Below are 140,466 nucleotides of genomic sequence, written 5' to 3'. Positions count from 1 at the left end.
AGTATAAATTTATTTTGGTAAATGATTATTGTTATTGTTATTTAAATTTTAATAAGATTATTATTATCAATAATAAATAATTTAATCATATTTAAACATAATTATTATTAAATATATTAAATATATTATAATTAAAATATATAATTTAATAAAATTCTTAATAATCAATATTCTTATATAAATTTATATACTCATTTCCTTTTATATATTAATATACCACATTAACCGGTTTATATTTATATCAATGGCACAAAAAATTTGGGAGAAGATTTTTGAGGACTGCTCTTGTTTGCAAATAACATCATTCATTCTGTAGGGAAAAAATTATGAATGAGCCTGCTTATTAATTACCTTTTTTATTTTGTACTGAAGTTGTTGCCACTGGTTCAAAAGTCGATATATATGTAATATTATTAAAATAATATTTTTATTTTAATTATTTAAAATATTTTTAAATAATGCGTGTATATGAATATACACATTTAATTAGTTTTATTTTTAATAAAATTTTTCTAATTTATTCATTCAATTTTAATCACCTTACAATTTATTCATTGTATTATATCTACTGATCCAATTTTAATATATTGAATATTTGTTTTTAATCAAGTTCTTTACTTGATTATATCTAATGTTCCAATTTTAAAAATTCGATTAAAATTTTCGAACTACATCAACTTAAGAAATTGATCCCAAATTCAAATTAAATATACCAATAAAAATCAACTTACTACATCACCACTTGCAAAATATAACTCTCCAAACATTATTATGGAGTAAACAAAAAAAAAGAACATATATATGTCTTACAATTTTTCTTTAGTTTAGAAGGTTTGATAAGTTACCAAACCTCTTGAATTGCAACTACTGACTTGACACACAACGATTTATGTCCGAGCAAATCGGTAGCTAACAAATTCAATACCTACAAAATTCGCATAGAACATCAATTTACTAGAACAACAGTGGTCAGAATAATAATATATGACTTATGTAACTATTACACAAGTAATGGTACTATGACTTGAGAACAATTCAGGGACAACATGAAACTGAAAAAAGATCATCAATACAAACTACTACAGCAGCAATAAAATTATTATTGCAATTCCACCCAAAGTATATGGATGACATCCCATTGCCTCAGCACTAACATAGCACATTATTTTTCTTAATTGAACAATTGGGCAATAAACTGATTTAAACTACAAAGTTGAGTTAGTAAAGGAAGATATGGCAGCTATTAAAAAAACATATCTTACATCTAGATCATACTTTTTAAAACAATCTTCACATAGTGCCCTATCATATGTCCTCTTTGTTTTATTTATTTTCCACATTAGCATGTTGCATCAAAGCTGGACATTGACAACAAATATGCCCCTCACTATAATCACTAAGGAGGAAATATTTATATTGGTAGACAGTGTCATACTAGTTGGAAAACTACTGGTTTTTTGTTGAGTTAGGAGCTCTGTCAATGGAAGAAACAAATGTATAATGATTTGGTACCGGAAGAGACAACCGAAGCAATGAGCCCAATGAAGTTAAACACAATTTCAAATAACTTCAGAGGTTTCTAGCAAGCAAGAAAAGATTTTATAGGTTCGGAAAACAAATGCAAACCAAACTCAATCATTCGGTTAGTTGATTGTGTGGTTCTGCTTTTGGTTTTAGAAGTGTTCAAACCACCGTGAGGCAATCTTAATGTAGAAGACATGAAATATTATAGTTTGTGCGGAAATGTGCATAAGAATATTGTGTATTGTTGTTGTATTTGATTGTGGAGCATATGCACATAATCCTAATTTGTAATTGATAACTCAAGGAATAGATATGATTTACGCATTTACTGTTACAAAATGGTTGAGTTGATGTTTATCGATGCTTAATGCAAAGCTAGCAAGCGGTGAGGACGCTCCCAAGAAGATAATCGAGTTCAAAAGCGTTGTTGGAGATCCATACCACATTTGTCGGGCCGGAGAAACAACTTCAACTTGATGAAACCAAATGAAAATCCCCACACTGAAATAGTGGATGCTAACAACATGCTATTGTATTCTCCTAACTCATTCCTTAAATATAAATAGGTTTGTGCAAGCAAGGTAAACCGAATAGCTTGCATAGGCAACTCTAGTTTGCAAATCCAATGAAAATAGTTGATGATAAGTGAGATATCAAACGAAAAGCTTTTGATATGATAACAAAAAGAAGTAATTCAGATTAAGCTAATGACCACATGATAGTCTTAAGATGTGAAAGATAGATGGTAGGAAATCATTTTCATTCACTCTCTTCGAATCATCACCACTACTGTCTTGTGAATCAATTTTCATAGCCTTCACAAAGATTGCTTGCTTTAAAATCTTCAATGACCTTGTCAAAAGTGCACCTCACATGCCTACACATCAACATCGATTTTGACATGCATCTTTCAATACCTCTCTTCTGGATCACCGCAAATTTTCACATAGAACAACTAAAGGAACTTGAACCCAACCAAAGTACTTGAAAAAGAGTGTTATATTGAGTTTACCAATGGTTTGAACTCTAATATTAACTCGAGCCTCTGAAGGATGAGGAATCTGTAGCCACGAATGTAACCCTTGGGTGCACAACATAAAATGATAGCTTCCACTTTCAATACAACCACTTAAAACAAAGAAAACCCAAATGAATCAAAGCCAAAAACAGAGGTGAGTGAACTAACTCTTGATTCAAAGTGAATCTAACAGCGTTAGCTATGGTATGATCCTCATCAGTTAAAGAAAAAGTGGCAGCACTATTTTCACTCTTTTGATTTTCAAAAGGAATTTCCAGTAATAATAATAATAAAGAAAAACTAATCAATTGAAAAAAATCCCCAGTGCTCTTCAACAGGAAGGGGACTATCAATTTCTCAAATCAAAAAAGAATTAAAAGAAACAATTCCTCACCCAAAAACAAAATAACTATGGAAAACTAACCTGTAAATGACCAAATCCGGGCACAGTGCAATGAAGAAGAACCTGTAATCAGAAAAGAGGAAACCGATTACATGCAGAATCAGCAGAGTGAAACAAATCTGAAGGGGATTAACTTACCAACAAGGAAAAACTACTCAGTTATGCCAATAATATCATAAAAGAAGAAAACTTGAAGAACCCATTAACTTACCAACAAGGAAATCAGAAAGTACAGTTTGAAAGCTTGAAGAAGCTGCAGCTAAGGCTTCAGCAACAAGGAAATCTGAAGGGGATTAACTTACCGACAAGGAAAAACTACTCAGTTAAGCCAATAATATCATAAAAGAAGAAAACTTGATGAACCTATTAACTTACCAACAAGGAAATCAGAAAGTACAGTTCGAAAGCTTCAAGAAGCTGCAGCTAAGGCTTCAGCAACAAGGAAATCTGAAGGGGATTAACTTACCAACAAGGAAATCGGCAGAGGCTAGAAGGAACAGAAGAGAAACAAAGGGGAAGCCGATGGGAGGGTATAACAGGGATGGTAAATCGATGCGGCGCCTAATCTGGGCAAAATGGACGGATTACAAATCAGTGAAATCCACCGATTAAATCAGTAATGGATTACAATGGTATTAGCAATACCATGAACCAAACATAGGAATGAGGGGGGATTGGGTGGGGCCACCGATTAGGGGTGTATTGGCTATGCCAATACACCCAACCAAACATAGTGTTAGGGATTTGATTTTGGGGGGTTTAGGAAGGGTAAAATCTAAAACGACATAGTTCAAAAAGGTAGGATAAACCACAAATGTAACACAAAAAAGTTGGGTTAAATAAAATATTTGCCAACACATAAAAAAAGGTTGAGATAAGTTATATTTTCCCAGCTCTTTCTAAAAAGTCAGGATATAATCAGATTTTGCCAACACCTAAAAATTTGTTTAAAGATACAAATTTAAATAACCTAAAAAAGGGTCGATGTAGTCCAAAAGGATTCGTCTTAGGCTTTTCATATGGCAACACTTTTATGTAGTTGGGAAAGGTATAACAAATGTCGGCATAGTGTTGGGCAAAATCGACACTTTTTTAAGCGTTACCTTAGGCATGGATATTCCAACCCTTACACAAGAGTTGGCAAAGAGTATATAGACAAGTCTATCCTGACACTTAGGAAAATGTAAAAAAAAAGTGTTGCGGTAGGCTTGTTTTGTTGTAGTGCGAGAAGAATATAAAATGTTTACAAAGTATTCAGAGTTAATGTAACAACCTATTTTTCAATGTATCAGAAACGATGGTTTCGGGACCACAAATCCGACCAGTGAGTCAATAAATATTATTTATTATTTACAAGTATATTAAAATGTCATATTAAAGTTTGGTTCAGTAATTTTGATGTTTGGTTGGTTAATTAGGTAAAAAGGATTATATCGTAAAGTCGTACAAGTCAATTAGTAATGTTTTTTATTAACTAAAGTCCTTGGTAAATGAATGTTTAAGGACTATTAGGAAAATTTATCCCTTTTAATAGTAAGTGGACAATTAAGTGCTTAATTTCTTTAAAATAATGTTAAATTATAATTTATTTTTTAATGATTAAAATGTAAAAAGAAACAAATGTTATCATCTTTTACTTTTGTTTCTTCCACCACTAAAAATAAACAAGTTGAAGGGGAAAAGCCATTGTTAAGCTTCACAGAAACATTCGACCATTGCATGGTATGAATTTCAAAGCCGTTTTTAGTAAATTTTATGTTTTTGAGATCGTTGTAGCTTAATCTAGCTAGCCTAGGGATTATTTTGTAAAACTATTAAAGGTTTAGAAACTTCTCATTAATGGTTTTTAGATGTTCATGAGTTTAAATGATAGGTATATGAGTTTCATTGTTAAATAGGACTATTTTGTAAAGAAATTTTAGTTAGTTTTAAGTTTAGGGACTAAGTTAGTTGATAAAGTATGGAATTTAGCCAGGAATTTTTTTAAAATTTAGTTACTTAAGAGCTGTTAAGGGAGTATATTGAATTTGGCACTAAGGTTTTTGGTTGAATTGTGAAAAACATGTAAGTTTTGGTTTCAATGGCTAAATTGAATTAAAGATAAAATTTTAAGGTAATAATGTAAAATATTTTTAAAGGGTCATGTACATGTAATTAGGTATTATAAGGTATTTAAAGTTGATAACTTAATTAAATTATATTATAGATCAAGAAACGGATCAACCGATAGATAAACGTGGAAAAAAAATTGCTAAGTAGTCCTTGGTGTCGTGGTTGCTTCTGATTCAGTTTAGGTAAATTCGTATGGTGTAGAAACTGAATTAAATTGTTTCCTTTTGTGATTTAATATGTTTGTGTATGTTTGTGATTGAATTTCCTTATACAATAATCTTAAACATAGAATGGATCAAAATGTAAATATATTATAATTGAGGCTTGTGAAATGAAATGGAAATTTTATAGTTGAATTCATGTGAATGTGATAACGTTTGAATAAGTAAATGATATGATTATGAATCGAGGTGCGTATGAACTTAGTGAATGGTTAAGATACAAATGACATGTCATTAGGGTTATCATTGATTCAAGTGTTGGTCTTGGATGTCCTACCGATGGCTAAGATCCTACATTTGTTGTGGATTCTTCACATCTCCTCTGAGCAACATCGTGTAGCATTATCATCCCAAACCACAGCCGTGTGAGCATTATATTCACAACTCGTGTGAGCATTGTTGTCCCGCATATCCAATGTTATTTCATTGTGGTTCATTGAGTGGAAAATGGATATATGAAATGGAAAATGTTTATTTGAATTTGATATGCTAATATAATTTGCTAAAAGTGAATGGTGATATATGAACCATGTTTATTTGAATATAATTCATATTTATGTTTGTGTTGTGAAGGAACTAACCTTGTTGGTTTGTGGTTTGAATAGGCCATCAATGATAACCATGTTACTTAAATGTATAAATTCTATGTTCAATGCATATGTTATATTAGACAAGGGTAAGTTATGTTAAGTTTATATATGAACTTATTAATCACTATGTTGCTTACGTTTGCTCTGTTTGATTTCTTGTAGATCATCAGAAATTTTGCAGTCAGTTGGAATTCAAGTTGGAGCTCACACTATCCATTCAATGACTCGGTAGATTTTTTATCATTTTGTGATAGGTTATAAGTGGCATGTAAATAGTTGTTTTGGTTTCATATGTAAATATGCAAGTTGTGGTTTCAAATGGTTATAAGAATGATAATGTAGTATTTTGGTTAAGTTGGTAATCTTATAAATCTGGATTTTTTTTTAATGCTTTGATCATGCTCTATAGGTTAAGTTTTAAAGTAACATGGAAAAGTAGATATGGCATGTTGGTGTAATTGATGTGTGTGTTTGATCATGTAAATTACTTGGATGAGGTAGATTTTTAAATTGGTAGAGTTAGGTCTATTTGATCTTTCTGGTAAGTTTAATGGAATTGCTTGAAAATGTTATATTTGGTACATGGAATGATGGTTATATGGTAATGTTTAGGTGATTGAAATTATGAATGAATGGTGACGAATGTTAGATGATAAATGTTTGAATTGTGGTGTCAATTGTGGCATATTAGTTAGACACTTAGGGTTAATGAAATAAGTGTTGTTTTGGGTTTTTTTGATGATTTTTTAACAGGTTTGAATGATGGTACAATGTGCTTGTGGCTTAAGTAAGCCTAGGTCACTTTGCTTGTTTGGTAAGGTTCTTTTAGGTACACACGGGCTAATACACGGGCTGACACACGGTAGTATGCCATACACGAATTTATGGCATGGCTGTGTGATCTGTGTCATTTAGGTGCCAATAGGTATACACAACATCAATGAGTTACACGGCCCAGCCGCACAGCCATGTTAAAGTTTGCATAGTTTTACAATTTCGTCCAACACGACCACAGTTAGTTACACTGCTTGATGACAAGGATTACAAGGCATCAGTTTGTAGCATGATCTGGGGACACGGCTATGTGGTTCAGTGTAACCCCCGAAATTTGGGCCTAAAAGTATTGGGCCTTGAGCAAGAGAACAGTTAGGAAACTGTGCACAAAAGTTGTAACACCTCGTACCCGTATTCATCATTGAAACAAGGTAAGAAGTGTTATCAAACGATCAATTTTTTTTTTACAAAAATTTTGACATAGTTTCTTTTCATAAATATTCAATTCCTCCTGCAAATTTTTGAAACACAATTTCAAGCAACATCAATATTTCAACCAAATACAATCATATATTCAGACACGATTAATCCATTCATAACATCCTAAACCATATGGACAATAGATTCAGGGAAATAATTCATCAATTATAGATACTAACATTTTAAACCAAACCACATTTTATACATTTATATATAAGTTTATACTACATTGCATTAAGTCATCTATACATGCCATTTTTCAAAAGGATTGGTTGCAAAATACCCAAGAGTTGATGATGATAGTGAGGATGATGTTCTGACTCCATCCAATTCCCGAGCTGATTAATATCACTATAAAACAAAGGAAAAAATAAGAGGAGTAAGCTTATAGCTTAGTAAGTATGTATGTAATTGATAAATAAATTTCTAGAATAATATCATATATTATATAATTTATACCACACATAAATCTATCCTTTAGTCAACTTCCAGCAAACTGTTTTTCTGCATTACAGTCACTAAATTATTTTTATCTGGACCTACGGAACTTCAAATTAAGATCCGTAAATTTTTCCTAAAACTAGACTCATATACCTTCTTACCATAAAAATTTAAGAATTTTTGGTTAAGCCAATTAGTACAGTTTATTCTCTAAATATTCCCCTGTTTCACTATTTGACACTTCTGACCTCTCTTCACTAAAATTTATTTAACTCTTTGTAAAAGATTAAAACAATGTTCTTGTTTTTTTATTAAAATAGACTCATTAAGGAATTCAAGAATGTAAATTTCAAGCCATAATTATTTTTTACAATTTTGGTGATTTTCGAAGTTTGAAACAGGGATTTCAAAATCAATCCAACCCTGTCTCAATAAAGTTTAAATATCCCCAAATATACAACTCCTTTGCTTACTTTGTTTCTTCTATATGAAAATAGACTCATTCAACTTAAATTTAATATATTATTTAGCCTCTAACTCAATTTCTATAGTTTTTGGTGATTTTTCAAACTAACATCACCGTCATTGTCCAAATCTGTTCTATTCCAATATTCCTTATTCACATAGCACTATAACCATTTATTTTATAACACAACACAAACTTCTTCACTTCAATCACTTTTCACAACTTATTACATTCCGATCACATACTCGTATTTCATCATCATGACGGTTTTAAAAAAATATTCGGAGCTTTTCACACAGTACTACTCATATTATTTTTATCATTCGATACACGTAGTAGCCTTCACATAGTACTACACACGTGATCAGTTTTACAGTTCACGTAGTAGCCTTCACATAGTACTACACACGCGATCAAGTTTTACGGCTCACGTAGTAGCCTTCACATAGTACTACATACGTGACCAAAGCTTTTCGGTACCCATTGTAGCCTTCACTTAGTACTACACATGTAACCATAATTTACCGATACACGTAGTAGCATTCACACAGTACTACACATGTGCTCAAAGCTTTTCGGTACACATAGTAGCCTTCACTTTGTACTACACATGTGACCATTATTTATCAATACACGTAGTAGCCTCCACACAGTACTACACATGTGTTCATCGACACCTTATGCAAATCTTTACTCAAATAAATTTATAATTTGTCCAAAACACATTATAATATTAACCCTTTCACGTATATTGTTACGAAACATAACAAAAATAATTATAACAATGTAATAATCACATACAACTTACCTCGATACAAAATGTAAAGATTTTGCAATTTAATCCTCAATCTTCTCTTTTCCCTGATTAAGGTTGATTTCTCGTCTTTCTTGATCTATAACAGCAAATTGAGCTTGTTTAATATTCACATTTATTAAAACAAGCTTCGACTCAACTTTTATAAAATTCCAATTTTGTCCCTAAACTTTTGCATAATTACATCTTTGTCCCCAAGCTTGAAAATTAAATTTCACACCTTATTCTTATGTTTTACAACATGCTGAACACTTTTCCCTTATATGGCAACATCAAATTCTTACTCTAACATACACTTATGAACAATAAATATTTTTACCGATTATGTTGATTTACTCGTTTTTGCTTAAAATCACTTAGCAAAAGTTGTTTAATATAATTTCTAGCTTCATATTCCACCATAAAATAGCAAAATAAACACATTTCACCTATGGGTATTTTTCCAAATATAAACCCTAACATGAATTATTGATAGAATAAGCTAAACCGAGCTACGAGGATTTCAAAAATGCGAAGAACATTAAAAACGGGGCTAAGATGCACTTACTATGAGCTTGAAAAATCAAAGAAACCCTAGCTATGGTGTCTTCCAAGTTTTGGTAGCAACTTATGGAGAAGATGATGATTTTTGCCATCTTTTTCCCTTTTTATTCTTTTTATTATCAAATGACTAAAATGCCCCCATTTAAAAAAAATCTATTTCACCCATTTCTTATGTCTATCTTTGTCCATCAATTTAATAATGGTCTAATTACCACATAATGACCTCCAATTTAAAATTTCATAACAATTAGACACCTCTAAGATGTAGAACTCAACTTTTGCACTTTTTACAATTTAGTCCTTTTGACTAAATTAAATGCCCAAACGTCAAACTTTTTTTACGAAATTTTTTCGTGAAATTATAGACCTTAAAAATATAATGATAATAATATTTTCCCTTGTTGGATTTGTGGTCCTGAAACCACTGTTCCGACTAGACCTAGAATCGGGCTGTTACAAAAGTATGTCTGCGTTAGTGGTATTAGAGCCAGGTTACAAAACTCGGCTGTGGAATGGGTTTTCAAATTTTTGGATTTTAAAAGGTTCTCTTCGAATATGTGAAATGTTTTGAGATACTTCTTCTGAAAAGTGTGGCACACCGAGTCTCCGGCGCCGAATCCGTAAGTTTTCTGAATACTTTTGTCTGTTTAGAAATTGAAATGTGGTAAGTTAGAAAGTACTATGACTACTTTAGAAATTAGACTATACCACTCTAGATAGAGCAAACTGAAACTATAGGGGATTGGAACTATAGTGAAACTTCGATCTGCATAAAACTGTTAGTGCTGATTAAATGTGAATAGATAATAGGCACAAGAGATACGCGCGAACGTGGTTCAAGAGGCTATAGTAATGTTTTGAATCAAGGTGTTGTAGTTTGACCGTAATGCCCTTATAAGGTAAAACGACTGTAATACCCTTTTAAGGTAAAATGACCGAAAAATCATATGGTAAAACGACCCTAATGCCCCTGTAGGGTAAAATAACCGTAATACCTCTATAAGGTTAAATGACCGAAATACCCCTGTAAGGTAAAATGACCGTAATGCCCCTGGAGGGTAAATAACTATTTTTCCCCTCGAGTGTAAATGATTGATTTGTCCGTGATGTAAATGACTAATTTGTCTGTGATTAGTATGACTGATTTTCTGCATACACGACATACGGCATGGTTTGGAATATTGTTATGGAGGAAGTACTGTACTGGTGACTTTGCCACAATCACTGTTACTGGTGGTTTGGCCACATATACTATCACGGGTAACTTTGCTGCGATACTGTTGTTGGCAGCTTTGTTGCGATACTACTGATGCCTTTGTGTCGGTCATATTACCGTTACTAATGGCTCTGTGCCGATCATATTACCGTTACTGATGGCTGTGTGCCGATCATATCACTGCTACTGATGGCTTTGTGCCAATCATATTACTGTACTTATGGCTTGTAGCCATTCTGTTTATAGCTTATAGTTATCCTGTTTATGGCTCTTAGCCATTCTGGTTACTAGCAGCTTTGCTGTGATACTGATTAGTGCCACAATCGGTGCTGATATTGGTGTGTTGGCTGGGTGGGTCGATTTTATCCCCATATGGTGTATTGGTTGGTACGGGTGGTGTGTTGGCTGGATTAGGATGGGTTGCATGATTGCATGTTGCATTTTTGTTACTGATCCTGTCACTGTATTAGGCTTAGGCCCACATGTATTTTGTTTCTGATTCTAATATTGTAATGGGCTAAGGCCCACACTATACATTTACTATTTTGGGCTAAAGCCACACCTTTGCATCGACATCAGTAAAGGGCTCAGCCTGCATCATATCGCTATATTATCGATGAATGATAGGGGATCACACACTAAGTTTTTGTAAACTCACCGCGTTTTTAACCTTTCAGGTAATCCCCAGTGTTAGACGGTTCGAAGCTGCGAGGGACTCGGAAAGGGCCACACAACTGCACAAGTTTTATTCTGTTTTGCTCATTTACTAAAGCACTTTGATTTTGAATCAGGTTGTAATAAAGCCTTTAAAATTTTGGATTTTAAATTCGGGATTTTATTGATTGTGATTCTTATCTGCTAAAAGAAGAACCCGGTTTTCCAAAACAACAACTATTTTCAAACGCTACGTTTCCGCAACTCAATTTTTAAATAACATGTTTTCGCAAATCAGTTGTTTAAAATTAAGTTTCCGCAACAATAAGGTTTTGAAGGTAACAACGCTACTTTAATAAACCTCGACTAAAAATAAGCAAACGCAAATTGAGGTTTTGTACAAGTTTTAAATGGCAAGAAGTTTGAAATTTCAAGAAGGATTTTCAATGAAAACATGGTTTTTAAAAAACACTTCAATGTGACACACCAGATTCGGCAATAACGTCTAGGCTGGGTTTGGGGTGTTACATTCAGCTCCACACAACCACAGCCTGTCACACGGCCATGTGACCCATGTTTTGTATTTTTACCTCATTTTTTTGAAATGTTTCAAATGAGTTACTGCTTTGTTTTAAATTATTTTAGAGCTTCCGTAATAATATATGAATAACATGTTTTTTATTATATGTTTGATGATTAACAATTGTTTAGAGAAATTTTACATTTATATAGCATGGTTATGTTCTGTTATGAGTGGTAGCATCTCGTAACCCTAATTTGGTGACGGAGATCGGTGAGGGATGAGGGGTAAGGGGTGTTACAGTTAATTTTGAGTGTTTTGTACATGCAACTACCTTTTAAGATACATTACTAATGTAATAATATGAGAAAAAAATTATTTAACACATGTTCTAAAGTAGTTAGTTATAAAATAAAGAATAATTAGTACAAATTTAAACATACAATTAGAAAGATGTGTAAAAACTCTTGTAAAAAATAAGACATCTTCAAAATAATAGAAAAGCTTTCCTTCCCTTTTGCCACAAAAAAAAAAATGAGGGAATCAAAATTACCAATTGTAATTAGTTTAAAGCTAACCAATGAGTAATGTGACTTTAGAGTTTAAATTCCAAAAGCGCATCTTTAGTATATAAAAAGAAACTGAAAATAGTTTGATGAATATGCCATTTTGAAACTCGATAATATAACTTATGCAAAACATTTTAAGATACCCTCGGTGTTAATTTTTTCCTTTCACAATATTCGAATTTGATTAGGGGTGAAATTAAAAATTTTGTCTTGAGAACATTAATTTAAAATTTAAAATTTTAGAGGGAGCTAAAGCTGAATTTTTTGTCTTTAACCAAATTATTATTTTTTGGGGGGCAAAAAATATATTTTTTCATGTAATTAAAGGGTTAAAAGGAGATTAAATTTAATTATTAATTTTTAGAGGGAGTTAAAAGATGAATATTCCATTTAGCCAAAGAAGGTCAAGGCTTGCGTGCCCCTAACCATGATCTTGCTTAAAGAGATGTCCAACACTTTATCACTTGACCCAATTGGTATTTAAATATACAAATCATTATCCTGTCGACCGTTAACAGAATAAAAGAACTCACAAATAGATCTAATAAATAGAATAGATGTTGGAGCTGAGAGCAACTAACAGCAAGGTTTAGCAGGAAACTTGCTAAACAAGGATCGAGACTTGCGGCAGAAACAAAGCAGAAAATCAAAACAAATTTTTAAAGCAAAGCTAAAATAGAGAGCATATGGATGACGACTTGATTGAATTCATTCAAAAAACACAAAATGGCACTAAGCCAATACATAAACCAAGCTTACAGCTTGTCAAAAACAGTAGGTTCACCTAATCACAACCTACCACCACTAAGTAACATAGTAACTTGAGCTAATTAACTTGTACAAATGAACAAAGCTGATTAATCAGCTCAATCACCATCAATTTTACATCAAATATAAACCTAACATAGTTAAGATTGAACTAAGTTACATTACATCAACTTAAAATACAAAATGTTGCAACAACATGCTTGCTGGCTTGATGAACTAGCTGCTTCTGCATGTGATGGCCCTTGACTGTTTTGGTTGCTGCATGCTGACCATGCTTCAACACTCCTCCTTGGTTAGCATGTTGCAAACTCCCATCTTAGTTCTTAAATGTTGAAACTTTGAAACACTGAGGGCCTTTGTCAAAATATCAGCCACTTGCTCTTTATAATTGCAATGAACCAGTTTAATAACATGAGCTTACTCCATTTCTCGAACTGCATGAAGCTTGATGTTGAAATGTTTTGTTCTCCCATGAAAAATAAGGTTCTTTGTAATTGCAATAGCAGATTGGTTGTCACACATAATCTCTGTTGCTTCTTTTTGCTCATGGTTAAGATCTCTTAAGATTTTTCTAAGCCATATGGCTTGATTGACTGCTGCAGCAGCAGCCACATATTCAGCCTCTGCAGTAGACTGAGCTACTACTGCCTGCTTCTTTGAGCTCCAGCAAATCATAGCAGAGCCTAGGTTGAATGCATATCCCGAAGTGCTCTTCATATCATCTAATGAACCAGCCCAATCACTGTCACAGTATCCAACTAGCTTCAAATTTTCACCCTTGGTAAACAGCATTCCATAAGACAAAGTTCCCTTGATGTATCTTAGAACTCTTTTTGCAGCTCTAAAATGGCTTTCATTTGAGCAACGCATAAACCTCGAGAGTAGACTTACAGCATACATTATATCAGGTCTAGTGGCAGTTAGATATAGTAAACATCCAACTAAACTTCAATAGGTTGTTTCACAAACCTTTTCATACTTGTCTTGGCTCGATAGCTTTTCTCCAACAGCAACTGGTGTGCTGGTTGCTCTGCAATTCTCCATTGAGAATTTGTTGAGAATCTTCATAGCAAAGGTCTTCTGACTTAGCCAAATTCCTTTTTCAGCTTGTGTTACTTCCATGCCTAAGAAGTAGGACATTAACCCCAAGTCTGACATTTCAAAATGCTGTTGCATTTTGGCTTTAAAACTGACCAGCATCTCTCGATCTCCTCCTGTCACCAATAGGTCATCGACATACAAGGACACAATGAGCTGAATTTAAGCATTGATCGATTTAACATACAGATTTGGCTCGCTGAGACTCCTTTCAAATCCAAGACTGGTCAGATAACCATCTATTCTGCTATACCAGGCCCTTGGAGCCTGTTTCAAGCCATACAAGGCTTTATTGAGCTTGTACACCATTTCCTCCTTGCTAGACACCTTGAAACCTTGAGGTTGCTCTACATAAATCTCCTCTTCAAGGTATCCATTGAGAAATGCTGATTTTACATCAAGTTGGTGTATCATCCACTGCTTTTGTGCTACTAAGGCAACTAGCTGTCTTATAGTATCGAGCCTAGCCACTGGTGCAAAGGTCTCTAGGTAGTCTGATCCATACCTTTGACTGAAGCCTTTCACAACCAATCTAGCCTTCAACTTATTTAAGCTATCATTAGCATTGTTTTTAACTCTATAGACCCATTTGACACCAATAATCTTCCTATTTGCTGGCCTTTCAACCAGACTCCAAGTTTGATTCTTCTCAATCATCCTAATTTCTTCAATCATTACCTACCTCCGGCCCTCCTGACTTTCTGCTTCTTCAAAACAATTTGGTTCAACAATGGCTACTTGTGCTCTTTCATAAACATCAGCTAGTGATCGAGTGCCTCTGACTAAAACATCATCTACATCCATTTCAGATGTGTTTTGAGCATTGTCAACTTGGTCCAAATCCAGATCTTCAGTCACTGCCTCTGGTTCAGCTTTCTCCCAATTCCAGCATCCTTTTTCATTGAACACAACATCTCTGCTCACCAGAATCTTGTTTGTACCAGGTTCTAGAATTCTATAGCCCTTTTTAACCATGCTATAGCCAATTAGAATCCCTGCTTGAGCCCTTTTATCTAGTTTGCCTCTCTTTGCAGTTGGAACTTGTGTATAGCACGGGCAACCAAAAGTTCTGAGATGAGCCAGTGATGGCTTGAATCCAAACCAGGCTTCAAATGGAGTCTTTTAAGCTAAGGCCTTGGTTGGGAGTCTATTTTGGAGATAGACTGCAGTGTTAACTGCTTCATCCCACAAAGTTTTAGGGAGATTCTTCTCAAACAGGAGGCATCTTGCCATGTTCATCAAAATTCTATTTTTTCTTTCACTTACCCCATTCTGCTGAGGTGTATACACATTAGTCAGCTGATGTTTGATGCCTGCTTCTTCACAGTAAGCTTGGAACTGAGCTGAGGTATACTCAGTTCCATTGTCTGACCTCAGTGCTTTAAGGTTGCAACCAGACTCAGTTTCAACAGCAGCCTTAAACTTCAAGAACACAGATGCAACTTCTGATTTCTGCTTCAGAAAATAAATCTAGCAGTTGCTTGTAAAATCATCAATAAAGAGAATAAAGTACCTGTTCCCTTTGAGAGACTCGGTCTTCATTGGTCCACACACATTAGTGTGCACAAGCTGCAGCTTCTCTGATGCTCTCCATGCTGTGCTTGTAGGAAATGGCAGTCTTGCCTACTTTCCTTGTTGACATATCTCACAAATTTCATCATTCTTCACTGAATCGATGAAGTTTTCAGCTAGCCCTTCATTGACCATCTTAGCTATGGATTTGTAGTTTGTCTGTCCAAGCCTTTGGTGCCAGAGCCTTGAGTCATCAGTGGAGGCTATACAGGCTGAATATAAGTCATTTGACCAGTCTACTTCAAAACACTTGTCAGTCATAGTGACTGTTATGAAATTGGATCCATTGGGGTCAAAAATTTGGCATTCTTTCTCCTTAAACACAACTGAGTAACCTTTCTCAAGCAATTGAGTTATACTGAGAAGGTTCCTATCAATTTCAGGTACCAAAAGTACATTTGAAATGATTTTGCCACCTGTAGGGGTACAAATCAGCACATCTCCTCTTCCTTCAACATTTATGAACTGACCATTTCCAATTTTCACCTTGGTTTTGCAGGTTTTGTCCAAGGTCTTGAAAATAGTTGCATCTGGTGACATGTGGTTTGTACAACCACTGTCTAGAAGCCAGCCCCTTGAACCCTTCTTTTGGTTTACTGCACATGACACAGTAAAAACCTGTTCTTCTTGATCACTGCTTTCTTCAGCCACTCGAGCTTCAGCCTTTAATTGTTGAAATTGATTCTGCCTTGGTTTGCTTCAGTTTTTGCAAACCTTTTCAACATGGCCCTTCTTCTTGCAGTTTTGGCACACTGCATCTGATCTAAACCACCATCTGTCTTCTGGATGACTAGCCCTTTTACAATGTCTACAGGGTTGATCACTGCTCCTAGCAGCATCAGGCTTAGGCCTGTTTTTCCAGAACTTTTTGCCTTTATGAGCATTGATGCTCGAGGCTTCTTTAGTTTTGGCTTGAAAAGCCCCTTCCTGGTGCTACTCTTGTCTGCTGGCTCTTCTTTGCTCTTGTGCATACAAGGCATTGATTAGCTCAGTTAAGGAGATAGTTGTCAAGTCCCTTGAGTCTTCGAGGGATGAAATTTTGGCTTCATACCTCTCTGGTAAAGTGGACATGACTTTCTCAACTATTTTAGCTTCACTGAATTGCTCTCCAATGAGCCTTATGCTGTTTACTACAGCCATAATTCTGTCTGAATACTGCTTAACTGTTTCTTCCTCTTTCATTTTGAGATTCTCAAAATCCCTTCTTAAATTTAGTAGTTGTTGTTGCCTTGTTCTTTCAGTTCCTTGAAACTTTTCTTTAAGTTTATCCCAGGCCTCCTTTGGTGTTTCACAGGCCATGATCCTCATAAAGATCACATCTGTCACACAATTTTGTATGCATGACATGGCCTTGTGCCTTTTTGTTCTTTCATCAGTATGCTGCCTTATATGAGCAACTGTTGGATTAGCTCGAAGAGGTGCTGGCTCAGTATCTGAGTTAACTACTTCCCATAGATCGAATGCTTGCAGGTAAGTCATCATCTTAACTGCCCAAATGTTGAAGCCCTCTCCATTGAAGACAGGTGGTGGAGCTGGAGAAAAACCTGATGAAGCCATGGTTCTCTTGCTGAGTTATAACAGGTCCTTAAAGAATGTAGCTCTAGATACCAATTGTTGGAGCTAAGAGCAACTAACAGCAAGGTTTAGCAGGAAACTTGCTAAACAAGGATCGAGACTTGCAGCAAAAACAAAGCAGAAAATCAAAACAAATTTTTAAAGCAAAGCTAAAATAGAAAGCATATGGATGACGACTTGATTGAATTCATTCAAAAAACACAAAATGGCACTAAGCCAATACATAAACCAAGCTTACAGCTTGTCAAAAGCAGTATGTTCACCTAATCACAACCTACCACCACTAAGTAGCATAGTAACTTGAGCTAATTAACTTGTACAAATGAACAAAGCTGATTAATCAGCTCAGTCACCATCCATTTTACATCAAATATAAACCTAACATAGTTAAGATTGAACTAAGTTACATTACATCAACTTAAAATACAAAATGTTGCAACAACATGCTTGCTGGCTTGATGAACTAGCTGCTTCTGCATGTGATGGCCCTTGACTGTTTTGGTTGTTGCATGCTGACCATGCTTCAACAATAGATAAATCATATGGAAAATATATTAACATATAGGCTATACTTAAATTATACTCTCTCTCTTTTTCAAGTTAATTTCTAACAGTTAGTCAAATGATGTAATCGATTTTATGAATTTTAATAATTTATCGATCGAATTAATCTAATAAAATCGATAGACTAACTAATTTGATCACTAGTCCGATTTAAAACCTTGATAAAATCATTAAAAATCCAAAATGAGAAGAAATAATATATATATAAAGTGAAACTAATATTTTTTTATTTTTACCATATGATAATTTTAATTAGTTATCTTATTTTTAAACTAGACTTAATGATTTGATTGATGCAGATATCAAACTAAGGAAAAAGAATTATCACTTATAACAACAAAAAGTTTTAAATATCAAAATAAATAAAAAATGATATAATTTAAATACAGATTAAGGCTAACATGCATAACAAAAACTCAACTAAAACTGAGGAGAAGACAAAATACTAAGATGTCTTGTGTCATGCAGTTGGTCCATGCCTTGGCGTTGTGGATAGGATCAAAAGCAGCAGTTTTTCTCTTCTCCATCACCTTCTTTATATAAAACAGCTCAAAATTGAAGGAAATGAGTGTGACTACTGAACGTAGGTTTAAATGCAACCCTCCCATTCTATGAAGGAATGGGCTTCTTCCACTCTCCCATAACTCAAACTCTGAAACAGAATATTCAAGTTTAAAAATTAAAAAAAGAAATGCTTTTATTGTGGGCTTTTCTCTGCAATTGCAGCAGACGTATGTTTATAAAGCTCTTATCCACCGCACAAGTTTATTATTGCATGTTTATAAGGTCCGGTCCAACAGCATTTTCGGCCACATGTTTTACTTTTGTCTTTTGGAACTATATGTTCCCCACCTCGACTTAAATGTTTGGGATTTTCATGCATGCATTCATCACTGCTATTTCAATTTCTCTTGGAAATCTAATTACTATTTTCGGCCATAGTTTTTCTGTCTTAATCTCAGACACGTGGTTTTATTGGAGTGACATGTCCACTTTGGGTTTTCTTTAAACACGTAGCTTAACCACGTTGATGGTAAGCAATTGAACCCAAAGTGAACCTTTTTCCTTCCTTTCTGTTCTGTCCTGTCCTGCCCTGCTCTGTTTTTTTTTTTTTCTTTTTAATGTATCTCAGTCTCACCCTAAACAACACACTTGTAACCCACATTTCCTCGTATAAAATATTGGTTTCAAAGCCAATCTTGCATGATAGCCGCTAACGCAAGGTTCCATCTCCGACTCCGTATCATTCATAATTTGATCTTCAAATCCAACCTTTTCCTAATCAAGAGATGTGATTTGATAGTTGTTCATCTCATCTTATAATCATGAGAATAGAGATTTTACCTCTTTAAAAAACACCTAAATTAAGAGGATTGGTCACCTGATTTCTACCAAGAAAATAGAGTCTCCTTTTTATTAACAAGCTTTCATTATTTAATTTCAGGCTTACCATGTATTAAATATCAAATTGAAAACTTTAACAAGATACATTGACCGTAAACATAGCACACAAGGGAACATCCATTTTCATTCGTGATCACAATACTAATTTACAGAAAGGATGACAAAAGCAATTCAGTCACCAACCAAACAATCTTCCTTAAACCCTAATCCCCACAAGCTTTTCTCCCTTCAACCCCCCCCCCTCCACACGTATGTATAAAAGCCATTTTACAAACAAATACCCATATCTCAAAATCATAAAATAAATCCATCATCACATACAAAAAAAAAAAAAAAGAAGAAGAAGAAGAAAGAAATCACCAAGACGTCCAAATTAGCTCCTCTAAACTATACAACTACACATCCCTAACTTCAAACACGTTGCGGTTTTTAACAACGATGTCATACATGTGAATCGACTTGAACTTATTAAAATCTTTTGGGAGAGAGATCAAATGGACAGTTGATCGCTTATGGAATTGAAGAAGACTGGGGTCCTCGTAATACCGTTCCCACCCAAGAGACCATAGCTTATGTTCGAGAACCGCATAAGAAGTGATCACTTCATTAGAAGGAGTGTGCACAAGCACTTTGCGGCGAGTGTTCGAACTCTGTCGGCTTCCGTCTAATGACTCAGCTGCTGGATTCTCAACCAAGCGAACCACACCATTCTTGAAAACCCAAACGCCGGACATTGTTTTGTTTGATCTAAGAAGAAAATTTGAAAGTAATGGATGGATCGGAGGAGAAGACTATAGTCCTAGGGTATAGCAAAGCTCTTGGGGATGGGATACATGGAGTGATGGGATTGTAGGGCATATAAATAGGGTGACTAGAGGGATTGTATGGGGGATGGTTGGGTAGGCCCAGAGTGGGAGTAAAAGTAGAATACGGATTTAAATTACGGTCTAGTTGGCATTAAATATTTACAAAAATAAATCACAAAACAAGTTGTTCCATCAATGTGGGCATAAGAGGATTGAAGGGAATCACGTTTCTTTTTGGCAAGTCTTTAAAACAAACCCCACAATGGGAATCTTTGTCTTTGTAAAATGTACTTAGAATTGTGTGAGACTAGTTCTAGAGAAACCTAAACCAAAATGACTTTATGTTATGTGCATGTATTATTATATTAAACAAGTGTGTAATAATATATAGGTGTATTTTTGTGGGCGTAACTATCACAAAAATTATACACATACGTATCATCGAGTTAAATGCTGTCGATATTCCATTTGGAATCAAATATCCTTTGGTTTTAATATGCAACATGAATAAATGCTGTCTCACTATTTAAAGTAAATTAGAATACATCTCTATATCGATATATATATATATATATATATGTCTTCCTTATAGAACAATGTGTGTTTAATCTCCAATGAATATCCATTTTATGTATTAAATGTACAATATATACATGATTTTTGAAACATCTCAATGTAATTTTTTTACAAGAATAAGAATCGAGTTAACCCTTTTGAATTTCATGTTTATTTTATTATGTATATAAGAAATTGTTTTAGATAGTTGAGAATCCTATGAAAACACATAAAATTTAGACTATTTGGGTGTGAGTAAATTAAATAATTGCAACTCACATTATTTACTTTTTCTCTTTAAAAATATTAATCTTTTGCATGCAGAATATGATGAACATATATTGCTATGTTTTATTGTGTGTGTATTTCACAATGTTTATATGAATGGTTTTTGTGTAAAAATGTAAGGAGTGAAGGTGGGACCAAAATGGAAAGATTCTAAATTTTATGATTGGTTAGGAAAGGGGAGAAGTTCTTTTGCATTGGAACTTCACCATTGTGGGGTTTTCCTAACTTTGGCCTAACTGTTGTTGACTATTGTTGCCTCTAAAATATGTTTTTATCAACCATTTTTCCAAACTTCAATTATAGGATAAAAAAAATTTGAATATAACGGCTAATGTTTTGAAAAATACAACTAAAAGTTAAATGGTGAAATTTTATGATGATAAATCAGTGGAAGTCAAAAGTTTAATAATAATAATATTAAATAAGTGTTAAATATCAATGAATTAAATGTGTACATAAAATCATTTTTAAGAAAAATTTCAAATAAGTGAGAATCGAGATAATTATAAATAATTACATCCAAATTCAATCATTCTTATATTTTTATACAACAATAATAGTATTTTAATTTTAGGACATATATCTTATTTTTAAATTATATATATTAGGACATATATTATATATTATTTTACCAGCCTCGTTTAAATTTTATTCACATGATATCCTCATACATTTTAACCTTACTAAATATTTAACTAAATTATTTATACCAATTTAGTTAAATTATATACTATTTATTACAAATAATTTATACTTGGCCAACGATCAATGGATGGTGACAAGAAGTATATATGTTTAATGTTAGAGTGAATGATTAGACCAACAAATATAAAATGCTAAAATAATTAGATAAAATTGCATATTATGTTTATTTTCTTAATTTATTAGTAATCACATCGAGAATACTTTCTTCAACTAACATATTACATATGATGAGTTGATCAAGTTCTATTACTTAAATTTTTAGAATTTAAAATTATGTAATTGTATAATTATAATTTATACTATTAAACCTAACATAAAATTTATGATATCCTACCCTAATAATTAGACTTTCATCTAATTACACAATGGTGTCTCGATACACCCTAAGAATTTAATTTTCTTGAAAAATATTGCCTACTAAGAATTAGGTATCATGTATCAAAGCTTTTAGGAAGAAAAAACTAGCCCAAATCTTTCTCAACCACAAATAGTGCATACACTTTTAATTAATTTACATATTTAAAATTTCAGTCATGAGTACACAAAAGCTGAAATCCGTAGAATGTCTATATTGAAGAAGCAAGCAACAAGCTGAATGAATATATATATATATATATATATATATATAAAAGCAAAAATGCTAGATTCCCAACCAAACCCTAACACATGACGCATGGCCTTGCAAGCCTTTTCCGCACATCATCTTCCTTTTCCCACCTTCACGGTCTCCCAGCAAACGTAGTCATGTATATATCCAGTTTTGATAAATCGTAATAGACAATACTTTGCAAGTTAATGTTTATTCGCAACCCCATAATCCTCGCTCTCATCCATGACGCTGTTCTAATTCGGACCAAAGCCGACATTGCCATTCACACTTCACATGACCAAGATCTCCTGGCATGGTCTTTTTTCCCTGTTCTTTTTTTCTTTAATTTCTTTCTTTTTTAAGGTTTTGAATGTAACTTAATTTGTCATCTTCCTCTAAAAATTCCCTCTCAGTTGGCTGCTGGACCATCCTTCATCCAATCCACTTGTTTCCTTGGAGAATTTAAGCTTCTTTACTTTTTCAATTCCCTACCAATCACCACAGTTTCAGGTGCTCTTTTCCTGACCATTACTTTCGTATTGTTTTTCTAACATCAATCCTAAAAAGAAATGCATCCATCTTTCGAAATATTATGATTTCAAATCTTATATATATTTTTTATAGATTCTCAGTAAATTTCGTCCATTGTGATCATCGAAGTCTGTTGTAGGATTTCTTCTTGTATATAGTAAGAGTAAGATTACCGCCATATATGATCTCAATTTATAGTTATTAGAAATCCTATTATTAGTGTATATGTCTGAAAATCACAAATTTATTGTAGAAATAAGTGTTTAAAATAACATACAATAAATAGTGAAATGTATGGTTTGAAACTAATTAATAATAACACATGAAATATATACTGACGTTAAAATTGAAAAAATTAGATTAAAATTATTTATCATGGTGTTATCTTCAATCTTGAGTCATGTCGAGTTAACTTGTGACACGACTCGGTCAAATACATTAATATATATATATATACACAATCGAGGGAGGTAATAAAGTGTGCATAATTAAAAATTAAAATGTATAAGAATAGTATAATAAAGCTTTAGCAGAGTGTTAAATTAAGGTAGCATTTGGTATAATTGAAAGTAGATCACTTTTCTAGAAATTTAATCAGTTGGAAAATGATTTTAACGTCAATGTGATTTCCATGATAAAAAGTGGGAAACTTTCTTTCTCCTGTAGATTGAAAAGTTATAAAAAAATATTGAGACAAAATTAACCCTATTTTATATTGGTTTAGAGTATTAGTATATTAATAAAAGTAAAAAATTAAAGTTATTACCTCATTCCTCCTTCCTACTACTTGATTTTCTCTTTTACTTTAACGGATTCTTTGCAAGTAAGTTATTTTTCTAGCTGTAAATTTGATTTAGCACTTGAATTTGTATGAAATGTTTATTATTTTTGTAGAATATGGGTATAATTGTTCCATTTGAGTTGTATAGGAATTGTAGGTTAGACCACCTATAGTATTACATTCCTATGATTTATTTTTGTAGTTTTACTTAGAGCAATATCTAGAATCAAGTTTTTTTATATCTATTTCTATAAGTTAACCTTTAGCCAAAACCAAATGTAATTTCAAGATTTTTTAAATTTATCCCAAAACAAGTTTTATATGTCCATGATTTTATATATACATTATAATATTTAAAAAATATATGCAAGACAAATTTGAAACAATTTTACTTTCAATTAAAATTATAAATTAAAAATAATTTAAGAATTATCAATTAAATTTTGTTATTACATATTTAATCCAAATATTTGTTAAGAATAAAGTTTATTATAAAATTTAAATACATGAATATTATATTTTATTTAATAAGGGTAAATTTGTAAATTATCATTACATTTTTAGTAAAGTACTTAGTGAACCAAAAATGAAGATGTAATTTTCTTAGATTTTAATCAAATTCCTTCTAACGTATACCAGACATTATAAAATAATTTTCCCAACAATCACCTTCTTGGCAACCACATTTCATTAGAATCATAACATGAGAAAGTACAACGCTACTTAAAGGTTTTATTAATGCAGTGGGTTCGGGTTCGGGTTCAAATTCAACCATCCTCATATTTTTATTGGTTTTTTAAATAAAAATATTAAATTGTCTCGAATATTATAATTTTTTTTAATTATAGAGACACTTTCGTAATTTTCTTAATTGAATTGGTAACTCAACCGAGGACAACAGCAACTTAATAAATAGTATAGATATATATAGTTGATTTAGTTTGATAGGTACATAAATTAAATTACAGTTTTACACGTGCAAAATTTAATATTAATGTGTTGTCGCCACTATGAATAGTGTTATATTCTTAGTGTAATTACCAGAATTCCATCCATTAACATTCAATATAAATATATACTTGTACCAAAAATATATTTTATATACACTTGATACCTTCATTAGTTTAATATTTCTGTGTTAAAATAATATGTTATTGTTAAAAGTTTTATATTCTATATATTGACTTTTATGTAAATTTAATTTCATAGGGACCATAAGATACTAATAGCTTGGAACTAATAATATGAATTAAAAAATTTTAATATTAATTTTATTATAGATTCTTATTATATCTATTTTTTTAAATAATGTCTAGAATTCCCCAACTCTTAAATAGGAGGATAATACGCTTTAACGCACCCAAACTTACATCCTATTGCACTGACAACAATGCCGATGCCTATCGAGTTAAGACTCAATCGGCTATGAATTTAAATTTTTGCATTTAATGCATTGTTTAAATATATATAATATTTTTAAATTAAATAATATGTTGTATTATTAAAACCGAAGCTCAGGGGCGAAGCCAGAACAATATTTTAGAGGGGGCCGAATGAAATTTTAATTTTTTATAGTCTATATCTTTATAATTTCTAAAGGATTAAATCAAAATTTTATAATTTTAGGGGGGCCAAAGTACAATTTTAACTTTACTAATTTAAAATATTTAATAAAATTTAAGGGCTTAAATAGCAATTTTAAATTTTGTCAGCCCCCCTCTAGATTCGCCACTGCCAAAGCTATTTGTTTTCATTTTAAATCTTTTGACAATATAATATCATCTAATTCTATTACACCGGTATAAAAATATTAAATATAGTCAATGAGGTCTTAGGTTCGAAACTCATCATGTGCAATTATATGTGTGGGTTTCAAAGTCCCACCACATGTTGATGACTCGTGTAGGTTTTAATCTGAGTTAATCAATGTTGTTCGAATTTTTCTAGGTTTTAGTGTGTTTATACTGTAATGATTTGATTTTACTTATTCGAACATCTTTGTACCCAATTGCACTGTAATATTTCAATTCTACTAATTTAGGATTTGTATTTATAATTTAATTATCATATTAATGTAAACTTTCAAATATATGTATAATATAAACCCTAAAGTTAAAATTTTCCCTATTTTATTAGTTTTTGAACTTAGAAAACTATTCCAAGTGTTAAGGCTCTTAGATATGACAAGCTTCCATATAATTTTCTAATTAATATTGATGAGCAACTGGATACCACTATTGCATACTTAGTGATCATTGTTTACATACCAAAAGGAAAATTCTTTCATAAAAGAAGGTATCCACCTTAATCCAACATATAATTTATAATATATATAGACTGGTATTTGATTTATTTATTGAATTAATTATTAAAATAAATTTATTTTAAAAAATTAATAATGTGAAATCATCTAACCCACTAATAATATATATATATATATATATATTTATGGACCCTCTTAATACTTGAACTTAACTTATAACTTAAAAAAAAATGAAGATATATAAACTCATTGGGTGCATAAAAGTTTTGGAGTATATTTCAATGGGGGATGTGTGGAGAAATATTGAAACTTTATTATTATTAGTGTTTGGAGAGAAGAATTATTTGTATAATCTATTGTTAGGAATAAAATTAATAATAAAAGTTAAATCAAGAATGCTTTGCTTATCTCTTGCTAGGATTATGCTTAACTTTGATTAAAATAAGATGGAATTAGGCCATTTACATTGATTTTGAGAATAAAGTACTAAAGACATTTGGAATGTAGGATCAATTCCTAATTCATATATATATATATATATATATATATATATATATATATATTCCATAATTTATTGAGAATGACAAGATTAAATGTATCATATGTAGGCCAAACAAAAACACAGGTATTGTATATTAATGAATAATGATTAACAAGCAGTGAATTTATAAAGAAGAAATAAATAATATTCAGAATTCTCACAGACAACGACCCAAATTAATGTGCATGCATGCAAAGCAATAAAGGGTATCTTTGCAAGTTTTAAGCTTGGAATATTATGAACAAATATATATTATTTTTGTTTTAATTAATGTCAATAAATAATATTCAACAACAATGATCTAACATAAGCCTCACTCTTATGCCAATTTGTTGAAGTTAGCCACTGGCTAGTCCCTTTAATGAGGCTTATCAAGTTTTAGTTTCAGCAATTTGGGGTTTTTTATTTTGACAATTAATTCTCTTTTTGCTTAAACATCTCTCTTTCTTTCCTCAAGGTTTTTTGTTACTAAACTTTTAAATAAACATTCATAACACATATCAGCAAGGCGCATCTAGTGTAGTGGTATCATAGTACCCTCCCACGGTACTGACCGGGGTTCGATTCCCCGGATGCGCAAACTTGGCTTTTGTGCCCTCACTTGTACTTCTATGACTGTTAAATTTATACCAACACCTTAGTGGATCGGTTTCTAAAAGTCAATATAAATAATTTTATGTTAAGTGTGAATTTTAAATTTATCTTTGGTTAAGGGTGCAAAAATCCTCAATTTAAAAAGAAAAAAATAATTAAGTCTCTGTTTTTTTTTTTCATTCATTTGGGTATTTGAACTTTTAAAATATATCAAAAAGGCCTTCAAATGTTTAAAAATAATAATTAAGCTCCTACCTTTTTTTGCACTCAATTAGGTACTTGAACTTTCTAAATGCATCAAAAAGTTCCTCAAACGTTTTCAAAAAATACAATTAAGCCCCTACTTTTATTAAAAAGTAGAAAAAACCAAAATCAATAAAATCTATAAATGTTATTAAATTTTAATAAAAATTCAAATATTAAAATTTATTAAAAATTAGAAAAAATATAAAATAGTAAAAAATGTATTTTTTATAAAATTGTAAAAAATTATACAATATCTAAAAATATAATAAAAATTATAAAACTTTATAAAGTCGTAAGAAAATTATTCAAAATTTAAAGAAATATAAAATTAAGTAAAAAATTTATAAAAATATCGTACCAAAAGAAGTATTTTATAATTTTTCTATAGTTCTTATTGATTTTTATTTGTTATCATTTTCATCACATGTCATGTTGTGTTGCGACACATGATGACTTTAATTGAAAAAACTAGGGTCATTAATTTTTATGATTTTTATAAAAAATTTAATTTTAATTTTTTTATTTTTAAAGATTTTATAAAAAATTATAGTTTTTAATCAATTATAATTTTTTATATTTTTATTAAAATTTAATATTTTTTTCTAAAATTTAATATTTTTCTAATATTTTTCTAATTTTTAATAAGAACAGAGGCTTAATTCATTTTTTGAAAAATTTTGAGGGTCTTTTTGATACATTTTGAAAGTTCAAGTACGCAATTGAGTGAAAAAAAAAGCAGGGGCTTAATTGCTTTTTTTGAAGAAGTTTGAGGGCATTTTTGATGTATTTTGAAAGTTTAAGTGCTCAATTGAATACAAAAAAAAAGGAAGGGCTTAATTGCTTTTTTTGAAAAAGTTTAAGGGCTTTTATACCCTTAAGCCTTTATCTTTTAAGTATATTCACATGAGATGTAATTTACTTCAAATATATTTATATTAAAATAAGTCATTCTCGTTTAGGAGAATGTGTGTTGAAGTCCATTTATCCTCCTATTTAAGAGTTAAAGAAGGATTATAAATAGTTTACGAATTAGGAATAGTTCTAGGCATTAAAGTAACATTGCTAACATTAAACACTGATTTGAGTATAGGGATATATTAACTAGAAAACCTAAATCTTAACATCAAGATCATGCAGAATGTAAAAGCATTCAAAAACAAACCAACAACTCAGAAAAGATTTGATCTGAAACCACATTAACAAGGATGATGGTAAATATAGTTTAATAGTTATACAACTCAGTCATTTATATAAGAAAGACAAATTTGAAAAATCAAAACGAGATCATGTGAGAGATTTCTGATGCCCAAACAATGAATTTGACTTGAATGTCAAGGGAATCAGACTGAAACTCTGATAATCCAAAAAATCACAGTTTTTAGACTTAAATAATGTTTTTTTTATATGCTTTAACCCAGAAGAAAAGTATAATACCATGTTAAACAATATTATGAATAAGTTTATGTCACTGCAATTATTACAAATGTAGAAAGTTGTTATAATAAGAAAAACCAGAGTGCAAGACGTAAATTAATCTTCAACTAGGTGCTTATTTTGATTCTCCATCCTCAAATACTCCCCAATATCAGCCCGATGAAGCACAACAATGGCATCAGGATCCAATTTCCTACAATCTTGAGTACTATTAGCTACAATTCCAAACCCCAAAGGCAAATCCGACATTGAAAAAATGACAAAACCCATCACCAGGCGCAATTGTCATGAGCCGCGGATCAAAGCCCGTGATAAATGCACACAAAGTATTCCATGGAGGTCAATTAATTAAATAGGGCTCATTTGACTCACTTGAATTGGTCTGATTTGTGGAACATATGGAGAAACCCATCTATTTAAAGCCTTGGTGGCCCAGTGGAACACTCCAATAAAACTTGAGTTATCATGGTTAATATTTGTAATCTTAAAGGATAAGATTGTATAAAGTTTAAATCCCTTACGACTTTCATCTTGTAAACAGGATTTAATCTTGACTGTCTACATAATTTAAACTGTATCGTTGGATCTGAGGGAGCTCAACTATAAATAGAAGCTTTCCCCCTCATTTGTAATAATCTCATTCATAGTTATTGAATATATATTAGAGAGCATTTACTCGAACACTTTATGTGCATTGCTTTCTTGTGGCTTTTCTGTTCGATTCGAGCTCCTTTGTCTTTTGAGTTTACTTTTGCTTTATTTCAGTGCCTTAGAGAATTTTCGTTGTGAATTCTCATCTTTTGAGAGTTAGGCTGACTTAGGCAGATTTGAAGCAAAAGAATCCTTAAGGTTGTGTGGTTTGCCAGACTAAAGTTTTAGCCCCGTGACACAATGCTTTCAGTTATCTTCCCCAACCACCTTTCAAAATATGGTTTGCGTAAAGAAACAACATTTTGGAGGTAGGTTTTAGCCACACCTTGTGCTTTGCATCCAACCGGTTTAAACATTGGATGGTTAAATGGAAGTTACCTCCATACCTATGCAGGTTCCAATGGAAGCCAGGTTGGGTCTGGCTATGTTGGTGGCTCATTTCACTAGCGAGTTACTAACGTAGTAGACTTTGTTCTTGTGGAGCCTGAAGTAGTAGTGACCTAGGTCTTTATCGGGTCCTTTATGAGATGGATTTTGGACTATGTTGTTCAAGTTGTTGGAGGTGAATTTGAACAATCTTTGCTTCAGGGTTTGGGTGTCTGTTGACTAGCTCTCCCTATGAATGAGCTGTGTGATTCACTCCAGTGAGATTAAAAACAGTAATGACAGTGAGATTAGTTATTGTAACGGTGAGATTAAAATCAAAGGTGGGATGTGTTTGGATTCAAACACAACTTTAATGGTAAGATGAGAATATAAAATTACTATTGATAACATTAAATTAAAATTTATATATAATAGAATATCAAAATATTTTACAGATTATATTTAAATCAAATAATTAAATATAATTAAATTGTATTTATGCTAAATTATAAATAAATTTATAAAAAATATATTTTTATTAAAAATTAAATTATATTAAATAATGTCATATTAAATGTATGTTATGTGTGTTAAATAAAATAAATAATAAAGGAAGAATTGGAGAGGTAAAATAATAATTATCCCTATTTTTAGACTTCCAAATCAGTCCCCTGGAGCTTTTAACTTTGGTCAATATTTTGGGTTACAGTGAGGTGAGAAATGTTCACTGGTGTGTTGCCAAACACCTCAACTGGAGCTGCGTTGCAGTTCATTTTTTTTCCTCTTTAAATCTCGCCACTCTAGGATTTTAGACGATGGAATACTTAGGTTTTAGGTCGATTTAGTCATTTTTAGTTTATGTATTTCATTCCCGCCTAAGGATAATTGTTAAATTCATAATGTTAAGTTATATTATTTCCCAAATCTGATGTGGTAAACTTATTATTGTATGTGCAATGCCATGTCATCTTGTTATTTTTCCATATTATTCATTAAAAATCTAATTAATGGGTTAACAATTTTGTTTGTGTCAATATTGAAATTTCAAAATTTGAAAAGTATAAGGATATAGAATGATGCAATTGGAGAATATGGATTAAATTTGAAACTATACACATAATACAAGACTAGTAATTGAATTTAACTACTATTATTTGAGTCAGGAGTAAAATTTCAAAATTTGCAAAGTAAGGGACTAAATTTGACCAATTCGAAAAGTAAAAAGACTAAAATTGATCAAATTAAAGTACAAGGACTAAATCTACAGTTTCCACAAAGTAAAGGGACTAAGTCCACAATTTTCATAAAGTAAAGGGAGTAATAGCCAATGAATAGCTGTTAAAATGGGTTTTAGATGATGGGATTTGTATGTTGTAGCACATGCCCACCAGTTTGATCCACATTAAGCAACAAATCCTTTGGGTTATAATAATGTCTAAATGATTGAATTTTAATGTTTCAGCTCAAGACAAAGATTTGATCTGCAATTTCTTCCCCTCTAGAAAATGTGTTATAAATGATCTGGTCGCATCGCATGAGCCTAGAAGCCCCAAAACCAATAGTTAGATCCACATTGAGGTGTGTTTTTGGTAAGGTTGGGCAGCTAGAGAACGAGGTTGGACTTCAGGCAAGTTTAAACTGGGTTTCTTGTGATCCTAGAAGTGAAAGATTTATTATAAGATTGTCGGGATTCACATTTCGATCCCAGTCGAAAAGTTAAAACAAAAGTTTTAAGGAAGAGAGTTATTACAATAATAATAAATAAATGTAGACAAATATGATGAAATGATAGAAAATACCTCCGTTTATTTCTAAGTGAGCCGGCTATCTTCGACTCTAACAACACTCAATTATTTCTACCCTAAACGGGGTCGATGAAGCTCATGGACGTTTGTTGTGCTGAGGGTTATAATTGAGTGATTATCTTGTTGTAGGTTACTGTATTTTCATTAAAAAAATTTAGGAAAATTTTTTACCAAAATATTTAACCATTTACCAATTTTTCTAACATCCTTAGAAATAGTAGTAAATTCTTAAAAAAATTAATAAATTGTTAGATATTTTGTAATTAATATATTCGAATCAGATATATCCAAATTTGAAAAGGTCTATCCACATCCGCTTCGAACCTGCAGCGGATAGTAATTTCAATATCGAAATTTGCATATTATCCTAATCTGCAAAATTCAAGTTAACAGTTGAATCCGCAATCCGAATTATCATCCCTAATTTCAACATAATCTATGATGAAACCCCTGAGCCACAAGTTTAACCTTATAACTATCAATGGATCCATCAAGTTTGGTTTTGAAGGAGGTATCAATTTGCAACTAATCAAATTTGTTGCATGTGGTCAGAAATTAATGAAGTCGGTATATAATTTAATATATTTAATGTAAATAATATTTAAAATAAATAATATTTTTTAAATAAATGAAGTTGGTATGATAATTTAATTTAATAATAAAATACAATACCCAAGTAAAAAATTAAAAATATATTATAGTTAATAATAAATTTATACCTATTTGCTTTGCAAGTGAATATATGCATTTACTTTTTTAAAAATAAAAATAAATAATATATAACATATTTAAGGTAAATACTATTTAAAATGAACAATATTTTATAAATAAAAGAAGTTGGTATCATATATTAAATTAATAATAAAATAAAATAGCAAGAAAAAATTAAAATACTATATATTATACAAAGTAAAAAAATTAATATAAAGTAAAAATAACAATATATTGTTATTTAAAACTATTAACATGATGTTTTCAAATTGTTTAAAATTATTTATATTTATAAATATATTTTACAAAAAAGACTAATTTAAATTTTAAAATATTATACAAATATATTTGGAATAAAATTTGAGAAGTTTATATATATTATTTATATAAACATTTTAATTTTTAAAAAATTAAAACTAATATCTATTCAAAACATCACTATAAAAATACAAAACAATTAAATATTATTTTGGTTGATACATATAATCAAACCATGCATCACATGGGTATCCAAATTAGTTATTGGTTACTTTATTAGACTAACATAGTATATATGATAATTTTATTTTAATTGTTATTTGTTTAAAATTTTTATCGTATTGATAATTTTATAGTAATTAATATTTTCTAAAATATAAATTATGTAGTTGTATAATTACAATTTGCACTACCAAACATACCATAGAATTATAATGTAATTACAGTCTATTAGCCAAACACAAATAGGGAATTACAAATCTTTATAATTACAAGAGAGTGTTATAATTACACTTTCAACCAATTACTATGTGTTATCCAAGTAAATCCTAACAAAATTACCAAAATATTTTTTTTACTACACCATTTATAATGGTATAAGTTATTTCTTCTAAAAATTATCTTTGAATTAATACATCAATTTATTAAAAATACTATAGAAAGTTAGAGTTATATTAAAAGGTAAAGTATAATATAAAAATTATATAAAAAAAAGTAAAACAATAGGCTAAATTTGTTGAAAATGCCAAAATAAAAAAAAATTAAGGAAATGGGTCGATTTTGGAGAGAGAAAGTGAAAATGTGCCTTGCTCGATGAGTTTTTTTACTGAAAATGCGTCCTACAGGGCATACTTTCAGCCACCTCAGTTGAAAGTGCGTTCTATAGGGGGCGTTTTCTGGCTTTTTTAACATATCAGCTCATTTAGTTAAATGATTAAATGTTAGTGGTTTTATTTTTAAGTTTTAGGATTGATTCCTCTCCTACTCAAATTTGTATATTTTTTATTTCATATTGTTTCAAGCTTATTCTTTTTTTACTTTTAATTGATATTTTTAACCCATTAGCTCCTCTAGTTAAATGGTTAAATAATAGTGATTTCATCCTTGAATCCCAAATTTGATTGCTCTTCTAAGCACATTTGTATTTGTTATTTCATGTTGTTTCAAGAATTTTTTAAATATAACTAATGTTTTAATTAATAAATATATTTTTAAGTTTTTTATTTTTAATTAATAACTCTTTTATTTATACAACCAAATAATTATTGCAAACATCGTTATTTTTAGTAAGTATAATTTTAATATGTGTAATATTTATTTTTCAATCCATATCATGATTGTAGTAAATTTTAGTATTATATATTTTTGTATGTGTATTTGAAATAGTTCACATATAAACCTAATGACATTTGAAATATTATACCTACAATGTAGATGAAAATCAATGATACTTAATATTTGAAATAATTATTTCATTTTATAATATTAGAAATTACCATACCTATAGTATAGGTGGATAAGATAAATATTTGACATATAAATACTATATATGAAGAAAAATATATATAAAAAAATTAGTTGATGTTTATATGATATATAAAGGAGTTAGTAATTTCAAATATTTTTAACATAATGATATATATATATATATAATATGACTTGAAGAGTCTGCCCGATAAGTGGCACGTTCTTCCGTCTAGCAAAGTCTAGGGTTACGATTGTGTTTTTCGATTTGTGTTTATTACTCTTTGCTTTGCCGAAAATAAAGTTTAGGTTTTTTTTTTCTTTTTTAGGAAAAGCTTTTGCATAGGTGCAATTACACAAAACTATTTTTGTAAAGAATCCAAGGTTCTTTTTCAATCCAATATACATTAATCTGTTATGCGGGTTGAGATGGCATTCGTGGACAATGATTTGGCAAACTTGAGTCTTGATGAGGAAGAAGATGAAGGGTTTCAATTTGCAATAGAGGAAGGACCGCAACAACCACTATATGATTTATGCTTAGTTGGATGTGCTCTCACAGTAAGCGTGGTCAATTTCTTGGCTATGAAAAATACGATGGCTAATTTATGGCATCCGTTGGGGGGAATTCAAATCTCTGAACTTGGAGTAAAATGAAACCTGTTCAGATTTTTCTATGAGGTTGACTTGGAATGAGTGATAAGTGGAACACCTTGGACTTTTAATAACCATCTTCTCATCCTCTATAAATTAAAAACGGTGAGGACCCAAGTTCTGTTCCTTTAGTTTTTTCTGATTATTGGGTGCAAATTCATGACCGTCCATCGAGTTTTTTTACTGATCATGTGGCACAATTATTGGGAAATTTTATTGGCAAATTTTTGGATCATGATACACAAAACAGCTTAATCAAGGCTTTAGAAATTTCATGCGAATTAGAGTTTAGATTGATATTAGAAATTCGCTCAAGAGGAAAAAGTAGATTTTGATTTGCCATTCAGATCCGGTATTTGTGAGATTTCATTATGAAAAATTGTCCTTATTTTGCTTTCTTTGTGGATGTTTGGGACATGGAGACAAATTTTGTCAGAAAAGGATTAACCTAGGATTGAAAGAAGTGGAATATGGATGGGATGTTTCACTTAGGGCACAACCTAGAGGGCGAGCATTACTTCAAGTGTTTGGTTACGGGAAGATAATATAAGTACTTTTTGGAGAAGGGCTGGTAAGGAAGATGTTTGTAATAGCTTTGGTTTGCGACAAGAATTGGGATTTATTAGTCATACTTTGGGGCTTAACTTAAAAGGAGAGAAGCAGTAAGAAAAAGGAAAAGGGGTAATATGGCAAAACGATAAGGAGAGAGAAGATATGGTTGAGGATATGGAAGAGATTCCATTAGAGAACAAAGAAAAGAAAAAGAGCTTTAAGTTAGAAAGTCATATAGTTGTGAATAGACAAGGGGAACGGAGAGGAACCTATTATAAAAATAAGATATCAACTGCTGCCAATAGGAAAGCCAACCGGACACAAAAAAAATCTTAAGTCGGAACGTTCGTTGATTGGGGAGTCCACAGGGCGTGACAAGACTTTAAGATATGCTGAAAATTTATAATCCTCAAATTGTCTTCTTTATAGAGACAAAGTTAGATAATTCTAGAATGGAAAGTGTTCGACAACGGTGTAGATTTAATTGTTGTATTGATGTTCTAGCAATGGGAACGAGAGGGGGGTTAAGTCTTGGTTGGAAAAGTGAAGTAGCGATCAATTTAAGAAGTTTCTCCAAACATCACATTGACATCAATATTGAGGATAGTGAAGTAAGGGAAAATTGGAGATTGACCAGTTTCTATGGTGCATCTGAGGCTCGTGGAAGAAGTGAAGCTTGGGATATTCTAAGGAGGTTAGGGAGAGAACATGAGTCAAATTGGTTGGTTTGTGGTGACTTTAATGAGATTTTATATGCTTTCGAAAAGGAAGGTGGCTTACCAAGGGATGAAGGTCGAATGGAAGAATTTTGAATATATTTAGGAGGAATGGGAAGCTGGCTCTTTCATTTTGAAAGACTTAGGGATTGGGTTCTAGAACTTTAAAGAAATATGGAAGTTAAAAAATGGAAAAGAATTTCAAGACCTATGTTGATCCATTAGAGGAATGACCATAATAGTGAGAAAAATCACTTATCATAGAAATACTTTTACCAATGATAGAGAAGTTAAGAATCATGATGTACTGCTTGAAGAAGTGTTGCAGAGAAGAAAAGAGACCGTCTAAAATGGTGGCTGGCTGTGATGATATTTTTTAGGGTTTATTTTGAAATGAATTTCTCTAGTTGTATAGGGCTTGTTTTTTTGGTTAGGATGGGTTTGGGCTCTTTGGCCTGGCCATAACTTTGGTTATATTGTTTTTGTTTTGTTTTTCTTTTTTGATTTCTTTGAATATAATTGCAGCCCAGTCTTTATAAAAAAATTGTAAAATAATTTTTAATGATTTTTTATAAAAAAATATAAGATTAACTCGAAATTACCATGTGTCAACTTTTGGTTGATTGAAGGAGTTTTTTAAATAAAATAATAGTAGAGGTACATAATAATTACATAATAATTTAAGTACCTAATTTGATGAAAAAGAGGGTAAGTAAGTAACTCAAAAAGTGGTATAATTTGAAGACTTTTTATTGAATTAATCTCATAAATACATGTAGGAAAATCTGATATCGTATGTAGTATTAATATGTCAGTAACAATGATAATGCAAAACAATGCAGTAGCAGTAACACAACAAAATACCTGTAATCGGATAGAGTTAAAAATTAGAAGAAGAATTTTGTTGAGGCCTGTATAAACGGTTTCCTTAAGATAAATTCGTCCTCTTCTCGGTGCTTTGAGTAACGTTGAACATCTGTCTCCCAGGATACAACAACAAGTGATCACAATAGTAGCACAAAAATAGTGATCAATCGAACACAATCTTGTCTTTCTTTATTACCAGGAGAAATGAATTTAAAAGGAAGTTTTGATATTGATAGTTTTTTATGATATGTTTTTGAAATCTCTTAACTTGGCTTTATATAGAGGAGAGGAAATGAATGAAGAGGTTTTGTTGAAAAATTAATAGACATGTGTGAATAGAGACAATGAATGAAAAAATTTTAATATTAAACCAAAAGATACATTTTTTCAAAAGATACAACTGTATGAAAAAATAAAATATTAAACCAAGAGATATAATTATCATTCATCACTCAATAATTATTTTCCAAAAATGTTCAATTATTATTCTTCACTCAATAATTATTTTCCTACAATCCCCTACATGAATGAAATTGATGGATCAACGAGACTCAAAGACTCAAAGAGGTGATAGATTCTACGTTCGATATTTGCATAGGATAGGTAGGCATTAACCCTTGAACCTTCACTTGTGAAAGTATATTTACTTTACTAGCTAACCAGTAGACGCGATGTCCTTGAACTGTTCTGCCGTTTGTGTTAACGATTGTATTCCTCACGCAAATACTTCACTGGCAAGATTTTTGGTTCTAATGGTTATGTTCATATGGTCATGAACATCCTCCTAGTTCTACAGGAGCTTAGAGAATTATGCCCCAATAGTCTTTTTGAAGCGGCCTCACTTCACTCTCACATAGGTGACTTATGTTGTCCATTTCACCTAAACAGAAAATGGTCTTTAAAAGCATTGCTTAACCTTTTTCACATTTTAATCACTATTTTCATCATAGGAATGGACTCGGGATAAGAACCCCCACAATGGAATCACAAGGTCTATGCAAGTAGGTTGTTCCATTGAACCTAGATATTAGGATCTCTAGTCAACTAGGTTGGGTTTTCCTTCACATAGCTCCTTAAATGTTCATGGGCTTTAGTCCCATTCCTTTCGATGTTTTATCAAATTGATATTGGTTTAACCTTTTTGTTAGCGGATTCGCAGTGTTATCTTTCGATCTTACAAAATCAATAGAGATAACTTCAGTTGAGATCAATTGTCTTATGGTATTGTGTCGATGACGCATGTGTCGACGACGCATGTGTCTCGACTTACCATTATACATTGCATTCTGTGCTTTACCAAATGTTGCTTGGTTATCACAATATATGCATATTGTGGGCATAGGCTTTGACAATTCAGGAATATCCTTTAAAATTTTCATAGCCATTCTACCTCTTTTCCAGATTTGTCTAGAGCTACAAACTCAGATTCCATTGTGGATCTGATTATAATCGTTTACCTTGAGGATTTCCATGACACATCTCATCCTCCCAATGTGAAAATATAACCACTTGTGCCTTTGGCATCTTGAATATCAGATATCCAACTGGCACTGGAGAATCCTTCTAACACAACAACATCTCTAGAATAATGTAATCTGTAGTTTCGAGTATATCTGAGATATCTTAATACCCTCACAATCACTTTCCAGTGGTTCTCTCCTAGATTGCTTGTGAATCTGCTTAAATTGCTTACAGTGAAAGCAATATCAAGTCTAGTACAACACATAAGATACATTAGACTACCTCTAACTCTTTCATATTCCACTTGGTCAATACTTTCACCTTTGTTTTTGGACAGATGTTGATTTATATCTATCGGAGTTCTGGCTACACCAAAATCATTCTTGCCAAATTTCTCAAGAATCTTGTCTATGTAGTGTGATTGAGTCAATAGAGACCTTCAGATGACCTTTTGATTTAGATGCCCAATATCACGTCAGCAACTCCCATATCTTTCATATCAAATCTTGAATTTAACAAGTTTTTGGTACGTTTTACCATTTCATTGTTACTTCCAACAATGAGTATGTCATCAACATATAAACATAGAATTACATATCCATCAATAGTGGTTTTGACATACACTCATTAACTTTAAATCCATTTGATATCATGACACTGTCAAACTTTTCATGCCACTGCTTTGGTGCTTGCTTAAGTCCATACCAATATTTTACCAATCTACAGACTTCTCTTTCTTACCCTAGAGCTACATGGCCCTCAGGTTATTCCATGTAAATCTCCTCATCAAGATCTCCATTTAGAAAAGTTGTCTTAACATCCATTTGATGAACTTTTAGATTCCGCAAAGCGGTAATAACAAGTATCATCGTTATAGAAGTTATTCTTGATACAAGAGAAAATGTATCAAAGCAATCAGTACTTTCCTTTTGTCTATAACCTTTTGTAACCAATTTGGCCTTGTACTTATCAATTGTTCCATCTACTTTCATTTTTCGTTTAAAAATCTATTTAGAATTTAGTGGTTTAATTCCCTGAGTTAGATCCACTAATTCCCACGTTTGATTTTTCATGATGGAATCAATTTCACTCTTGATAGCATCTTTCTAGAAAATGCTTTCAGATGAGCATATAACTTCACTATAAGTTTGAGGTTCAGTTTCTAGCATATAGGTTAGTAAATTTGATCCAAAAGACTTTTCCACCCTTACCCTTTTACTTCTTCTTGGTTCTGCCTTGATTTCAACTTCTTGTTGAAAGTCTTGACTATCAATAGTTTCTGAAGTTTGTTTTGTTGAACTTGACCCATCTTCCCTAGTCTTACAAAGGAATATATTTTTAAAGAATGAGGTATTTTTAGATTCTAATATCGTATTCTTTTAAATTTCAGGATTCTTTGATTCATGTACAAGAAACCGATAGGCATTGTTGTGGCGTAAAATAACCAATGAAAATACAATCTACTGTCTTAGGACTTATTTTCATTTGCTCTGGCAAAGGAACCATTACCTTTGCAAGACACCCCCACGCTTTCAAGTAGTTGTAGGAAGGTTTACTGCCCTTTCATAACTCATATGGTGTTTTTTTCTTTTCTTACGGGGCACCTTATTTAAAAAGTAATTTACTGATAAAACACCTTCCCTCACATGTTTTGTGACAACCTAGAACTTCCTAGCATTGCGTTCATCATTTCCTTTAGGGTTTGAATTTTATGCTTTGTTACTCCACTAGATTAAGGTGAGTATGGTGGTGTCACTTCATGAATAATACCATGTTGTGCAAAAAATTTACCAAATGGTTCAACATATTCACCACTACTGTCACTTCTTACCCTCTTAATTCTTTTATTAAGTTGGGTTTCAACTTCCTGCTCATAGAGAACAAATTTCTCCATAGCTTATCTTTGCTTTTAAGCAAATATACATAGCAATATTTTGTGCTATCATCAATGAATGTAATAAAATATTTATTCCCTCTTCTAGTTTGAATAAACTTTAAGTCACAAATAACACTGTGTATTAGATCAAGTGATTCAATATTTCTTTCAACAGATTGAAATGAAGACCTTGTTTGTTTTGCCTCAACACACGTTTCACATTTATGATTATAATTAATGTGAAATGAAGGAATGTGCCCTAAGTTAATTAACTTACGTAAAGTATTAGAATTAACATGTCCAAGCTGACCATTCCATAAATCAAATGAGTCAAGCATATAAACAGAAGAAGAAGCATTATTCTCATTCATAGTATTAGTTTTTACAGAGATAGCATTGAGTTTCCACATATCATTTAATATATATCCCTTTCCCACAAATGTTCCCCTTTTTGACAAAACTAACTTCTAGGATTCAAATATCATCCTAAAGCCATGCATACTTAGGAGGGTCCCAGAGACAAGATTCTTGCTTATGTTAGGCACATTTTGAAGTTTCAACAATTTTCTAGAAGTCAACTTCAAAATTACAGTGTGTTTCCCCTTAATCTTGGAAGTTACAGTGTTGCCCATATAGAGGTTCTCTCCTTTCTCACAAGGAACCAACTCAACAAAGGAGTCGTTGTTACAACAAATATAACGTGTGACACCAGTATCAAGCCACCATTCTCTTGGATTTGAATCAACCAAGTTGACTTCAAAAATTACAGCACAGAGGTTAAGATCAGATACTTCTTTAGAAATATTTTCCACAGCGTTGGCCTCGTTTGTTCTGGCTTTTTTGGAATCCTACAATCAGATGACTTGTGTCCCATCTTATTACAATTAAAACATTTTCCTTGGAATTTTGGTTTCTTAAAAACACCGCCTTTTGGTCCTAGTTTAGACCCAGTCTGAAAATGTTTTCTTTTCTTAGAGTCCTTCTTAACTTCCACTATGTTTGCCTTGGCAAAGTTAGGATTGGTTGCTTTGTTTAGCCTTTTAGCCGCACCTTGATTGTATTCTTCAATTTGAAGTCTAACAATCAGATCTTCCATCGTCATTTCCTTTCTTTTATGCTTAAAATAGTTTTTAAAGTCATTCCAAGCAGGGGAAGTTTTTCAATAATGGCTACCACCTGAAACGATTCACTCATCTCCATTCCTTCTGTGAGAATGCCATGAATGATCAGTTGAAATTCTTGCATCTGATTTACAACAATTTTAGAATCAACCATTACAAAGTTTAAAAACTTGGCAACTAAGAATTTCTTAGCACCAGCATCTTTAGTTTTGTAAATATGGTCTAGCGATTCCCATAATTCTTTAGCTGTTTTCTTGATACTGTATACTTCATAAAGTTCATCAGATAAACTGTTCAAAATGTAGTTACGACATAAGAAATCAGAGTTGTTCCATGCTTCGGCAATGTTGAAGGCAGTAATAGCATCTTCCTCATCCTCTTTAAAAATAGGAGGATCATCATTCAAAAAATTTGTCATATTCAACATGGTCAAATAGAACAACATTTTTTGTTGCCATGTTTTAAAATTCTCTCCAGTGAATTTTGCAGGCTTTTTATTGTGACTTATAGTCACAGGTAACGTTTGGCTTGCAACCTGAGCCTGAGCAGTGACAATCGCCTCAGCCTTTAAATTGGATGAGTTGTTTGACGTATGAGACATTTCTTTAATCGAAATAAAAAACCATAATCTATAAATAAATTAAAATCTGTAACAAAAGCATAAACCAATCTTAAATAAGTTATGATGGTAATTTGTACGCCTTAGATTAAAACTACAACAATTAATCTGTCTTAAGATTGTAAGAAAATTTGATATCGTATGTAGTATTAATATGTCAGTAACAGTGATAATGCAAAACAATGTAGTAGCAGTAACACAATAGAATACTTGTAATCGGACAAGGTTAAAAATTAGAAGAAGAATTTTGTTGAGGCCTGTATAAACAATTTCCTTAAGACAAATCCATCCTCTCCTCGGTGCTTTGAGTAATTTGAACGTTTGTCTCCCAAGATACAACAACAAACGATCACAGTAGTAGCACAACAACAGTGATCAATCGAACACAATCTTGCCTTTCTCTATTATTAGGAGAAATGAACTAGAAGGAAGTTTTGATATTGATAGTTTTTGATAATATGTTTTTGAAATATCCTAACTTGGCTTTATATAGAGGGAGGAAATGAATGAAGAGATTTGTTGAAAAATTAATAGACATGGGTGAATAGAGACAATAAATGAAAAAATTCAATATTAAACCAAGAAATACAGTTTTTCAAAAGATACAACTGTATGGAAAAATACAATATTAAACCAAGAGATACAATTATCATTCATCACTCAATAATTATTTTCCAACAATATTCAATTATCATTCTTCACTCAATAATTATTTTCCAACAATACATAAAAAAAAAAAAGAAACTTTGATGGTAAGCTTTGCAGTTAAACGTTGACCCCAAAGATAAAACCAACTGCCATAACCTAAAGTGAGGTGAAATCAAATCAAATCAAATCCTAATTTAATGTTTCTAAAATTTGATGTATTAATAATTTGCAATGCAACTATCTATACTATTACTTAGTATATAATTATCAAATACTCAATTATTTTATAAAATAATAAACATAATTTTAGTAAAAATAAAAATTATATTATGAAAATTATTTTGTCTTAATTTGATTGATATGGACATTGTTATCAATGTAGGGGATGTGAGTTCGAGTGTGCTGAAGCGCATTATCCTTTTATTTATGGGTTAGAGTGGGGTTATGGATAGTTCTAGACATTATGTAAAAAAAAACAGATATGATCAAAATCTATAATAAAATTATTTAAAAACAAACATAATAAAATTAAAATTAAAAAACTATAACTTTTAGTATTTTAGTTTTAACATTTTAACTAACATCTCTTCCTTTGTTTTTTTTTTATAGGAAAAGGGAATTTTACACTTCATATATACAATATCTATTCAGTTTGTACATTATATAAAATGTAATAAGAAACAGATTTGTATCACTGAACATTAATTAATAAAAAATTAAGGAATGATGACCATCAAATAATTAATTTTAAGGGCTTTGTTGAAATAAATTAATAAAAGGCAGATCCTACAAAACAAAACCAGGTCTACTACTACAACTCTTAAACAATTTTAATAAATAAAATAGGGTTTTTTTTTACAAAAGAACAAACAACATTTTGGACTTAAATAAAGTGATAAAATATATTATATTTTTAAAATAAATAAAAAGAAAATTAGACCAAATATACTATATTAGTTTTGTTTATTGATGCCAATAATAATAAAACACATCAAAACATTAATTAGGGTATAGTCATGAAGAAGGTTAGGTATGATTTAAATCGTAGGTTTTCTTTTCATGAAATTTACTAATTATATCTTAGTTTCTTGAAGTTATCAGAAAATAAAGATAATGAATCGTGATGTTATACTTATATAAAAGGAAGTAAATAATAAAATATTTGAAATTAATCTTTAAAATATTATTAAAAATTTTATCACACATAGATACGTGGAAATTAAAAATATAAAATATAAAATATAAATATGTGTTTAAAAATAATATATAATATATAATAAAATTTATTACTTGAAACTAATAAATAATAACATATTAAATATGTATGATATTAAAATTAAAAGAAATAAATTACATTATTTACGAGTTTGTATCGAGTAAAGTTATGACACCAACTCAATCAAATATATTATCAAAATATACAATTGGTGAATCGATAAAGTGCATAATAAAATTAAAATATATAAATATATCAAAATAAATTTTTAATTGAGTAGTAAATTAAATGTTTTATTAATATTGATTTGTGTTCTAATTCTATTATAGATATATTTTATTTGTTTTTTAAATAAAAGGAATAAAGTAGAATCAAATAATATATTTTATTTTAATTACGGAAAATATATTTTAATAATTTTTTAAACTGAGTTGATGAAAATATTTAAAATATTGTTTGATAAATTAAAAATTAAATGCTGAAATTAGGCATAACATATGGACCATTTTACCAAAAAAGGCCCATTTCCAACTTTATCTAAGGAAATGGGCCAAGTTTTTCATTATTTACCAGAAAGGGCCAAAATATGCAAAATGCGTCCATGTAGGTGCGTTTTAGGGGGAAATTTCAACTAATTGCGTTCCTAAGGGAGCGATTTTGCCATGTCAGCACAAAACGCGCTGACGTGGATGTGCTTTGCTAACGTGACAAAATCGTTCCCTTAGGGACCCAATTTAGCTCGTGTTTTTCTAGAGTTAGGGTTATTTACATGTTTAGTCCCTAGGGTTTGTGGGTTTAGGGTTTTAGGGTTGTAGTGTTAGGGTTTTGTTAAAATAATTTAGGATTTTATTTATTTAAGGTTTAAGAATTTTAAAAAATAAATTAGAGTTTAGAGTTTTTAAAAAAATTTAATTAAATTAGGTTTTAAGGATTTAAAATAAATTAATTAAATGAGGGTTTAGAATTTTTAAGAAAATTAATTAAATTAGGGTTTAGTTTTTTTAAAAATAATTTTGTGTTTAGGTTAAGGGTTTAGAAAAAATTATATTGACAATAAGAATTTTGTTTTTTTTCTACAGTAGTTTCAAAAAATTTAATTTTGAGAAGACGATTCTAAAAAGATAATGTCAAAAACGCTTGAAGTAGGATGCACTGTCAGCAAAATTACTAAAAAAAGCTCCCACGTGGACGCTCTTTTTCTACAATAGTTCTTGAAAAAATAATTTTGAGAAGACGGTTCTAAAAAAGTAGTTTCAAAAACACTTCAAGTAGGATGCACTGTCAGCAAAATTACTGAAAAAAGCTACCACATGAACACTCTTTTTCTACAGTGGTTCTTGAAAAAATAATTTTGAGAAGACAATTCTGAAAAAATAGTGTCAAAAACGCTTTAAGCAGGATGCACTATCAGCAAAATTACTGAAAAAAGCTCCCACGTGGACGCTCTTTTTCTACAGTAGTTCTTGTTTGGCCTTAGGCTATAAATGAGCCAAATTTCATTCTCAGGTTGCATAAGTTACAACAAGAAAAATTAGAGAGGCTAAGCAGAATAGAAATTGAATATGAGTGAACGTATTAGTGTTGTTATTTACTATGATGGTGTGGTCCGTGACACCGAGAATGGTGTTGTCTTTTTATCGGAGAACACGACGTGACTGGTTTTTAACCAGAACATAGATTTGACAGAACTTCGTAAAAGAATTAGGCGCAAAATATTCAGAACGACGCCAATGAGAGTTTCGTCTAATAAGTATCGATTTTGTGCTTCAGTTGATCCCGTGACATACGACTCATTTGATATCAAAGGTGGTCGTAGCTTGGAGGCGATGGTGCAGACTCATCTCGCTAGTGGATCACTCTATCTTGAGTTATATGTACAATTTTTATCACCAAATGAAGCATTTGCGACTTCAACATTTGCTGCTATTTGAAAGGAATACACGACCCCTACCCGACACTCCATTAGTGGAAGATAGAACACGAAAGCACCCGTGTTTGGTGGTAGTATGAAATACACAAATCCTGCACGACACTCGGTTAGTGGAAGGGATATGCACCATCGTGGGTTAATGTTCGATGTTGGAAATACGTACTGGGGAATGACTGCAACTTCTAGTGGTTGGCAATCCACATATGATTGGGGACGTTACGAAACGTCCACAAGAAGGGATGATATACTCTCTACGACGTCCACCAGCGAGGGGACTTCGTATGTTGCAGATGATGGTAGGTTGGATGATGAGTTCGATATGTATCCACCTCGAAAGCTTGGCCTCGATGGTACAGAAGTTGTATTATTTTCTTAACTAGAGCCTGTTCCAATCGAGCCTGAAGACATTGAAGGGAGTTCAAATGAAGAAGAAGAAGAAGATCCACAATTCAGGGCGTACTCGCCTCCAGCCTATATGCATAATGTCAATCTATCGGCAGATGATGCGTTGGAGTTTCCAGATGTACTACACAGAAGGAGTGATCGTACAAGTTCGTCATTGGATTCGGGTGAATTGAAAGTTGGTAAGGAGTTTTCCAGTAAGGATAGTTTTCTTGGTGCATTGAAACAACATAGCATCATGAATGGGTTTAACTACCACGTGGTTAAATCTAAATCCGAGAAGTTCGAGGCCAAGTGTACAGTGCAAGACGGTACATGTTATGGAAAATCATGGCTTCAGTTAGGAAAAAGATAGGCTTGTGGGAGATAAAAAAAGTACAAAAGTCCACATGCCTACGTTGCCGGTACAGCATCACTAGGTGTTAAAGGTTTTTAAATAATACTGTTATTACTTAATGTTGCATTATTTAATGTACTTCGTTGATAGGTGTTTTACAAGATCATCCCAAGATGGATTCAGATATGATAGCTAGCTTAATACTATCGATGGTGAAGACGGATCCCTGGACTTCTGTGTCAGTATTAATTGTCAATATTAGTAGCCAATTTGGGTACACACCCTCTTACTATAAAGCTTGGCTAAGCAAAAGGTGTTGGAAAATATGCATAGTGGGTGGGATGCTTCATATAATGAGGTGTGGCAGTGGTGTCAGGTGCTGGAGAGGTGTGTCCCAGGTTGCATAACAGACCTTGAAACGGGCCCTGCGTACTACAACGACTGATTGCTCATTGGATGCCAAGTGTTCAAGCGTATGTTTTGGAGTTTTAAGCAATGTTGGGATGCATTTATGTATTACAAGTCATTAGTACAAATTAACGGTACCTTTATGTATGATAGATATTCCCATCGGCTGTTGCTAGTTGTGGCACAAGATGGCGGTGAGATAATCCTTCCAATTTCGTTTGCAATAACACCGAGGGAGTTAGGTGATGACTGAGATTTCTTTCCTTCTAGGTTAAGGAGGCATGTCTGCCCTCAACCTGATATCTGCGTTATATCAGATTGAGGCACTAGAGTACTAGCCTCAATTGAGTGACAGGGAAACCTATGGGATTGCACACACTATTGGTATTGTCTAAGGCACGTTGCGTCCAACTACTACGAGTAATATCGGTTTACCACTGAACGACGACAAGTGACCGACATGGGTAATTAGTCTCTACTAATATAATTTTGTTTGTAATATTCAATTTATTCTGAATAAAAAAGTATTATGTAATTTTCGCTATGAACTTATATTGGTAGGGTACGAGATCAATAAGGACCATTTTCATGAGATGTTGGCAATTTTGCATTCAGTTAACGAACAAGGCGCAGACTACTTCTATAACATACTTTTTGATCATTGGACACAAGCATACGACGGTGACCTACAATATGGTCATATGACCTCAAACCTGGTTGAATGCATAAATTATGTTCTAAAAGGAACACGTCATTTGCTGATAAATTCAGTTGTGTGAGAGACATATTTCTATTTGGCGGCACTATTTTCAAAGCGAGCAGCGAGTTATAAAGGCCAAATGCAAGGAGGCCATGTATGGTGCCGGAAGGAATTGCAAGAAATTAACAAGGCGAAGGCGCAGGCCAACAACATGCACATAGTGTGTCACGATTGCGACAACCTATGGTTTCGTGTGACGGAGTTCGACAGACCAAACCAAGGTATTACCGGTGGGTAATATCATGTACACCTGAGAAATAAGACTTGCGACTGTGAGACGTTTGACGCACTTCGTTATCTATGCGCTTGTACAATTAGAGCTTGTCAGAATCTTTGTTTGGATCCTATGAGATATGTCGACGAAGTGTACAAAATAGAATACATGTACAATGCGTGGAGACACGTATTCCCACTGGTCCCAGATAAACTTAAGTGGTCATTTGTATCGCTTGACTGTTTAAGTTATTACCGGATAGAGAATTGCGTCGCAAACCAAAAGGTCAACCTTACTCGAATAGAATACGTAATAATATGGATATTTGGGAAATAACTAACCAACAAAAGTTGTGCGGATTGTGTAGGAACCCAAGTCATACAATTCGAACATGTCCAAATCAAAATAGTTGATAATTGCTTAAATAAAACTATGTTGCATTATTTCTATTGCCTTATTCAAAAAAACTTCTATTTTATTAAATATGACAAAATATAAAAATAATTTACTATTAAAATATTCAAAGCAAGTTTTATTTTATTAAATGAAATAATATAAAAACATTTTGTACAAATATATTAAAAAAATCAATGTATGTGCCGGTCGAAATCAGTGCCACATAGGGGTGGTCGACGGTTACGCGTTGGATTCCTCCTTAGTTCAGCTTCCGGCGGGGGTTGTGGTTGCTCCGGCGGGGGTTGTGGTTGTTCTGGTTGTGGGTGTTGGGAGGATGACCCACCTTGATAGAATAAAGAATGCGAAGATGTTTGCATCACCCATGGCGAAGGTGTTTGAATCCCATAAGGCAATAGGGATTGGTAATGAGATGAGCTCCCCCGATTGTGCCTCGTGCGATCTCTCCTACGACGATGGCCTATATATAGTCAGTTGAGTTGGAGTCATCGGGAAAGGAGATGCACCGGGCCATGCGTTCCAACTTGGTATAGGACTGAGAAAATGAAACGTATAAGGGTTAGGATACATATAAGGGCTAGGATACGCACCTACCGTAATCTGAAGGGGTTGTGGTGTGGGTATTGTCGCTTGAGGCGTTGGGTCCAGTGATTGTGTGGGTGCTGTTGATGGGCCCGTGTCGACATCCCTTCTCCTTGAATTTAAATGACCCATTCGTTCCCTTTCGACATGGATTTGTCGACGCCTCTGCTCTTCCAACAGCAAATATGGCTTGCCATGGGTCTTAAAACATGGCATGTAATCCAACGAACACGCTAACTCTGGAACGATGATCGGTTCGCGAGTAGGTAATGATCATACCGATTTTTCCAAATTTCGATATATTCCTAGAAGAATACCGGCCAATTTGTATTCGATTGCCGTAAGTCAATTTTGTACTCATTATCGAGCACCTCAGGTGCCACGGGAATCGGTTGTCAGAATCCAAATTGCCGCAACACTCTATCCGTCTAGTGCATCTCGACAGTAAGATAGTTGACCAATGGGACCTTAACATGCCAAATGTTCGGATTTTGAAAGAATTCATCCGGAATTACCGCCCGGATTGCCGGATCCTCGTATGGTGTCTACTGAAACTATATGAACGTGATAAAATAATTAGTTATATACATAATACTAAATACTAAATATGAAACGACTATGTTATGTATATATATATTTTATTTAATACTTACATGCGCTTCCGACCGTTAGTCTAATAGAAGTCATATATCTTCAAGAGCAGTAGGTATTCCAACATAACTCGTCGAATGGTTCCACCTAATTAAATAAATTTTTAGCATAAAATTATATTTTAAATCTATGTAATAATTGTAAAATCTAATATATATTTTACCTCGTTATAAGTGGGAATGTATATGGGTGGTTCACTCGAGGACATAAAAATGGAAAGCAAAACCGAGTCCATGATTGTAGTAGTGATAAGCAACCTCCGATTTTGGCTTTATTTGGTGGCGTTGCCCCGCACATCTCTCGGTACAATATTGCTAACACGACAGACCCCTAACTAAGTTCGCCAACTGTTTTAAAATCAACGAGTTTCAGCAGCCACCTCAGATGTACGAGGTTTCGTGACAAGTCCACATTAGATAACCTCCAATCATCTTAAGGATGTATGCCCGAGCATATCGTGTTCTTTCTACTTCAGTTGAATCATTCCCCGGCTCCGGGAATGTGTCTCGTAACTAGCCTATCTCGATTTGACCTCTATAAATATTATCCGAAATCGCACCCAAAAGGTCATAGCATATGGCTCCTCAATCAGCAGATTGAACGGACTCGGTGAGTATGAACCCATCTACCGACAATCTCAATTGTAACTGCACGTCCTCCAAAGTGATGGTACACTTTCCACATGGAAGATGAAATGTATGCGCCTCGGGTCTCCACCTTTTTATTAACGCGCTGATGAGTTTCAGGTCCAACTTGCACCCCCGGCTAGACATATTACGAATATAACATTGTAACACCTGATCTACAGACTGTTATAAAAAACTATAAAATAAAAATTAATTAAAATTACATAAATGAAAAAAATATTAAATAATATTCAAAAATTAAAATTACCCTTATCATTTTCATTATGTTTATGATCGAGACGAATTAATTCCCCGGCCATTACTAACATGATCAAATATTTTTGAAATTATAAAAAAATAATACTAAATAATTTTAAAAAAATTAAAGGAAACAATTTAATTAAAGAGAGTTTTGAGAAATCTAAGGAAAAATTTGAGAAATTTTTTGAGAAATTTGGAAGAAATGTTGTGTGAAGAAAATAGGAGGAGGTTTTATAATTTTTTTTTACCGTTAGACCCCCAAACGGTCAAATTTTTAAATGATCGTAGGGAAAAAACACGGGCTAAATCACACCCTTAAAGAGCAATTTTAACACGTTAGCAAAGTGTGTCAACGGTAGCTAATTTTATGCTGACATGACAAAATCGCTTCATTAAGAACGTGATTTACTAAAATTTTCCCGTATAAGACTCGTATGTTGAGGTGTTATGCAGATTTCGGCCATTTCCAATAAATAATGAAGATGCCTGTTGTTCTTTCGAGTTTCGACCTCTAAATATTTGTGTATTTTCCTCTGTTTATTGAGTTTATTTTTTTTCACTTCAAAGTCGCCGCTCTCTCAATCCAATAAGGCGGCAAAAGAGGAAAAAATAACTCATTCCTTTCTCTTAAAGAATTACTTAGTAATTTCAATGGCGGCCTTTCACTGTACCATCTGCCCCTTCCTTATTCCCAGTTTCCTTTACCTTTCTCTGTTTTGTGTTCTTGCTTGATCCCTCTTACGTCCACCTTCAATAACCCTATTTTTCTAAATCGTTTTCGCCTTTTGATATTTGGGTTTTTTTTCCAGCTTGATAGCCTAAACCTAGAGAGCAAGAGAAATTTTTTTTTTGAACTAAAAGCATAGCTCTTGCAATGGAAGAGCCAGGGCAGATAAAAAGGGCGTTGCTTGATGCCTCCGCCGGTGCTATTTCCGGTGGTATATCCCGGACAGTTACTTCTCCTCTTGATGTTATTAAGATCAGATTTCAGGTAAAAAAATATGGATTTTTTATTTTTCTTCTGTTTTGGAGTTTATTTTAATGTTAGGGATTCTGGAATGACTGTAATTGTGTTTGTGAAATTAATTATGGGTTTTGGATTTGCTATGAATATGATGAAAATTAATAGGTGAAATGTGGAAGGGTAGATCGGGTGAATAGAGAAGTGGTAGGTGTAAATGTGAAATATGATAATGATGGATTCTCAAGTTGGGAATAAAATGAATTTTAAAAGTGAGATTGACAAGAGGGGAAAAAAGATATTTTTTATTATTATCCATTATGCACAAATTAGAAATATTTCAAGTTGGACCAAATGATAAAAAGGGAGAAAATTAGAGAAATTTGAGTTAAGTATGCACACTTGATATTTATTAGATTATTCATATTCTTTGAAACCTTATATTTTATCTTAGCTTATAAAAGGTATAATGGTAAAATAATATTCTTACATTTTACCTCGATGAAAGTCTTTCCCGTCATGGTAGAAGCAAAATGTATATTTTCTGTCTTTTTTCTCTTCAATCCTTTCAATTTTTTCTCTCTTCAGTTTTTTATCCACTCAGCCAAGCAAAATCACCTTAGTGAGAAAGTTGTGAGTACTAGTAGAGTGTTAATTGAATCCACTGAGTGCAATTTGTAATGTTGCATCTTGGAAATATATACTTGATAAGAATTAAGTAATAGTTGTGGGAACTGGGAAGTGATCATAATATGTAACTGAATCATCCTTTTAATATTTACTGTAAGTTAAGCTTCTTATTTGGTAATACAAATTCTTTTTGTTGGGTGTCAAACAACAAAACCATGTCTTTTCCCACTATTTAATGCAGGCTATCGGATCATATTGCATAGTTGGCTTAGGAACATATCCTATTCGGTTGTCCTCTTCATAATCCTTCCTTCATTGACATGTTTTGACTTGATCAGCTACTTGTCTTCTTTCCATGTTTGAATCTTCGTAAATGTGCTTTCTTCATTTTATCCACACTGCATATTATCTCCTTCTTGCCCTATACGGACTTGTTTATCTTTTTACATTCCTACTTTCATTGAAGAATTTCATCTCAGCTACACTCATTTATTTTGGCATGTTAATGTGTTGTTGCCAACATGAAGAAAGTTGTTATTTTTCTGTGTGTATAGGTGCAATTAGAACCAACATCTTCATGGGCTTTGCTTCGTGGAGATCTTTCGGGATCATCAAAGTACACTGGAATGTCTCAAGCAACAAAGGATATATTGAGGGAAGAAGGTTTACCGGTATGAGCGCCATTTTCTTTTCGACTGTATGTTTATTTCCTCTTCTATTTTACTGGTTATGACTGAATGATTTTAAAAAGAGCTCATTCATTTGTGCAGTTGGTTGCATTTTTAGTTAACCTTTTCTTTCCTATAAGCTGATTTACCTAAAATTCTGTAGATTTGCTTTCTTTTGTGTTTTTTTAATTCAATATATGGTTCTTATGACAGGGATTTTGGCGTGGTAATGTCCCAGCTTTACTTATGGTTATGCCATATACAGCCATACAATTTGCCGTGTTACATAAATTGAAAACATTTGCTTCTGGTTCTTCCAAGACAGGTACTTTACAGCAGATATTGCCTTCCGCTATGCTGATGAAAAGATAGAAATTGTAAGTTACGTCACATATTGAAAGTAATCAGGGACATACAGCTAGTTAATATAGAAGCATACAAAATTATTATAGGCTTTATGTCCTCCTATGTTGTATATGGTAGATTGGAGTGTTTGTCTTTATTGCATCAGATGGCAGCCTCATATTATTTCTTATGATATGCTTTGTTATGGCCTTGTTTTATGGTGGTGCAGTGGATCACCTTAGTATAAGCCCCTACCTGTCTTACATCAGTGGGGGGTTAGCAGGTTGTGCAGCTACTGTTGGATCTTATCCTTTTGATCTTCTTCGGACTATATTGGCTTCGCAAGGTGAACCTAAGGTATTACACTTGACTGATGCTATAATGTTCTTTTCTGCTTTGACAGCAGTTCATTCAGTTGTATGAAGGAAGTTTATGAGGTCGTAACCTGTTTTGAAAAGAAATTTAACTGTATCTTTGCACACATAAAGTGATTTGTAAAAATTTCTTGGATGCCAACTTTTGATGCACCCAATGAGTGTTACCTGCAAAAGCTTTGATTTCTTCAAGTTAGTTGATTGCTTTGACACATCCTGATTACATGTAGGTATACCCCACTATGAGATCAGCGCTCTTTGATATAATTAGTACTCGTGGATTTAGAGGATTGTATGCTGGGTTGTCACCAACATTGGTTGAGATCGTTCCTTATGCTGGCTTGCAGTTCGGCACATATGATACATTTAAGCGTTGGGCTATGGTAAGATTTTTGTCCATGTATACCTTGAAATGATCTGTTTACTGAAAAATGCTCAGTATCAGTCATATATGGATTTCTTTTCTTGTTCAAGTGTTTTACTTTTAAGATAAGTCACATGGGATTTAGATGTTATTTGTTAAAATGGTTTATCTGATTGTCTAACATGGTGTTGTGGTTTTCCAATAGAATGATGCATAGAATAGATAATACATTTTCAGTATGTTGTTTCTTACAAACTATCTGCATCAGAATTTGGAATGTTGATTTAAGCTCAGTTGGTACTTGACTAAAGTTAGTGCTTGTTAGATAAACCGAAATTTCTTGGATATTTTGACATGTTTATTGTTCTTGGTGTATGCTTAGTCTTGTTCTGAAACTTTGAATATATATTTTGAAAAAAAAAATTGTTTTTAATGTGTGGTCTTGGATTTTACATTTTTATCATCTTAGACTTGGAATCGGTCAAGATCATTCAATACAAGCTCAACCACAGGTCATAGCCTTTCAAGTTTTCAACTTTTCATTTGCGGGCTAGCAGCTGGTACTTGTGCGAAACTTGTCTGTCATCCTCTCGATGTAGTCAAGAAAAGGTTCCAGGTAGATCTCTGGGCATTTTTGAACCTGCATTGCTGTCATAACCTGATCTCCAAATTTTGCTTATTTACGGAACTTGGTTGCCATTTGTTGGTTGCAGATTGAGGGACTACAGAGACATCCAAAATACGGTGCTCGAGTAGACCATCGTGCATATAAGAACATGTTTGATGCATTGCAACGAATCTTGCAGTCAGAGGGTTGGCATGGTCTTTATAAGGGAATTGTTCCGTCGACAATCAAAGCTGCACCTGCGGGTGCTGTAACATTTGTGGCTTATGAGTTCACATCAGACTGGTTAGAGTCCATTTTGTCTTGAAATTTAACTTAACTAGATTTTCATCTTTTTGTTTATTATCCATTAGATAATTCATTTAGTTTTCTTTCATGGAATTGTGAAAAGCTCTCATAGGATGGAAAGGGAGTATGAAGATGAATTATAGCATAAAATTGTCATCAACTTACATGGAGTAAGTTCATATATTTAGAGTACAAAATTTGAGGTTGGAAATCAAGATGTAGAGCAGAGTGACCTTTTTTAGCACTTGTTTGAAATTAATGAAATGCTATTTCTTATTTTATGCAATCATATTCATTGGTGTGTATGGCAGTTTTTATTCCCAGGATATTGCATGTCAAAGTTGCATATTTTTTACATCATCCCTATTCTAAGTCTAAAAATTTTCAGATGATTTTTTTTTTACAATCGCTTGACTGTTTAATCCATGCAGTAGTTATTATCGTTTTTGTGTATTATAATCTTGGTGTCATATATATATATTACATAAATTTTACTTAGTAATCATTTATATTTTATTAGATATTGACATGTTCCCACGCTCTTAAACATCTATTGTCAAAGTTTATCGGGCTTGAATTCATTTATATAAATTTCAGGAGGTTTTTTATTTATTACATACGTTTTAAAAGTAAGGTGAAATTTTACATCGATTTCTCAAGTTAGTGCATTTATTTGATGCAATTCAAGATGTAGAGTTAAATGCCCAAAAATAATGTTTTAGGCGGTCTAGGTGTTTGATAATTGATATAGAGGTGCTTGCCATGATTTAAAAATTTCTTTCAGCCTGAGTTTGAGTGTTCTGCTTGGTCGGCTCGACCTTTTTAGTAATTTTTATTTTTCAATAGACGAAAATTTTGTTTTTATATTCAACTGTGTCGATAAATATGTCTTAGTTTCGCATTGAAAATCAAATAATATTATTTCTTATAAAAATGATATTATAATAATTTAAAGTTAATAATAAATAATTATTACCAATGATGTAAAATATGAGATGTATTAAGATATATGATAAAGAAAATTAAAACACTTGAAAACACCAAAAGTAAATATACACATATTAAAATTTATATAAAATCATTTTTAATTGAGTAACTATAACAAATTATATAAAATAAGAAACTATACGAAAATTAACATAAATATGACACACAAATATATATATAAAATTTAGAAACTATAGGATATTGATGCTTTCAAGTTTAGAAATTAAATTGTTGCTGTATAAAATATTATAATAATTAATAATGTGTCTATATATATACATGGCTGGAATTTTAAAATGGTTTTAAACTTGGAAATATCACACCGTATTAAATATATCTTTTTGTCAGCATAGCTATTAATTTGGGCATTAAATATTAATTTAAATTTGATGTGGAATATATTTAAAATATGTGAATCAAATTATAAATATATGTACAACTATTGCATGAATAACTTGGGTTTGATGATTTTAAAATTTTTAAAAATGGCTCTTCTAAATCTTACTTATACCGTTTGTTTTTCATCTCCAACATATTTATGTGATAATTAGATGCATATTTACAATTTGTTCCATTTATTTTAAATATGCTCCATGTCAGATCCAAACGGGTATTCAACGTCTAAATTAACGACTGAGCTAACATAATGGCATGGTTGAAACAATCGTGAAACTTTTAAGGATTCAAATAGAATATTTTGAGGTATAGGGACCAATTTAAAATCAAACTAATAATTTAGGTACAATTACTTAAATTTTCTAAAAAACAAATCATATTCTATAATTCCAAACCACCTTTTTTTAGTCCACAAGTGTCACCATTGTCTACGCCATGACTAACTAAATGTAACACCCTTAACCCGTATCTGTTGCCGGAACAGGGTTATAAAGTAATTTACAGAACAAATAAATAGATATTTCATATCAGAAACCAATCGAAATCAAGTATAATGTCCCTTATGTGAGCCCTCGAGGCCCAAAATATACATTAGAAACAAGTCGGGAAATATTAAAGTTTCTCAAAGGTGCAGGGGACACACGTCCGTGTGGCCAGGTCGTGTGTCTCACACGGTCAAGAGACACGCCCGTGTCTCAGGCCGTGTGGACATTCAAAATAGGGACACACAACCATATCCTAGCCCGTGTCCAAACTTATGAGCTCTCTAACTTGGGTCACACGGCCAAGCCATACGCCAGTGTGCTAGGCCGTGTGAGCATTCTGTTTTGCAAATTAAAAGATACAGGGGACACACGCTCGTGTGGAAAAAAATAGGTCATTTCCAAGCCACATTTCTCACCCAATTTGCCAATAGCCTAACTAAACATTTTTGGACACCAACAATCTATATCAAGGCAATCAACCAAGCCAAAACCAAGTTTTATACATTACGTAACACCACATATATCCAATAATCCATACTTACCAAATTGACCAAATACTCATATATGCAACTTTATACCAAATACAAGCCATACAAATGACTAATCTCAACAAAACGTTTATATGCCAACATTGGCCAAATTAGCCTATACATGCCATTATAACCTAAATTGATTTACTATATATACCGAAATGGGCCAATGGATAGTGTGAAGTAACTCCGACTAGCATCCAACCAAATCGAGCTTTCGAATTACTATAAAACAGAGAAAATAAAACAGAGTAAGCATTTAAGCTTAGTAAGTTCATATAACATGGAATTTAACTTACCATTATTTCAAATATAAGGTAAGCATACAAGAATTATCCAAACTAGCTTGGCCAAAAACCTAAACACATATCCTCATCATGTTAGCCAAGTAATCACATATAATAGCCCTTAATCATGGATGAACAAAGTCATCAAGCAAGTTCCACATTCCAGTAACAATAAATTCAAGCGTCAGTATATCATGTAATATCATTTCCATGTACTTCATGTATATATGGGTAATAGTTCGTTTCGAACTCATAATATCTCATAACAGAACTTTGCCCGTTGAACCATTTAAAATATCGTTGGATACATGGGAAGTACACACAAAGTGTACAAATTTGTAATCCGTCAATTCATATACATATGTGCTCATACGAGGATGTGAACGGGAAGCTCTTCTGAGCCATATAACGGGAAGCTCATGTGAGCTAAGTAACGGGAAGCTTTATCGAGCTGTATATCAGGAAGCTCATACTAGCCATAAATCGAGAAGCACAAAAGAGCCATCAATCGGGAAGCTCGTAAGAGCCAAATATCGGGATGCCCATAAGAGCTGTGGTGTGTCCGCAACACATGTAGGACCACAACCAATCCGGGAACCTTAATGACATGTCATTTGAATCCATCGAATTTCTAAGGTTCAAACGGGACTCTATACTTGTCAGATATGTTACCAATAATATAAATGGAAATTTACACAAATCACACACAGAACAATATTAAATTTAAATCACACAAATATACAATTTAGTTACACGAATTTACCTCGACAAGTATACGTAAATTTGTAAGCTACTAATTCGATACTTGTTCTTTTCCTCGAACTAATTTCATACTAGGTCTATCTGGATCTATACAAATGAATTTAACTCAATTTAATACAATTCATATTCAATTCAATCCAACACACATTTTTGGAAAAATACTATTTTGCCCCTATACTTTTAATTAATTATGATTTTGTCCTTAGGCTTGGAAAATGAAATTCATACAATTTAATCCTTATTTCAAACCTAACCGATTTTCATACATATTAATAGCAGCCCATGTATTTCACAAAATTTAGAATTTTTCGATAAAATTTTTATATTTTCATACATATTAATAGCAGCCCATGTATTTCACAAAATGAAGGTACAGGCCAGACCTAGTTGCAACGATCTCAAAAATGTAAAAATTACAAGAAATAACATAAAAAAATCACTTACATGCATTGAAAATAAGAAACCAAAGCTCCTTCACCCTAGCTATGGCTATTCGGCATAAGCTTGAAGAAAACGAAATTGATTTTGCTTTTTCATTCCTTAATTTTGTTTAATTTTAATTAAACTTTCTTTAATTTACAAATTTGCCATCCATTTCATATTATTTTATTATTTCCCATTAACATGCCGTCCAACACTAACCATTAGGGAATAATTATTATATTGGTCCATCCTCATGTAATTAATAATCTATTTAGTCATTGTTAAACTAGTTACTAACCTTTGCACCTTTTTCAGTTTGGTCATTTTTCCTAAATTAACTATCTAAACGTTAAAATTCCAGAACCAAATTTTAATACGACTTTAGTGACTCTATAAATATTCCAAAAATAATATTTACGAGTCAACATGATAGAAATTTCTGATCCTAAAACCACTGTTCCATCACCACTAAAAATCAGGCTGTTACATGAAAAATTCAATGCTAATGAGAGGATTTCGTTTACCTTTATAGGACTATGATTCTACTATTGTGGAATAATTCTATATCATGTAGAAGTCGCATACCTAAAGTACCAGATTTCGATTGCTTACCTATTTGAAATTAGGCTTTTAATACATCAAAGCATACGAGTCACACATGCATAGTCTATCATCCACTTAGGATTAAGGTATGCGACACTATGAACGTCACAAGTGAATAAATCTATAAACGGATCTAGGATAAATTCAATTTATGTTCTATCCGATGTATTGTCAGTTCAGAAAATGACATCTATGTCTTTATCTTCTAGGATTCATTCGCTCCGATACCCAAGATAAGGCATATCCCCAATTGAACTTGATAGACAATATAATAGTCTTTCAATCGATTTGCTCAATTTTGATTAAGTTACAGATTGTTTCGATTATCTACTAATATAAATTATCTTTTCGCATTATGATCCAACCACATAATGCAACTTAATATTAGTTAAACATTAGATATTCAATGAACCAATATTTGCTTACAATTTCCTTTTCATGCAAAAAACCATTGAAGACAAATACAAATGATATTAATGTATAATGAAATTTTATTTAAACCAATCTGTTTGAAAAATTATGAGTACAAAATGACGAATACACTACATTTAGGGTACTAGGTCCTAACAATCAAACCATTGGTTCTCGATTTGACAAGTTTGTTCGGTTCAAATCAAGTCAATTATTAAAAAATTCATAAACATTTAAAAAATATAAAATTATAAAATCTAGTTCAACTAACTTTTTTATCCCAATTTAACTAGTTTGTATCAGTTCACAGGTCAATCGAAATTTTGTCTTTGTTTTGGATTGATATACTGGTCAGTTCTTGGTCTAATTGGTCGATTTTGTCTAGTTCTAGAAACAATGGTTTAATAAGTCTTCCTTCTTTTAAAAATGGTGGAAGTTTTTGTCTCGTCCTGTGTAAGTATTAGTCTTACTTATGCAAGTGTTTTTAGGATAAGTTTATCATCGTTCTCTTCAATTTGGTGGATACTTTGTTTGTGTTGATGGAGTTTATCCTTCCTCGTCGATAATGAGTGTGTGTTGTATCTTTCTTTTCCCAGTATTGTATGATCTCATTCATGGAATGAATGAATTAGTTTTCCTTTAAATCGTATCACCAATTTTCTATAACATGTTAAAATGTTAACATATTAGGAAACATTATTTAACATGTTATCAAAATGTCATAATATTATCATGTTATTAAAACGCTGAATACAAAATACAAAATACAAAATACAAAATACAAAATACAAAAAGACATAAATGCAAAAGATATATTATCAAATCTCATGAGTCTTATTATGTGTACTTGTTTTTTATCGATTTATCAATATAAAAAAAGACATAAATGCCCTCAAATAATATTTATTACTTTGTAAACTATATGGGCTTTTGGTAATTTTCTAATTGAGTTGGGATCTTGTTAAAGGGTGACATCAACTTAGTTAGCCCTTTAAAATATACTAATACAAACAATGTGAGTGCAAAGCTTTTTTGTGTAAAACTTTTAAACTTTATAAAATAAATCAAATTGAAGGTTTGGTTAGAATGGTAAAGTTGAGGTTTTGTTATTGTTGGTGTGAAAAGTTTCTTATACCCCTACTCGGTGCGACACGTGGCACCATGAGAAGACACTTGAGAGACTCTCGTGGACGACCCTCTACTTACCTCCAGGCCTACAACTCTCAGCATATTCTCCACCTAAGCACTTGGATAGTCCTCTACTGCCTGACTAGTCCTTTGGTGACCAACCATCCGCTTTAGCGGGTACGCACTCACTTCCAAAGAGAGGACCACTGAGTGTAACAACCTTGTACTACCATAGTCAAGGGACTGTCAGAGTAGTACCATGCATGAAGACAACCTATGTATAATGGTCTTGCCACCTAGCCAACCAAACGATTATCATGTCTTGGATTTGTCAGTGATGTGGCCTCACTAAACACGAGATCTCCTCCCCTATAAATACCTTGTAGAATGATGAAGGAGGGATCAAATCTTTAGCCTTTCCGCAACCTTAATCACTCTCAATGCTTTGTCCCTTTTGCCTCTTTACCTTTTCTCCTTTCTTCGACTCTTTGCTTGTTTAGGTAAAGTGGCCTTCCTTGCATCGCCGCTGCCACCACCACCACCACATCCTCTTCTTTATCTCCTCTCTTGTAGACACTTGTATCAACAGAGTTCAAATCTCATTACAAGAAAGTTTTTTATTGTCTTTATTAAAAATGTAAAAAACAAAAATATCATCGTAATAATATAACTTATTTTAAATATAAAAAGATATTTTAGCCATTTTCCTAATCTAGTTTATATCTAATTGATTCATGAAATCAACTCAGTCAGAGGTTTAAAGTCAGTAAAGACAAAATAAAAAGTGAGAATATATGGGTTAGTAGGAAATTGGCCCAATGCACGGTCAACTTAAAAATGGAAATATGGGCATCTTTGAAGGGTCTTCAACTAGCTTGGGATATAGGGCTTGGACGGGTTGTTTTGGAAGTAGATAACATGACAACAATACATATGCTATTGAGGAAAGATGGCTTCTATGCTTTCGCAACTTTGACGAGATTATGGAGTCAGTTGGACTGAGATTGGGAAGTCTATGTTGTTCATTCATATAGGGAGGGCAATACGCTAGCAGATGCCTTGGCTAAGATGGCTCGCTGGCTAAAGAAGACTTCAACCTTTATAATCTACCTCCTACAAAGGTTTTACAACTACTTCATAATAACGTTAGTGTTGTTAGCTATAAATGGTCTGTTAATGTATAGTTTGTATGCTTCTTTAGCTCATTCCTAATGTTCTCTTTTCATTAATAAAAAAAGTGAGAATATATTCATTATATTTAATGGTAAAGAGTTAAAAAAATAGTACAAAGTAAAAATAAAGTACTTCTTTAAAAAAAAACACATAATCAATTGATCCCTTGATGAGAAAAATCAATTAAGTTCATCCATTGATGAAAGTTGTTGTTGACTAGTTTAACTATTAACTAATGTTGAAGTGGCTAATAAATATAATTAGTAATGATACGTGACTGCTACAAATATAAATATGTTGTTAAGTGATATGACATTGACATGCAATGTCAAGATACATTATAAAAATTAAATAAAATATATAAAAATATTAAAACTGTAAAAATATAAAATTATGAATAATTATTAAAGAATTCTAAAATCATAAAAAATATTTTAAATTTATAAAATATAAATATTAAAACTTTTAAAAGTTACCAAAATAATATAAAATGGTTAAAATAATCTATTAGACATATATCATCACAAAAATTGTAAAAATGTCAAAATGCATACTATATTTTAAAGTTTTGTTTAAATTGGTATGACCTTCAATTGAGTCTTAACTTAATTATGACATTACCAAAAGCTTAATCTCTAAAACTTCAAAATCTTCATACCTTAACTTTAGCATTTAACTAAAGCCATATCATTTTTTTTGCAAAATCATATATATAATATAAAAGAGTTACAGGAGCATATATGGAAATATTGTGTTTTGGGTTAATTTCTTTTAGTTATATTTAAAGTATGTTGGTTTTAGAATTAAGTTTTAAATATGATTTTTATTATTTTTAATTACAATTTATTTATAATTTTTATGATGGTAATGAAATATTGAATTCAATATTAATAGATATATTTAAAAATGGTAAATAAATTCTAATTCTAATTAGAATTAAGTCTTAATATTTTACCGAAATTATAGATCTAAATTAAAGTATTGAATTCAATATTTAACTATACAACAACTCTATTTTCATTTCCATCAATATTTAGCAGTAATTAAAACAGTAATTATATATGGAAATTAAATTTGGAATTTTCCCATAGAATGTATGGAAAGAGTGGAAAATCTACAATAAAATAAATAAAAATAACAACATTAAATACAATGTTCGTATTATCTATAAATAATTATATTTCATCATAGGAGAAAATCGTTTTCTCAATAATTTTGTTCTACAATAATCGATTTGGTGGCAATGGAATGAGAAATTACTGCAGTTTGATTTTTCTTAAATTTGTTGTTATGTTTTTTATTACTCTTCTATAGTTTACTTTTTATAACATATTTTCCTTTTGATTTTTCTTTCCTCTATGTATCTTAATTATTTGTATTAAATTTTTGTGCAATATAAAAATCATATTATTATGTAACAATAGTCCCTAATAGCTCTTCAATATAATACCATATTAAATATGTACAAAGTAATCTTAAATTTTATTTACATGTAAAATAGTAATATTAATTTTCCTTTAATTTTTAAGGAATATACAGTTCTTTCACAATTACAACTCATGTTCAACTTCTTTTAAAATTTTAAGTAAAACTTGAACTTTTCAAAGCCTAGCAATGTTATGGATAGAAGCTTCAACGATAATTTTACATTTTATATTTCTTTTTACTATAAGTTCATACTGTTGAAATGTTGCATTTTATTAATAAGTTTTAGTGGAAGGTGCGTATTAGCTAAGGGAATTAACACCTTGCTTAAACGATTCATTTTGATGAAACACCGTTTAATGAAATGGTGTGGCTTGAGTAGTTGTTATTCTACTAGTTGTCCAAACCGTTATTCATTCCTTTTTATCACCAATTAGGTGAGGGCAATACAGTTATGAAAAGAAAGAAACAATTTCAGTATCTTTTTCTTTGAATTTTCTCTCTCAAATCTCTCTCTTTTTCTTCTCTATTTCTACCGATTTCTTTTTCCAAATCAGTTTTGCACCAAAGGTATCAGAGCTCAGTCGGTTCTCATGGCCACCAGGGGTGTTACCACTAGATTGCAGAAAGATATGGGAGTGATGCAAAATGAACTTGCACAACTGCAAGTAGAGTTTACACAATTGGATGTAAGGATTGATGCGCGTCTGAAAGACCTCCAAGAGGGAATCAAGAGTGAGGTCCGCTCTGAGGTACGATCTAAACTCCGTTCCGAGATCCACTCCTTGTTTGAACAACATTTTAGGCAAACTCCTCCTACTGCTGTTACTAGACTGGTTTCTAATAAGGGTAAAGGAATTTTGGGAGGATCTCTTCTTGATTTTCCACCAAACAAGCATCTAGCTGTGTCTCCTATGTTAGATTTGAGACATATTGGGGTGTCTTCTCGAGGGGGAACCTTGGATGCTATGACTAATCCTTTTCAAGTGGATTGTTCTCATTTTGATGGGAGAAATTTCAAAGGGGTGGGAGATCATGCTAAGGTCCGAGTCATTATGTTGTATTTAGAAGGGAAGACTTTAGATTGACATCATTTCTTTGTTCAAAGGCAAGGAGGGTTGTATCAGTTAACTTGGGAGTTGTATGCTAAGGGTTTGAAGGATTGCTTTGAATTTAACTTTTTCCTTAATCCTATGTCTGAGCTTGTGTCTCTAATACACATGGATTGGTTGATCAATATCATGATGGATTTGTAAGTTTACTAAACCAGCTCCATTTGCTTGAGGCATATGCACTAAGTATCTTTACAAGTAATTTGAAACCTTAGATTAGACAGTACCTTCAATTGTTCAAGCCTCAAACCTTGGTTGAGGGCTATTCATTGGTTAGATATGTTGAAGATATTATATTGGGGCTATCAAGGAAGGGGTTACTGGGAGGTGGTGGAATAGGTCCTATCAAACTTTTATTTCCTAATCCCAAGGTACATCACAGTACTAATGGTTCTTTACTAGTAGGGGGTTCTACAGGAAGTAACTCTGGTTAACGAATTTCCACTAAATCTCTTTCTTAAGCTGAATTGGAGGATAGAAGGAGGAGGGTCTTTTTTTGTGTGGTTTTAAATACACACTAGGGCATAAATGTTTCAAATCTTAGTTGTATTAGCTCATCATTGAACCACAGGCTGATCAGGACACTGATGCTAAAAGCCTAACTTCTGAGGATTTCCAAAACTGTCCTGAATAATTGGAAACAGTAGACCAGGCAAATGAAACTCCAACTCCAGTGTTATCCTTACATGCCCTTTAGGGATCATAGGGGCACAATACTATGAGATTTTTAGCCTTCATTGATCATACTGAGGTGATTGTTTTAGTTTACTCAGGGAGTACACATAATTTTGTAGACTCTAAAGTGGCTAAGAGGTTGAATTTGACAGTGGAGAAGGCAAGTACACTGAAAGTAATGGTGGCTAATGGAGTCCGGTTATCAGCTTAAGGGTTATGTAGAGTTTTTCTATGGAAGGCGCAGTGTTATAGTTTCTTTACCGATTTTATGATTTTACCTGTAAAAGGATGTAATCTGGTGCTAAAAATTCAGTAGTTTTCTTCCTTGACTATGCAATTTGATTACATAGGATAGTGTTGTACTTCCAAGGTATTGTACCAGGAACCTTACAGATTGTTTCTAGCAATCAACTATCTAAATGTTTGAGTATGGTGGGAAATGGTCCATATCCTATATTGTTGACTTCATGTGATCAGACTACACTTACTATACCACCAGTCCAGTTGCCCCAAGACTTAAAAATCCTTTTTAATGAGCTTGAGGATGCGTTTTAGAATCTGAAAGGGTTACCTTCACCTCAGTTATAGGATCATAGGATTCTATTGATAAATGAAACCAAGGTAGTCAAAATAAGGCATACAAACACCCTACAGTACAGAAGACATAAATTAAAAGACTCATACAAGAAATGTTACAAGCTGGTATAATTTGTGATAGCTACAACCCCTTTGCTTCTCTTGTAGTGATGTTGACTACATGTAGTGAAGAAAAAAATGGCAGTTGGAGGCTGTGCGTTGATTACATGTGGCTTAACTATTAGGACATGTACCCTATACCTATCATTGAAGAACTTCTTGATAAATTGGGCCAGGTAAATTTTTTCTCTAACCTAGACTTGAGGTTAAACTATCACCAGATTCAAATGTGGGACAAGAATGTGCACAAAAAAAATCTTTAAAACACATGAGGGACACTATGAATTCTTAGTCATGCCCTTTGGCTTGACCAAAGCTTCTTCTAGTTTTCAATCACTAATAAACTTAGTTTTTAGACAACTATTGAGAAGGTCAGTCCTAGTCTTCTTCGATGATATACTTGTGTATTCCAAAATTTGGTCAGACCATTTGGTACATTTGCAAGAAGTTGAGGTTAAACCAACTTTATGCTAAGAGGAATAAGTGTACTTTTGAAGCCACTCAAGTGAGTATCTAAGGCACATTATTTCCATGGGATCAATTAGCATGGATTAGGCAAAGGTGGAGAGTGTTCTCAGTTGGTCTACTCCACAATCTGAGAAGGAATTACGAGGATTCCTTGGACTGTTAGGTTGTTACAGAAGGTTCATTAAAGGGTATGGAGTGTTGGCCAAGCCCCTCACTGCTTTGTTTAAGAAGGATGTTCCATGGAAATAGACCGAGCTTGCACAAACAACTTTCCAGTAGCTTAAGGAAGCCATCTGTCAGGCACCAGCTTTGGCTTTACCTGATTTCCAAGAGTTTTTTTTGTGTATAGACTGATGCTAGTGGACAAGGGGTAGGAGCAGTTCTACAGCAGAAAGGGAAATTAGTGACCTTTTTTAGTAAGACCTTGAGAGTCAAACATCAGGCATTGTTCATATATGACAAGGAGATGCTAGCAATGCTCCTAGCAGTAAAAAAAGTGGCACCCTTACCTGATTGGGAGACGCTTTCAGATAAAAACAGACTATCAAACCTTGAGGTTCCTCTCTGATCAACAAGCAATTACTCCCTATCAAAAATAGTGGGTTGCTAAGATGTTGATGTATGATTACTCTATTTATTATAGAACAGGGGCCCAAAATACAGTGGTAGATGCCTTGTCAAGAATGCCTCATGAACAAAATCACCAACTTTTCCAGTGTGTGGGAAATATAAGCCTTTCTTGGTTTGAGCTATGGGGTCAAATTGTGGATTCTTATGAAGAAGATACCAAGTTGCAACAGTTGTGCCAGGAACTCTAACATCAACCCAGCTTCACCTTAAATACTCTTGGGATGGTTGGTTGCTTTGAAGGTTGGGGAAAGTTGTGGTGGCCAGACAGAGGTTCTAAACAAGTGTTTAGAGGGTTACTTAAGCTGCATGATAGGTGAAAAGCCTTCTGACTGGGTTTCCCAGTTACTCCTGGCAGAGTGGTGGTACAACACCACCTACCACTTAGCCATTAAATACCACCCCTTATGAAGCCCTTTATAGTCAGGACCCTCCCATGCACCTGCCTTACTTAGTTGGTGCTTCTCAGGTAGCTACGGTAGATAAAACCTTACAACATAGAGAAGCCACGAGGAAGGTGCTGAAGTTTCATTTAAAACGGGTTCAAGAAAGGATGAAGCAAATGACCCAAAAAAAGAGGTCCAATAGGGAATTTATGGTGAGAGACTTGGTTTACTTAAAGTTGCAACCATACAAGCAGCACTCCATACGGAAGTTCAAAAACTAGAAGTTGTCACCAAGGTACTTTGGGCCTTTTTACGGTGGAGGCTAGGGTAGGACAAGTTGCTTACAAGTTGATTCTGCCACCAACAACTCGTATCCACTCAACCTTCCATGTTTCCGAACTAAAGAAGCACATTGGTTCATCAATGAGTTCATCTGTGTTGCCACCAGTGGGATTTGATGGTGCACCTCCTCAAAGAACCAGTTCGAGTGTTAGATAGATGAATGGTCAAAAAAGGGAACCAGGTTGTCACAGAGATTTTGGTGGAATGGGCTGACACATTTCCTGAAGATTCTACTTAGGAATATCTAAAGGAGATGTAGCACAGGTTTCTTGCTTTTGATCCTTGAGGACAAGGATCTTGTTTGGGGAGGGGTAATTGTTATATGGATCGAAGCTTCAACAGTCATTTTACATTTCATATTTCTATTATTTTGTTTGTTATTTCTTTTTACTGTAAGTTCATACTATAGAAACGCTACATTTTATTACTAAGTTCTAGTGGAGCGGTGCGTATTGGCTAAGGGGATTAACACTTTGCTTAAATGATTTGTTTTGAGGAAACACCGTTTAATGAAACGGTGCGGTTTGAGCCGTTGTTATTCTGCCAGTTATCCAAGTCCGTTATTCATTCCTTTTTATCACCAATTAGGTGAGGGCAAGACACCTATGAAAAGCAATAAACAATTTCAATATCTTCTTCTTTGAATTTTTCTCTCTTGAATCTCTTTTTTTTTTCACTCTGTTTCTATCAATTTCTTTTTCCAAATCTATTTCGCACCAAGCAAATCAAAAAAAAAAATTTAGAAAAAAAACTTTTGTAATTTTTTTTGAATCCATCATATTAAATACATCCAAACTATTTCTGAATTATTAAAATGGTTATAAAGATATTTTAAAAAAATACTTTTAATATTAATAAACCAGGGCTAAAAAACTAGTAAATTCTCCCGCACCCTAAATTCTCCATCTAAACTTCCATTACTAATCGGAAAGGCACCCTCAAACACACATATATTGCAACTGATACCAATGACTTCACAGGATTTTCATGTCCCTCCAAAACTATACGAACCCACCTTCTTTTCCACGTTGCCAAATCCTCACCGTCCGATCTGACCCCACAATGATTCCACAAATCCTACCTATTTTATTATTATTATTATTATTAGACTTAAGGGTTAAAAAAGTCCTAAACAAAAAATAAAAAAAAGTTAGTTGAGTCCTTGTATAAAAAATATACATTTAATTGGGGCTTCAAGGATCCAAAAAAATTAATTGGTCCCTTCTGCTAACAAAAATTGTTAATTGACTGATTCGATCATTAATTTTACTGACATGATTTACGGAAGTCACAAGAAAGTATTCCGTGGCGGTATGATGATGTGGCATGAATTTAGATAAACAATTGTTTAGATTTATTGGAATTGGATAAACACTTCTCTAAATTCATTTTGGATGGATGCAAAATTAAAAAAATTTAGACGAATTTTAAAAGAGTTATAAAATGCTACACAGAGCTTAGTGTCTCTCCACTAGTTTAGAGTAGAACTACAAGAAGCAAGTAAATCAGACAAGGTTGGTGTTTCATAGTTCACAGATGCTGCACATAGCATATTGAAGTGAAGTCAATATCTCTTTCCTCTTCTCCGCACGTTCACAGATGCAACCCTTGTGTTTGGCTTAGCAGTCCACGAAGATACCAAAGAGCTTCGTATGGTCACCAGCTTTTCAATATGTGTAAACAAGAAAGGAGTAGAGAAAAAGCATGACTGAATGTATATTCCAGCTAGAAAAGAATGAAACTCAACAAGAGTCATCATCATTGGGATGCTGACAAACATACACACTTCATTTACCCGAAAATGAAACACAACGTATTAACTAGGGCGACTGCTTCACCCGAAAATGATGACATAACAAATCAAGATTCCAGTGGAATGAAAGTTTGTAAATATTATCGATTCACATAAAAGTTTATCAAGGCAATTCTATTTGCTTAACAACACTTGGTTACTATGCATTTATGAATTTCACAGTAATAATAATATTAAGAAATTTCTTGAGAATGAATCACACAAAACAGATGGCAACGAAGACTTCATAAAAAAATTCAATGCAAGGATAAATAGTAAATTTATTCTTTTCTGTGGAGATGAAAATGAATCCGGCACATTCTATTTTGTTGTGATAATCATAGAAAGAAAAATAATAATTAAAATTATTTTTAATTATGTTTAAGTAAAAATCTTTTATATTTATTTATATATTTTTATTTTACACATTAATGAGGTGTTTTAATATTATTCATTGATGGTGCATGAAACTGAGAGTGCATCAAATATTATTATTAATAATAAATATTTTTTTTATTTTTACATATTTGAAATTTTATATATATCTTTTAGAGTTTTTTATTTTGTTAATAATTTTTAAGCTCTTTTAATTTTGTACTTATCCAAAATGAATCTAGACAACCATTTTACTTATTTTTGAAAAGAAATATTTTTAATGGTCTCTGTCAATTATGTAACCAAAGTTAACCGTCAAATAGTTAACTAACTATTTGCATTAATAAAAGATATGCAGACACATAAAATTAGACCATGGACACCAACAAATGCAATTGAAAAACAATATATTTATTTTAACAAAAACTTTAAATTAACAGCGTAAGTTATTGGTCGGTTAAATTACCAAACCCTAAACCAACCCAAAGGAGCTTAAAAAATGGTTAGGAATATTAAACCTTAATTCTTTTTCTTACATTTTATTTTGGTTGAAGCATGAACTCCTATTGCGCCAAACCTCTACAATTCAAATTGATTTGTATTAACGAAACAAGGTGGAATCGGAATCAGATATGAAATGTTTTTTCAAATTGTTTTTTTTTGAGAGAAAAAAATGTTTATCTGGCCCAAAAGTTTTTTTTTTTCATAAGCTAAATTTTTTAACTTTTACCCAAAAGCATTTTTGATAAGTATTCTTAAACTAAGCTTAGTACATTTGGAATTCAGTCTCCCTACTTTTATTTTCAAGAATTTAATTCCTCTACTTCTTGGATTTAAAATCTGCTTTCAAATTATTTATAACCAAGTAATGTTTTAATCGATAAATTAACAATATTAACCATTTGGACTAATTAATAACATTATAAAATATAAAATACTAAGTTATATTAGAAATTAAAGTATAATAACTAGATTTCAAATTTAAATATAATAGAATAACCAAAATTAAAAATTAACTATTTTTCTATAATGTAAAAGAAAAAAGAAAAAGAAAACAAGCAGTGTATCCACATTTCAGTGAGATCATCCTTTTATATAGAGTTATATAGATTACGTTTGTTTGATGAACCAGTTTTTAAGGAATCTTGATGTTGGGACCATTTGTGAAATATTCAGTCCACGTCTCTCTGTTTTTCTTTTTGGGGTCTTAATTTAAGGCTTTATGGTAGCTAGTTTATCAAGAAACCACTAAAAATTTACCAAATTAGAGAACTTAAAACTAGCAAAGGGAATTAGTGGGGTTAGGGGAACAAGCTGAGGATGATCATACAGTTAATCATCACGTTCATCATTTATATATGTATGTATGCATGTACTCATCAACCAAAATGTAGACACGATTCGGTAAAAATCTCCTTCATAAATCTATATTAAGAGTTAAATTGTATTTTGTCTCTTTTATTTAAAAATTGATTAAATTAGTTCTTGTACGTTACATTAAAACAAATTGATCCTTTTATTAAAAAATTATCCATTTATAATGTTAAAACTGGCATGATTGATAGAATAACTAAACAATTATAAGTGGCATGTTACTTGTGATGGCATAGCTAGAAAATTTGGAACGTGAGTCAAATTTTAAATAATTAAAACCTTTAAAAAAATCATATAAACTAATATATAATATTAATACTTGATAAATCTATGTATAATATAATTAAATGTAAAAGTATTACAAGATTTATTAAAATAATAACCGAAAGAAAAGACACATCAAATAAATTTCAATAACTTTTTATTTTTTTGCAACTCTCCATGATACTTTCTTATACGTTGAAATCGTTGAATTATCATCGCTTATCAATGTTTTTAAAAATATGAAATAAAAAAATTTCAAAACTTAATATTTATTGTTATCAAATAATTTTACTAATATACCGAAAATTTTTATAATATAAATTCATATTTATAAAATTCTATACTAAAATTCAGTATTTTATTTTTCATTTATCAAATAACAACTTAGTAAATATAATTACTATGATAAATTATAGGAAATATAAGATAAATTGAGAGCACAAAAATAAATTCATTATTTATTAAAAAATTCATGAAGCCAACATATAACTAGTAGTTTTTTACAAAATAAAAACCATATAAGTGTTTTTGGTGTCATGAGAATGCAATATGTCAAACACAAGCTTAACACAAACACGAAATTCACATGGCAACAATAATTTCTAAACAAAATGTTATTCATGAAATTCAAGATTATAAATACGATCAATCTTAATTTCTTCATGGATTGTATTAGTACAAATCTAAATTTATTACCAAATCAAGATGTTAAAAGTCTCATACAAAATCAATATCTTGAAATCATTTAATTAATTAAAATTAAACTTTGCATAAAAATCTTGATCCATCACAAGTAAAATCAAAATCTTAATTTTCTAGATATTAATTAATAAATCTAGTAAAGAAAAGAAGAGTTGTTGCCAAATTAGGGAGACCACTTAAAAGTTTTAAAATATAGTTGTTATAGAATACTTCACAACCTCAAATTATAATCATTCTTGTAACCCTGAAGCCCGACCCATCTCGCAAGGTGGAATGCTTGTAACCTACCTTGCGAGCCACACACCACCAATATCTCGCCTCGCCACTTTGTGAGGTCACAAGCCACGCATCCCTGATATCACGCAAGGTGTGATCATCACTAAATAAGTACAGGGTCTCGCCTCACCACTTCGCAAGATCACAAGCCACACATGACTGATATCAACCGAGATGGTGATCACCTCACCACCTTGCGGGGTTGCCTTACGAAATAAGTACAGGGGAGATCACACATGAGCACCACACACACCATCGATACCTCGTGAGGCTGTCCTTATACGAGTTGATCCCAGAAGGCCTCACCACTTCGTGAGGTGAAGCACGGACATTGTTCACTCGTTACGATGATACATTCTTACCGAAAAAGGCATGTTTAAGGGTACGTGTCGAGCCTAAAGGGGGAAATGTGTTGTATGCATGACACCTAGTTGGCCCCTAACACGTCACAGCAAGGAACCATGTCTTATAAATATGAAAAAATTGCTCCTAAGGGTGGGGGGGGGGGACTAAGAGAGCACCTCAACAATAGTTTACATATCTTGTAAAAATTTTGGAGTTTGTGTTTGAAAATAAAAGAAATCTTGTGAAAAAGGTGATAAATGTTGAAAGAAAAATATTAGGAATTTTTGGATTTTAGTGAGTGTAGAAAGATTAATTTTTGTCCTATAAAATAAAATTTTAAAGTTTTTATAATATTTTGCGAGGATCAATTTTAAATTTTTTTGTGGGGTCAATTTACTAATTTTATAAATTAAAAAGCAGATGAAATTTAAGAGCTAATTTTAACTGTAAAAATAGATGAAATTTTTAACAAAGAAATCCATTCGCACTCTAATCTAACATTTAAGAGCTAATTCACTCATTTTTTAAGTGAAAGGAACAAAATACAATCCAAGATAATTTCACCCCTAAGATTATAAACATTAAGATAAGACTTAGAAACCCTATCAACTGCAGGGTCATCAACCACACTTCTCCAAGGAAATGGCACTTATCCACAACTATCTTTAAATCTCTATATATAATAATTTATCTGATAACAATGTGAAAGAACAGTTCTATTTTATAGGTTATTTGGGATGGAAAAAAAGCTACTTTTCATGTCACTAACACTAACAGGTCATTCCCCAAATCATGATTCATGTTCCAATTAATATTCCTTTAAATAAAATATATGTACCTCCATCCAATTTATAATTCTCTCAACATCTTTGTAATAATTAGAATAGTACGGAATGTACAAAGGGCCAACTCTTTTGAATTTATATATATCCTTTTCCTTGTAGGTAGTCATTAATATGATCATACTTTAATTTATGTGTATATAAATTTGGATGTTATGTCATCTTTGGAATGTGATTGTATGAATTAATGGGTTAAAAAGTAAGCTATTTCACTGCCCTTTTAACCAGTTGCAACTTCAGACAAATTAAGTACCTAAACAAACACTTATTCCATAGTTATGCTGTCCTGTTGGGTGATGCATTTTAATAACCTTTTGTTATAACTATGATTTTGTAATGAACAGTTGGGTTGAATATCCACTCTGAAAACCTTATATGCAATTCGTTTAATCTCCTCCACCTTTGAAAACCATATTCTTACTCTTAACTCATTGGTTGAGCATTAAAGCAATCAAAGCTTTACTTATTATTTAAAATTAAATTGATCAATTGGCCCTCTCAGCATCAAATATTAATATTGCATTCCAATGAAGCCTAATCTAAGACATATATATATATATATATATATGCGTGGGTGCCAACACTGATGAACTTGGTCAAATCACCATTGAATCATGTACTCCAAAAGGTTGGGCTGGTAGACATGGCGCCCCACCATTTGATAGGCGTCAGCACATGTCACATCAATCTCGAAAAAGACACAAGTCTAAGTGTATGTATATATGTATATAGGTATGTATATAGTATAAGTTTTTCTTTCTATAAACTTGACATTGATTGCAGAACTAACCTTTTGACCTTTCGAGCAACAGGTATAGGTTTCAACAGGATATCTAAAATGGCCGAAAACGTTGGGGGGAGCGGCTCAAACGACGACGATGGTTTCAGGGAGCAAGATCGGTTACTTCCGATTGCTAACGTCGGCCGGATAATGAAGCAAATGCTACCTCCGAATGCAAAAATCTCAAAGGAAGCCAAAGAAACTATGCAAGAATGTGTTTCGGAGTTCATTAGCTTCGTCACAAGTGAAGCATCCGATAAGTGCAGAAAGGAAAGGCGAAAGACTATTAATGGAGAAGATATTTGTTGGGCCTTGGCTACTCTCGGTTTCGACGATTATGCAGCGCCATTGAGAAGATACTTGAACAAGTACAGAGAGGTAGAAGGAGATAACAAAGCAGCAAATCAAGACAAGGTTAATAACAACAACAGTGATGAAGGCAAGCATGATTGGAAGCAGTAGAAACTCCAATCTGGGGCCATTTGATTGAGGTTATATATATATATATAGCTTTTAACCTTGTTAATTACACTAATTAATCAACAAAGATTGGGTCCTATTTTTTACTTGATTTCATGTGTTTTTGTTAGATAAATCATAGATATAGATGACAAGCAAGGCTGTTTGCTTTTATTCCATGTATGGAAACTTTATGCAATTTTTCTTTTTGGTTTTGTAGTTTTTGAAACCCTAAGAAATCAATCTTAGCTTTGGGGAATTGGAGATCATCTTATGTAGTTGTATGTTTGAAATCCGATTCAAGATCCAACCTCGGTGATAACAAGGGTAATTTCATAGTTTCAACTCTGTTTGCAACAAGGAATTGAAGCTAACAGGTTAGTTAACTTGTAATAGTAGCAGTATTTGTAACAGTCTATTATATATGTGTATATATATTAAATCTGGGTTCATCTTAACAGTTTGCCACTTTCCCCCAATTATCTGGAGACGGTCTCCTGGTAAAGTAGCCAATATATCACCATGTTTCTGGAAATTTCCATTTTTATTCCTCGTATAATGATCTACCACTCTTTAGTAGAGGTTGAGTTTGGTTAAAGTATATCTATCTAGGGCTAGGGTTCCTTTTAAGTCAAGATGACAGGCCACAATTTAGCAGCTAGCTTTTGATGATTACTGTTAGGGATTTAATGGGACGGGTGAGATAAATATTGCTAAATATGGAACCAGGCGAGATAGATATTATAAATTCTATCATCATTTTTCAATTGATATGTTGTCTTCTTTCACAGTTAATGTATAATCTTGAAAATTTATATCTATGAATATTAAATGCATCTATTCATCCTTATTCTACTCTATATCACTCTACTTCAATTTAATTTTTATTACTTATCTTTAATATTTTTAATTTTTTTAAATCTAATAAACATTACTTAAGAGATTAGGGTTCCATTGTGTTTCTAATATTATGTGCTTCAATTGGAGCATTAAAAAAGATGCATCCATACAAAACTGACAGATTGGAAGACAGACAAAAAATTGGAAATTATATATTAAAGTAGAAAAGATCCACAAATCATTTCATTGCTGCACTGTATGAAGCACTGACTTGGGAAGAGGAGAATATTTGCATTGAATATTCAAGAATCCACAATATCCCAAAGCTCCAAAATAAAGTGTAATTTCTTTTTAACTACGGCCATGGCCATGCCATCATCAAATAGCCAGGAGCATAGGGATGACATATATACTTTGTTCTTTTTTGAAGTTTTTGCATGTGTTTTCTAAGAGTTATATTTTATTCACACGTCTAAATACGCGTCGGATACGAAGGAAAAAACAACTCAAGAAAGCAAAGCAACTTTGAGTGCATGTGCTTCCCCCCCTCTCTCTCTATGTACACTAGTTTTTTTTTTCGGTGATTATGTGTATTAAATAAAATATGTTATTTTTGTAATTTTTTATAAATAAATTTTTAAATAAATATTAAAATTTATCTTTTTAAAATTTTTATTTAATGAAATATAAAACTACTTAAATTTAATATAAAAAATAATTATTTTTATAATTGTTAGGATCGTCCTGATTAAGCAACAAACAAGTAAAAATAGCAGAAGAAATTGAGAAGATGAACACACAAATTTAACGTAGAAAAACCCTCCAAAGAGGATAAAAAATCACGGGCAAAGATAATTTTACTATAATGGCAAAAGAACGAAGAGTACAAAAGATGGAGATAAAAACTAAACCCGAAAACCCGAAAAACAAAGAACCCTCAAAACGTAAACACAAAATTCTCTGAATGTGTTATGAGTTCTAATCTAATGGGTGTCATATTTCTAAGATTGTAAAAGATCCTATTTATAGGCTAAATTAGTAAGTCAAATAAACTATACTAATAAATGTTAAATATATTATACTAATAAATACTAAATCTTCTAGAAAGAAAATATATTTTTGTTTAACTTGACTTGCAAGCAATTTCTTAGAATTTGGGTCACACAACTCTAACAATCTCCACCTTGACACGAATTCTTTCAACGCCATCTTTGCCAAAACCCGCCATGGGCCTATCTTGAACTATGCAGGGAATTAACTGAGTCGAATCTATGCTTAGAAGCTGGAAGACTTCTAGCCTTCGACTTATGCACTGCCAAATCAATACTAACCCGGGTCTGATTTTCACGAATACAGTGCCCTAACTTTTCAAAACCTGCATCCAAAAGAGAACCTCTCTTCAACGAAACGGCCATACCTTTTTCCCTCCTATGACCAAGTTGCCTCCGCTCCAAACGAGTTGACTTTTACTCCGTAACGGATGAGGGTTGTCCGATTTCACCAGTCACTGTAGAACCTTCCAGAATATAAAGACTGCCAGTTCTTTTATCTTTTAACAAAACGAGAGCTCCACGAGATACTTTAATGTCGCTCGACTCGATGTTGATTTTACATCCTTTCAAGTCTAAAATACTCAAGGAGATGAGATTCTTTCGTGAATCAGGTACATATCTGACATTTGAGAGTGTCCTAATCGTCCCATCGTGTATCCTAATTTTAACAGTACCAATATCGATTATTTTACTAGATGAATCGTTTCCCATGTGCACAACTCCACCTTCAATTGAACTGTATGTGGAGAACCATTCTCTATTGGGACACATGTGAAAAGAACATCCTGAATCTAGGATCCACTCAGACGTAAGTTTGGAGTTATCGCTCGTTGACACTGACAAGAAATCATCACCGCCTTCATCGACCAAATTAGCACCAGCTACATCTTCCTCGTTACTCTCAGTGGCTCTTTTATTTCGCAGTTTATAACAATCTGCTTTGACATGACCTAACTTTTTACAATAGCGACACCTTTTGTCTCGTTTCTTTGATGCTACCAAAACGGAAGCTTGTCTATCTGCTTTGCTATTCAAACCAAACTCATTGTCGAGTTTGTCTCTATTCAAGAAATGACCCTTTACATCTTCGAACGAGAGTTTGTCTCTGCCATAAATCAGGGTCTCCCTGAAAGACTTGTATGAAGAGGGTAAAGAGCACAATAATAGCATAGCTTGATCTTCATCGTCAATATGAACCTCAACGTTCTTTAAATCATTTAAAAGAGTAATGAATTGACTGATGTGATCTCTAAGAAGCTCACATTAGTTCATGCGAAACGTAAATAGACGTTGTTTCAACACTAAACGGTTAGCCAGAGACTTAGTCGAATAAAGAGTTTTTAACCTTTTCCACAAGGCGGATGAGGTCTTCTCCATCAATACCTCCTGCAATACTGTATTCGCGAGGCACAAATGGATTGCAAACAAGGCCTTTTCATCAAGCTCTTCCCATTCTGTTTGATTTAGATTCTCAGGCTTTTTCCCTGTAACAACCTTTTTCAAGCCATTTTGAACTAAAATTGCCATCATCCGAACTTGCCATAGATTGAAATTTGTCTCACCATCGAACTTCTCAATTTCAAACCTTATTGCTGTCATATTTGAACTGGCTGATCTATGAAAATTGAACTAGCTCTGATACCACTTGTTAGGCTCGTCCCGATTAAGCAACAAACAAGTAAAAATAGAAGAAGAAATTGAGAAGATGAACACTCAAATTTAACGTGGAAAAACCCTCCAAAGAGGATAAAAACCACAGGCAAATATAATTTTACTATAATGGCAAAAGAACGAAGAGTACAAAAGATGGAGATAAAAACTAAACTCGAAAACTCGAAAAACAAAGAACCCTCAAAACGTAAACACAAAATTCTCTGAACGTGTTATGAGTTCTAATCTAATGGGTGTCATATTTCTAAGATTGTAAAAGAGCCTATTTATAGGCTAAATTAGTAAGTCAAATAAACAATACGAATAAATGCTAAATATATTATACTAATAAATACGAAATCTTCTAAAAAGAAAATATAATTTTGTTTAACTTGACTTGCAAGCAATCTCTTAGAATTTGGGTCACACAACTCTAACAATAATGCTTAGAATATTGAAGACAAATAAAAATAATTATTTTTTACGATGCTTTGTACGCAGTTTTTTACTGTATATTTACATGCTTTCTTTGTGCGCTATAGTAATTCACTTATTTGCTTCACTGTTTAAGTGATTCTGCAAAATTTTAATGCACCTCTATTCCCTCAAGTTTTGTAATAGGGATTCAGTGGTAAGGGCTCAGAAAGGCTATTCAAACTCTCACTGTACAGATCAAAAAAAGTTTTCCCAAAATTCCTTTTATACAACCGTTATTTCTACCCCAAACCAATGAATCACAAATTAAAGTCAAAATTAACAATTTTTATTTTTTTTTAAATTATAAAAAAACAAATTCTCTCAGCTAAAAGAAATATAGGAAGTAGATGTTGAGCTTGCAAATCTAAAATGAGGAAATCATGAGTTCTTTTAATAAAAAAAGAAAATATGGAGTCAGAGATGAACTGATAAAGCGATGAACAGTGCATGTAGCAGTGATCGGTGGTGCATATAGTTGTTCTTAAAATTGGCTTTTTTGGGTTCTTGAATAAAGAACAATAAAAATATTAGGAAGATGGAGAGAGAGAATGAGAATAGGAACAAGCTAGAGGGAAGAGAGATGGAGAAAAAAAATGGAGGATCAAAATGGCAAGTGAGAACGGGCTTTTTTAAAACCTTTGAATGACTATACTTCATTAATGAAGTTTGATGATTGAGCAAAAAAAAAAAACCCAGAGAGATGAGGAAGATGGAGAGAGAATGGGAACGGGAACATGAATAGGAGTAGGCTAGAGAGAAGAGAAATGGATAAAATAGAGGATGAAAATGTAAAGTGAGTACAAGCTTTTCTAGAACCTTTGAATGACTCTACACCATTAATGAAACTAGATGATTGAGAAAAAAAATTGAGAGATGAGAAAGATGGAGAGGCAATTGGCAAGGGAGGAGAGCATTGAAAAAAAGATAATGGAAGAATAAATGGGGGATCATATGGAAGAATAATGGAAGAATAAAAGGTTAGGTCAATTTTTTTCAAAATTTACTTGAATAGGTCAATTTTGGGGAGAGAGTGTGAAAAGGTATCCCTCAACGGATATTGCAGGAAAACACTTTCCTGCTCAGTCAGCAAGTGCATCCAACTGGACACATTTTTTTATTTTCTCTTCCTGATCGGTTTAGGGTTTGTAAGGTTTTGTTTAAGGGTTTTTTACATTTTACATTTTTAACTTTTTTTATATATTCTTTAGGATTTTTTTATAATTTTTATATTTTAAAATATAAATTTTGAAATTTAAAATTATTTTGAAAATATTAAAATTACCCGTGTAATTTTTTTTAAAAAAATTTTGTGGAGAGAGATCAATTTGTCAATTTTCTAAATTGACAGTGACCCAAAGGGTATTTACACTAATATGTTATTCAAATTGTAAAATTCAACTCGAATCGAACTTGAAACTCGAATTACTTATTCGAGTTAATTTAAATAAATCGATTCGATTAACTTGATATTCGATTTTTTTCGAATCAAAACAAGTTTTGCTCACCCTTAAAGAAACGAGTAAATCTATTAAAAAACATGCTTGTTTTTAAAAATATTATCTCGAGATATCTGACCAATTTCGGGGTAAGGGGCAATTTTGCAGGGGGTTGACAATGGGAGAGTGAAAACGCTTCGAGGAGGGTGTGCTTTCAATTCCATGTCAGTTGATAATGCGTCCAACTGGGCACGCTTTCAGTGTATATTTCTTACATGCCACTGAAAGCACGCCCTCTTGGGAGTGTTTTCACTCTCCTATTATCAACCCCTGCAAAATTAGTCATATATCCCCGGAGTCCCGAGATAATAATTTCAGCTTAGGCAGGTTTTTACGCTTTTTTGCATAATTTTAATTTAACTTCAACTGTATAAATCAATCGTTTTCAATTTGGAGACGCCATAAGGAAAAGGCAATTTCAAGTATAATGTTTTTGTTTTAGACATATGGAATAGATTATTTCGTTGAAATGAATGGACGAGTTAATGCTGTTGTTTATTACGATGGTGAAATTCGTGATACCGACATTAGGGTCATTTTTTCATCGAAATATACAACACAGTTGGATTTGAACTCGAGCATATAGTTGTTCGAGCTTTGTGGAAGAATTAGGCAGAAAGTCAGCGGATTAACCCAGATGAGAGTATCATCATTTAAATATAGATATTTAATGTTAGTGGATCGTATCAAATATGAGGTTTTTGATCTCAAAGGCACAAGGGCAATGGAAGCAATGGTTCAGATACATATTACTACTGGATCACTAATACTCAAGTTATATGCGGAGTTTCACAACATAGATGAAGGCAGTTGGAGGTCGACATTTGTTCCAGTTTGAGTGTTTGGAGCAGAAGAGGAAGCTGAGAGTCCAATGGCACGGTTGTGCGGTGAGTTCATGGCTTTGTTAGAAAGCTCCCATTATGATATCTAGGGGTGTTCAAATGGTCGGTTCGGTTAATACCTGAACCGAATTACCATTAATTGAATTACTTGAAATGTAAAAATCTTTAACCGTTAATCGAGTTGAAGTTTTTTCAAATACATTAACCGAACCAAAATATTTCAGTTAATTCGATCAGTTAACTAAATTAATCAAAATTTATATGTTTTTTTATCTTTTGATTAAAATAAGTATAAAACATATAATAATTACATTGCTAATGTTCATTTTCTTGTTTTGAATAGTTCAAAAAACTTTAAATAGAGGTGAAAACAACAAATAAGACATTAGAAACACTACATAAATCTTTAAAGTTAACAACCAAACAAAAAAGTCTTTGGCTAATTGGTTAATTCAATTAATTACCTGATTTTGAATCGAATTAAATGATAACTGAAATTCAAAAAATTAACTAACCTCCGATTGAAGTATATTCAGCCATTGACCGATTAACCAAATTAGATCGTTTGATCAATTAATTCAGTTTTAACCAAACTAAGAACACCCCTAATGATATCCCAGAGTCATCAATGGGAAGACATTCATCGGTTTTAGCCCTATATTTCAACCGCAATAGCTAGAATGTCTAGTAGACAGGGTTTGGCAATAACCAAGAATTTAACACCTTGACACGACACTCTGTCAGTGGTTTTGATTTTACCTACGAGAGGCTAATGTTCTACGCCGGGAACACTTATAGGGATATGAAATCAAGTTCCACCGGTAGGCAATCCATAGGTGATGTTGGTTTTACCGACAACTATACGATAATGGATGATGAACTCCCTACAACCTCCACCAGTGAAGGGACATCTAACCTTGGACATGTTAGGGGCTAAGATGGAAGAGGGCACTAAATCTAATAACTATCCAATCCGAGAGCTCGGGCTGAATGGTTCGCAAATTGTATTATTTTTTGAACCATCCTCGATTCTAATTGAATCAAAAGATGGAGGTTCAGATGGTGAAGGTTTAGATAAAGCTTCTAAAGAAGATCTACGAACCTTCGACCCACATGCATAATGTGGACCTCTGAACAGAAGGAGGGTTAGAGTTTCAAAAACTCTCACACAGAATGGCAGACCATACGAGTTCTTCATTAGATGTTGGTAATTTAAAAACGGGTAAGAAGTTTTCCTCTAAAGATGCTTTTGTTGTAGCAGTGAAGCGATATTACATAAAGAACAGGGTAAACATCTATGGTGTTAAATCTCAATTGGAGAAATTTGAGGCCAAATATACACTTTGAGACAACAGATGTCCATGGAAAATCATGGCTTTTGTGAAGAAAAAGACAAGGTTGTGGACCATAAAGAAATATACTATTCTGCATACATTTGTTGTTACGAGTATTGCGTCAAGATCGTGTGATATTTGTGGTATTGAATTCCTATTTTTAACGCACTTATGTTACTGCAGGTATTACACAGGATCACCTGAAATTGGATTAGGAGACGACCGTGAACATAATTTTAGCTATGGTGAATGCAAGTCCTAGGATTATCGTGCCAGTTTTAATTGCAAATATTCGTAGCCAGTACAATTACACACCATCATATCGCAAGGCGTGGGTCGCAAGACAGAAAGCCTTGGAGAAGATGCATAACAGGTGGGAATTGTCGTACAATGATTTGTGGCAGTGATGTGAAGTACTACATTGGTACGTACCTAGTTGCATATATGGACTACAAATAGAGCCTGCGTATTACAACGATCATTTGGTCTATGGATGTCGAGTGTTCCATTGTTTCTTTTAGACTTTTAACTAATGTCGAGAAACATTTCGGTACTGTAAGCCATTGGTACAAATCAACGAAACCTTCTTGTACAGGAGATATCAACATCGGTTATTCTTGGTTCTAACACTGGATGGTAATAAAAATCCTACCAATAGCCTTTGCAATAACACTAGGATAAAAAATATACAATTGAGATTTCTTCATGTCTAATTTGAGAAGGCATGTTGTCCCCCAACCCAATATACACATTATCTCTGATAGAGGAACCAAAATACTGGTCGCAATTGAATGATAGGGAAGTCTTTGGGACCACACAGACCATATGTATTGTTTAAGACATGTGGATGCGAACTACCACGGATGACAAGAATTTGAATCTCAATGTGCTCAAGTAATTAACATGGGTATGTATTCACCACTATTTCAATTGCCCGATATTGAAGGGTTTGCTAGATGTAGATATTAATGGATAAACCATTTACTTTCCTCAACTGGGTACGAGCTTGTCCAACATCGTTTTCATCAAATGTTGGAAAATTTGCACACCATCAATCGCAACAGTGCGAACAACCTGTGTTATTTCCAAAGCGAGTGGAAAAATATGAAGGGTGGTCATGTTTGGTGCGAGGGCATTACAAAAGAAATTAGATAGGCTATAGAACGAACTGTATGCATTTAGTGTGTCACTCATGCCCAAACCTATCGTTTTAGGTTACGAATTTCGATAGACCCAACCAAGGTATTGCTAGTGGAGCGTACCGTGTAAACTTAATACGACGGACCTACGACTGTAGAAGATTTGATGCACTTTGTTTTCCATGTGCACATGCAATTTCAACATTTTCCTTTATACGTTTGGATTGCATGAGCTATGTGGACAAAGTGTACAAACTAGAGAACATGTATAACATGTAGAAATATGAATTCCCATTGGTCTCAGATGAAAGTACGTGATTGCCAGTATCGAGCGCTCCTTTCAAGTTAGTACCAAATATTTCATTGAGTCAAAAACTAAAAGGTCGACAAAATTCTACTCGGATACACAATAATATGGATATTCGGGAGATGACAAACCTACCAAGGTATTGTGGTTATTGTAGAAAGCCAAGGCATATAAGGCCATCATGTCCACATTTGGAGGATTTGAGGACAAGACCTTGTTAACCAAATTATTAATTGTTTACAAGAAATTTATTGATTTATTGATTCTTAATTTTTTGGTAATTTGTAAATATCAGTTTATTGTAATTCATGCGCTGTACAGAACAATACAAGAGAAAACTTTGTTCCATTTTTCTCGTAAAAACTGGATCTCTGCACAAATTTTTAATATTCATATAAAATGACCGAATAAATCTTAACTTAACAATGGCAATGACAACATCAGTCAATTTTGATTTAAAAACAATATTTATTTCAAAACATTTCATATCCAATATTTGTGTCATCAAACCGAATGTGTGCTACAATGGGATGGTCGTCGATTACGAGATAGGTTTCTTCTTCATACAAGCTATGGTTCCAACTCCTCTTCTTCTTCTTTATTTGTATTTGAGTGCAGTGTGCTCTTTGGTTACTATCATGTCTCCTCCATTCTATGAACAAGTGGTTGTGAAGATGGTCCAACTTGGTATTTGTGTATAAGTGTATTGTGTCGCATACACTAGTGGCCAAAAATATGGACTTGTCGTCTGTGCTGCAAACATACCCGAAAGATACGAAAGTGGCAGAAATGTCGAATGCATTGACATGTAATATGATGGGGCGGAGGTGGTGGTGCAAAAAAAAAAACTCGAGGACGGTGTAGAAATAGGGAACTGTGGTGCAAAGAGTGATGCTTGTGTAAAAAAATTGGGTTAGTGAAAGCACTAGAATAAGTCGGGTTATACTCACTGAGGGGTGATGCGACCATCAGTGCCTCTTTTTGTATTGCTATCGTTGATGGACTCACCTCAATAGCTGGTTTAGACCTTGGATTCCTAGGCAATCGTTGTGGCCTCCTCGTATGACGTTGCCTACCACTCACCTCCTCCGATAGTAGATATGGCTTACCATGGTGTCTAAACCTAGCATGTACTTTGGATCATACGCTAATTCCTGAGTGATAATGAGTTCACGATTTGGTATAAATTTGTACTTATGGTTTTAAATGTTGATATGTTTCTTATGGAATTTAGGAAAATTTTCATCGGTTCTCCCCCGCAATTTGATATTATGTAGATCTTTCATGTCTTGGGGTGCGGACAAAATTGTTTGCCTACACCTAAACTGCCGCATAACTTGATCAGATTTGTGCATCTCCACCATAGCATACACTACCAATGACACCTACACGTGCCATATGTTGGGATTCACTAAGAACTTAGATGAGATGCATGCTTGAATTCTCGGACCGGAGTATGGTGTCCATTCAAACTATAGTACAATAATAATTGTAATTATATACTTACTATTAAGTTTTAAATCAATTACATCAATATTATATAATTGAAAATTTTAAAATACTAACCTTCACTTTCGATCGTTGATCTAAGATTAGTTGTATATCTTTGAGCTTATCCAATAGTCCCACGTAACTCGGGCCATTATTCCACCTATTCAAATAAGATGTTAAAAAAAATTCAAAAATTTAAAAATTTTATCATGGTTACTATATTATCGAATGAATTTTGCCTTATTATGAGTGAGAATGTATAAGCATAGTCAAATTGAGGATGTAAAAGAGGCAACCGATACCACACCCATGATTGCAGTAGTTATATACAACTATCGATTTTAATTTTGTATGGTTTCATCACCGAAACATATCCCAATATAACGTCGCCAACATAACTGACCCCCCATTGAGTCGACCCACTTCTCTAAAGTCCACGAGTTGTAGTAGTCACCTTAAATGGACAAGGTTTCACGATTTATCAGGCATTGGAAGACCCTTGATAATCCTAAGGATGTATGCCCAAGCGTGTTGTTCTCTTTCAAGTGGACTCGATCCCACATCAAGCTCGTTGAAATTTATTTTCAACCAATTCATATATATCCGAGCACCAAAAATAATATCTGGAACCTTGCCTAACATTTGCTCGCACACAATTAACCTAGTCACTACCGATCCATCCACCGGTAACCCGATCTGTAACTACAAGTCCTCAAGTGTGATTGTACACTCGCCGCATAAAAGATACAATGTGTGTGTCTCGGGTCTCTATCTTTCCACCAATTCGCTAACAAGTGTAGGGTCCATTTACACCCCCTACCCATACGAGCCATATATAAAAATCATGCATATCTCAAGTATGGTTCGATTAAAAATGATGGATGAGCAAATAGATTGAGAATATGTGTCTCCAAAATCCAATCTTTCAGCTAATTATAAAAAAGCATACAAAATCTTAATTTTCAATATAACAACTTAATAATTAAATTAAACTTTATTAAAAATAATAGAAATTTTTTCTTACCATTTGCAATTGAACAATCAAAATGCGGTTGCCATCTAAACAAATAAGAGAATTTGCCATTAAGAATTTCAATAAATACGAATAAAAATTGTAATACAAAATTAATTAAAACCTTAAAACAATTTTAATAAAAATCGAGTGAACTGAGAGAATTAAGTGAGAATTAAGAGAGAATTGAGAGTGAATTGAAAGGAGAAGCGAATAAGAGAATTTTCCATTAAGAATTTCAATAAATACAAATAAAAATTGTAATACAAAATTAATTAAAAAAACCTTAAGAAAATTTTAATAAAAAATAAGAGTGATATGAGAGAATTGAGTGATAATTAAGAGAGAATTGAGAGAGAGTTGAGAGTGAATCGAGAGAGAGGGAAATTTGGGTTTTAAATAAGGAAAAGAAGATAATGTTGCCGGGGGGGGGAGTCGTTGGAATTCAATTGTTTGGGAGTATCCGTTGCGGGGTAGCTGTTAGGGAAAATGCATCTAGATGGATGAGCTTTGCTGACTGAACAGGAAAGCGCATCCAGCTGGAAGCATTTTCTTACAAAATTTGTTGAAAACACGTCCAAGACTGAGCAGAAAAGCGCAACCAACTAGAAGCGTTTTCTTACAAAATTTTCTGAAAACGCATCCAATTGGACGCGTTTTCACACACATATTCCAAAATCAGCTTGTTTCGGTACATTTAAAAAAATTGACCTAATCCGATAAATTTGGTTAAAAATAAACATTTATGGGTAATTCACCCAATCATATGGAAAAGAAATAATACATTATAATTTTTAGTATTGAATTATTAATAATTTAATATATTAAAGAATTAAATATAATATTTTAAATATAAGTTTAATATTTATGCTATATTTTAGTTAATAATTTTTTGAAGCGTAGTAAATAATTTATTTAATTATATATATTAATTAATATAAATTAAAATATTATTTTATGTAAGGGTGAAATTTCCATTTTCATCTATTCCTTATGTATTTCATTCAATCGAACCAAACTATTGTTATACTTATTTTATTCCTTTACACATCTATTTCATTCGTACATAATAGCATTACATTTCAACTCTATTCTATTCCAATGAATCAAATGGGGATACCCTATTTAATTGGCAGTGCCAATGGGTAGGGATAGAAACGGGGCGGGCAAAAATCCAAGGCCTTACCCGAAACTTGACCAATCTATTTCGTCTCCGCCTAGATCTCGACTCCGATCAAGTCAAACTAGACCTAAATTTAATTTAATTATTTTATTTTTTATTTTGAAGTAAAATGATTACATTTTTAATTGTTTTATTTTGAAGTAAATATAAGTATTAGTTTTAGTTTAGACTTAAAACTTATATATATCTATTTATTGAAAGGAAAAAACTTAATATATATTAGAGGTATTTTTGTAAATATCTTGAGGTCAAGCAAGGCGGATTTACCCCCAAACCTGATCTCAACCTAAGCCACCTTGAACTTGATTTTTCAAAAAAAAAAAATCTGACCTTAATAGATTGAGTTGGTCAAAACCCGTCTGATTCTATTTTTTTGCCATCCCTACATAAAGACAAGATATCTTGCTCCACCACAAAATCATTCTAAGAGGTCATAGAAGAGAATGAATTAAACCTATGGACCACATTAAAATAGTCAAATTCAAATATTATTCTCCACCCTTTTCCCTTGCCTTTAAGGCATGCAATCCTTATGGCCAAGGCTTCTGTCAATTCCATCGAAGCAACGTAAAAAATCACATTCCATACATCAATGATATTACCATCACTATATCAGAAAATTCTACCAATTCGAAACTTACTAGAATGTGGATCAAAAGATGCATCAATGTTTGTTTTCACAGTCAAAAGATTAGGAGCTGTCCATCTAGAAGCATGCGGTTGTGCGACTCATTGTGTAGCCGAATAAAGTATTTAAAGATGAGAAATCGAACAAAGCATCATTCCAAACTTCAATAGGATATGGAGACGATTGCTCAAAAAGAAACTGGTTCCTAGTTTTCTAAACATGCCAACAAAGTAGGACACTAAAATTTTAGAGCAAAATGAATCTAAAGAAGGGAATGAAGTGGAGATACTTTTCCACCAATCTTTGAAGATTGAGAAACCTTCATGTCTTGCTCTATAATTGAATCCGGATGCACCCCACACTGCTTGAGCAAAGGGACAAAAGAATAGGTCTGTTCAATAGCCTTGAGTTTCTCCCCGCATCTTGGAAAACTTGAATATCCATGTAAGAAATGAAAGCATAAATTTTCCTTAGTTGCTAGAGCATTATAACACTGTTTCTATAAGAAAGGTTTCACTTTGGGTGCTACATTTAATTTCCAAAGAATTTTCCAACCCACTTCCTATTCATCAGCACCAACATTAGAGGGATTAGAGGAAAAAAATATTCGTTTAGAGTCATCAAGTCATCGATATCCCAATATAAACAATTAGACCATAAATTGTAAAAAATCCCCCACTAAAGAATCTTTAGTAGCCATCAGCCCAATAAGAATTTTCATAATGGCTTTGAATTGCACTTGTGAAAAGAATTCACGAACAACATCTTGTTTCCAAGCATAAAGTTCATGATCAATGATATATTTAATGAGGAGAGGTCCATCCCCTTAAAATGGGATCCGGGAGGTGATGCAAAATTTTTGGAGCTTAGACACTCATTTATCATGCCAAATGTAATGCTCTCAACGTAATCTGATTTGTCCGATCCAAATATCAGGCGTTATGCTCTAGTACGGATGTAACTTAATCCTTTACTTATTTGTTTTTATATAAGTTTTATCTATGAGTATGATAAAGGTTTAGACTTCAATTTAAAGTTTCTTATGAGTGTAAAATGTATGATTTTAGATACAATTCACGATAATAAAATTTTCGTATTAACTACTTTAATTCTGTAATAACCCGTTTTTCGTGAAATCAGAATAGTAGTTTTGGGACCACAAATCTGATGAGTAAATTATTATGTTAATGTTTATGGAATGTTAGTAGGGTCGAATAAAAATTTCGTTAAGAAATTTTTACGTTTGCATGCTTAATTAAGTAAAAAGGACTAAATCGTAAAAAGTACAAAAGTGTAGTTCAAGTAGCTAAAGGTGTTAAATAGCTATGAAACTTTAAAACGAAAGAACTTATATGTTAATTAGATCATTCGAGAGGTTAGTGGATGTATATGGCTATGTATTAATGAAATTTTGGTGTTAAATAAAGATTAAATTTGTAAATTAATAAATTAACTTAAAACAAAAATAATGTAAAACAAGGTATCATCTTTCTTAAGACTTTTCTTCACCAAAAATAAAGAAAAAAACCTCCATTTTAGCACCTTGAGGATTCAACTAGCAATGTTCTTGCATGTGATCATTTTTTAGGTTAGTTTTTAATGATTTTTATGTTTTCAGAATCGTTGTAGCTTAATCTAGCTAGCTTGGGGGTCAATTTGCAAAATTGTTAAAAATTGAGGATTTTTCCATGGATGTTCTTGCATGATTTTTGATGTTTGATGGAACATTATGAGTTCTTGTTGTTAAATAAACAAGTTTTGTAAATAGATTTTTGGTGAAATTATTATTTAGGGACTTATTTGTAAAAAATGATAAAATTTTATGTTAAATTCATGAAATGATGATTTGTATGAGTTGGTAGATGTCCTTAGTGAATTTGGCTTGCATGATTTGAGGATGAAATTGCTTAAATTAGAATTTTCGAGCTTAATGACTAAATTTTAAAGAAGTTAAAATGTTAGAGGCAAAATTGTAATTTTACAAAAATATGAATTTTCGAATGAATTGAATAGTATAAGTATTAAATGGATTTATTTTTCCTATTTAGATCAAGATAGACCTCGTACGGATCATGATTAAATAACGTTTTAATGTTATATTGATCAATATATTCATTTATATTTTCCATGAATTAAATGGGGGAAATCCAACCATGTTACGATGAATATCGAGCCCCGTTTGAGCCTTAGGAATACGTAGGATTCAAATGACATGTCATTAGGGTTTTCATGTATCGGGTGTTGGTCTTGAATGTCCTACTGATGGCTGAGGTCTTGCTTTTGTTGTGAGTACTCTACAGCTTGTGTGAGCAGCATCATGTAGCTTACATTCCGATCTACAGTTTGTGTGAGCAGACCCATTTCTCAGCTCGTGTGAGCAACGATGTAAAGGAAAAGGAAATGTTACGACTATATGTTTAGCATATTTCGTGTGAGCTTTCCTGCGTATTCGATGTTATTCTAAATGGTTCAACGGGCATGGAAAGGAAAGGAACGGTAAGTGTTCAAATGACTTATGTCATGAATCTATGAAAATGATTAAAAATGAAATGTTCAATGAAAGTATACTTATGTTCATGAAATTGATTATTTCAAATGAAGTTGTTCATGTATAATGACTTACCTTATGTTGATTCATGTGAATTATGAGTTGATTCACTAACATGTGTTGTGGATGATGCTTAGGCTTGTGGCAAGCTTATGCTTGGATTGTATCATGTTTAATTTTAAGTGTATGCATTGAAATGGTAAGTTATTTTCATGTTTTATAAACTTACTAAGCATTATATGCTTACGTAGTTTTCTGTCCTATGTTTTATAGATAATTGCAAGCTCGATCGGTTTGAAAGCTCGTCAGAGATCTATCACACTATCTAGCGATTATATCATCAGTTGTTGATGTTTTGACTAAGGTTATAATGGCATGTATAGGTGGACTTGTGTTTGAATGTTAGTTGATAAATTTGGCATGTATATGTTATTTTGGTTGATGTACTTTTGGTGCTTTTGATGCCTTGTTGGTATGTGTTAATATGGCTAAGTTATGATGCATGAAAGGTATGAATCAAATGGTAAGTTATGTGAAATGCTAATGGTTATATTTGAGGTATGGTTTGGTAAAAGTTGAGTAATGCGTAATGGTAGAAATGTGATCAAGTATATGCATGATTGGTAAGTTTGTACATTTTCTTTTGAGGTGCCTTGTATGGCATATTGGTTATATGATAATGGTCTATTGAATTGGTCATTTTTTTGTATGTTTTGGTAAGATTTTGAGCCTTTGAAGTTGTGTTCAAATTTTGTTTAGGTAGAAGCTTGAAATGGTGATGGAAGTGACTTGATTTTGGCCAATTTCATGTACACATGGCCTGAGACACGGGTATGTGGCTCAGCCGTGTGCGACACATGGCCATGTGACACTACCATGTGTCCCCTATAGGTTTTACGGTTTGCAAGTTAGATAGTTACACAGCCTAGCACATGGCCTGACACACGGGGTTGTCGCTTCACCGTGTGACCCAACTTGAAAAGTTACACGGGCACGAAAATGGGCTAGGACATGACCGTGTGTCCTTACTTCGATTGTGTCTTAGCCGTGTGAGTCACATGACCTGGCCATACGATCGTGTGACCCCTGCAGTTCAAATTTTCTAGCTTTTTCATGAAGTTCCTGATTGATTCCAATTTAGTCCCAAATTGTTTCTAAAGTGTTTTTAAGGCCTCAAAGGCTCGATTAAGGTACGATATGCATGTAAATGAGTCATTATGCTATGATATTGTTGATGTATGATATGTATGTTTTGAAGTTACGTTTTTATGATAATGCTTCGTAACCCTAATTTGGCGACGGATACGGGTTAAGGGTGTTACATTTAGTGGTATCAGAGCTACAGTTTAGTCAGTTCTCGGACTGAACGTAGCATGTACGAGTTTAGAAATACATGCCATTATATAACTTGTGATAGTGTGATAATTCCTGACTCAATTTGAACTATGTTTTCATATAGATATAATGTCATCTAAGCAAGCCGATTCCGATGAGGTTGAAACTAACACACAAGCCTTTGTTCACGGAGCAACGTCAAGTGGTAGTAGGCACATGCCATTATAACCAAAATTAAACACCCGAAACTACTGATAGAGCCGATGTATAGTGTGATATAGCTCTGAAATGCTTCCAACCCGAACAATCTTCCGATGCACTAAAAGACACGGAAAATAACACAGAGTTAGCATGTAAGCTTAGTAAGTTCATATAATATAAAACACAACTTACCGATAGATACATATTAGGTAAGATAAACATGGCACAATCCAACTATACTTGGCCAAAGCTTAATCATGTACGCCAGACATGTTAGCTATATTAAACATATAATAAGACATTTAGAACATGGATGAACACAACATTTACTCATGTAGCATATACATATATCATCCATTTCTACTTTCAATATACCATGTAATAACATTTCAATGTAATTCACGCGTGTCCCTATAATAATCTGCATCGAACTCTTACCATTTCGTTTCAGAATAATGCTTGTTGAACCATTTAGAATACCGTTGGATACCCAAGATAGCTCATACATAGTGTGCTAACTCATATAACTGTAATCTATCAAATCCTATACGTGTATGCTCACATGAGTTGTGAATAAGAATGCTCACACGAGGTGTGGGTCGAAACGTAGCTATACGATGCTGCTCACACAAGCTGTGGAGTATTCGTAACACATGTCGGACCTCAACCATCGATAGGACATTTAGGACCAGCACCCGAATCATGTAAACCCGAATGACATGTCATTTGTTCCTACGAATTCGTAAAGTTCAAACGGGGCTCGGTAATTACCGTACACTGTTGGATATGCAATCGTGTATACTTATGACAATTCAAAACTCGTACATAATTCAATGTAAAACATATAAACACAATTTACTCACACTAACTTACCTCGACGAGTATACATAGATAAAGCCATACGAGGTTTATCTTAATCTAAACGGATAAATTTAACTAAATTCAATATGTAATTTATTAAATTTAACCCCAAGTCATATTTTAGAAAATTATCAATTTCCCCTATACTTTTAATTTGTTTGCAATTTAGTCCCTAGCTCATAAAAATAGAAATTTATGCAATTTCACCACAACCCATTATAGCCAAATATCATTTAGGTCCCTCAAAAGCCATATATTTCATTTATTTTACAATTTCACCATGTAAAAATTTTTATATTTCAATCTAGTCCCTATTTGATAATTTCATCAAAAACCTCTCAATAAAATTTGTTTATCTAACAACAACCATCCAATTTCTTCTATCAAACATAAAAAACAACCTATATTCATTCATGGCAAAACCCTAATAGTTTAACAGTTTAACAAATTAGTCCATGGGCTAGCTAGATTAAGCTACAACGATCCCGAAAACATAGAAATAATTAAAAACGGGACAAAATATCTTACCAATCAAGCAAAATAAGTATGGCCGAACTGTAACACCCCAAACCCAACCTAGGAGTTATGGCCGAATCTGGCGGTGTGACATTGAGGTGTTTAGCGAAAATTGAACTCGTCGGTAAAAATTCGTTTCTAGGTTTAAAAACCCTTTTATTATTATTTAACTAATCATCTATAAAAAACGTTTACCTTGTTATCTGCTATTGTTATAAAAGGTTGATCTAAAATCGCGAAAGCTTTTGAAAACTCTAATGTTTAAATTTTGTGTCTTGAAAAAAGTAATTATTTTGAAAATTCGTCTTTTGCTAAATTAGTAGTTTAAAATAAGTAAGCAAAAGCCCAACTAAAAATTTAAACAAACATAAATGGCCTTATTAAATAAACTAAACCCAACACAAACTTTAATTTTAAATAAAAGCAAGTGTAGCACAGCTGTAGTTGTGTGGCCACCTCCGAGTCCCTCGTAGCACCAACCAGCCTACAACTGGAGATTACCTGTACAGTTAAACAGAGGGTTGAGTTTACGAAAGCTCAGTGTGTAATCGCCTAACAAGCAAACAATCAATTAAAGAGTGGATAAATGCAGTTTGGGCCTGAGCCCATTACAGTAACAATTCAGTGCAGTGTGGGCCTAAGCCCTTTCCCGTAACAGTAAACGATTGGGCTTGAGCCCATCACAAAGCCAGTAATCAGTAGGGCCGTTGCCTAATATCAGTAATATTATCAGTGGGGCCTTAGCCCATAACAGTAACAAATATTAGTCATGCAGTGAATAATATGTAATATCATTAATCGATGCAGTATCAGTACAAAATCATTAATCATTACAGATATGTAGTTAGAAATCCTACCCAATCCAACCTCTACACATAACTCCGTTCTGCCAAACACATCATGTGGGGATAAAGTCGACCCACCCAGCCAGATACACCAAGATTAGCACTGGTTGTAGCACTAAACAGTATTGCAGCAAAGCTGCAAGTAAAATAAATGACATATAGCCATCAGTAGGTCCACAGTCGTCTTGGGTGACCTGTGCAACCTTATCAGTACGGTACACTTCCTCCAAATATAACAACCCATCCCCATGCAATATATTGTGGCAGACACACCAAGATTAGCACCGGTTGCAGCACTAAACAGTATTACGGCAAAGCTGCCAGTAAAATAAACGACATATCATACCATACGTGTATGCAAAATGTCATGCTCAATCATAGTCATACATATCATAGAGCAAATCAGTCATACATAACATAAAGCCATAACAGTCATTTTACCCTATGGGGGTATTTCGGTCATTCTACCATATGGGGGTATTTCGATCATTCTACCCTATGGGGGTATTTCAGTCATTTTACCCTATGGGGGTATTTCGGTCATTTTACCCTATGAGGGTATTTCGGTCATTTTACCTTATGAGGGTATTTCAGTCATTTTACCCTATGGGGGTATTTCGGTCATTCTACCCTATGGGGGTATTTGGTCATTCTACCCTATGAGGGTATTTTGTTCATTCTACCTTATGGGGGTATTTCGGTCATTTTACCCTATGAAGGTATTTTGGTCATAATAGTGTAAATGGGCCCAAGGCCCTTTACTCGGCCCAAGTGGGCCTACACGTTCGTGCGGCCCGTTCAGCCTAGATTTTGCCACGGTTATAAGATCTACACAACCCAATCCAAAATTTGCCACAAATCGTGGATTTCATCCGTGAGGGCCCACAAGCCCATTGAGCCCACACGGCCTATTTCGGCCCAACGTGGCCCATTACGGCCTCTACAGTTTGTCACCTATGATTCGCCGGTTTAGCTTTCTACATGAGCGATCGCACACTCGTGTGGTCTGTGCGCCGTATTTCAGCTTTTCGGCTTTTGTCGTTCTACAGTTACAGTGGGGTGGTTACACACCTGATGCGATTTGCGGATACTCTTTGTTCCGAACACTCTTATTCTGAAAATCATTGATCATCGCACCCTTGGTTCCCAGGCAATGTGCCAATCAACCTCGACCACCACTAGTTAGGAATTGAAGCAATGCAGGTTGGAGAAAGCGACGAAAACCTTGAAAACCTCACCGATCTCCCATTGAGAACAAGGAACAAATAAGATGATATACATCTATCCGCAACAACAACCTCCTCAAATCCCAATATTCTCTCCTCAAATCTCTCCAAATATGCTTCCTCAATTCTCTCTATGACCAGTTCAAACTCCATTTAGCAGTATTTCAATCCAACTCTACCACCCACACGAATTAGGCAGCAAAAGAAATACTCCCTTTCTGATGCGCCAGCACTCGAACCTTAGACCCCATGTACACTCCACACGCCCCTTACCACTAGACCAACAGCTCCTTTGTATCATATTTTAACCACAATAATGTAAGAACCTACTATTTAGATCCAAGGATTTTATTCACTTAAAATAAAATTTTTGCATAAGCTAAGGCTTGAACCCTTGACTTCTCAGACACTTCCAAACACTCCTAAATCACTTAACCACTGAAGCAAACATTCATTTATGTCACTTCCTTGCACAACTAAATAGTTGCAGTCTCCTAACTGTTCCCTTGTTCAAAACCTATTTCTTCTAGGCCCAAAATTCGGGGTGTTACACGAACCCTAGCTGTGGTTTTTCCATGTTTGAATCGGTTGAAGTGTTTTTGTGAAGAAAATGGACATATAATTCTTATGTTATTTTATCATTATTAATTATTTTACCTTTATAACCTTATAAAATATTACTAATTTCAAAAATACCATGGCAACACATTCCACTATCATCATTTATGGTCTAATTACCATATAATGACTTAAAATTTAAAGTTCTATAGCTATTTAATACTTTTAGCTACTAGAACTCAACTTATGCACTTTACGCAATTTAGTCATTTTTATCAAATTGAGCATTTAAACGGTAATATGGTACTACTATCATGTTGTAGGCAACAAAATAATAAAATAAATTTTTTGACTTTGAATTTGTGGTCCCAAAATCACTGTTCCAATTTCACTAAAAGTGGGCTGTTACAACATTAGAAGAACTCGCAGGGAAATTCCTACAAAAGTTCTTCCTCGACAGATGTGAAGCAGGTGCAAGCTGGGTGTACCAATTCAACAAGAACATTGACTAAACTAGAAGATCAGATGAGCCAATTGATGAGCATGATGGGGGATATAAAAAGGCAAATTGGCATAAGTATTCCAAGTAATACAAAAAATAATCATCGTAGAGAAGGGAGGGAGCATGTGAAAGCAATAGTACTCCGGTCGGGTAAAGTATTGAGTAGCCCAGAAAACCCATCTCCGGGGTAAATATGAAGAATACTGATGATCTTAAAGAAAGACCCTTAGAATTTGAAAATGAACTAGAGTCAGAGGAAGTAGTTGCACCGACAGTTCAGCCAAAGATAGAAACAACTAAACATTCTACCGTTGCAAAAATATTGTTCCTTTCAAGACTAAAAGAGAAGCAAAATTTAGATGAAGACGAGTTTATAAGCTTTTTAAACTTGTTCAAAATGTTAAATGTTAACCTGCCTTTGATTGAATTAATTAAGATAGGGAGCATTCATTTTACTAGAGCTCTATGTAACCTAGGAACTAGTATACTTTTTGAAAGTACACCTTTTAAAGAAAAGTTACCTGTACGACAAGAATCCTCTATAGAAATACCACTTCAGCACTTGCCCTAAATTATTCCATAGACCCTTCTATATAAACTTGAACATTTTACATAGATGGGTCCTCTATTGAAGAAAGAGTAGGAGGAAAGATAGTGTTAATTTATCCAGTAAGTCATGAGCGACACTACTGTTTCATTTTATCATTCCTAGTAACAAATAATGTTAGAGTTAGCTAAATCCATAAAAGTCCAACACTTGAAAGTATTCATCAATCACAACTCGTAACAAGCTAACTTCATAGAGAATACGATGATAGGGATCCTACAATGGTAGAATAGCACAAAACTCTATGGAGTTAGTTACAACACTTCCTTCTAGTTACTTGATAAAAAGAACCGTGAAAAAGATAAAGGCAAAGTTGATATGCTCTCAAAGATTGCTCACATTGTGAAAGTGGGGTATCGATGAAAGCTGTTGATTGAATAAGTTTGTAAGTCAAGCTACAAACGCTTACCCTCCATCAATATTGTTAGTTTCATAGATTGTTGGATGAAACCAATCATCGGATTTCTAAAACACACATGCAAGAAAAAGAATCAAGAAAAATCCTAGAAAATAGAAAAAAAATTCTATAATATATGTGTTTATTGATGGAATCCTTTACAATAAGTCATTTTCCTAGCCTCTGCTACTCTATATCTAGAAGAAGAAGTGTGTCCTTAGAGAAATCCATAGGGGAGTCTACGAAAACCATTTGGAGGGTAGAGCTTAAGCTTAAAAAGCCTAGTGGTAGGGGTACTTTTGGCCTTTAATAAAAGTCAGCACTTCTAATCTGGTTAAAAGATGCGACCGATGTCAGAAAGTTGGCAAGTTACCAAGACAACTAGTTGAGATGTTAAAAAATATCTTCAATCTGTAGCCTTACATGTCTTGGGGTTTAGAATGTTGAGTCCATTTCTATTGGTCACAAGGAAGCAAAATTTCTTATTGTTTCTTGTTATTATTTTATGAAATTTGTAAAAGTAGAACCCATTAAAATCATCACTACAAGTTTTGTAGAAAGTTTTCTCTTAAAAAATGTGCTATGTGGATTTGGAATAGGCAGACAGTTAAATTTAGCACTCAATATTTACATTTTTTTCAATTTGGCCCTTTTTCTTTTTTATTATTATTATCTAAATTTGACTTTTAGCATTTCAAATAGTTCAACTCTTGTGGCCTAACAAATCTTGTGGCTATCTATATGTACTTCAATCTAAGAAGACACTATTTATCTCACATCAAAAATAATTCAAAATTATAAAATAATTCAAAATTAAAAACTACATAAGTTCATAAAAATTCAAAAATAATTAGCATAAAGTATCGTTGATTGCCACTTGAGTTGTCATGCTTAAAATTTTAACATTTTAGTCACTATTTTGTTAACAAACAACAAATACTCTTTTAAGAGGTTGTTGGTATAATTTAACTATTTTAGAAGGTTGAGGTCAAATTTAGCTCAAAAATAATAATAATGAAGGTTCATGTATGATTTTGTAATTTATCCTAAATTAATATCTTGTTTTAATAAGTTTATTGTATACTTTTAAATTATTTATATATTCATATAATTTTATACAGGCTTTTAAATTCTAATCAACTCAAAACTCCAACTCATTTAATCGAATCCAAATAGGATGATCCTAACTTAAATTGACCTAAACTTGAAATGACTTAAAAGTAACCCCAATTATTGAAATTAAAAAAATCCAACCTTAGCTCTCAAAATGAAATGAAATAAAAAAGTTTTGCAACGTGAATTAATCAATCCAAATTAACCTAACTAAAACAAATGTGATATGTTCAATACTGTCTAATTTTTTATCATATTTTTAAAATTTATACAAGTTTTCAGATATATTTTCAACCTTCGAACATAAAAAACATAACACAAATATATGATTGAAAAACACATGAGTACCATAAAACGAATTACTAAAATGTATTAATTCCAATCTATATAAATTTATATTATGTTGAATAGAAAAATAATATGAATACCAACCAAACATACATCAAACATATAGTTTTGATCCCCATAGAATAAAAAAAAGTCACAACAAATCTAGTTTTTCCATTCCTTAATTATCCTCATTAGTTTTAATCCCTTCATTCAGTTGTCTAAAAATAATAAAACATCTTCCTAGATTGCTTTATAGCATGCATTAAAGATAGCTTTTATGTATTGTTATAGGAACTCTAATTCTCAAAATTAGCAAATAAGATCTAATCTAACTTATGAACTTAAAATTTTCTTCATTAAAGTAATTGATTGAATCATAGAAAAATTTAAAAGATAAAAGAAAAACTCAAAATTAGGAGAATAACATAAAAACTCTAAATTCAAATAATAAACATGATGTTTTAATCCTAAAAATTGAAAATCTTATATGTGCTTTATTTCAAGCGAAAAGATTGTGATTTGTGACAAAAGTTCAACAAACACAACACTATCCTAACATGAAATGATAGAATACTTTTGGATCAAAGACCAAAATTGAAGCAAATTGATAAATCAAATTAAATCTTATTTTTCCCAAGGGAAAACAACATTAAACCAAAGGTCACTGTTGGGATTGATGTTGTCACAAAACTGGAACATCATCTCATCGACTCCCACATGAGTTTGAGGGTTGTTGTTATTGCTCACCAGCTCCATGATCCATTGTTGCCTCTGTGTTGGATCCATGTTGTTCACATCTGGTTGCACAATGTCCTCTGTACTTGTCCTCAAAATCACTTTAGGGGTTACCATCGTCATAGGTGGTAGTGCAACAATGGATGAAGACGAGGATGATGACACCTCTTGAGGATTAAGGGGTGCCTTAGCACGTGTAGCTATACTCTTGTCAATATCACTCATTTTTTTTATCGAGAAACAAGTTGATATCACTCAAGGCCCCAAAGTTCAAACCATGGATTACCCCTTTGCCACAAATGTTATTGAAAATGACCTGGGTTATCTCCTTTTCCCAGTTTTCCTTACAATGGTTTTTTAGCTGCTCAACTACTTTGGTGATCTTTTGGGAGAGGAAAGTCTTTTGGTCCAACATATTCTTGCTTTTCTCCATCTCAGGGATCATTTCGAGCTTGGAAAGAACTTGTTGGAATCCAATAGAGAAAGGCCAAACCTCGGGTTGGGACTTATATGGACTGTACATGATAGCACAAGTGTCAACCCCATAAAGGGTTCTCATTTCACTCATTTTTTTTGTCAAACCCTTCATTCTGTTCTTGTCGGTGGCTTTCCTTGCTGAATCGTTGGTGATATAAGCAAGCTTAACCTTCTTCCTCGTCATGGCTTTCAGATCAAAAGGGGATATTGGAATGGTTTCTTTTTCCTTTTCTTATGTATTTCTTTCCCAAACAAAAAATGAATGCTTTATATAGAGGTGAAGAGAGTGAAAATCTTCTCAAATTAAATAACAATAATAGCTAATAATTTTAGTATATAAATGGGTTAGGTTTTATTTTTTTATTTTTTCAATGATTAAATTTTCATGTAAATACATATATATATTTAGTCATAAAATGGGGTCATATGTATTACAAAAAATTATTACTTATTTATATGAATCTTATAATATCAAATAATTTGGTTAGTTATAAAATGATAAAATGAATTTTATCATTTATTTATACAAATAATAATTATTATATATACATGTATATATGAAAGTGACAAATATATAATGTGTATATAAGATTAGCTATGGGAGATCTTGATGTCAACCTCAAATTGTAAAAGATAAAATAAAATGCAATTGTTGAAGCTATAATTATATAATATCAAATATTAAAACGATTAAAAAGTGACTTTCATTATCATGAATATATACAAATCATGCAATATAAAAATATGGTGCTAGTCCTTGTACAAAAAAAATCATAATTAGTTTATGCACTTATAAAGTCAAAATTAATTCCAACTTTATTATTTAAAATATTAGTCCGATAATTAAAATCGTAAGTATTTTCCATAAATGATTATCAATTTGGCAAGTTGATTAAGTTGTCCTCTTGTGACGTGGTATATGATTGACGGAAAATAGCCATGTTAAGTTTATAACTTTTAATGGAAATTACCAACAATGATAATGATAGGACTAGGATTTTTAAATTGAAAAGTAAAAGGATTGAATTTTTAGCTTTTAAAGTACGAGGCTAAAACTTAAATTTGATAGAAGTAGAGGGACTAATAACATATTTTATCCATATTTTAAGAAGAATCATTAATATTTTATATATTAATTTATAAATGGCAATGCAGGATAAAAATAACACATGCATAAGTATATAAAAGGCAAGTGTTCACACATACCATACATGCATTTACACCATGGCAATGTTTAGTTATTAATGGTAATAAAGTATATAAAAACAAAAGAAATTATTTTCAAAAAAATTATTTTGGAAAATCTAAAAAGGAAAAAATAACATTATAATACATAAATAGTATGTAGTAGTTATATAATTACCATGTTAGAGTTTTTGGTATTTAAGTAGTGTAAATTCTTAACTAAGAATTGTAATAATGTGTTGTATTTTTTTTACAAATTTTGTAAATAATTGAATGTTATGACAAAAAAAAAAAGAAAAGAGAGATGATAAGTATGCGAACTAGACTAACTATAGAAGCTTTCTTTGCTATCTGAATAGCCAAATTGTGTAAACCGTGAGCCAACGGTTGGTTGAAAAGAGATGTCGCAATCATTTATCTTTTGCTAATGTTGCACCACGAAGAAGCTCAGATCTCCAATTAAATTCAATCCCTAACACTAACATTCATCAACCTTGCATACTTGCAATTATCGAGATGGAAGCACTGGGTTGATCTATAGATCCATTTTTACGTAGTATATGTTGGTCGATTTGTTTATTATTAGCTTCCACTATATTTGTAGCTAAACAATTGGTTTCAGTGTTTTTATAATTGTCTCTCAGTACCCTGTAATTCTTGTACCTTAATGTTTCGTTGGGTCCAATTAGAAATACCGGGCATATTGGAATAATTCCATCTAGAGGATATGTTACAATCAATCCAAACAACCCAAGCTAGAGTTGTAATCGAGCGAAGCCGAGCTTGAATATTGTCAAGCTTGAGCTTGAGCTCAAATTTCTAATTTTCAGCTCGATACTTAGCTCGAGCTCAATTGAGCATATATTTTTAAGCTTGAGTTTCACTCTAGATATAATTGAGCTACTGAAGCTCGAGTTCGATTAAACTCGTTCACCAATTTTTTTGCTCAAGCTCAAGTTTATTGCAATGATTAAGTTTAGGGTTAATAATATATATTAAGGCTAATATCATGATTTAATTATATAAAAAATATGAAAAGCTCGATAAGGCTCGCAAGCCATTCGAGTCAAGTATTACTAAACATGCAAACAACCTTCTTACTCAACATAAAAAAAAATGTCTACTTCAACTAAGTCTACTATCATCATTAAACCATTCCATATGTTGTATTAACATGTATTCACCAAGCAACTAAAGAACGCAATACTAATGTCAATATCAAGTATCAAAATTAACCTCATCCAAAGTCCAAAAACAAGTTCAGTAACTCAAAAGCCTAATCCAAAAATCGTAATAATAATGTAACTATAACCCATACTTCCTTTACTCATAATGTTCAAAGAATAAAAGCCACCTACTGAAAACTATTACCTTGCTACGATCACTTCCTTGACCGCTACACTCACATAAAAAAAGCTACTTATCTACAAGGTATTATTTTGAAGTGTTAGCTTAAATAAGCTCAGTGAATGTCGGAACAACCGTAAAGCATACACAACATCATAGGTTAAGTAAGAGCATACTAAATCACATTTACAACCATATTTTCATCAAGTCAAAATAATGTATTCATGCTTCATTAATTCATAAAAATAGCATATACTCTCACATACAATTACATACAATATAACTCATATATATAATTCTTTTAATGATAATTTGACAACATGAGATTATGAAACATAGAAGTGGGCTCTATCACCAGAAATTGAATAAATGGATTTTCATCACACCAATGACTCAAAGAGTCTAACATATCCCATAAGTGTAGCATAAAGCTAAACACTCTCCAACACACCAACATGTCCTGATGAATGGAGCTTAGCTCAACATTCCCTTATCTCTCCATTATGTCCCGGGGCCTCAATACCCAAACCACAAAACACAAAGGTGAGTACTCACAATTCTGTGGCATGCCAACTATATCCAACGGTTTGAAGAGGTCAGAAGGCCAAAATTCAACAATAACACATATTCAATTATTTTTTTTAATGCACATAACCTCTGTTCATACTTATTAAGTCACATAAAAATCTCATACACAATGCATGCTTATCAGAATCACATTTAATTGCACTTCAAGTGCCACAATAATGCTCATTGAGCTATCACATATCAGACGTCATACTTCTTCATTAAAACCAATACATCACATATCAAATACAAGTATTCTCACATATTACCTATCATAATAGCATCACATATCACAACTCGTCATGCATTAGGCATAATTTCACAATAAGGAAAAAAGTATAGAAAAAGCTTACTCTCGAAACTTAGGGTAGGATTTTAGACTAATCTTAAGCTCCCGATGAACATTATGAATCTCACATACTAGCAGCGACTTCAGAACACTCACCAATTACGCTTCTGCTTACAAGCCTAAAGCTCAAACAACTTTTTCCTTGCCTTTAGACTTGCTTGTAGTGGCTTTTGATTGATCCGAAACTTACCACACATAAAAAACACATTCCAAACTCATCAAAAATAGCCTTGAACACAACCAAACAAAAAGAAATATATAATTCAAGCCACTTTTTTCGCGTTACTGAAAACTAGCTAATTTTTTCCAAAATTAAAGATTCGACACCCTAACCTCGTTTCTAAACCTCTATTTTGATTTCAGATATCTAAAAAACACTTAATTTCATATCTAAACCACTAATTTCACCTAAATCCATAATCTTACATTTTTCAAAAAATGAAGCTTTAAGAACATGTAAAAGGGGAAAATGTTTGATTCTTAAAAATCTGATAATGAACTATCATATTGAAGTGAAATACCTTTTGGTTAGGTGAAAATGAATAAAAAATCACTTTAAAAAAACAATTTTACTCAATATTTTGAAATCTACATTTTTTGAATCCAAACATGCTTTAAAGACATCAAATCTAAACATTCTCTTTTAAAACCCGATTCGAATTAACAAGACTCTTTATTTAATCATAGAAAGTCAAAATATTACCTTGATTTGATAAAAATGAAGATCTAAAACTCTATTTCGAGACTTGATCTCAAGAAAAAAATGAAAAATTTGGGGAAGAAAATGCGATTTTTGTTTGAAATTGGTGGTTGTTTTAATCTTTGGGGAATGAAAAAATTCGAAGGAATGAATTGTTGTTTAAAGAAATCTCTAATTTTAGGTTTTGGAAAACTTTTGAATGATTTTGGGTTTTTGAGAAGAAGAGGAAGACGTGAATGGCTTTATGTAGGAGACCATTTTTCAAAAATTGGGGAAGTTGCCCTCTTGGTCACTCATAATTCTTCCCTTTTCCAATTAAGTCCTAACTTAATAAAAATTCATTTTTTTCCAAATTAGACCTCAAACTTAAATTTCATTTTAAGCTGGTTAATAAAATAAGAACTCGAATATGAGACTTTAATTTTTTTAATTACTCATTTACGACCCAAATTTCAGATACTTGACTCAACCCATAGTTTAAGAACCAAATTCTACCAACCTGAAACTACTAGGTCAGGTTTTAGGACATGACAAATTGATAGTTCAAGTTTCTCGAGCTTGATCTCAACTTGACAATTACCAAACTAAGTTCAAATTATTTTAGTCAAAATAGAAATCTTGTAAAGACCAATGTCTCATTTACACCCTTAACTCAAGCAAAGGTACAAGTGCGAAACATTTGATCCAAAAATTTAGTATGTAATATTCAAATAAAAAAATGTCGTCAATTGACATACCTCTCTTCTGAAGCTCAACTTTAATAGAAAAAAGTTAATTACATAGTTTCCAAAGGAATAAATTATCTTGAATGGAACTTTAATTCTCCAGAAGGATTACCAATTGAAACTGTAAGAAGGGATTGTTAGACTGTGTATTTTGTGTCTAAATAAGCTGATAAGCACTCTTCATAGAAATAAATCTATCAAAATGGTATTTCTCTACAAATATATCCACCCCCATTAGAGATTGAAAAAATGTGATAAGTTAATTCATTCAACCAATTATTTTTGAGTTGTTCTTCTATAAGAGATGTTCTTTAAACCTGGTAACTTGGATGTATAAGATAAACAATCCTCCTTTTGCTTGTTCGAAGATAGGTATTGTGTGAAACAGAAAGGAATTTGGTTCCACTACCACCTGATCACCATTCCAAATTTGAATATCTAGGCCTAATTTGCATGTCTCTTTTTTTAATTTCCATAGAGATAGAATCTTTCCAACATATTCATATTCCACCCAAAAAGCCACAAGCTAAAACAAGATATAAGAATGGAAATCGAAAGCTCTAAATCACCTAATCAAAATTGTTTCCTACTAATTCTAGTCTCAAAAAAACTAAGATATCCATGTCATGCTTTTGACAATACTCCTTAATAAATCAATCAAAAGGGGGTTTTTCACACCCTCTAACAATTTCAATCAAATACTTTAAAGGCGATTATAAAATAAAATGGAAAGTAGTAATAATTGACCTTAGTATTGCACATAATCAAACCCATCCACTACATCACAGTCGACAAACTCCACATATTTATTCATAGAGGCACCCTCATTGTATTCAATAGCCGATAGGATTTCAAAAATGGCTTCAAATTATTTTTTACCTGACATTAAAGGATATTTTCCTTTCCTAGTTTTAATACATTTCCCTTTGAACTTTTCTTGGACTGACCCATTTGACCACTGAGCTTTCGGATGAGATCGTAGAAGGACAAGTTTTCTTAAGCAAGTTGTAACATCCCCTCCAAGAGGTTAACTCAATATTGGTCGCTAGGTTGCAACATGGAGCATGGGATGTCCCAACATAAGGAGAAAAATAAGAAAGTCCAAGACTATTTTCAATGTCAGGACACAACATGAGGATGTCGTGACATACCCCTGAAGAAGAGTATATTGCCTTCGATGTTATGACATAGGAACTAATGTGTCGCAACATTGCCTTTGTATGGGAAATTAATATCATCCATGGGCATTTTGGTCCGCAAAATCCAACTTTAAGCGCGGGAACGTCAGCTAACCTATGGATAAGGATGACGACCATGCTAAATTTATAAATAGGCTTACTTAACACAAGTTATGGACATCTTTTACTATTTTATAATTTTCTCTTTAGATTTAGATCTTAGTTTTGTCTTTTCTTAGGTTTTATATTTTTGTTCTTGTTATTTACTTTTATGAAGAAATTAGATTTTGGAATTTCTGTCAAACTCTGTGAGGATTCTGCACTTAATACAAATTTGGCTTGTTCTAAACTCTATTCTTGAATCTGTTCTTTATGCTCATTATTTTATTAAATTTTATATTGTTCACTATATCCATGAGAAAATAATCAGCCATCTTCACCCCCTTCTTCTCTTCATCTTTTTCTTTTTTTTCCCCTTTTTCCTCTATTGTTGTTGTTACCTACACCTCCCCTTTTATCATCATCATCTTCTTCTTTTTGCATCAATATTGTGACCATCTCAATTAATATATTGCTGAAAATTTTACTCAATTAAACCAGCCCCAAATCTAAAATTTTGAACTCCAATATCGATCCCAAACATCGCCTAGGAAGTGCCATTGTCGTTTCTCTCGACTAGCTTGTGTAAGGTCTCTGTTCTCTTCAATTTCTTAATTAATCTTGTCCATTGAAAACCTAAATTTCCATATATGGAATTTATGAGATTTTAAATTTTTTTAAAGGTATTTTTATATATTTTAATGAAGTCTTAAACCATTATAAAATTCAGCCCCAATTTCGGCCACCATGGGTAGTGGTACGTGCACATCTGTGTAGAATAGGGGGCTATTTTGTGAATCTTGACCAATTAATTCTAGCCTTAATTTGAGTTCTTGAACCTACATAATCATTTATTTAACCCATGTCAAGTAGGGAAAAATGTTCTTGATCATTTGGGCATTCGAAACTCACAAATTGAGAAGCATAAGTGCAGTTAAGCATAAAATTAATTGTTGTTTCGACATAGTTGTAGGATAAATGTTATGGATTTATTAAATTAAGGAATTTAATAATTATTACTTACTAAATTTCTAGTATATTATGGAATTAGGTGCTGACTCAAACACCCCAAATAGACCGTAAAGCTGAAGAACGATCGTACGTACGATTCGCATAGATAGAAGGTAAGGAACCGGACTAGTTTAATTTGTAAAATAGTTATTAATTCAAAATTTGGTTTGAACCCATAAGTGGGTAATTGGGAGCTGTTTAAGTGGTAAATCGATTACACTAAAATTTTGGTTTAGGATCGTATAAAGATTTATTAAGGAAAATTGGAAGATTCACTAGGGTGCTGCGAGAAAAGAAAAAAATAAGGTGTGTGTCCTAGACTTGTAAAATCTGTTTGATAGTGATAAATGTCATATTATATTTGATAAATTAGCTTGCTGATTGGTTTTGCATGGTAGCCAAAATATTATTTTTGTGAGTGGCCGAACCAAGTATGTTTCGAGCCTTAAAAGATTAATGTGTTGGCAAAATTGCTAGTTTGACTGTATGGATATGTAATTGAGATTGTTATGCATAATTATATTATGTGATATGAGAATGTTTGATTGAATGGTGTGAAATGTTGAGATATTAGGTTTTTGAATGATTTAAATGCATGAAATATTTACCATGATATTTATACGTGAGGTTGTTATTGGTGCACTGCTTCTTTTTCCTGAAAGTATGTGATTATTGAGGATATGTTGGACATATCGAATAAATGTGAAAGTATTGAAATATGATTATGTATGAATTTGTATGACATATTGCATGTGAATTGGGATGAGATTTTGTGATTGACGGAGGAGTTCTGTGGAGTACTGGGGGCATGTTAGGTTCGGATATATTTGTAGTCAGTGCACTGCATTTGGAGTACTAAGGGGATTGGCGATTATATCGCATTATTTATTTGGTAGTTTCATTACATTATTGATTATTTGTGGTTTTACCACATCGAGATTTGCTCACATAAGTTGGAATTTGGCAGACAGGTTCTGTTGAACTCGTGGTGTGTATCAGATGGTATAGGTAGGATCTCACATATGCATTTTTCACGATCATGTGCATTTGAAATTATTATTGATAATGTTTGATTGTGCTATTGGTACCTCTATGAAATTGCCAGTATGAATGCTTAAGACTTGTTTAGTCTCACACTGAGCTTGTTAAGCTCACCCCATTAACTCAACTTCTCAGGCAACGATCGAACTTAGGATCGAAATTGGCATGCGGACGTACGGTGGACTTTGGACTTTACTTCGTCATATTATTTTAATTTAATCATATTTTTAGGTTATTTTATTATTATTTGTTTTTGGATTGTAAAGTTTATTTAAACTGTGGATTGGGATTGTTTGAGATTTTGAGGATTTTCATGCATTCATGGCACGCATATTTGGTATAGATACATGATTTTTATAAATATGTTGAAATGGACTATGCAAGATATATGACTAAATTAATAACAAAATATAAGAAGATAACAAAATGATTTTTCAAAGGCAATGCCGTCAGTAAGATTTTACAAAAACTCACCTAATTAAATAATTTGGCCTAAGCATGGTTGGATTAAGTAAATGGAAGTTTTCCAAAGCTAACAATAGAAACCACAGTTTTATAAAAAAAGTACTTGAAGGTTTTTACCTATCATTAGGGTAGGTCCGACACTAAGGTGTCCAATATGGCATTCTCGATTCGACCATAACGACTAGGTCGAGTTTGGGAGGTTACAAACTATATTACAACCTGAACCGTACACTTGCAGATACCACTTTTTCACATCTTTTGTGCAGGGTGTCTACTCTGGACGTTGGTACAATCGGAGGCAGTTAAGCTACTGGCGCCGTTGCCAGAGAGGCAACGTCACTATATTAGTTTTAATTTTTGCATGACAATAGAATAATTAGGAAATCTTTAGTTTTAATGTTTGGTGTATGACCCGTAGTAGGGGAACGCATATAAAGCCAACCACTCATCTAAAGAAAATAATCCAAAGAAATCGTTGACAGTAATAGCAGTAGCACCAACCAATGTAGAATTGGTTACTTACTGGAGTAATTTTACCATCACGTGGGAATCCATTGTTTGACGAAGCTAACGATAAAAATATAGAAGATCCACACCCTCACAACTACCCGCAAATATAAACATGGCGTGTAAAGAAAAGACTCTGAACGAGTATTCGCTACCTAATCTAGATATGGTTCAAGGGAGTATAACAAGGCCAACTATCACGGCCAATAATTTTGAGATTAAGCTAACTATGATCAGATGATTCAGAATAATCTGTAATTTCGAGGAACACTAACTGAGGATCCGAGTCAGCATTTAAAACGATTCTGTAACAGCCTGATTTCGACCCTAATCGGACATAGTGGTTTCGAGACCACAAATTCGAGTCGAAAAATATTTTAATATATTTTGTCTGTTTATTATGTGTGAATTTATATCCATGAAATTTTGGTGTTTTAATTTTGTTGTTTGAGTGTCGATTTAATAAAAGGGGCTTAATCGCGTAAAATGAAAATTTAGGGGTTAAATCCAAAAGGGTCGAATAGTGGTTGTTCTTTTAATATGGAATCTTTATGTTGTAATTTAGCCATTTATAAGATAGTGGGTGGCAATTGACTAAAATGACCTTAGTGTATATGTTTTATATTTTAATTAGTAAAGTTTAATTTAGTAATTGAATAATAATACATGTTATAAGAAAACAAAACATAAAAAAATGGCTATTATGTTCATCTTCTTCACTGAATGTTGAAAAGAAAAAGAGGTTTTGAAAGCTTGAAACATTCAACCATTGTTGGAGCTTGAATCAAGGTTAGTTTTTGTTCGGTTTTTGATAATTTCTACGTTTTTGAGATTGTTGCTTTGAACACTATCCGACCCATGCTTAAATTTTTTATTTTAATGAATATTTTGAGTTATGCCATTGATGAATATTTGTGTTTTGTGATGTTTGGATGAATAATGAAAAATAGGTGAAAGATTAACATGTTTTATCTTGGGATTTTTGATGAATTTGAGTAATTAGGGTTAAATTGTGAAAATAAAATTTTGGAGGACTAAAATGAAAAATAAATGAAATGCATGGAATTTTATGAGTATAATAAAGATTCAGCCTAAGCATAGTCTAGTTAAAATTTGAATGTTCTGTGTTTTGTGTAATTTGGACTAAATTGTTAAAGGTGTAAATGTTAGGGGCAAAATGGTAATTTGCCCGTTTATGTGTTTTTGGACTAAATTGAGTGAAAATATGTTTGAATGAGTTTAATTTGAATATGTTTAGATCAAGGAAAGAGAAATTCAGATTTGGATCGGGGGAAAACTAAAGTATTCGACTAGCCGTTCCGTTCCGTTTTACATCGCCGAGGTAAGTCTATAAGTTAATAGATGTACTTAATTTAATTAAATGCGAAGTATATGTGCTGAAATGAAATATATGAAAATATTTGAGCTATTGTCGAATATGAAATGATTTGATAACTATGTTTTAGCTAATGTTAAAATTGTGTTTTGATATAATAAAAATATGAATATCATGGAAAAAAAATTACGAACTTCAATATATGAAATATGTGATAGAATAAACTATGTATCAGTGATTATCGGGCTTCGTGCCTAGTAGGCCTTGTGCCGGTGTGATATATCAGTCTATAAGCCTAGCAGGCCTAGTGCCGGTGAGTTTTTATCAAGCTTAAGCCTAGCAGGTTTTATGCCAGTGCATTATTACAGGCTTTATGCCTAGAAGGCTTTATGCCGATGTAATATCGAATATGTAAAATGAGCCAGAAGGCCAAGTATGAATTAACTTGTGAGTACGTATGTGATTCGATATCTATTACAAAATGGGTACTTTGATAATGAAAGATATATATATATATATATATATTCGGTTGTCAATGAACAATTGGTATATAATTGAGATGTTTCATAAATATATGTATACATGATTTAATGTATTTGGCCATGTAGACTATATATATATGTGAGACATTATACTATGAATCTTGGACTTAAGTATACAATTGAATGTATGTATGGATTTTAAAATTAATTAGATTAGATGTTGCATAATAAAATGCTAAAATAACTAGGTGAGTATTCACCTAGTGGTGTTTGGGTAAGGAAATCTTTTAACTATGAGGTTTAATAGTTTGAGATGAAGTTTGGTAAAGTTAATGTGATTAGTTAAATTATATAAATTGATTATTATTAAATCATTTAATTTCTTAAAGACTTACTAAGCTATAAAAGCTTACTTGGTGTGTTTACATTTCTTTGTTTTATAGATTTCGGGAGTTGGTTACAAGCTCAGGGATCGTCATAGAAGTTTATCACACTATCGACTCTTTTTGGTATTTTGTTAAATTTGAATTTGAATTTATGCCATGTATAGTCTAGTTATAATGTTTGATTTGGGATATGTAAATATAAGCCATGTGAAAATGGCTTATTTCTTTTGGTTAAGCTTAGTTTCTATGCTTTTGATATAATGGCTTAATTATAATGCTAATGGTTGTGTAAATTCGGTCATGGTTTAATCTTATATGGGAAGTAATCACATGATATATATATATTATGGTGTGCTTGGTATATGTATATAGTTTAAAGTAATAATATGTATGGTTTAAGATTGTTCATTATGGTAAGCTTGATATATTGGTATAATTAGCATTATTAAATAGTTTAAGTTTGTAAGCTTAATATCAAATATATATATTTGTTTGTGATGTTCATTATATGATTTGGTAAAGGGATAATGATAAGCATATTGTATATTCGGTCATGATGCTAAATTATTTAAATTCAAATTAGTAAGATAAATAATGAATATAGTTGAGGTGGTTTGAATGGAAGTTAATTTTGTTGACTGAATATGTATATGTAGTTAATCGATATGGTTATATGTGTATATATTTGTGATATGAGAAGGGTATATTTGGTTTATGAAATGATATTTGTTTATGCATAATGTTTACCTATTTATATGTTTTGTATCTTGCATAAATAATTTAAAGTGAAAATGTATTAATGGAATAGATCATGAGATGAATGAATAAATGTATGTGGGTTGGTTTGGTTAATGACTATACAAGTTGAGTCGATATGATTCGGTAAATGGTTAAATATAATGTACACATGACGTTGATATCTAAAGTTATATGCTAGACCATTAAGTAAAGTTACTATTGCCGTATGTACTTTTATTTTTATTTTAGTTACATGAGATATTGGTTAGTAAGTTATAAAGTGAATAATATAATGTTTCATAAATAAAAGATATAATGTGTGCTTATGGATTAAAAATGTAATAAGTTTGTTTATACATTAGTATTTGACTAGCAAGCATGTAATAATTGAAAATTTTGAATTTCATACTTATTAAGTATAAGTATTTTAAATGTTAAAGTATGATTGGATTTTAATTGATTAAGTGAATTATATGTTTAATAATTTATTTGAATGTGTTTTGATTTATAAGTCGTGTGATATTGTTTATTAAATATTAAATACATGTGTATTGTTGTGATTGCATTGCGAAGCATGAAATATAATGAATGCCTATTTTGAGTTATGTTCTGTTCGGTAATGCCTCGTAACCCTAATCCAGCGACGAATATAGGTTAGGGGTGTTACAGGTTCCTTAAGCTTTGATACCTTCAAATGCAATTGGGTCACTGATGATGCTATTTGTCTTCGGTTGTTCCCCTTTTCATTATTTGATAACGCTTTTCTTGGCTAGATTCGCAAGCCCAGGATCAATCACGACATGTGATGAACTCGCAGGGAAATTCTTCCAAAATTTCTTCCCCATTAGCAAGACAGTCCAACTAAGAAGGGAAATTTTGATGTTCAAATAGTTAGAAGGGGAAAGCTTTCACGGAGCATGGGAGCGTTGTAAGATGCTAATTCAGAAGTGCCCACACCACAGATTGCCTAAGGGGTTATGACTGTAAATTTTCTACAACAAGTTGGACATCCATTCGAGGTAAAGATTAGATAGAGCAGTAGGAGGAGCCTTAATGAGCAAAATGTACGAAGATGCGTATGGATTGATAGAAAGTATAGCGATGAATTCCTGCCAGTGGCGGTAGGAGGAGCCATCTATAGTGAAGGCTATTCAGGAGTATGATAGATATCAACAACTGATGGACAGAATCAACCGAATAGAGGTTGAGAAGACTACACCATCTGTTTATGGAGGAGACAAACTAGTCTTCCACTATATTAATAATCCTACCGAGGATGTGAACTACATCAGGAATAAGGGTGGAAATCCTTATTCCAATACATACAATCCCAGATGGAGAGATCACTCGAATCTGAAATGGGAGTAAGCCAAGGAGGAGGTAATTGCTCGAACCAAGTTAAAAATTCTAATAATCGACCTCCTTAATGACATAAACCTCAAGAAAAGGCCAACTAGAATGACCATACTACATGTGGTCAACGTCTTGATAGAATAAAGAACATTGACTAAACTTGAAGATCAGATGGGTAGATGAAGTCAATGAAAATGGATGTGAAGCAAGTGCAATCTGAGTGCACCAATTCAACAAGAACACTGACTAAACTTGATGGTCAAATGAGTCAATAGATAAGGATGATGGAAGAGATAAAAAGGCAAATTGGCATATTTGTTCCTAGTAATACAAAAAATAATCCTCATAGAGAAGGGAAGGAGCACATGAAAGCAATAGTGCTCTGATCAGGTAAAGTACTGAGTCACCCAAAAAACCCAACTCAGGAGGTAAATACAGAGAATACTGATGATCTTCAAGAAAGGCCCCTTGAAGTTGAGAATGAACCGGAGTCAGAGGAAGTAGTTGCACCGACAGTTGAGCCAGAGATAGAAACAACTAAAGATTCTACTGTTGCAAAAATATTGTTCCCTTCAAGGGTAGAAGAGAAGCAAAAACGAGATAAAGACGAGTTTGTAAGCTTTCTAAACTTGTTCAAAATATTAAATGTTAACCTGCCTTTCATTGAATTAATTGAGAAAGTTCCTAAGTACGCCAAGTTTTTAAAGGAAATTATGTCTTGGCATCGGAAAATTAAGGTAGGTAAACAAGTTAATATAAGTGCTTCTTGTAGTGCTATTCTTTCAACACAGGTTCCCCAAAAATTAAAAGACCTGGGAAGTTGTACTATTCTCATAGAGATAGGGAGCATTCATTTTACTAGAGCTATATGTGACCTAGGAGCTAGTATACTTCGTGAAAAAGTACACCTTTTAAAGAAAAGTTACCTGTACGACAAGAATCCTCTATAGAAATGCCACTTCAGCACTTGACCTAAATTATTCCATAAACCCTTGTATAGAAACTTCAACATTTTACATAGATGGGTCCTTTATTAAAGAAAGAGTAGGAGCAAAGATAGTGTTAATTTATCAAGTAAGTCATGAGTGACACTATTGTTTGATTTTATCATTCCTAGTAACAAATATTGTTAGAGTAAGCTAAATCCATAAAAGTCCAACACTTGAAAGTATTCATCAACTCACAACTCATAACAAGACAACTTGATAGAGAATACAATAATAGGGATCCTACAACGGTAGAATAGCAAAAAAACTCTATGGAGTTCGTTACGACACTTCTCTCTAGTTACTTGATAGAAAGTGGGGTTCTGAGGGAAGCTGTTGATTGAACAAGTTTGTAAGTCAAGCTACAAATGCTTACCCTCCATCAATATTGCTAGTTTTAAAGATTGTTGGATGAAACCAATCATCTAGTTTCTAAAACACACATATGAGAAAAAGAATCAAGCAAAATCCTGGAAAATAGAACAAAATTCTTTAAGATATGTGTTTATTAATGGAATCTTTTACAATAGGTCATTTTCCTAACCTTTACTACTCTATCTCTAGAAGAAGAAGTGTGTGTCCTTAGGGAAATCCATAGGAGAGTCTACTGTCATGTGTGAATATGATATGTAAATTGTGTAAGTATACACATCGAATCAAGTAATAAAGTGATAAGTAAGGTCATTTCCACAGGGATCAGATTAGGTATAGAAATGGTCAAGTTTTGATAATGTTTAATGTTATGGCAAAACCGAGTTAAGTACGCGGGATGAAGACGAGTTTGTAAGCTATCTAAATTTGTTCAAAACATTAAATGTTAACCTGCCTTTGATTGAATTAAATGAGAAAGTTCCTAAGTATGCCAAGTTTTTAATGGAAATTATGTCTAATGTAGGAAAATAAGGTAGGTGAACAAGTTAATATAAGTGCTTCCTATAGTGCTATTATTTCGAGATAATTTCCCCAAAAATAGAAAGATTCAAGAAGTTTTACTATTCCCATAGAGAAAGGGAGCATTCATTTTACTAGAGCTCTATGTAACCTAGGAGGTAGTATACTTTGAGAAAAAGTACACCTTTTAAAGAAAAGTTACCTGTACGACAAGAATCCTCTATAGAAATGCCACTTCAGCACTTTCCCTAAATTATTCCATACACCCTTCTATAGAAACTTGAACATTTTACATAGATGGGTCCTCTATTAAAGAAAGAGTAGGAGCAAAGATAGTGTTAATTTATCCAGTAAGTCATGAGCGACACTATTGCTTGATTCTATCATTCCTAGTAACAAATATTGTTAGAGTAAGCTAAATCCATAAAAGTCCAACACATGAAAGTATTCATCAACTCACAACTCGTCACAAGCCAACTTGATGGAGAATCTAATGATAGGGATCCTATAATGGTAGAATAGCGCAAAACTTCTATGGAGTTAGTTAAAACACTTCCCTCTAGCTACGTGACAGAAAGAACTGTGAAAAAGATAAAGGCAAATTTGATATGCTCTCAAAGATTGCTCACATTATGAAAGTGGGGTACCAATGGAAGCTGTTGATTGAACAAGTTTGTAAGTCAAGCTACAAACACTTACCCTCCATCAATACTGTTAGTTTGAAAGATTTTTGGATGAAACGAATCATCAAATTTCTAAAACACACATGGAAGAAAAAGAATCAAGAAAAATCCTGGAAAATAAAACAAACTTCTATAAGATATGTGTTTATTTATGGAATCCTTTACAATAAGTCATTTTCCTATCCTCTGCTACTCTATCTCTAGAAGAAGAAATGTGTGTCATTAGGGAAATCCATAGGGGAGTCTATGAAAGCCATTTGGATGGCAAAGCCTAAGCTTAAAAAGCCTAATGGCAGGGGTACTTTTTGCCTAATAAAAGTCAGCGCTACTAATCTAGTTAAAAGATGTGAGAAATGTCAGAAAGTTTATAAGTTACCATGACAACTAGTTGAGATGTTAAAAAATATCTTCAATCTGTAGCCCTGCATGACTTGGGGTTTAATCTATTGGGCCCATTTCTATTGGTCACAAGGAAGGTTTAAAGTTTAAGGTTTACTATTTTAATAATTTTATTATATAATTTTTAAATTATTTATATATTCATATAATTTTATACGGGCTTTTAAATTCTAATGTGAACTCGAAACTCCAACCCGGTTAATCTGAATCCAAATAGGGCATAACTTGAATTGACACTAAAAGGTCAACAAGGCAAACTTGTCCAAACCTAACTAAATTGACTTCAACTTGAAATGACTTAAAAGGTGACCCAATTATTTAAATTACAAATAATCTAACCCTAATGTATCAAAAGAAATAATCGAACCCTAACTCTCAAAGTCAAATGAAACAAAAAGTTTTGCAACGTGAATTAATCAATCCAAATTAACCCAAGTAAAACAAATGTGACATGTTCAATACTGTCTAATTTTTATCATATTTTTAATATTTATACAAGTTTTACGATATGTTTTTCAACCTTCAAACATAAAAAAACATAACACAAATATATGATTGAAAAACACATGAATACCATAAAATGAATTACTAAAATGTACTAATCCCAATCTATATAAATTTATTATGTTGAATAGAAAAATAATATGAATATCCACCAAACATACATCAAACATATAGTTTTGATCCTATAGAATAAAAAAGTCACAACAAATCTAGTTTTACCATTCCCTAATTATCCTCATCGGTTTTAATCCCTTCATTGGCTTGTCTCAAAATAATAAAACATCTACCTAGATTGCTTTATAGCATGCATTAGAGATAACTTTTATGTATTGTTATAGGAACTCTAATTCTCAAATTTATCAAATAAGATCTAATCTAACTTATGAACTTAAAATTTTCTTCATTCAAGTAATTAAGATTGAATCATAGTAAATTTTAAAAGATAAAAGGAAAACTCAAAATTAGGAGAATAACATAAAAACTCTAAATTAAAATAATAAACATGATGTTTTAATCTTAATAAGGAAAATGATATTGGTGCTTTAGATCAAGGGAAAAGGCTGTGATTTGTGATCAAAGTTCAACAAACACAACACCATTTTAATATAAAATGATAGAATACTTTTGGATCAAAGGCCTTAATTGAAACAAATAGATAAATCAAATGAACTCTTATTTTTCCCAAGGGAAAATAACATTAGACCAAAGGTCATTCTTGGGATTGATGTTTTCGCAAAACTGAAGCATCATCCATGATCCATTGTTACCTCTGCATTGATCCATGTTCACATCTAGTTGCACAATGTCCTCCGTACCTATCCTCACCATAACTCCTGGGGTTACCATCGTCCTCGGTGATAGTGCAACCATGGAAAATGGTGAAGATGATGAAAGCTCTTAAGCATTAAGGTGTGTGATAGCACTAGAAAGAACATAGGTTTTCCTCCTACTTATTGGTTAAAATTTTCCCATTTAGTTATTCTTAGCATATATTTTAGCATTTTCAGCTTAGTAAATTGCATTTTATAACTCATTGAATCCTAGCATATTTTATCCTTAATTTTACTATCTTATTGCATTAATGTCGCTACATGAGTTAATTCCAGATTGCAACCAGAATTGTCGCCCCACTTGATAGATGTCTACATGTCGCTGTATGGGTTAATTCTAGATTGCAATCAAAATTGTTGTCGCACCTGACAGTTGTCCAGATAAGAACCAGAATTACGTGAGATGTCCAGCCTGGTATAACCAACTTGTATGAACAAGGACAGAATAATTTTAGGGAAAGGACACATGTACTGTGGGGAAGGACATAAAAGGTGGACATGAGAAGAAAAAGGGGCTTTCTTTAGTGGTTTTTCTCCATCATCATCTTCATCATCTGACCTTGAAGCTTGTGTCCATGGTAGGTTAAACCTATCACGGGTGAACCAACATGAAAATCAGATGCAGACTAGCTCTTAACGAGGAGACCTAAGTGAATGACAATAGGGAATAGAGAGATTCAGTCGAGTTGTCTAGGGATAGTATTCTCCATTCGAGTCTTTCTTATTTCTTTCTAAATGCTATTGATGCTATTGATTACTCTCTGATTTCTGGTTGTATGGAAGTACTAATGAATTCTTGGTGAAATGTTATCTTATTTAATCTTGCTTTTATTATTTAATCTTGGGGTTTGAATGTTTTGCTTACATGGAAGTTTTAATGTAGTCACTGACATTGGAAGGTGCAGTGATGGTTTGAGCCAACAAGCATTATAACGGAAGTTGAGTGATGATTAGAGGAATTTAGTCCACTTGTTCTTAATAGTGCCATTTTTCCATCATCAGAAGGTGAGGTTAATATGCATAGTTAAGTCTGAGATTAAATGGAGGAGTAACGCTAAGTAAGATACACATTGAATTTTATTGCATCGACAATCACCTATACTTTTATACCTTTTGAACACTTAGATTCTGCTGAAGATTTATGTTGGGGATCGCAGTTTATCATCATCATATTTTATTTTGTTGTTTCTAAAGTTATTGCATCGAATATTATCCTCACAATTCATCTCATTTATATCCAGTTATTGTACCAACATTAATAGAAAAAAGACACTCATCTATGTGGGATTGATATTTGCACCGATAGTGTACACTTCCACATTATTGTTGTGATGTTAAACAGCCAATCAAGTTTTTGGCACCGTTGTCGGTGATGGTGTTTGTTTGATGTTTATTTTTGTTTTTGTGTGTTTTTGCACTTTATTTTCCTTATATAATATTTAGTATTCACTAACTATTTCTTTTTCTTTGTTGCTATTTCTTTAACTTCATTTTAGGTGTTTTATGACCCGAAGAAATTCAGACTTTCTTGCCGCTTTTGATCCAGAAATTGAAAGGACTGTTCGAAATAGACTTGAGAACAAAGAAATATGGCTGTACTAGGGAACAATACAACCATACCCCCGATGCAGCAATAAAATGTTAATAACTCATTGTTGTCGCAAGATGCTCACATACAAAATAGGACTATACGATATTTTGTAGTACCTCTCTTGGATGATTTGCAACTAGGAGTTGTTAGGCCAGCAACCCAAGCTAGGAATTTCGAACTCAAGCCAGTAATGTTTCAAATGCTGAATTTTAATGGACAATATGATAGACTGCCACATGAAGATGCGAGAGAACATCTTAAATCCTTTTTTATTGATCTGTGTTTCCTTTAGTCAACAAGGTGTTCCTGATGATGCCTTAAAGATGCAATTATTTCTTTGTTCCTTACAGGGAAAAACACATACTTGGTTTTTTGGAGTACCTGTCCGATCAAGTACTTCTTGGGATGCACTAGCAACACAATTTATTTTGCAATTTAACCCACTGATAATGAATGATCGTCTTCGAAATGATATTACTACTTATCATCAGCTGGATGATGAAAATCTTCACACCACATGGGAACATTATAAAACTTTACTCCGATGTTGTCCCATGCACGACATTCAACCAGAAACTCAAATTGAGATTTTTTATAATGGGTTGAAATCATATATAAGAAATCTTGTAAATGCATCAGCTAATGGACTTCTGTTGGATTGTACTTATAATGATGCTATGAGAATTCTTGAAAGAATTGCTCAGAATGATTATCAATACCCTGTTTTCAGAGCTGCACAATCAAAAACTACTCCAGGAGTTATTGAATTCGATGAAATAATCGCACTAAGTGTCAAGTTTATTCTCTCACAAACATGATTAAAAATATGCAAGGGACGATTGACATTGCACCTATACAAGTCGCTCAGCTGATGTTCCTACTTTTTCTTGTGAGATTTGTAGTGACAACCATAATTATGAAGACTGTCCACAACATGTAGAGAATGTCTGTTATATTAGTAACATCCACAACAATTCTTATGGAAATTCTTAGAACAACTTTGCATGCAGCCAACCGTTTTGGGGAACTAAGAGTGCTAGACAAAATGCCGCGACATTCAGATATGGAAACACATCTACTTAAGGCAATTATAATCCTAGACAAGGAAATTACAATCTACAGTAGCAGAACTACAATCAGCACACTCAGATGTATCCACAACAAGGCCAGACACATCCACACCAAAATTTGATGCAGCCATAACACTCTTCAATAGCAAATCAACAAGTTTAAGGCCATCGACAGCAACCTTACACTCAAGCTTCTACTTCTGATCTGTTAGCAACTCTTGAGGCGCTAATGTAGGAGCATATTATTCGCACGGAAGCTATCATCCAAGGGAATTCATCTTCTATTCGAGCATTGGAGGTACAGTTAGGATAACTTTCTTCAAATCAGAATAATCGACCACCAGGTTCATTACCTAGTAACACGAAAAATCCTAGTCCAATAAGGAAAGAACATTGTAAGGTTATCACTCTTAGGAGTGGTAAACAAACTAGCGAACCATTTATCGACTCTTCTATAGCACTTTAAGATGCGGATGGAGTGATCACTAGTGAGACGGTTGAATTTGAAGAATTTTTCAATGCATCAGACAAAGAAGTTCCACAAATTGTAACTCAAATGCCTACTGTCTGACCTTCGAAACTATCGACGCAATCAAAGGTGTCAACACAAGCAGATATATCCATACATTTACCTTTCCCATAAAGATTCAGGAAGAATGAGCATGATAAGAAGTATCAGCAGTTCCTGGACACACTGAAGCAACTGCAGATCAACATTCCTTTAGTAGATGCTCGGGTACAAATTCTGAGTTATGGGAAATTTATGAAAGACCTCTTATCCAAGAAGAAAAAGCTCACTTATATTGAAACTATTGAACTCACAGAAGGTTGTAGTGTTTTTTGACGAACAAGTTGCCCCCTAAATTGAAGGATCATGGGAGCTTTACCATCTCATGTTCAATTGCCAATCATTATTTTGGTAAGGCTTTATGCGACTTGAGAGCTAGCATTAACCTAATTCCACTATCTATTTTTAGAGAGTTAGGAATCGGTCACATGAGATCTACTGTAGTGACATTACAACTCACCGATTGATCCTTGGCTCAACCTGAAGGGCAAATAAAAGACGTCTAAGTTTGTGTGGATAAATTCATTTTTTCGGTTGATTTTATTATACTTGATTGCGAGGTAAACAAAGAGGTTCCCATAATCTTAGGACGACTTAATGATGAGCAAGTCAATGATGAGCAAGTCACCTTTAGTGTTTTTGAATATGTTCAATACAAGGAAAAATAAGAATGCCATACTGTTGATGTGCTAGATGATCTAATTGAGGAAGAATTCAATGGCCAAAGCATAGTGCTCTTTGGAGAGTTTGAAGTGACATCTGATACCGAATTCTTATCCGATTGTGACAGCATGGTTGAAGCTCATAATCTTGAACTCAAGCATGAATGGCGGATTGAATCCTTAGACCTAACCAATAGAACAACCCCAATTTTCAAACCATCTATTGAAAAAGCTCCTGCTCTGGAATTGAAACCACTACCTCCTCATCTTAAATATGTGTAACACCCCTAACCCATATCCATCGCCAGAATAGGGTTATTGGGCATTACCGGAGTTTACAAATTAATTTACAAACATTTCATTATTTCATCAAGCATTCATATTTATAACCAATCAAAATAAAAACATTAATGAGCTAACGTTGGCCAATTTAACTTATTCATGCCATTATAATCAGAATCAAATCATCCAAAATTACTAATAGAACCAATGGATAGTGTGATATATCTCTGACAAGCTTCCAATCCAATTGAGCTTCCGATAATCATTTCAATGCACCTAATAATTATACATATTACCAATAATAATTCAATTCCAACAATAAAATACATATTTATATAATATTCATCACCAAATAGCATCCACTTTAACTAAAATTATACAAAATATAGTTCATACGAACTTACCAGGCTAAATTGGAAAAATACCAAAATTTAGGGACATTTTGGTAATCTTTTATTTTCCTCGAATTTCCACCCAATCTTGATCTAAATTAATATTTCATTCAATTTATTAATTTAAATAATAAAACAATTCATTTCATGCAGTTTGGTCACTTTTTGACATTTTTACAAATTTACCCTTAAAATTTTACTTTTATTCAATTTAGTCTCTAAACCTAAAACATGCAAATTAGCCATTTTAATGAAAACTCATGCTAGTTGAATAATTATATATTTTATCCACCCCTTTTCATTCCACATCCTTAATGTATATAACATGCTTATATATAACATTATCTATAACTTCACTATTTATTTATATGTTCATTCAAAGTTGTCCACTTGAGTCATAGTCACTAAATTATTTATATCTTGAGCTACTGAAACTCTGAATTAAGATTTGCTAAATTTATATGAAACTAGACTAACATATCTTCTGCCATAAAATTTTTAGAATTTATGGTTTAGCCAATAAGTGTATTTTATTCTTTAAAGTCATCATGTTCTGTTGTCTAACAGTTTCGACCCTTCTTCACTAAAAGTTAATTATCTCCTCGTACGGGATTTAGATGATATTATCATTTGTTTCTAGTGAAAATAGACTCATTAAGTATTTAAAATATAAATTTAATCCCTAATTATTTTTCTAAATTTTTTAATTATTTTCCAAATTCAGAACAGGGGAACCCGAATTCATTCTAACATTGTCTCATAAAATTTATTACATCTCATGATTTACAATTTCATTTCTTACACCGTTTCTTCTATGAGAAACTAGACTCAATAAGATTTAATTTAATATTTTTCCATCCTCTAATTTGATCTCCACAATTTATGGTGATTTTTCAAAGTTAACCTACTGCTGTTATTGAAAACTGTTTTAGTGCAAGATGTTGATTACTAAGTTTATAACCCCCTTTCTCTATAATATTTCTCATCACTTTCACTTATTTCCCTTCACTAATATATCCAGAACATAAGACCTTATATAAGAAAACTCTACTATAACATCATTTCTATGCTTTTTCAATAATATCAAACTTAAAAATATATTGAAATCTTGATGTTATTACCTTGTCCTATTAGTTTCAACTTTTAACTTAATTTTCTCTCTCCTCCAGCTTCTCTTTCTTGAATCTAACTTAATATTCTAGCTCCCCATAGTCTCCTTGTTATCTTTCTCTCTTGATGGTATGGAAATTCTTTTGATTTTTAGGTGAAAATGGTAAATTTTTGGTGGAAGGACCAAATTGTAAAGAAAGCAAAACTTTCTTTCTTTCTCTCTTCTTCTCACGTTGGATGCATGGGAAGATGATGATTTCTTTTTATCTTTCCTCCTTTTGATGTTAATCATTTAATAATAAATTAATACTAAAAATCTTGATAAAATATTAATTAAATAAATTCATCTAATTAATTAATTAAAAATATCACCAAAATCACATTACCTTCTAGAGTTCTCTCTCTCTCTAATTGACCATTTTGCCCTTCATAATCTTTAAAAATTTCATCCTTGAGACATCACTTAATTTGGTAAAATTGTGATTTAGTCCCTCAAAATTCTTCACATTTTCAATTTGTTCCTAATTCATCCATTTTCCTTAGTTTCTAGATTATTCCACCCTTAAAATATTTGCACTATTGGTCTTTCAACTTTTTATATTTACACTTTACCCCCTCAAATTTTGAGTATTTACTCTTGGTCAACAAAACTTTTCTCACTTTTGCGATTTAATCCTTTCTTGAATTAATATATCATAATATACTTCCTAATGTTGCCATAACTCAAAATTTCCCTTTTTTGTCAGTTTATTTCCTTATTTTACTATATCAAGGATACCTAATTTCTTACTGTAGTAGTTTTCGGGGTATTTCAATAGTAATTTTCGGGATATTACAATATGTCTTTCTAGGTAATAACAATACTTTACTAGTTATTGTCTCCACAACACTGGACGCAACTCAAGAAGAGAAATTGGTTCATATTCTCAAGCAACATAAAAGAGCTATTGCTTGGAGTATTGTCGATATTCAAGGTATTAGTCATTCTTTTTGTATGCAGAAGATCAAGTTGGAAGATGAAGGTAAGCAATCGATTGGACAGCAAAGAAGATTAAACGAGAAGATGAAGGAAGTTGTCAAAAAGGAAATCATAAAATGGCTTGATGCTGGAATTATTTACCCAATTTTTTATAGCAATTGGGTAAGTCTAGTGCAACGTGTGCCTAAAAAGAGTGGCCTCACTGTGGTTCACAACGATAAGGGTGAATTAATTCCTACACGTATTCCCACGGGATGGCGAGTTTGTATGGATTATCACAAATTGAATGCGACCACAAAGAAGGATCACTTTCTACTTCCTTTCATCGACTAAATACTGGATCAACTTGCTGGAAAAGCCTATTATTGCTTTTTAGATGGCTATTTTGGGTACAATTAAATTGCTATTGCACCAGAGGATCAGGAGAAAGTAACCTTCACCTATCCTTTTAGTACATTTGCTTTTCGTCGTATGCCTTTTGGTCTTTGCAATGCACCAGCCACAATTCAAAGGTGCATGATGGCAATATTCTCAGACATGATCGAAGACTCTTTAGAGGTGTTTATGGATGATTTCTCAGTCTATGGGAATAATTTTGATCATTGCGCTGACAATTTTGAGAAAGTACTAAAGCGATGTGAGGACACACATCTTGTCTAGAATTGGGAAAAATGTCATTTCATGGAAACTAAAGGCATTGTGTTAAGGCACCACATCTCTAGTCAAGGCATTCAAGTAGACAAAGCTAAGGTGGAAATCATTGAGAAATTACCTTCACAAACAAACGTTAAAGGAATTCATAGTTTTTTTGGGACATGCAGGGTTTTACCGACGATTTATTAGAGATTTTTCAAAAATTGCAAAGCCCTTATGCTCATTGCTGGAACAGAATCAAAAATTCTTCTTTGACGATGCATGTCTGGATGCCTTTATTCAGTTAAAAAAGAAGCTAGTGAATGTACCCATTGTCGTTGCACCCGATTAGTCTCAACCTTTTGAAGTTATGTGCGATACCTTACTGTGGGTGCAGTGCTAGGACAACGACAGGGAAAAATGTTTCATGCCATCTATTATGCTAGCAAAACTCTTACAGAGGCTTAACTCAATTATACCACCACAGAGAAAGAATTGTTGGTTGTAGTCTTTACTTTCAACAAGTTCTGTTCCTATCTTGTCGGCACAAAGGTTACTGTATTCACTGATCCTTCGATGTTGAGATATCTGTTTGTGAAAAAGGATGTCAAACCAAGACTGATACACTGGATATTACTGTTGCAAGAATTTGACATTGAGATAAAAGATCGTAAGGGTTCAGAAAATTAAGTTGCAGACCATCTATCTCGATTGGAAGTTGGTAGCGAAGATGGAAACATACTTCAAATTGTCGATGCATTCCTATATGAGAAGTTATTTGTTGTAGATGCAACCCCTTGGTATGCAGATTTTGTTAATTATCTAGTGTGTGGAAAACTCCCATTGGGTGTCACAGGCCATAAAAAAGAAAGATTTTTTCGTGACGTAATAAAGTGTCATTGGAACGAACCGTATTTATTCAAGGTATGCAATGACAACATTATTCGACGTTGTGTTCCGAAAAAGGAGATGCTTTCAATCCTAAAGCATTTTCATGATGCTCCTTATGGAGGTCATTTCGGTGGTATGAGAACAGCTGCTAAAGTTCTCCAATCAAGATTCTACTGGCTGACATTATTCAAAGACGCCCACAATTTATTGAATCAATGTGATAGGTGTCAGTGCACTGGTTCTATATCCCGAAGCAATGAAATGTTACAGCAGCCAATTTGGAAGTTGAATTATTCGATGTTTGGGGTATGGATTTTATGGGACCGTTTTTGAGTTCATTTGGAAATATGTATATATTAGTAGCTGTTGACTATGTCTTGAAGTGGGTGGAAGTTGTTGCAGTCCTAAAGAATGATGCAAAGACAGTGCTCAAATTTTTTCACAAGCATATACTCGCTCGATTTGGCACACCAAAGGCATTGATTAGTGATCAGGGTACACACTTTCATTACAACCAAGTGACAACTGCCCTGAAGACATATGGAGTTAATCATAGAATGGCTACTACTTATCATTCGCAAACTAATGCACAAGTCGAAGTATCGAATCGAAAAATTAAGAACATTCTTGAGAAGGTTGTAAACCCTTCAAGGAAAGATTGGTCTTTCCAATTGACTGACACTTTATGGGCATTGCGGACAGCATACAAAACTATTTTAGGGATGTCGCCGTATGAATTGGTTTTTGGGAAAGCATGTCACTTGCCAGTCGAACTGGAACACAAAGCAGTGAGGGCAATTAAGCAAGTGAACATGGATTATGAAGCGGCTGGAAAGAAAAGATTGTTGGATATCATTGAACTAGAGGAGATTAGGAGAAATGCTTAGGAAAATTTTGCAATTTACAAGGAAAAGACCAAACGATGGCATGACAAGATTATTTTACAGCGACAATTTATCACGTGTCAACAGGATTTATTATTCAATTCTCGACTCAAATTAGACCCGATAAATTGTGTTCCCGTTGGTCTGGACCTTTTGAAGTTGTCACCGTATTTCCTCATGGTGTAGTCACAATTTGAGATTTACGTGATGGACACCAGTTCAAAGTAAATGGACAAAGGCTAAAACACTATTTTGGCAACAATGATCAAAAGCAGGCAGAGACCATTAAATTGGTCTAAAAGTTTTAATTTTTTTCATCAGTACTCTGTGATTTTAGTTTATTTTATTTTATATATGTTTTGTTAAAGTTTTTTTTCCTTCTTTTTTGAAGAATACTTAGGTACCATTATCGACGAATTGAAATCTTATTGTCAGCACATTTTATATGCATTAAAAACTCACTTAGCCTTTTGATCCTTATAAGCGGGCATAATTTCTATTGGACACAACTCTTCCTGCAAGCCCTATATCTCTCTACAAAACAACACGCCTCTCCATCTTCCTCTTTCACTCACTATAAATTCTCCCTCACTGTATTGACTGTAAGGCATTCAAGCAACCATTTTTATTTCTTTTCTTTTCTAAAAATCCTATCTTTTTACCTTTAAAATGTTTTCCCTCAAGAAAAGATGGCAAAAACAAGAGGCTCGGTTAAGAAAGCCACCAAATCTACTGGGGAACATGCATATCTGCTCCCACAGTCCATGAATCAAAATCCCCCAGGCCAGTGCAGACAAAGGAGCCAGTAGTCTTTTTGAATAAAGAGAAAAGAAAGAATTTCACAACAACATATTGAAGCACAAATTTTATCCCAAGCAGGGCATTTCTCTTTCACCACAACAAGATTTGGGTAAACAGTCTCCAAAACCATCTCGAAGTTAAAGTGGAAAACTTTTTACAACCATCTTGGAAGCTACTCGCCTTCACTGGTACGTGAGTTCTATGCCAATCTCTACGATCATGAGTTAGAACTTATTTTTGTTCGAGAAGGTTTAATACCATGGGTCGCTACAAACACCAACGATCTATACAATTCCAAGGTCGATGTTGATGAACAGTCTGAGTTCATGGATGACATCACTGATAAAAAATAAGACTTGTTGGTGAAAGACTTGTGTGTCGAGGGAGCAATTTGGACAGGTTTGCATCAAAAGAACTATACAATGCACTGTCGCTTCCTGACGCTGCAAGGTAAAATTTGGTTTCACTTTGTCAATTGTAGACTGAAACTCTCCACTCATAGCACCACAGCCACCCTAAATAGAATATGTATGATACATTCTATCGTTAAGGGCCGAAAAATTGATGTGGGAGCAATACTTCAACACGAAATAACTGACAACGCCACAAGGCAGACTGGGATCTTAGTTTTCCCATCACTGGTGATTTTATTGTGCCAACAAAAAGGAATCGTGCAACATGCTAATGAGGAAATGTTGGAAAATAAGGGCCCAATCAATGAAGCCTCTGTAGAAAGAATGACTCGAGGCAAGGACACACTGATACTGAAGGAGGCGGAGACCAACAAAACAAGAAAGGGCAAAGTCAAAGTTGACAGCAAAAAAACTAACCTAAATACAAAGACATCTTTATGGCACAAATTGAAGGATGTCGAAAAAATGGTAAATTCCATTAACAACAGGAAAATCAATCTTGTCTCAATAGTAGAAAATATGAAGAGATCTCATATTTTGTTTTACGCTTATACCAGAGCCTGGAACAGTTCTATTGTAGCCACATTAGCCCAACTGAGCCCATCCCCACTACCAGAATTCCCTGTATTTCCACCAATCATTCACAATTATGATATTTCTTCCTTAGATGACGACTTAGAAGACCAAGATAGACCGGTGACATCCCCACCCAGTTTTGCAGGTCTCTAATAATGAGAAAAAAGAGGAATCCAGGGACATCGAAAAATGCTTACGAAAGATTGATAACTTGTTTGAGGATGGTACTTTTGCTGATCAAGAAGACACTTTTGTTGAGAAGGAAGTTGATGCTACAGAAGCAGGAGTTGTTATAGAAAAGGAAGTTGTTGCTGAACAAGAGAAAGTTGCTGAAAATGAGAAAGAAAAAAAAGAAAAAGATTTTGTTGAGAAGGTTGTAACCGCAATCGAGTCTGTGAGTGCAAATATTGATAATTTGGAGTGAACTGGAGTGAGACCGGTAGAAGTTGCTGAAGTCACCAGTGAGGAGCAATGCAATTCATGGGCAACAGTGGTCTACACTAGACCACCCCAAGTGGCCGATCTTACACAAACCGCAACCAATGATGCCGAGGCTAGCCAGGAACTAAGGAGCAATCCGACGACCTCGTAAAGCCCATAGAAAAAGAAAAGGAAGTGCTCCAAGGATAAAAAAATAAAATAAGGAGGAGAAAGAAACATCATGCAGCCACATCAACAGCTGCGGATAATTGAGTTAGTTTGTTTTAAGCTTTAGTTATAGTATTCATGCATTGCATGTAACTGTAGGTTTTATTTTGATAAGTATACATTATCATTGCATTTTCATTGTCATTGCCTTTTAATGTTAGTGCATTGGGGACAATGCAAACTTTAAGTTTGGGGGAATGCATAGCATCCACATTTCAAAATTTTTGTTTTCGAAAATGAAGCATGCAAGGTTTAATTATAGTTAATGAGAATTGTTCAAAAAATTTTTGTTATATTCGATGCTTAATTCTTGAATCATGTAAATTAGCAATAAATGAGTTGGATAAATTTGATAGAAGATTGTAGCTTCAATTCTTTGATGAATGGATTAGGTTGTATTAGTAAAGGATGACTGCTATCGTTCTTTAAATCTTGAATGAATCTGTTTTGTACAGTTGTTTATATATATAGTTATAAAGTAGAGACACTCCAAAGTGGGTGTAGTATGGAATGTTAAAAAGGGAACACTCCACTATAAGCGTTAGAAAATCAATCTAGCCAAAGGTTGTCACTGTATTAGTGTGTGTCGGTGCAATTACGTACTCCCTGGGGGTTTGTTGCACCCTATCGTTACTTCTCAGGAACAAGGGTACAATAATACAACAATATCCCTTATTTCAAAAAAATGTATATATATACTTAGTATTATACAATAAATGTTGTAATGGTAGATAGAACTTAGGGTTTGAAGCATGGTACTATCATTTATGAAGATGCAACCTTATTCATTCATGCTTATGAATTGTCGACACAATATTGTTTCATCTGGATGTGATTCATCCATTGGGTATTTAGAGGGTTCAAGTTGCTAGAATGATCATTTGCCTTAGTAATTTTTTTGTAGCCTTGCTAGTTTCTGTTTTACTTGAGGACAAGTAAAAACTTAAGTTCAGAGGTGTGATAGAACTAGAAAGAACATAGGTTTTCCCCCTACTTATTGGTTAAATTGCTCCCATTTAGTTATCATTAGCAAACATTTTAGCATTTTCGTTTTAGTAAATTGCATTTTATAACTCAGTGAATCCTAGCCTATTTTATCCTTAATTTTGTTATCTTATTGCATTAATGTCACCACATGAGTTAATTCCAGATAGCATCCAGAATTGTTGCCGCACTTGACAGATTTTCACATGTCGTTGCATGGGTTAATTCCAGATTGCGTTCAAAATTATTGTCGCAACCTGACAGCTGTACAGATAAGAACCAGAATTACGTGAGCCGTCCAGTATGGTATAACCACACTGTACGAGCATGGATAGAATAATTTTAAGGAAAGGACACCTGTACTGTCGAGGACATAAAAGGTCGACAAGAGAAGAAAAAGGGGCCTTCTTGAGTGGTTTTCTCCATCATCATCTTAATCATCCGACCTTGAAGCTTGAGGCCATGGCAACTTAAACCTCTCACGGGTAAGCCAATGTGAAAACTAGATGCAAACTAGCTCCTAACGAGGAGACCTAAGTGCGCAACAAGAGGGAATAGAGAGATCCAGTCGAGTTGTCTAGGGATAGTATTCTCCATTTGAGTCTTTCTTATTTCTTTCTAAACGATGGTGATTACTCTCTGGTTTCTTGTTGTATGGAAGTACTGATGAATTCTTGGAGAAATGTTATCTTATTTAATCTTGCTTTTATTGTTTAATCTTGGGGTTTGAATGTTTTGTTTACATGAAAGTGTTATTGCAGTCACTGGCACTGGAAGGTGCAGTGACAGTTTGAGCCAACAAGCATTACAATGAAAATTGAGTGATGATTAAAGGAATTTAGTCCACTTGTTCTTAATATTTCCATTCTACTATCATCAGAATGTGAGATTAATATGCATAGTTAAGTCTGAGATTAAATGGAGGAGTAAAGTTGAGTAAGATATACATTGAATTTTATTGCATTGACAATCACCTATACTTTTATCCCTTGTGAGCACTTAGTATTCTGCAGAAGATTCATGTTGGGGATCCCAATTTATCATCATCATATTTTATTTTGTTTTTATTAAAGTTATTGTATCGACAACTATCATCACCATTCATCTCAATTATATTCAGTTATTGTACCGATATTAATAGACAAAAGACACTCATCCCTGTGGGATCGATATCCAACAGACTCACACCTGTCTACTATACTTGCATCGATAGTGTACGCTTGCACATTATTGTTGTGACGTTAAACAGCCGATCAGGGTGCCTTAGCAAGTGCATCTATCCTCTTGTCAATATCACTCATTTTTTTATCAAACAACAAGTTAATATCACTCAATGCCTCAAAGTTCAAACCGTGGATGCCCCTTTGCCACAAAAGTTATTGAACATGACATGGGTTATCTCCTTTTCCCAGTTTTACTTACAATAGTTTTTTAGCTGCTTAGCTCCTTTGGTGATCTTTTAGGAGAGGAAAGTCTTCTGGTTCAACATATTCTTGCTTTTCTCCATCTCGAGGATCATTTCGAGCTTGGAAAGAACTTGTTGGACACCCATGGGGGAAGGCCAAACCTTGGGTTGGGACTTATAAGGACTGTACATGATAGCACAAGTGTCAACCCTACAAAGGGTACTCTTTTCACTCTTTTTTTTTGGTCAAACCCTTCATTCTATTATTGTAGGTGGCTTTCCTTGCAGAATTGTTGGTGATACAAGCAAGCTTAACCTTCTTCCTCATTGTAATGGCCCAATATTGCCCGGCCCAATATGGATAATAAAATATATATATATTAAATGTCCAAAATGTCCATATTACAGTGACCCAAAACCGTTTACAATAACCCACAAAAACCCAAGCCCAAACCTGAATACATACGGCCCAACACCAAAGAGAAAAAGAAACCTAGGCATTCAGCCCTAGCACGAGTGCCGCAACGGCTTCCAGCGCCATTCTCCCAACGCCTCCACGCGCTACGCCATGCCACGTCATCGTACGGCCTCTCACCTTCAACAACCTACAGCAAACGCAACAAACAAACAGAGGCAGACAAAACAACACAAAGAATAGCAAGAAAGGACAGCAAATAATGCGATATTTTTCTGTAATTTTTCCTTTTATTTTATTATGTTCTTTTTCGGCCATAAAAAGGCCATTTTTTAGCATTTGTAAAGGGACACGCATACTGTATCAAAAAAATCAATAGAGAAGAAGAGGTTTTCCTTTTTTCCTTTTTCGATTGGGTTCTTTCTTTCTTTTCCGATTGCTCTTCTTTCTTTTTCTCTTTTGTTATTTGCCATACATATAAGCATATATATAAAGCAAATAAAAAGGAGAAAGTTACCTTTGTTATTGTGTTGTTAACCCCCGTTCTGCTCCGTTGAAATTGGAGTTCGAAAGGGGGTCGTCTGGGCTGCAAACGGCGGAGCGGCGCAGAGGAGAGTTTTTTAGTTTAGGTTTTTTTTTGTTTGTTGTTTTGTTTTGTTAAAATGAAATGGCTACTAGTTTTAGGGTTATTTTTGGTCTATAAGTGTAGTAATAAACGACGTCGTTTTATGCCAATTTGATGGTCTCAAAGCGGCACCGTTTAAAGGCAAGATCTATGCGATGACCCGACCCGAGGAAAGGATCCGCACATTTCCATTCAATGGTTTATTTTTGAAATTAGTCCCTTCGCATTAGATTTTATTTCAAATCGGTTTCCCTCCAGGTTTTTTAAATCATATCGCATATTTTATTCTATTTTCATTTCGATCCAAAGACAAACGACGTCGTTTTTATCAATCAGATTTGAATCTACGCATTTATGCGTTTATTTGCTGTGTGGTCTCTTAGTTTTTAAATCAAGTTCAAATTTAGTCTTTCTTTTATTTTTATTTATGTTTATTGCCTATTTAGTTTTGTTTTAATTTCAATTTAATTTTCGTTCCTCTAGTTTATTTTATTTTTGTTTTATTTTTCTTCCGATTGTGTTTCAATTTTGATTAAACTTTTATTAGTTTAATTTTAAATCAAGTTAGTTCTTATATTGACAAATTTAGTTTTTATTTCTAGTATTATTTTAATTTTTCAAATTAACATGTTTTGAATTTATCATACATTTTCTAAGGTTCATTATATCTTGTTATTTTCAAACTCGACACGGTATTATTTGATTCATTGTTTATTAATATATATATATATATATTCTTATAATAATTTGATATAATTTGTACATAGTTTAATGTTTTGTTTTAGGTTATATCTTAAAATTTATTTTCGTATGTCTATATGTTAAATGTTTACCTAATATTTTTAATACTATTTTTAAATGTTATTATTATTTTATTTCAAGTCTATTTTGAGTTATGTATGTAATTTATTTTAAAATTGTCATACGTAGGACATATTGTTTTTTATCATCTTGGTGTATCTTTTAAAATTGATGATAGATTTATCTAGTTTTTTTATGTATTGATGTTGATATTTGTATAATATGATTAAAATCATTGTTGCTATCCTTGTTTGCATTTATCTATTGCTCATGCGGTTATCTTTTACATCATACATTGCCTTTCAATCATATTACATTTGTTTTAAAAATGTGTTTCATTAAAGCACTAAAATCATTTTATTCCGTAAATTTTCAAAAGGCTTGGTGTTCATAGTTCTCGAGAGAATTGTGCCCTAACTTATAAGGCTTCAATTTTTCTCGACGAATTTAGATATTCAAATTTTATTTTATTTAAACCATACAATTTTAAAATAAAGCATTTAAGATTTCATGATATTGGACCCTAACTCACTGGATCCGATAATTTTGCCATTCCAAATTGAGGACCTTTTTCAAATAAAGGCATTACTTGAAATTTAAGAATTTCGAGGAATTGAACCCTAACTTACTGGATTCTGATTTCTTGATTGATTGAAACAATCAAGTAACATTCTTCAAACACATGATTTTCTTAAAAAATGAACACATTTAATTTCGAGAACCGAATTGTAACACCCTAACTTATTGAGTCTGATAATTTATTTCCTCAAAATAAGTGTGTCTTATCATTCAATCTAGTTCATCCAAATTTTCTCATTAAGGATCGTATTTTTTAAAATATCTTCAAAAATTCGACATTAAGACATTAAACAATTGATTCGGTACCAATTTTGGCCGTTACGAGGGTGCTAACCCTTCCTCGTGCGTAACCGACTCCCGAACCTGTTTTCTCAAATCTCGTAGACCAAAATCATTTTAAGGTGAGCCAATCACACTCCAATAAAGGATTGGTGGCGACTCCTATTTTCATTTTCAAAGTCGATCCCCATTTTGCAAAATTTAAAAGTGGTTTCGACACTCGTCATGGCTTTCAGATCAAAAGGGGATACTGGTATGGTTTCTTTTTCTTTTTCTTATGTATTTCTCTCCTAAGCAAAAAACTGAATGCTTTATATAGAGGTGAAGAGAGTGAAAATCTTCTCAAATTAAATGACAATAATAGCCAATAATTTTAGTATATACATGGGTTAGGTTTTATTTTTTTTATTTTTTCCATGATTAAATTTTCATGTAAATATATATTTAGTCATAAAATGGCATCATATGTATTACAAAAAAATATTACTTATTTATATGAATCTTATAATATCGAATAATTTGGTTAGTTATAAAACGATAAAAAGTGACTTTTATCATTTATTTATACAAATAATAATAATTATATATACATGTACATATGGAAGTATCAAATAAATAATGTGTATATAATTCTAGCTAAGGAGATCTTGATGTCAACCTCAAATTGTAAAATATATAATAAAATGCAATTGTTTAGTCATATAATATCAAATAACTTGCTTAGTCATAAAACGATTAAAAAGTGAGTTTTATTATCATGAATTTATACAACTCATGCAATATAAAAATATGGTGCTAGTCCTTGTACAAACAAAATTTCATAATTAGTCTGTGTACTTATAAAGTCAAAAATTAAGTCCTCCAACTTTATTATTTCAAAATATTAGTCCAATAATTAAAATCGTAAGTATTTTCCCTAAAAGATTATCAATTGGGCAAGTTGATTAAGTTTTCCTCTTGTGATGTGGTATATGATTGACGAAAAATAGCCATGTTAAGTTGATAACTTTTAACGGAAACTACCAACAATGATAATGATTGGACTAGGATTTTTAGATTGAAAAAGTAAGAGGATTAAATTTTTAGCTTTTAAAGTACGAGGGCTACAACTTAAATTTTATAGAAGTACAGGGACTAATAACATATTTTAACCATATTTTTAAAAAATATTTAATAATTTATATATTAACTTATAAATGGTAATGTTAGATAAAACTAACACATGCATTAGTATATAAAAGACAAGTGTTCACGCATACCATACATGCATTTACACCATGGCAATGTTTAGTTATTCATGGTAATAAAGTGTATAAAAACAAAAGAAATTATTTTTTCAAAACAAAAGTTATTTTGGAAAATCAAAAAAAGGAAAAATAACATTATAATACATAAATAGTATGTAGTAGTTATATAATTACCATGTTAGAGTGTTTGGTATTTAAGTAGTGTAAATTCTTAACTAAGAATTGTAATAATGTGCTGAATTTTTTTTTCTTACAAATTTGGTAAATAATTGAATGTTATGCCGAAAAAAAACAGAGAGATGATAAGTATGCCAACTAGACTAAGTATAGCAATTTTCTTTGCTATCTGAATAGCCAAACTGTGTAAACGGTGAGCCAACCATTGGTTGAAAAGAGATGTCGCAATCATTTATCTTCTGCTAATGTTGCACCACGAAGAAGCTCAGATCTCCAATTAAATTAAGTCCCTAATGCTAATATTCATCAACTTGGCATACTTGCAATTTCGAGATGAAAGCACTGGGCTGATCTATAGATCCATTTTTACATAGTATATGTTGGTCTATTTGTTTATTATTAGCTTTCACTATATTTGAAGCTAAACAATTGGTTTCAATGTTTTTATAACTGTCTCTCAGTACCTTATAATTCTTGCACCTAAATGTTCTTTTGGGTCCAATTAGAAACAACGGGCATATTGGAATCATTCCATCTAGAGGATATGTTCCAATCAATCCAAACAACCTAAGCTAGAGTTGTAATCGAGCGAAGCCAAGCTTGAATATTGCCAAGCTCGAGCTTGAGCTCAATTAAACTCATTCACCAATTTTTCTGCTCAAGCTCAAGCTTAGCCCAATGATTAAGCTTAGGGTTAATAATATATATAAAAAGCTCGATAAGGATCGCGAGCTATTCGAGTCAAGTATTACTAAACATATAAACAACATTCTTACTCAACATACAAAAAATGTCCACTTCAACTAAGCCTACTATCATCATTAAACCATTCCATATGTTGTATTAACATGTATTCACCAAGAAATTAAAGAATGAAATACTAATGTCAATATCATGTATCAAAATTAACCTCATCCAAAGTCCAAAAACAAGTTCAGTAACTCGAAAGTCTAATTCCAAAATCATAATAATAATGTAACTATAGCCCACATTGCCTTTACTCAAAATGTTTAAAGAATAAAAGCCACTTACTTGAAAACTATTACCTTACTGAGATCACTTCCTTGGCCGCTCCACTTACATCGAAAAAGCTACTTATCTACAAGATATTATTGTGGAGTGTGAGCTTAAATAAGCTCAGTGAATGTTAGAATAACCACAAAGTATATACAGCATCATATTGTAAGCAAAAGCATACTAAATCACATTTAAAACCATATTTTCATCAAGTTAAAATAATGTATTCATGCTTCATTAATTCATAAAAATAGCATATGCTCTCACATACAATTACATACAATATAACTCATATAGATAATTCATTTAGCGATAATTTGGAAACTTGAGATTATGAAACATAAAAGTGGGCTCTATCACCACACATTGAATAAATGGATCTTCATCACACTAATGACTCAAAGAGTCAAACATATCCCATAAGTGTAGCATAAAGCTAAAACTATCCAAAGACACCAACATGTCCCTATGAATGGAGCTTAACTCGACATTCCTTTATCTCTTCATTCTGTCCTGGGGCCTCAATGCCCAAACCACAAAACACAAAGGTGAGTACTCACAATTCTATGGCATGCCAACTGTATCCAATGGTTTAAATAGATCACAATGCCAAAATTCCACAATTACACATATTCAATTATTGTTTTAATGCACATAACATTTGTTCATACTTATTAAGTCACATCACAATCTCATAAACAATGCATACTTATCGAAATCACATTTAATTGCACTTCAAGTGCCATAATAATGCTCAGTGAGCTATCACATATCAGACGTCATATGTGTTCATTAAAATCAGTACATCACATATAACATACAAGTATTCTCACATATTACCTGTCATAATAGCACCACATATCACAACTCATCATGCACTAGGCATAATTCAACAACGAGGAAAAAAGTATGGAAAAGGCTTACTCTCAAAACTTAGGATAGGAGTTTAGGAAAATCTTAAGCTCCTAATGAACACTGTGAATCGTTCATACCAGCAGGGACTTCAGAGCACTCACCAATTATTATTTTGCTTACACGTCGAAAGCTCAAACAACTTTTTCCTTGCCTTTAGACTTCCTCGTAGTGGCTCCTGATTGATCCAAAACTTACCAAACATAACAAACACAATCCAAACTCATCAAAAATAGCCTTGAACAGAACTAAACAGAAAGAAATATACAATTCAAGCCACTCCTTTCTCGCTATCGAAAACTAGCTAATTTTTCCAAAATTGAAGATTCGACACCCTAACCTCATTTTTAAATCTCCATTTTGATTTGAAACATCTAAAATAACACTTAATTTCATATCCAAACCACTGATTTCACCTAAATCCATAATCTTGCATTTTTCAAAAAATGAAGCTTTCAAGAACATGTAAAAAGGGGAAAATGTTTGATTCTTAAAAATTTGATTATGGACTATCATATTGAAGTGGATTACCGTTTAATTAGGTTCAGATGAATAAAAAATGACTTTAAAAACACAATTTTACTCAATATTTCGAAATCTACATTTTTTGAACCCAAACATGCTTTAAAGACATCAAATCTAAATATTTTCTTTTAAAACCCGATTTGAATTTACAACACTATTTATTTAATCATAGAAAGTAAAAAATATTACCTTGATTTGATAAAAACGAAGACCTAAAACTCTAATTCAGGATTTGATCTCAAGAAAAAAGTGACAAATTTCGAGAAGAAAATGCGATTTTTGTTTGAAATTGGTGGTTGTATTGATGTTTGGGGAATTAATAAATCCGAATGAATGGATTGTTTTTTAAAGAAATCTCTAATTTTAGGTTTTGGAAAAATTTTGAATGATTTTGGGTTTTTGAGGAGAAGATGAAGACGTGAATGGCTCTATGTAGGAGACCATTTTACAAAAATCGGGCAATTTACCCACTTGGTCACTCCTTATTCTTCCATTTTCCAATTAAGTCCTAACTCAATAAAAATCCATTTTCTTCCAATTAGATCTCAAAATTAAATTTCGTTTTAAGCTAGTTAATAAAATAAGAACCGAACATGAAACTTTCATATTTTTAATTACTTACATATGACCCAAATTTCAAATATTTGACTGAACCCCTAGTTTAATGACCCGATTCTACTAACCGGAAACTACTAGGCCAGGTTTTGGGACATGACAGATTGATAGTTCAAGTTTCTTGAGCTTGAGCTCAACTTGATAATTACCAAACTGAGTTCAATTTTTTTTAGTTAAAATAGAAATCTTGTGAAGACCAATGTCTCATTTACACCCCTAACTCAAGCAAATGTACAACTGCGAAACATTCGATCCAAAAATTTAGTATGTAATATTCAAATAAAAAATGACTTCAATTGACATACCTCTCTCTCAAAGCTCAACTTTAATGGAAAAAAGTTAATTGCATAGTTTCCAAAGGAATAAAATTACCTTGAATGGAACTTTAATTCTCCATAAGGATTCCCAATTGAAACTGTAAGAAAGGATTGTTAGACTATGTATTTTGTGTCAAAATAAGCTCATAAGCACTTTTCATAGAAATAGATCTATCAAAATGGTATTTCTCTACAAATCAATCCACCCCCATTAAAGATTAAAAATGCGATAAGTTAATTCATTCAGCCAATTATTTTCGAGTTGTTCTCGTATAAGAGATTATCTTTAAACATGGTAACTTGGATTTATAAGATAAACAATCCTCCTCTTTGCTTGTTCGGAGATAGGTAGTGTTTGAAATAGAAAGGAATTTGGTTCCACTACCACCTGATCACCATTCCAAATTTGAATAACTAGGCCTAATTTGCATGTCTCTCTTTTTAATTTCCATAGAGATAAAAGCTTTCCAGCATAGTCATATTCCACCAACAAAGCCACAAGCTAAAACATGATATAAGAATAGAAATCCAAAGCTCTAAATCACCTGATTAAACTTGTTTCCTACTAATTCTAGTCTCAAAAAACCTAAGATATCCATGTCATGCTCCTGACAGTACTTCTTAATAAATCAATCAAAATGAGGTTTCTCATACCCTCTAACAATTTCAATCAAATACTTTATAGGCGATAATAAAATAAAGGGGAAAGTAGTAATAATTGACCTTACTATTGTACATAATCAAACCCATCCAGTACATCACAGTAGACAAACTCCACATATTCATTCATAGTGTACCCTCATCATATTCAATAGCCGATAGGATTTCAAAAATAGCTTCAAATTCTTTTTTACCTGACATTAAAGGATCTTTTCCTTTTCTATTTTTAATACCTTTCCCTTTGAACTCTTCTTAGACTGACCCAGTTGACCACTGAGCTTTCTGCTGAGATAGAAGAAGGATAAGTTTTCTTAAGCAAGGTGTAACCTCCCCT

General features: G+C 32.7%; 4 protein-coding genes, 1 long non-coding RNA gene, 2 other non-coding genes and 1 pseudogene across 8 annotated transcripts; 4 read left to right on the top strand and 4 right to left on the bottom strand.

Annotated features, from left to right (window-relative positions):
• Positions 1-19,425: 19,425 nt before the first annotated feature.
• On the bottom strand, positions 19,426-20,155 carry LOC105778487 (flowering-promoting factor 1-like protein 3). Its single transcript, XM_012602204.2, has one exon. The coding sequence runs from the start codon at positions 20,058-20,060 to the stop codon at positions 19,722-19,724; it is 339 nt and encodes a 112-aa protein (XP_012457658.1). The 5' UTR covers positions 20,061-20,155; the 3' UTR covers positions 19,426-19,721.
• A 6,738-nt stretch (positions 20,156-26,893) lies between these two features.
• TRNAG-CCC (transfer RNA glycine (anticodon CCC)) lies at positions 26,894-26,964 on the top strand. The gene has a single exon. It is a non-coding gene; the product is annotated as a tRNA-Gly (tRNA).
• A 1,791-nt stretch (positions 26,965-28,755) lies between these two features.
• Positions 28,756-30,449, bottom strand: LOC105775525 (uncharacterized; annotated as a pseudogene).
• A 20,227-nt stretch (positions 30,450-50,676) lies between these two features.
• LOC105777931 (mitochondrial thiamine diphosphate carrier 2) lies at positions 50,677-54,773 on the top strand. Of its 2 annotated transcripts, none has more exons than XM_012601457.2 (7): positions 50,677-51,220; positions 52,375-52,491; positions 52,702-52,813; positions 53,063-53,190; positions 53,438-53,590; positions 54,041-54,187; positions 54,285-54,773. In XM_012601457.2, exons 1-7 carry the CDS (start codon positions 51,104-51,106, stop codon positions 54,501-54,503), a joined length of 993 nt encoding a protein of 330 aa, XP_012456911.1. In that variant the 5' UTR covers positions 50,677-51,103; the 3' UTR covers positions 54,504-54,773. The 2 variants fall into 2 exon arrangements, with proteins under 2 accessions (XP_012456911.1, XP_052477508.1); XM_052621548.1 differs by having other exon boundaries at positions 52,375-52,517.
• A 19,381-nt stretch (positions 54,774-74,154) lies between these two features.
• LOC105775013 (nuclear transcription factor Y subunit B-1) lies at positions 74,155-74,806 on the top strand. The gene has a single exon (XM_052622791.1). The coding sequence runs from the start codon at positions 74,209-74,211 to the stop codon at positions 74,611-74,613; it is 405 nt and encodes a 134-aa protein (XP_052478751.1). The 5' UTR covers positions 74,155-74,208; the 3' UTR covers positions 74,614-74,806.
• A 28-nt stretch (positions 74,807-74,834) lies between these two features.
• On the top strand, positions 74,835-75,460 carry LOC128034086 (uncharacterized). The gene is made up of 2 exons (XR_008190152.1): positions 74,835-74,987; positions 75,072-75,460. It is a non-coding gene; the product is annotated as an uncharacterized LOC128034086 (long non-coding RNA).
• Positions 75,461-100,052: 24,592 nt separating this feature from the next.
• Positions 100,053-100,496, bottom strand: LOC105775523 (agamous-like MADS-box protein AGL80). The gene has a single exon (XM_052622484.1). It carries the CDS (start codon positions 100,494-100,496, stop codon positions 100,053-100,055), a length of 444 nt encoding a protein of 147 aa, XP_052478444.1.
• A 12,790-nt stretch (positions 100,497-113,286) lies between these two features.
• Positions 113,287-113,393, bottom strand: LOC128034340 (small nucleolar RNA R71). The gene has a single exon (XR_008190467.1). It is a non-coding gene; the product is annotated as a small nucleolar RNA R71 (small nucleolar RNA).
• Between the last annotated feature and the right edge of the window lie 27,073 nt (positions 113,394-140,466).

This window comes from Gossypium raimondii, chromosome 10, assembly GCF_025698545.1.
Source record: "Gossypium raimondii isolate GPD5lz chromosome 10, ASM2569854v1, whole genome shotgun sequence".
NCBI classification, from domain to species: domain Eukaryota; kingdom Viridiplantae; phylum Streptophyta; class Magnoliopsida; order Malvales; family Malvaceae; genus Gossypium; species Gossypium raimondii.
This window is presented reverse-complemented; position numbering and strand designations above follow the sequence as displayed.

Coding starts and splice junctions, on each gene's coding strand:
- LOC105778487 (XM_012602204.2), bottom strand. CDS start 20,060: ATGTCCGGCGTTTGGGTTTTCAAGAATGGTGTGGTTCGCTTGGTTGAG.
- LOC105777931 (XM_012601457.2), top strand. CDS start 51,104: ATGGAAGAGCCAGGGCAGATAAAAAGGGCGTTGCTTGATGCCTCCGCC. Junction 53,591..54,040: donor CATTTAAGCGTTGGGCTATG/GTAAGATTTTTG, acceptor TTATCATCTTAG/ACTTGGAATCGGTCAAGATC. Junction 54,188..54,284: donor TAGTCAAGAAAAGGTTCCAG/GTAGATCTCTGG, acceptor TGTTGGTTGCAG/ATTGAGGGACTACAGAGACA.
- LOC105775013 (XM_052622791.1), top strand. CDS start 74,209: ATGGCCGAAAACGTTGGGGGGAGCGGCTCAAACGACGACGATGGTTTC.
- LOC105775523 (XM_052622484.1), bottom strand. CDS start 100,496: ATGACGAGGAAGAAGGTTAAGCTTGCTTATATCACCAACGATTCAGCA.